The sequence below is a fragment of the Hemibagrus wyckioides genome, linkage group LG07, assembly GCF_019097595.1.
Source record: "Hemibagrus wyckioides isolate EC202008001 linkage group LG07, SWU_Hwy_1.0, whole genome shotgun sequence".
NCBI classification, from domain to species: Eukaryota; Metazoa; Chordata; class Actinopteri; order Siluriformes; family Bagridae; genus Hemibagrus; species Hemibagrus wyckioides.
The window spans coordinates 26,417,646-26,561,824 of NC_080716.1; the positions used below are offsets into that span (position 1 = coordinate 26,417,646).

The 144,179-nt window shown below is 38.6% G+C and overlaps 1 protein-coding gene and 1 long non-coding RNA gene across 2 annotated transcripts; one reads left to right on the plus strand and one right to left on the minus strand.

Moving 5' to 3' along the window:
- Positions 1-6,102: 6,102 nt before the first annotated feature.
- LOC131355945 (cadherin-2-like) lies at positions 6,103-98,814 on the minus strand. The gene is made up of 16 exons (XM_058394567.1): positions 98,574-98,814; positions 97,005-97,113; positions 44,528-44,763; positions 32,636-32,785; positions 31,938-32,093; positions 28,497-28,641; positions 26,806-26,978; positions 23,936-24,073; positions 22,104-22,289; positions 21,639-21,892; positions 20,546-20,688; positions 18,580-18,813; positions 15,980-16,213; positions 15,053-15,192; positions 13,221-13,385; positions 6,103-7,769 (listed from the first exon to the last, which is right to left on the minus strand). The coding sequence occupies exons 1-16, from the start codon at positions 98,628-98,630 to the stop codon at positions 7,563-7,565; spliced, it is 2,727 nt and encodes a 908-aa protein (XP_058250550.1). The 5' UTR covers positions 98,631-98,814; the 3' UTR covers positions 6,103-7,562.
- On the plus strand, positions 86,969-96,805 carry LOC131355946 (uncharacterized). The gene is made up of 2 exons (XR_009204962.1): positions 86,969-87,183; positions 95,473-96,805. It is a non-coding gene; the product is annotated as an uncharacterized LOC131355946 (long non-coding RNA).
- Positions 98,815-144,179: the final 45,365 nt, after the last annotated feature.

Consider the following 144,179-nt stretch of genomic DNA (forward strand, 5'->3'; position numbering starts at 1 on the left):
CAAAATCCCACTGCCCTGCTCTCAGCAGGTAGTCAAACAGCATTATGGGTAACATAGGAAAGCATTAAGCAAGGTAGAGACCAGCATGTTGATGAAAGAGGATTAATCATTATTAATTCATTCCTAATTATTTGCACCACTGGCTACAATCATACTCCCTCTTTCCTATGCTACATTTTTTTCTTCTCACATTCTGATAGATAATGTGTTTGTTTATTTGTTTATTTATTTATTTTACAATACATACACTTACAGTTTTAGGGGAATTCCACGAAACAAGATTTTTGACTTTTGACATTTGACATGTTTTTTTTACTTCCTCATTGCCTGGGGCTTTGTGCAGTTAAAGCATTTGTCTATTCTATAGTTGTCTTAATATCCATACAATGCCTGCATAGATGCTCAGATCATTCCCATTCAAGTCTTTAATGAACCCTGACCTATTAGTTCCTCAGGAGCTCTTGGTTGAACAATTACACAATGACTAGAAGAAAGGACATTATTTACTATCCAGTGTTACCTAAATGAGGATGAGTTTCCCTTCTGAGCCTGGTTCCTCTCAAGGTCTCCTTCTAATATCATCTCAGGGAGTTTTCTTGCCACCGCTGTCTCAGGCTTGCTCATTAGAGATAAATGTTAGTAACTTAATGACCGTAATTCAAAGCAGTTACTATTTTTATTCTATGTTTTCTTCTGGTTCTGTAAAACTGCTTTGAGACACTATCCATTGTTAAAAGCTCTATACAAATAAACTGAATAAAATTCACTGGAAACAAGACGCAGCGGTGCACAACAAGTACAAACCCGCTCATCATGATCCTGAAAGGTTGTAGTTAGCAACTGCAATGTAATAATAATTGGGTAAATTTTATGAGCTAAGGGTTATAAAACCACTTGACATTTATTTCCAAACATAAGTAGGAAGTAATACATACACAAAGTTCACAAGTCTGTAAGCCGGGCCTCCTGACCACCAATTAAATGCTTGAGAGGATGTAGTGCTAATAATTCACTTGTTGCACCAGAGTAAGCTGGAGAAAGAGTGGAGAGTGGCGTGTATTTACAAATGCATTGCTGTAAGTGAAAGTAATATCTCCTGTATTAAATATTATGTCTATGAAAGTCAGAACTGCGGTACAACAACATACATTTGTGCTGCCAAATCCTCCATTCTGATTGGTTAGAAGATGTTGATTAAATGTCTTAAATCCTAACCTACATTAAGACTTTATGAAAGGAGTCTCCAGTGTCAGTGCTTAGTAACAGTCAGAGGTAAAGTGAAGAGAAATGGATGAAGAATGACGCAAAATGGGTTGAGATGAAATGATCGATGTTTATTGTTAGTGCGCCTTTCTATGTTCCATAAAGAGGATTAGTGTAATTTAGGAGTAATTCAGCACCATCCAATGTTGTTTTATGTAAACAACTGCATATGGCAAATTATATAAATATTTCAATTGTAAGTTTAATTCATATTGTTTCTAACAGAGTATGTTTGATTGAGTGATAATACATTTATTAACATACCTGTAACTAACATGTACAAAGGTGGTCTTTATTCAGGCATAAATTCATAAGACTCATGTAGTAATTAGTCACAAGGATAGCTTTTCATTAGTTTGTGATTATTGCATGTTTTTACCCATTAGTTCATATTTAAGAATTAATTCAAGCTTTAATGCATGATTATTTATTAAGTGTTTCCCGAGAAATAAAGTTTTTGGGATTAATCAACATCGTAACTCTACATTACTGATTCTTCTTTCTTGCTTGTGTTTCCGTGTTGTACGCAGCCATGGACAACATTAAGTGTTGTTTTGGTTTTGTAAGACAATTTAGACCATTTTGTACCCATTGATTTGCTTCTACCAAAAAACCCACATCATAATATTGTATTCAAGTATCGTAAGTTCAGATTTGTTGACGTATGAACGTCCATGGAGGATTTGAAGGCAACATTAGTCAGACAAGTTATAAGATATTAAAGAGTTTCATATATTTACACAAACCTTAAACGTCCTTCATAACCAATTGTGCGACCAACATGATTCATCGTGGCATTACCGAAAAGATAAATATACAACTAGACCCACAGTCCACTGTTCTCAAGAGCTAAGCCAGTGTAAAGAAAATCACTTGTCCTTAATCTGACGCCTTGGAATGGATTCCAGAGTGAAATCAATAACAGAAAGCCTATTGCATATTAGCTGTCTGCTCTTTCATGAGTTATATCCATCTGGCTTGTCAGCTCGGCCTCGCAGCGATCTGTATGAATGGACTAACAGTAGAGCAGGCAGACAGGAAAGAAGTACCCGTGTCCTGCATTTCTCGACACACACACATCATAATACAGGCCTTCTTTTGTGTAATCAGCACAGGACCGATCCGTCGCTGTCTGGCTTTTAGCTAAATTATGATGTGTAGCACAGGAAGTCCGTCCCGTTGCACAGTGGCGTGGGAGAGTGAGTACTGCTGAGGGAGTCGGAAAATCATCCAGAATGGAAATTTACTTTTTAGTGCTAAAAGACCATTACATTGTGGTTAAGCCTTGTACTGCGTACTTTCATGACTAGCCGAGAAATGACATGCGGTTACTATTTAGGGATGTACGAGGTTATTTCAACATAAACATGACTGATATGTCAGATGGATGTCTCACATTACATTACATCCAAAACTTTTAGAATATTTTGGATCAGGTCAAACGGTTAGCTTCAGCTTTAGGGCATATTTATAGAGATACAGGGGTCACATCCGGTTTCCTTTAAAACACAGTTCCACTTTTCAAAAGAAAATTACACAGAGAAATCAGACGTCAAACTTTAAAGTGGACAAGTATGTAAGAATACCAAACTAAAAAGGAATGCGCTGAAGTCTATTTAAAAGACTGTAATAGTGCTATAATCTTCATCCTTCATTTCTATATCCTCTGTGTGCAACCAAACTGTCTATATGAATAGTACTTAATACTGATTGTGGCATAAAGGGTTAGAGTTGCTTCCTCAAGGCCCTCGAAATGTATAATAAACCCATGTCTATGTAGGTTTCCTTTCTCTTTAGGTTCTGTGGTTTACTGACACCTTCCCAAAACATCAGGTATTTTGGAACAGGGTTGCATTTCTGTTAAAGTGTATTAAGTCTAATGGTAGTCTCTGTGGGGTAATTAGTTCGGTTGGTGGTCAGTCCACCCAAAGACAGAGCTACATTCCAGCTGTGATGCCTCAGTAGTTAAGGCTATGGGTTACTAATCAGAAAGTCAGGATTATAAGCCCCAGATCCCCTAAGCTGCCATTATCGGGAACCTTGAGCAAGGCCATGATCCCTCTCTAGCCCCGGGGGTACCATATAATGGCTGAGACTGCACTCTGACCCCAGCTTCCTAACAAGCTGGAAGATACGAAGAAGACTTTTCTGGGACTGTAATATATCTGATAATAAAGGCTTTCTTGTTTGGACATAACTATGGTTCATGGCGTAATGTTAGCATCTGGTCAATGCTAGTCAAAAATTGTATGATATATGGATGTTATGTATCATATGGTTGTCATTTCACAACAGAAACAGCAAGCAAAACACAGAAATTACATAGTTCTTAATGGCATAAAGATTACCTAACAGCTTGACATCATTTAAAAAGCTTGAGCAGGAAGGAATAAAGCCACCGGTCCGTAAGCCGGGCATGCTGACAGCAAATTAAATGCATGAGAGAATTCAATGCTAATATTTCACTTACTGCAGTAGGTTAAGTTGGTAAATGAGTGCAGAGTAGACTTCCTTTTAACTTTAAGGTCATTCTTCTTAAAAAACAAAGGTCTTTATAATGTACATCTTTCTCCTCTAATGGAAATGAAAGAGGACCAATTAAACAGCACAGGTTATTGGAAGAACCTTTGGTGCGTACACTAAGAATCTTAGCTTATGATTGGGACTGGGATAAGATGAGTGGTCGGTGTAGATGGTAATAGTGCACAAAGCTTAGTGACAACTGGAGGTGTTGTTAAATATTTAACAATAGAGGCTGAAATCTGGAAATCTGTTCAAAGCTCAAGGCGTATGCAGATACAGTCTGGGGAGAAGTCTAGCTGTTTTGTAAAATTGTGTATTCAACCATTAATGCAAACACTTTAAGGCAAATAATCCTGTTTATCTTAGAAAGGCTTGGATAGCTTATTTCCTTCTGTTGAATGTCAATATGACTGCATATCATTGTGTGTTATTATGTGTTGTGTCATTTTATTACAACCTTAACTTTTATACAGTTTCTCTGTACAGATTTATTCCACTGATTTATGTCTTCAATGCCGGTGTTTGGTCCCAAGTGGAAGCCTAAATCTCTTCTTATATTATGTATTCTGACAAGCTCTGCCTACACAAATGACCAAAAACCTTCAAACAAAAGCCTTTAGAACTAAACAGAATATTAATAATTAATGTATAAATGTGTTTGTTGCATATTGCTAAAGATGCATAGAGCACCATGGTTAGCCCTTGACTAGTTTGGCCTTTAGAACCTGACAGCAAATAAAATCACACTGTGGTATTGTTTCTGAACTTGTATGAAGTTTTTTTTTCTACTACATTATGACTACTATTATTTGGTTCATGATTTGGATGTTGGCTTTGTAGTACAATACACCCACACTGTCAAGTCTTAATCTTGTTGGAATTTTTTTTCTCACTAAAATCTTTGCACTCTCTGTATATGAGTAGTACATTATTTATTGGCCCCTTTTTTTATTGAGTAGCCAATTGTTTTCTGTTGGAATTTGGGGTCTCCTCCAAGTGTGTTTAGTAAATCCAAAAGTCATTAGAAGAGCTAGCTAGCGGGTGGGAAAAAGGCTTTGACTAAATCAATACATCAGTGGAAAAAAACAAAATGAAGTGTGTTAATAAGTTGTGTGAGTCATGATGCACCTCCAGAACAGTTGAAATACACCTTGGCTTAGATTCTACAAGTCTTTGGAACTTGGAGAACTTGGAGCCTGGTTCCTCTTAAGGTTTCTTCCTCATATCATCTTAAGGAGTTTTTCCTTGCCATGGTCGCCCAGGCTTCTCATAGGAATAAATGTTAGGGATAAATAGTAATTTAATTATAAACTTTATAATTCTGATTCTATGTTTCTATACTTCTGTAAAGCTGCTTCGAGACAATGTGCATTGTTAAAATTGCTACACTAATAAACTGAATTGAAATTGTACTGAATTGAAAACCTGTCTTTTAAAAGATATTCCTTCATCTGGTGTTCTGCTATTTGTGGTATTGAAGAAGTTCACACCCACTGGTGTTGAATTTTAGAGATCTGGTGAATATGAACTGAAGGTCATAGTGTATGAGATTTTTTTTTTACCCTGTTTAAACCATTCAGTGAGAAATGTTGGAAATGTTTCATTTATGGACAAATGTGATATATCCAATGAGCTGAACAGAATTCCCCATTGACAAACATTCGGTTAATTCCTCTCTCTCTCTCTCTTTTCTAGAAGCACCCAGGTGCCATAGACTGTGATTTTGAAAATGTATTTGCTTTACAGAGCACAACTTGTGGCTCTCTTTTGATGACTGCTTTTGTTATTTTCAGCTCAGATCTAAGAGGAGCCCTCTAAAACCTCCCATGAGTCAGTGGCCTCGAGTGGTACACACTGTGACCAAAAGGTCCGTAAGAACAGCAGTTTCCACGACCTTCAGTTATTTGAAGGGCTGAGTCACAGAACAAAATGATAAAATGAAGATGAAGACTGAGTCCTTTGGACCAATTTAACCCTGAGAACCCCAACAAACCAAAGACCCCCACAGCTTCACCAAATGTTCGAGAAAAATGAGTCAGATTTTCCCAGAATTCCCTATAGTGACCAGCTTGATGACTGAGAATTCTCGAGTGCACGAGAAATCCTCTGGCCAAACCAAACCCTTACTTCCAGTGCTGTTGCAATGTGAATGATTCAATCTATAGCATACCACAGCGTTGTTGAATTCTCAATGCTGATTGGTTAAAAAGTTTTTCATTAGAATTTGAAGTAGTCTGGAACCAATGTCAGAGCTTGAGTATTCATGTCTGACGTTTGCTATGTGAAGCAGAAACCACGCCAACGAACAAAACAGCATTTAGCTCCAAAATTAGCCTTTTTATTCAGGTGTTTGGGGGTGAATAATTGAAATTCCAGTACATAAGATTATCCACAAAGCGTGTGTCAGAAACCTTTCCCGCTCTTAAAGCTGAGTCGATCATTAAAACCTGCAACAAACACCCCCACCTCCCTTTCCTAACTCCACCCCCCCTTTCCTCCCCTCCAACCTCACCATCACCTTCATCCCTTTTTGGTACAAATTCAACACTTGTGCTGATAATGTTACTCTTTTTGTTCTTTTTTTTATTACTTCTTTTGTGGAGTAACTTTCTTTTACCATTTTTTATTTTTTTGTCTTTTATTGTTTTTTTTTTTTCTTACAAAAAAATCGTACCTTCCACATATCTTGCATCGGCTGAAATTGTTTTTAGCACTCCGTACATAAATTTCGGATTTTTTAAATTTTTTTATTTTTTGCTTCCATTGTTGTGAAAAGATAAAAACATGCAAAAAAAATGGCGTAGCCTGATTTGCTTTTTTTTTTCTTTTTCTTTTTTTACATTTACAAGATCGAAATTGTTTTTGCACTTCTTTATCGACTACATTAAAAGTAAAAGAAGGGAAAAAAAAAGAAATATGTACACACATTTTTACAGTAGAGTAAAAACTGAGGGCATCAGATGGCGGCTAAGGCAAATGAAGTGTACATGAATGAGAGCAGAAAGGAAACCACTGCTGCCTTGGCTTTTTTTTTTTTTTTTTTTTTTGTAAAATATAATACCACTTCAGAAAGAAAAGGAAAACTTTTTCTTGAAAACTCCCTTCATCTGCAACCATCTGCATTCATGACGTTCAACTTTAACTGAAAACAAAATCTACTTTTATTTTTATCTGTACTGTACACTGATCTCGTCAATTGTTAAATAACTTCTGTGTGGATGGTAACCAGGAAAAAGAAACGTCATGAAGCAAATCAGAAATTAACACTTTTTTTTTTGTCTTGAAATCACTCCAAATGTCAGTACCATTAAAGCCTTGAACATACTACAAACTAATCTTTCAGATCCAAAAAAAAAAAAAAATGTACAAAAAGGCACGTTAAATCCCAGTGCTTCTGTACTGTAAAATTCAAGTCAGTGTAACTGAGCGCATATCGTTGCCTACATTCCAAAAACAGTGACGTCATGATCTCTTCCCAATCTCCCCTTCCGCTCATCTCCAGATCATCTTCAGTGCCAAGAGCCTTCAACAAGCATAAATCTTCCTACACTACAACACTGAGCCTAGGATTTTTTTTATTTTGTCGATTTTTTTTTTAATTAAGTCCCTTTTTTTTTTTTTCATAATACATTTTAGTTTTCTGCTTAAATCCGTCTGTTCTCAGGGGGAAAATCGGTTGACAGAAGCTGTCCTCATCCATCAGTCAGAATGGGGGTGTGGGTAGAGAAAAGCCAGGCATGTGTGTGTTTTTTCTCCCTCGTTTTTTCGTTTCCGTCTCACTCGTCCGAGCCTCCGTACATGTCGGCGAGTTTGCGGAATCGTGGTCCCCAGTCGTTGAGGTAATCGTAGTCCTGGTCTCCGCCGCTGCTGGACGAGCTGATAGAGCTGAGCGAGCCGGCCGTCGAACCGCTGCCCTCATAATCGAACACCAGCAGCGAGTCGTACGGTGGAGCTGTTGGGTCACTGTCGGCAGCTTTCAGCCCCTGCGCAGACAAAACAACAAAAAAAATAAACAACTTTGGCCCAAAACAAAAAAACTTACACCTAAATAATGCATCTGTTCATTCTGTCCTCGTGACTTTTTCACCTTAGGTCAGTTCTGAAAGTTCTCATATATGAGTGGAGCTGGTCATGGGGAATTTAATGAGCTGCACATTTAAGCAGCAACCAGAATGGAACCAAAGCTGAAAATATAGCTGAAAAAAACAGCCTTCGATACATCTTGAAGACTGAGGCAGGAAATCATCTACATATTAAAAAGGAGATTTCAGTTATTCAGCTCGTCTATGGTCAGGTAGGGTATATAAATGTAAAGGAATACTAATGTAATATTAACGCTATATATGTAATTATGACCTGTTACTGTTAACTTGTTCAACTGCTAATAAAAAACAACAACAACAACAACAACAACAACAACAAAAAAACACTTGTTAAATCATTGATATAGTTAAGTTTTCTGGTAGAAAATGATGATTTAGCATTTTTTACAGGACACTTTGGTGTCAGATTTGTAACAGGTACAGCTTTAACTTTTAAGTTATCCACCAGAGGAAAGTCCTCAGGACAGAGAACTTGAGGCGAGTTGCATTTTTCAGTCTTTTACCAACATTAATGATACAAATCTCCCCGACACTGCGAGCCGAGCCACTCAGCACACGTACTGTAGCAGTCCCCTGTGCTCTGACACACTTCTGTGTTTTTCTGTCCTGTCTCCACTCGTGTCTTGTCATTGGTTGTTTTTCTTACACACGTTTTGAGTTTGCCTTGTGATAAGTTTGCCAAAGTAAATCCTCGTGTGTCTTGTGTACATCCAGTTTCCTTTGTGCTTTGCTGCTACCAAGCCTTTGTATTACGTGTATTGACCTTGATTTTGCCTTGTTTCCTGGTTTTGCCTCAGCTTGCTCCTCAATTTCCTGTTTGTAGATCACCTGTTTATTGATTTTAAATATTTCATAGCGTTTTGCTGATCTTAATGAACTTGCGTCTTCCGATACCTTGGTACGTGACAATAACAATGTGACATTCACCAAAAAATAAAAATGTTATCAGTGACAAATTGCTGTAGTGTAAAAAAAGGAATAAAACAATTCATTAAAAATCATAAAAAAAACCCTTGCATTATATAGCATCATAATAATAAGAAGAATACTGTTGAAGAAGACCTTCAGTTAAATATCTGTTTCATTTTAAAAGAGTAAGTAACCTATAATAACATTTGATTTACTTCTTGTGTAAGAAATCGCAAACAGAAGGAAGGGAGCAGGAAGTCATCGCTTCTTATTAAATCTGAGTCATAAAAACTCGAGTCAAGACTCCAGTTCCTCCTAAACTCCCTCTCATGTCATGTTTAGTGCAAGCGTCTTTGTCTGGATCTGAGTCTGTTTACAGCTGGTATTTACTTAAGTGGACTGGATGTTAAATACGGGTTACAAATGTCCCATTTTTTTAATCGGTGGTATTAACTACAGCAAAAAAAAGGGCATGAGGTTCGAATCCTGAATTCACTTTTCTTTTATTATTCACTTGACAAATGCATGTGCAGAATTTAACCTTGCCTTTAACTAACATCACTAGACAAAAATAAAAACCTACAGAAAATGTAATACTTTGAAAGTAAAATTCGTTAAACGTCATCCTACTGCCTGGACATGTGCCGTATTAAAACATGGTGGCTAAAGCTACCAAAAAAAGAAGAAGCTCCAGTTAGCCAGGGTGTGTATTATTCAATAACATTTAAAGGGTACAGTTCTAAAAGATTTTCAATTGAATTGAAATAAGGTCTGACACTCATCTACTCATTAGTCCTAAACAAACAGCTCAATATGGAGGACAATATAGCAGATCAATCCCATGACATTACGTGATCTGACCTCCCGAGTCTTAATATTGTCTCATTAGCTTGTTGCAAACAGCCAAGTTCTGAAACTGTTTGGAAAAAGCAGAAGCAAGCATCTCGTCCGTGCTCCGGGATGCTGCTCAGCTCATTTTTAACTGACCTCCACTTTGCAGACTGAAAGGTCGAGACGCAAATCTATCTCAGCATGTGGATTAATAATGATCTGAGGTGAACTGTGACCAGTACAGGATCAGGCTAACAAAAAGAAAAGCCACCAAGATCATTGTCTGCTTTCAGAACAGAGAATAAACATCATCCTGGAGTAAGAAAGCGTACTGTTAAAGACCAAGAGCAGTGTGTTCTCCCACCACTGAGGGCTGAATTTGTACCAAACAATCTCTAATTGGTTCTTTTGTTGTTGTTGGTTTGGTGGTGAAATGCCAAGCTAGGTGCGAAAAAAAATCCACAAACGCAATAAAAAGGAGCTTCATCATTTAGTTTGCGGAAATGTAGCTATGTTTATCTTCTTCATATGTTATCTACAGTTGTACAGTTGGTGTGAGCCTGTACCCATAGATTTCCTGCATCCATAAGATTTCTTTGGCACTTGACATGATCTTCTGCTGTCGTACATCATCTGCCTCAAAATATGACGTGTTGTAACCTGTGAGATGATTTTCTGCTCACCACGGTTGGAAAGAGTGATTAGTAGCCATCTTGTTAGCTGGACCCAGTCTTGTTATTTTCATCTCTACCTCTTTCTTCACAACCTTTCCAAAATGTCCACTATCCGGATATCCCCCATTAGGGCTCTTAATTGCCCCAAACCCCACATCACCCCCCATGGTCCTATCACCAACCATTCTTAACATCCAAACTATACAGACTGTTGTGTGTAAAAATCCCAGTAGTTTCTTGGTATCTGGAGATCAGACTTATATGTAAAAAATCTTAAAATGTTAAGCAAGAAAATATTAAGCAAGTTGGGATTGTGTCACAATAATTACTGACACCCTTTGGTGTGATACCCCTAAATTAATTCTGGTCCACCCAGTCCTCATCAGAAGTCCCATAATTGTGTGCCATTAAAATGTCAAATGTGGAAAAGTTCACGGAGGATGAATACTTATGCAAGGTGGTGGATCTACTAAACCCGACCACTCTTTCTTTCATACCAGGCCTCCGGATCAGGGAGGAGCAGCGGAATTAGAAAGGAGCCACCATGCTGGGCAGGTAATGAGAAAATCGGCAGCGAGACGTAGCAACTGGCGGACATTTCTCCATTCTTCCCTGCCTCGCCACAAGAGCCAGAGAGTTAGAGTTAGAGAGAGAGATAGAGAGTGAGAGAGAGAGAGTGAGAGAGAGAGAGAGAGAGAGAGAGAAAGAGAGAGAGAGGTTCTCGAGCAAAGTGCTCTGCACTTCAAAGATGAAGGATAAGATAAATAAGCTCCCATATATCAAGCTGAGGCCGTCTCTACAAGCCCGGTGAAGAGAGGGGAGAAAATGAAACAAACTGTCCCTGTAGGGCTTTGAGAGAGAGTTTCTTTAAATAAAATAGCAAAGTGGATTTGTTCGTCCGGTTGTGAAGACTGAACAACACGGCAGAGATTGAAATGAGCACCACTGACTCAGAGACACTCTCCTTTAAAAGACGTATTGAAAGTCGCCCTCTGTGCCTTAAAATATAGTTTAAGGTAAGAAGAACACTAAAAGAAGGCTGGTTGCACTCTGCAAAATCCTTGGTTGTGTAGTAAAAATGAAAAGAGGAAGAAGCCCAGTAAAATAAGGCAAGTGTAGAAAAAGTAAATGTAAACCGTGTCTCTGAACTAGTCGTAAAAAGCAGAGAGGGGTGTATAAATACACTCCGCTCCCGTAGCGCTCGGCTTCCGTTATTCTCATAAAAGAGAATGAGCTTCAATTCTCTCAGAAAGACAAGATAGAATGTCACGCTGGCTTTATAGGGTGCACACTTTGACTTAATGTTACTGTCAGAGACAAAAGTAACATCGTAAAAGTATGCTTTAGTTGCGAGACGAGATCGTTTCTTTTACAAGGAATCTTCATGTATCATGGCTGGTCATTTGAAAAGGCCAGGTTAAATGGCCTGCTCAAGTAAATATACACAGTTCTTGACTGCTTTATCAGACCACACAGCAATAGCTAAAGGTTTGCTTTAGCTAGTCTAGTCATTTTTTTTTTTGCACCAAGACTCATGACATCTGAGTCTATTTCACCTGAACACACTCTAAGGAAAGAGCCTTCTGCCCTCTTTTACATACACAAGCTCAAGAATGATTGTCTTGTGACTTGAAGCCATCACTTCCCATAAAGACAGAACAGCCCATTTTACTCACTTGGACTCCTGCCATGGATGGCTGTGACCTCATTAAGACTCCTGTCTTATTAGCTTGAGTATATGTACTTCCTGCTTGTTTAGAAACATTATACAGTGCAGTTATGAGCAGGGGAGATGGATTCGGTCAAGTGGTCACACAGAATGTAAAATCTATTAAGTATGTATCTTTGGAAACTTACAGCTCAGCAATTTCTGATTTGTTTTTTTTTTTTTTTTTTTGAAAGATTTCATTTTCAGTTCATCCAGGATTTTGCAATCACAGAATTAACACAAAATGAAGCAAACTTTGTCCAAATGACGAATCCGTCTTAGAGTCACGTGTGTGGAACATGAGCGCAGCTATCATAGAAAGTCATTAAATGTGTTTGTTTTTTACTGGGAGAAGTTTAATAGAAGGATCATGTGTTTGGAGTTTTACCAGGTCAAGTAATGTTCCACAAAAAAAAGCAAGTTACATTTGCAAATTTTGAATACAGCAAAATGCTTTTTTTCCAATTGCTTTTGGTTTCACGAAAAGAAAAATACCCTCTGTGAAATCCTGGAGGGACAGCTTCTCATACTTTTTATGCCATAGCTCTTGAACACACCCGATTTTGACCACGGTGCCACCAACAACAGCGTGAACATACATCATACTACTTGTTTATGGTGTCATGTGGCTTTTTTGACTCAGGTCTCTGGCTCACATTATATTTCTCATTAACAAGCACCCATGCGCCGATCTGCATCCCTCAGACTTGTACTTCCTCATGGGCAGTAATGACTCTTTCTGTGGCTCTTAGCTGTGTTTTTTCTGGTTTTCAGTCCAAGTCATGTGTTTCCTGGTTCTGACCCCCGCCTTCTTGTTTTTAGAGTGCGAGTACAGACTGGCTCACACTCAGTCCCCTGCTATGAACCTCAACTCTGATTCTTGGGAAAAAAAACTAAATAAAGAGACTGCAATTATGGCTAAGTGCCTCTGGCTTCTGAGTGTTGAATGACTCGATGTGGAGGGGAAAAAAGAAACCTCAGAACGATTATGTTGTGAGAAACAGTAAGTACTCAGTGTATTGTTAAAAGAAAAAAAAAAAACATCTCTGATATGACCTGTAAATGTGTGTATGCATGTGTGTTTATATCTTGACAAGATGTCCCCAGAAGGTTGGGAATACCTGACCTTGTGTTTTGGTCTTGTGAGGACATCTTGCTGGTCCTCATTAACTGTTTTTTGTTACTGAGCAAAAGAACTGGCTGGGTTACCTCATTGATGAAGTCTCCGATATCTCCGGGGTGTGGAGCGGCCGATCTGACCGGGTACTGAGGCTCGGGGTGCAGCGGTCTCTCGTCCAGTCTGCGGATCCCAACGGGCTTCACGCACTCCGGATCCATGGTGTCCGGCTGCTGCAGCTGACTCAGATCATAATCCTAAACACACACACACACACACACATAGAGTTAGTTTCTCTTGGCTAATTGTGCTTCAGGCCCCAAGTTCCATCTCTTCATAAACTCACTGTAATCCCATTAACATCGCCATGGCGATAGGATTAATCCAGTTCTGCTGAGGACCCAAGCATCGTGGGACAGCAGAGAACTGGAGCAGCAGGCTTTTCAGTGACTCAGCATGCTTTTACAAGAGGAGCTAAATTGAAAGTCAGGAGGCTTTTATGTTGAACAAAAAAAAGGAGGTGTTGGTGCTCGAGTCCACACTCAGACACACACACACACATACACACACACACACACACATACACACACACACAGTCTGTAAAGCTTGGATCTGTACTGTATATATTAAACACTATCATTATTAGAAGCACTTTTCTACACTGTCATTTCATGTCCTCACTTGGTTCACCCCAACCTCCTGACCCCTTACTCCCCCGCCTTTGTTATTGGTTTGATTTCTCTAATCTAAGCACTAAACCCCACCCCCACGTCTGCAGTCCTGCACCAGCCAGCACCGGATTAGGAACTAAGCTGCTCTGGATGTCAGATATCTCGAGATACCGGGTGTTCATTCCACTTCACTCTCACACACAGTTCCAGTTTAGGAACTGTGCTTTGGCACAATCCAAAAGCTGTTCATCTATCCATCCCTCCATACATCCATTCATCCATCTATCCAACCAGACCTCCAAATATCCACCTATCTATCCATCCAATCTCAAATCTGGAGTTAACTCCTGCTTTTTACTAGAGATCATTCCACCATTTACAGTACCCATCCTTCCATCTGTCCATCCATCCATCTATCTATTCAACTACAAGTCTATCCATCAATCGATCGCAGCATCCATCACTCCATCCATCACAGCATCTATTTATCAATCTACTTAATCGTCCTCTATCTATTCTGACATCTATGTATCTTTCCATCCATCACAGCATCTATTAACAAATCTATTCAGCCATCCATCCATCCATCCATCCTGACAACTATGTATCTATCCATCCATATATCCATCCATCCATCCATCCATCCATCCATCCAACTAAAACCCTGAATCCCCTCATCCTTTAAACCACTGATCCATTCATTATAAAATCATTTTCAACGTGGCTTTAAAATTATTTATTAAATTATTTATAATTCTATTATCATTTTAAGTGTGCTGCATGTTCAAAATCATGCCATATTTTAAAACCTTTTATTCTTCACTCCCCCTCTCAGCAGGACAGAAAGGTGAGACAGAGAGAGAGAGAGAGAGAGAGAGAGAGAGGAGCGTAAGATGTAATGCACTGCTGTCTCTGACAGGCACTGCAAATGTTATTATTTCTTTAATTACTTCTCTGCTTTTGCTCTAGCACACACACAAACACACATAAACACCAACACACACACACAGACACACACACACACACCTGTAGTTTCTCTCTATACCTCAGAAAATATACAACCACTAAATTCATTCAAACAGTAGGAAATCTTGTAGTGTTTGCCACTGCTCTCTTTTATCTGCTTACTTTGTGTGTGTGTTTTTGTGCTTCCACTGTGAATGAAGCTCGGATGTAAGTTTGTTGTTTTAAAAAAAGAAGATTGATTGGTTGGATTGATTGAAGTGTGTGTGTGTGTGTGTGTGTGTGTGTACCTGGTCCTCCTCTCCACCTCCTTCCTCATCATACTTAAGGATGTTGTCTCGGACGTCATCCTCAGGGTCGATCAGCAACTGTTTGGCCTGACGCTCTTTATCCTTCCTCTTCATCCACATCACAAACAACAGGACCAGGACTAGTGAGAGAGAGAGAGAGAGAGAGAGAGAGACAGACAGACAGACAGAGAGATACAGACAGAGAGAGGGGGGTAAAGGGAGAGATAGAGACAGACAGAGAGAGAGAGAGAGAAAGAGAGAGAGAGAGGAAAAGAGAGAGAGATGAAAAGAGAGAGATTTGATTAAATGTTTTGTAAACATATATGAGCAGGTTTGAATAAAGGCTTAAGCAGTAATATAATATAATACTGTCAGTGTTTAGATTCGCATAAACAATGCCTTCTTGGCTTTTCGATGTTTACATTCCACTAAAGTTTCAGTGGATTAGATTTACATTAAACAGAAAGTAAACAAGTAAAATCCTCAGATAAAGAGGAAAGTGAAAGCCAGGAATTCCACATTCACTATTACGTATTGTTTTGTTTATTAACAAAAAAGTATAAATATTTTTTAACTGGGTTTGTTATAAGACTATTATTTGTCTGATTATCTATTGTAAATATTTTATGCATTTATTATATTATAATAAATGCAGAGTTTTTTTTCCAGAGGAAAAACAAGTATTTATTACAAAACTTACAAGTACTGTATTATTACATAATAAAATACCAGAGCCAATCATTTTCCAGTTTGCAAATACAGGCCTTTGTTGTTTGTTGTTGCAGTTTACAGTAAAAGCAAACAACAAAACAAACAAAAAAACTTATATTAGTAAAGCAAGATGAGGTGACGTTGGCCATAAAGCATGTAGTAACATTCAAGTCATCCACTGTATGCTAGATCTCTGTGTTGTGTCTTTCTACTCACTGAGGAGGATGATGATGCAGAGCAAGATGGCGATGATGGCTCCCGTGCCCAGTCCGGCGGCCGCTAGGTACTCCTGATCCGTGCAGTCTCCGTTCTGATCACACTTACACACCTTCACACGCAGGTAAGACGTGTTGGACATGGGTAGGTTGCCTGAGTCAGTGATGGAGATGGGGATTTCGTAGATGCCTCTCTCCAGGAAGCCGATCTTCAGGCTCAGCTGGGCGTGGTCACCTGAAACCAGGGAGAGTCATTTATCAACCAGGCAAATCATTATTCAGGACACTGGACACACAAAACAAGTGACACAAGAGACTTCAGACTGGCCAGTGTGTGAGCTGAGGACAATAATAATAATAATAAAAATAATAATAATAATAATATCTTGTCTACATCATCAACTTGTTACAACATTTTTGTTACAAAGCACTGACACTGAGACTCCTATAATGGTTAAGTAAACATATAAGCATTACATATGTATGTTTCTGACTCTTAAATAATATTTTTTTGTTATTACTATTAGATAATGTGAAGTGTCTGTGGTAGAAGTCCCTATGAAAGAAAATATAAAAAAAATAAATAAATAAATAAATATTTTTCCAAGTCTATTATGAAAACAAAGCATGATACAGAAAACTTACTAAAATAAGCTTATTATGAATACAAACAAACAAACAAACAAACAAATTATTACAAGCTTAATACGAAAACAAAACAAAACAAAAATTTTTTTATAACAAGCCTATTGTGAAAAACAAACAAAAACATATCTTGTTATGAAAACAAACAAAAACATACTTTTAATAACTTGATTAAGAAAACAAGCAAAAAGAAAAACATACTTTTAATAAGTTGATTATGAAAACAAACAAACAAAAACCAAAAAATCATCAATTTAACAATGTGATTTTGAAAACAAACAAACAAAACAAACTTTTAAAAACTTTTAACTTTTATGAAAACAAACAAACAAACAAAAAACCCAGACCTTATTACAAGCTTAATACGAAAACAAAACAAAACAAAAAAACTTTTTATAACAAGCCTATTGTGAAAAACAAACAAAAAAACATATCTTGTTATGAAAACAAAAACATACTTTTAATAACTTGATTATGAAAACAAACAAAAACAAACTTTTAATAAGTTGATTATGAAATCAAACAAACCAAAACCAAAAAAATCATCAATTTAACAATGTGATTTTGAAAACAAACAAACAAAAAAAACTTTTAAAAACTTTAAACTTTTATGAAAACAAACAAACAAGCATAAAAAAAGAAAGTATAACCTATTACAAACTTATTACAGAAACAAACTAACAACACCACCAAAAAAATCACCCCCAAAAACCCTAAAAATTACCACAACAAATGCATAGCATAGCTCTCTGTCTCTCTCTGTCTCTATCTCTCTCTCTCTCTCTCTCTCTCTCTCTCCCTGTCATTATATATACTGTATATTTACATATCTGGCTATTTTTTACTGAGTGACAGCTGCTTTATACGCAATAAAGAAATAAATGAACCAACCCATTTCCATCCATTAACTTCCTACAGGAAGTCATGGTGCTTTAATTAATCACACATCTGATAGAGTAACTGATGAGTAATTAGACAGAATCAGACTGAGGGGTTTGTGTCTATGCAGAAAGCCCTGAATGTGGAGGAATACATGTGTCGTGTAAAGGATCAGGGCAGGCGGATTAGACGCCAAGCTGTTTTATCCCTGAGCTGCATTATTGGGAGATATTCGGTGGATTAATAAGCTGCAAATCTAAATCCTTTGCCGCACTCGAGGCTGCAGAAATGTCAGCGTTTGATGGGAAATCAGTAAAATCTGTTTTTTAGACACTACACAGAGAAGTCACGGGGAAAAGGAAAGAGCTTTGTGCTCTTTGACCAGCTTCTGAATTAGTATTTGTCCAGTCTGTTCTCTTGTGTGGCAGCGAGCGTCTGTCTCTGTGTTCTGTTCTCCACTCGGGCCATCTGTCCTCGTTAGGCTGAGAGCAGCTTTCCAAAAAAAAAGAAAAAACCCCACACTGCAGCATTCACATCATATTTCATAATGAATGGAGTGCTGCTCTCGCAAACACCTCACCTTCTGATGAGACGATTGAAACTGAGAAACTAGACCATTTTAAGTGCTGAGTAAAATTTACATCCTTGAAATATTTTTATTTTCTTTCTTTCTTTCTTCTTATTATTGTTATTATTATATTCTACTCCAAGGACTTTTAAAAATATTGTTTGCTACAATTTAAAAAAAATATTTATTATTTATTTCTTAAATTCTATTATTATTCTATTATTTTCCTGTGCATTATACACACAATGTTTAAACCTACTGTATGTGTATTATGTAGAAACACTGATGCTTTTATTATTATTATTATTATTATTATTATTATTAATAATAATATTAATAAAATAGTAATAATTTCTGTTTTTAATATTAACATTATTGTTTTTTATTTCTATGTTTCTAAATATTTTTTCATATATTATTTATATTTTAAAATAAATAATTATACAATAATTTATATATCTATTTATGCTTCAAATAGTTTATGGTGTGTGTGTGTGTGTGTTTCTCACCGTTGAGGCGTGTAAGCGTCCAGTTCCTCCTGATGTCACTGGGTCGAGCAGGCAGCTCGAAGGCGAAGGGTCCGGCGTTGGGGTTCAGGTCTCCATCCAGAGCTGTGATGTTGATGCCGTTGTTTTCGGGTTTCTCGCACATCTCGACCTCGTGAGGGAACACCTGAGGAGCGTTATCGTTAATGTCGCGCAGCAGGATCTGCAGAGTGCCAGTCCCACTGGCCTGAGGAATGCCTGCACAGACACACAAATGAAAAGACAGATATATAAGTAAACAAGGCCAGACTACACGAGCTAACCGGCCTCACAACAGCTGGAAGTGTCTGGTGCTGTGCGTTCCCCGTGGTCTCGCTTTCATAACCGTATGCAATTTGCTAAACTCATTTTCTCACTGCGGTTCTCCGATCACCGCGGCGCAGCGAGGATATCTGACTGCTTCTCACATCATCCTTCTTATGTACAGTGTGTATCGTCTATAGTGCCTCTGCTGATACACACTGCATATTAAAGCAGCCTGGGAACTTTTGCTGTGAGTAAGAAGCTTTTGCTATTTAGGCCACAGAGAAAGCCACAGCGCCTGGCCAACATCGCACCATCTCTAACCACAAATCTTTTTACTGGAAGAGGCTTTGTCATTACTGGCCTCAGCTCGGCTCTGAATGCTGCCAGAGAACCAAACAGCGCCTTGTTTACAAAGTCGGCCATTCGTTTGTATTCCTGAGTGAATTTAATAAATGACTGGAGAGTTAAACTCGTTCGCCTCGTTTAACTCTGAGGTAATTCTGGATACATTAACTTAAGCACTGAAAAATCCCAGCATGCATTCAAAACGTTCATAGCTGGCACAGTGAATCCCTTCTGATCCCTAGATGACCACTGAACTGTGTTTGAAACGTGTCCATACTCCAAAATCTTGTGCGCCCAATCAGCAGTGGTGTTCTTATAACAGCCTGGAAATGAGGTCATGAGTGCAGAAATAGAGAACTTGCCCAAAGCTGTGTCTCTTCACACAGAGGTCATGCTAACTCATCAGCGGCACGCTCAAGCATTTACCCGCATCTGCGTCACTGAAAAAAAAAGTGCACAAATCCACAGGGTGCATGCTCACGCTTTCACCTTGCTTAAGGTGTCTCTGTTTCTGGCTGATGCTAAATATGGCGCTGCACTCGCACCTCCTGGGTGAGAAACCTGAGAACACCTCTGATGTGTAGAGGAGGAGAACGTGTTAGCGTGAGCAATATGTCTGGGCAGAGCTCGAGGGCTCAGCATTGCCCTTGTTTTTCACCACGGATAAACATTTCACCTGGAAAAAAAAAAGCTATGAGTCAGTGGGAGTCGTGAGAGATAAAATAATTACACCGAGTGGTTCGGATGAGCTGTGGCGAAAGTGGTCTAAGGCAAACTGACAGACCTGCTGAATCATCCATCAGTGAGGAAACGGGAGGAAGAGGAGGAGGAGGAGGAGGAGGTCTTAAAGAGTGCCTGATCAAATCATGTCATGTTTAAACCATATTTTTTGCATGATGCATGAGTTTCTATCATTTAAAAGGCGTCGATGCTATTCTGAAATCTCTAGGTTAAAAAGCATTTTTTTTCTGCATCTATATTAAACTGTATGTGTGGGTGTGGGTAAAGAAAAAACAAAAAAAAACAGGGATGCAGGAAAAATATCCTGAGATTAAAACATTTACTTTTAAATTGATCTGCATTTTTTATTTATTTCTTGCTTAATTGTTTTATCCATGAAAAACAGTATCCTTACCAATACGCATATAAAATTCTGTTAGATTTGTCATCATTATTTATTGTCACCTATTATTTTCAGAATGATGTCATATTTAATGACAGACTGTTTAATACCAGAAGTTTTTTTTCCCAAAATGATTATTATTTAGTTCGTGTCTTGTAGTTTTTCAGTTACTCAATGGTCATTTTTTCCCCAAATGCAGCAGGTGTTTAAACTCACCGTTATCGGTGGCGAGGAATGTGGCGTTGTACAGGTTATTCTGAACGTATGGAGACTCTCGGTCCAGAACAGCGATGGTGGTGATGCGTCCAGTGTTTGGGTCAATCCTCAGCCAGTCAGCTGGGTCTGAGTGTTTGGAGTATCTATCATAGAAAGAATGTTAGACTGTTTAATAGCTTGGCTAATTCCACGCAAGATCAAATTTCCATATCAACCCACGTCTAACTCCGCCCAACCAACAAATGAAGAATTTCCACCACCAATAAACAAACGAAGAACTAAAAAATTTGCAAGTTTAACCAACATATGAATAAATTTCCACCTCCAACAAACAAAATGATGAATTCCCAAAATAACAAATTGAAAATGTCCAAATCCAATCAACAAAGTAAAAAAATTAATAATTTTCAAGTACAACCAATTAAATAAAAGCTTGTATGTTTAACCAACAAATTTCCACATACAAAAAATGAAGAATTTTAACAAACAGAGAACTTTGAATGATGAATTCCAAACAAATGAATTAAAAATGTCTAGCTCCGAACAACAAATTAAAAATTTACATTTACATATTTGAAGAAGAAGGTAAGAATTTTCCTAATTTTTAAGAATTTCCCCATACACTCAAGAGATCAGTGCAAAGACAGGAGTTGCTCATGCTCTCTTAGACAAAAAAGGGTTCTCCAGGGTTCTTTGGAAAGGTAGCGTTCTGGTTTCTAAAGGGATTCTGGCTTGAAACTTTTAAGGATTATTTCAGAAAAGCAAAAGGACCTTTGGGAATGATGGAGAGAATTACATTTCTAACAGCGTGAAAATTAATGCTTTTCAATTAGACTGTAAATCTGAGTTTATTATGTTTGAGGATTATGTAGTTAACTGATTCATATCACTGGGTGTTTATTGTATATGATTTTGGCGTCTTCAGTGAAAACACTGGTGGGACATGGGTTCCCTTATCCCCTTTGAATGTTTCTACAATTTGAACCCAAATTAGTTGCTTTCTTCTTCAGGACTGGGATGAACTATAAGTAAAGCTTGATCATTCCTGTAAGTTTATTATATCAAATAATTAAATCACCAGAAGCACTTGTACCTGATGGTCTGCTGCATGAAACGGTCCGGATCCTGCGCTACGAACGTGGTGAGCGCTGACTCGGCCGGCATACCCTCGTCCAGCCTGATGAGCCTAGGATTGGGATCGAAGTTAGGGCTCTCATTGACGTCGATGACACGGACGGAGACGGTGGCGGTGGATTGGCGTGGAAGGTGGATGCCTCGCTCTAGAGGGATCTCGTTCATCACCACTACAGTGAGCAGAAACGTCCGGGTCATCTCATAGTCGATGGGCTGTTTGGGAGGATTGTGACAACAATTTTGAGCCAACAGTTTAATAAATTATCCTGAATTTTATACCGTTTTTCAAGGTAAGGAAGCAAGCAAATTTTTCAAGACAGTAAAACGTCTACAGACATCAATCCAAACAATGTCAGTTAATTCCAGCAATTTTTTAAAAGAAGTAAACATGAGTTGAAGACAGGTTCTGGATAGTTCTGCTAACCTTGACGACGGTGACCAGTCCCTCATTGCTGGTGGGGTCAGTGGGGACAGAGAAGCGGCCAGTAGGATCTCCGGCTGTGATCTTATACACCGCATTCCATGCTGGAGTGTTGGGCTGGTCTTTATCCACCACAGTCAGATTGGCCACAATCACATTCACACGATTTTCCGGCACTTCGCCATAGAACTGTGAAAACATGAAAATGTAGGAATTTTGGTTGATCTGGAGCTAATTTCAGGAACACTGATTGGGATAAACGATGATTGGGTAGAAGGCCAACACACAAATAACACAATCCCACACTCATTCACACCTAGAGGTCATTTCAGAGTCAGCACTTTGCCTCCCACCACAGTTTTAGGAGAAGAGAGGGACCTAGAGAACCTGAAGGAAGTCTTATTGCGCAGACGATTTCAGGATCAAATCGCAGACTCTGAAGCAATTTTACCCGCTGCCCTGAGATACTATTGAACGAACAATAAATTTTACCATTGCTTCCATTTTCCCACTTCATAATCACTTCCCAACATCTCATATGCGCTTTACAAACGAGAATTTAATCTACGTGATGAAACCCAATGATGTTATCGTGCTGAAATACTTCCTCTGCATGCTAGTGAATGTGAGATACTCAGCAGGTAATCGAATCAGACACGTTTGGAAAACGTGATTTGCGTTATTCTGAGTGAGTAAGTGAGGGAGAGAATAAGAGAGAGGGAGAGAGAGACAGAGAGACTGATGGAAAAGAAGTCAGCCTGACAGCTTTTTGCAGGACGAGTAGCTCCAAGGCGGCGAGACGGCCCTTAATACCTCCACTGATTAAACAAAACCCAGAGGTACTGTTTTTGAAGCCCTCATTAATATCTAAAAAACTGGCTGTCAAATACAAGCAGCTTCTTCTTCAAATATACCTGGCTGTTGCACAGCTTTAGAAAAAATATTAAGAGATGTCCTTCATCCCTTCCTTTAACAATTTTCCACTTCCAATATACACACTTTTTCCTCTCCTCTTGTTTTGTATAACAAGCAGATACTGAACAGAGCAGCTTGCTAATAATGTCCCTGTTTTACAGAGACAAGCGTGAGAGAGGGACAGAGGCTCAGAGTAGTAGGAAGGAACAAGGAACTATTGTGAAAATATATTTAGGTGCAAAAGTTTATTATTTCTGGGTAAATGGTTTAACTGTACTGATTGTTCATATTTAATCATCGTTTCTCTAAAAAGAAAAAGAAAAAAAAGGGAAAGGGATAGAAAAGGAAGTGAAAACAGAAGAGTCTTTGGTGTCCTATCCTGATTTGAAGTAGGTGATGTTTAAGGTGAGAAATTAGAATCAAAGGTTGAATATTATGTTGGAGGCACCTTCAAGTTTATCACTGAATTACATTCAGAATGGAAACCTTTCAACTGATATCAAAACATTACTAGACCTTTTATAATAATTAACGATTTCATCGTTTCTAATATTTCATTAATGGTGTTTTTTTATTTCACACTATTTTTGATGTATCGCTTTTCTCTGATCTTATTCCACTTATTTATGCTGCTGTGTCAACTTGAATTTCCTGTACAGGGGATTAATAAAGGTACATCTCACTTCTCATCTCATCTCATCTCATCTCTCAATGATTTTTAATAAATTAAATAAAACACTTCCCAAAATCAGTGTCCTAAGGGTGTAAAAAATTGTGCTCTCGAACCTTATAAGTGCAGAATGTCAGACACTTGCAACATACTAACACCGTCCTGACAATATGTACTCGCATCCTTTTGTATTCCATGAAAAACGTTTAACAAAGAATAAAATATGTTAATAGAAGTGAGTTTGACTTACAGCATCGTTGGTGAATTCAGGAGGATTGTCGTTGACATCGGTCACTGTGATGACGGCCGTGGCGGTGTTGGAAAGGCCGTACATCGGGTTCCCGTCCATATCAGTGGCCTGGACGATCAGCTTGTACTGAGGAACTTTCTGGAAGGAGAAACAAAACAATCAGGCTGGGATCCAGATTATTTCTGTGGTGGTGTGAGAAAACTTGTCAGCTGAAAAAAAAAATAGTTAAATACTAATAACAAATGTTATTTTTTGACCCCTCTGTTTTAAGAAAGTTTTAATAGAAGAGATGAAGGAAAAGAACATTAGAGCACAGTGGAATTCTTTTCTTCACATATCCTAGCTGAGGAAGTCAGGGTCAGAGCACAGGGGCAGCTATGATACAGCACCCCTGGAGCAGGGAGGGTTAAGGGCTTTGCTCAATTGCCCAGCAGTGGAGCTTGGTGGTGCTGGGGCTTGAACCCCGATCTTACAATACAAATATACAATGTATATACCATGATGCACTGTATATTTCACCAAAACCACACACTTCTTCATCCTGACGTGTAAAAAGTCAGTTTAACAAACAAGTCAGTCTACCTAAAGATGTCTAAAACCTTCCCAGCTAAGTGATATCCTCATTTCACTGCGAGTGTCATGGTTTGATTAAGTTGTTGGAAATGGATATTATCTTACTCAATTCAATTTGTAATCAGATCCCAGCTTTCAAAATGTCTGCGATGCTCCTGCACTGCGCAAAGGGATCACTTTTTCAGATTTTAAAAAGCTATTTTAAAATGTACTTGTGGTTAAAAAAAAAAACAGTTCACAAACTGTACATGTCAAATTTTTTAAAAAATCATTCCAGTAAAAAAAGATTTAAATAATTTAGACATTTCTAGGTGTTTTAGTTTGCTTGGTTCGGAAAAGCCAGCTTCCAGTATACCCCTGCTGAGAGCCATAAAATAATAATAATCACGTTTACATTATATTCAGTGCTTTCCATGACTTTTTGCTCCTTATTAAACCTTCTCCTCAATCAAAGGACAAACCTTCACAACAAACCTGCGAGTGCTGAATCTGAAACTCCGAGCCTAATTTGCACCAGGAACATCATCTATCTATCCGTCTTTAGATTTCCACACACTTTATAAAGAGTAAAAAGTCTTCCCTAAACTCTGTACTCTTTTATTTTCTGACCAGAGAGAGAGAGCAAAAGGGAGAGATCAATGGGTCCATCATGCATCCTGCACTCCCAGAGTGAAGCTGCTGTGCTAATCATTATATTTAATACCCCATTAACATCCTGCAAGGCCAGTGTCAATAACGCGTGGTGGGCGGCGGATAGCGTTACTTGCGTATCGCACTCCGGCTTCATTAATAGCCCGGCTGCATACATTACCCAGGATACGGAGCGGAATAGATTGACCAAGGGCGTCCCTTATTAGCATTTTAACATCTATTTATTTTACTTAGCTTTTATTTCTGTCTGGAAGGCAGTTTAATTAAACAGGCCTGAGATGACTGGAGGTCACACGCATGTTCTTGCACTCTGTCAGCTCACATATATATACACGCACACACACACACACACACACACAGTGTTCCCATGCAGGGTAAATATTTCGCTGTTTGCACAGCCAAGGTGTTCCCACTCTGGGATAGTGACGAGTCATCAGCAGCAGACATTTTATCCGACATTAGTCACTCCGCCATTAAAAGCCTCATTAGGTACCAGAAGGAACGAGGCTGAAACAGGAATCTGTCCAACCTGCTCTCACACGGGTTCCCCAAGTTTAGATTTCCAGACACTGCACACCTGACTCAGCTAATGAGGACTTTATAATTAGCTAATGAGCTGAATTAAATGTTCTAGAGTAGCATGAAACCCTGCTAAACTCTCTTCCTCGCTACACGTCTCCACGTGTTTAACAACCATCCGTTAAAGAGCACTCTGCTCTGAGTGCGATGATTATTTCCATATTTTCTTTTCTTTTTTTTTTTTTAAGGATTTAAATCAGAAAATCCCTCTTTGTCACGATCATCAATCATTTAAATAACGCTTTCCAGCATTATGTTGTTTACTATGGAAATTGTCATGAAGCCGCCGCATGTAATGTGATTACTGAGTGCAAAAATCGACTAATCAAAAAAAAAAAAAAAACTTTGTCACACATCTATCAGAATTTTGCACATTTACATAAATAAAGATACATCCAGTATCATCTTCACAGACAGAAGAGCAACCAGTCATTGGGAAATATCACAGTATTGCACTTGAGGACATTGTGCAAGAAACTACGGACCAATCCTGGAGCAGGAGGCGGAGTTTGGGGAATCATAACGATTCTGTATAATTATTATTATAACAAGCCAACAAGTGTTGGAAAATTTTAGGAATATTACAATCCAAGAAAAGTGTGTGCAAAACGTTTTACTGTAATTGTTACTTCATAATGTTTCTATAATGTCTTACACAAATAGCTGAACTTGGAAGTTTGTAGTACAAAATGTAGGAAAAGGAAAGAGGAAAAGAAATAGCACAACAATATTCCAGATTAAACTAAATAAGATTTTTGTCACATTTGTTATTATTTAACATTACTGTATATTCATTATACTCTCATACTGTATATTTGGTTTCAAAGGATTGTGGGTACTGTAGCCAAAATGGTTTGATAAGTAAAAAATATATTTAAATTAAATTTTCTTTTGTAATTATTTTACAGCAATTGAACCACTGGGTATTTGCTGTATAAGCGATGTGTCTTAAATTTATTTCAGGCAGCATGTCACCCTAGTTTGGTAATAAGATCGATTTTCTGACAACAAACTCGCACACTGTCATCTGAAAAGCTTCACCGTCAACAGCTACTACATGCTTTTACCTCTCGGTCCAGCCCGGCTGCCACGGTGATGATGCTGCCGGTGCTGTTGTTGATGGTGAACATGTTAGCGCTCGGGCTCTCGGGGTTCTGGGACAGGATCTTATAGCGCAGCTGGCCGTTATGTGTCCGTGGGTCATCCTTATCCTCGGATGTTACTGTCATCACGGACGTGCCTGAAAAGACAACAATCCATTACTGTCGATACTAGTCCTGTTCCTCTCTTGCTTTCTCATCAATACGCAATTAAGGTAACTCGGTTAGAATTATTAATTTAAGATTTTTCTTAATGACTGCAGCAGCACTTCAAATGAGTCCTCAGTTTATCATCCCAAAAACTTTTTAATGAGCTCTGTTACGCCGAGGCACTTACAGGCGCACCGAAGAAACATTAATAATCAATAACAACCTCTCTGGCATGCACATATATACACACACACAGACATATGCACAAGCTCATTTTACATCATTTGTGAGGACCTTACAATGGCTAATTAATTAATTAATTAATTAATTAATTAATTAAAGATATGCTCTAACTTCACATTCACTAAACTGAAATGAATATTTCAATGATGGCCTTTTTAAAATAAACAAAAACATGCTCTGTTGGTGATTGTGGAGACATCTGATACTATCCTGTCTTGTGAGGACATCTGGTCCATTTCAGTACTCAGAAAAGGTGAAATGTTTGTAAAGCTCTCACACACATTTGTTTTTCAACTTTTCTGGGGACCTTCCAGTGACATAGCAATTGCAACAGATGCTTAATGTAATCACTCTTAACACTGAAACTGAGCTATAAACTTCAGAGTTTATTATTGAGGACAATTGAAACTCTCCTATCATTGCTTTGCTCCTTTTTTGGTTCTTGCAACACACACACACAAAGTTCCATCTTTTAGCTTTGATTTTTCAAATAAAACCTTTAATAAATGCTCTATTGTTCTGAGGACCTGTGATTGTGAGGACATTTGACAATAGCCATCATTGTGAGTATATCTGTACCAACACACACACACACACACACACACTTTCCCCCATTTTTGTTAGGACTAGGTGATTATGGGGACACATGACACTTTTCACTCTTTTTGAGGACCTTTGATCATTTTTTGGACTTCACAAAAGACTAAATGCACACACACACTTTCCGTAATTTTTGTTAGGACTAGGTGATTATGGGGACATTTGACACTTTCTTATCTTCATAATGACCTTTGAACCTTTTTTGGACTTCACAAATACTAACTGCACACACAACCACACACACACACACACACACACACAGACTTTCCCCCCATTTTTGTTAGGACTATGTGATTATGGGGACATATGACACTTTCTACTCTTCTTGAGACCCTTAGAACCTTTTTTTTGGTTCACAAACACAAAGTGCACAAACAACCACACACACACACACACCTTTCCACAATTCTTGTTAGGACTAGGTGATTATGGGGACATTTGACACTTTCCTATGTTCATAGGGACCTCTGATCCTTTTTTAGACTTCACAAACACTAAATGCACACACACACACAGTTTTCCCCCAATTTTGTTAGGACTAGGTGATTATGGGGACGTTTGACACTTTCCTATATTCATGAGGACCTTTGATTCTTTTATGGACTTCACAAAAGACTAAATGCAAATGCACGCACACACACACACACACACACATACACACACACCTGGCCTGGAGCCCTCTGGTACAGTCCCATTCCAGATCTGATGAACAAACTCAGGTCGGTTGTCGTTCATGTCGATCACGTTGATCACAATGTCAATAGGGTTTTCCACTTGATTGCCGTTCAGGTCCACTGCATGCGCTCTCAGCTGCACACAACACACATTTACATTTAGTCATTTGGCAGGGTGCTTTTATCCAGAGTGACTTACAAAAAAAAATACCAAAAGTACCTGCAAAATCTCTAAGCGTTCATAATTATAGACTAATGGTGGTTTTACAAGCGCTGAAGCGCACCAGTCGTCACACACAGATGATTTAAACACACATTCCCGAAAATGGATATACATTAACAGCAACAGTAACACACACTCACAGCATGGGCTTCTGAAGATATATTAGATTTCCTGCTTTCAAACTGTACAAACTGTTGCAAATCATCCTTGAAAATCTGCCATAAATAAGCTAGTTCTAGTGTCTCTCTCTCTCTCTCTCTCTCTCTCTATATATATATATATATATCTATATATATATATACTCTTACAGAAAGCAAAAGGGGGCATGGCTAAACAGATAATCATAGTTTTGGAAGGGGTCCTACAAGTGAAGGGGTAGGACATCTAAAGATAGATAACACATTGTGTGCATTTGTGCTATCAGTTAAAGCGGCGATCTTATTTTAAAAATCGTACCACGTATGGCCGCTTCAGTGACGCAGACATTATGCAAAAAGGAAGTCAACAAGAGAATATGTTGATAAAACAGTACTGAAAGAAAGCTGTAGTGTAGACATTTTGGATCCAGTGTGACTGGTGTGACTGGCTGTACTGGTGCTCTCTATTGCCCCTATCTGCAAGGGGGCGTGTGTGCAAATGTTTACATTTCATTCATGCCCAATTTTGTAGAGTAAAGTGTATCATGTTTTTCTTTGTATCTGTGTGTGTGTGTGTGTGTGTGTGTGTGTGTGTGTGTGTGTGTGTATTTGACAGCGATATCTCAAACAACTCTAATGCAAATGAGTGTGTAAAAATGAAACTATTTTTGTGGACTCTAAACATTTAGTTCAATAAGTGTGTTAAAAAATGTGACACATTACAGCCTCATCAGTTTGTTGAAATAAATAACCAGGCATATTACAATTACAATGTGTAGCAGTAAAATCATAATGTGCTATTATGCAGCACTTATACGCCACACACACACACACACACACACACAATACATTTTAGTGAGCAGATAAGCTTCTATAGGTCATCATTTTCTCAGACTGCAAAATTATGCAAGGTCTTAAATGATATAAATGAACATTTACACACACACGTGTGTGTGTGTGTGTGTGTGTGTGTGTGTATGTGCATGTGTGTGGGGAGGGTGTTAATTGAAATGCCAGAGACTCATGAGCTCTGTGAGAACTTGCTGAGAGTAATGCTTGAAGATGCAGTTTCTAACTGTGAAATTGTGGCAGTAAATTCGCAGATACGGCCGTGTCGATGCGCGTTCCGTTTTGAGGCGGCGAGGAATATGCCTCATTTTTACTGCCTTAAGTCGCACTGAAATGTGCAGCATAAAACACATACATAACAAATGTACGTGTCAGACAGAGAGCCTGCCATCCTACCCCCAACCCCCCCGCCCTGGGAAAAAAAATTATCTTTCACTATATATGGTATAAACAGAGCAAGTGCTTCGTTCCGACATCTCCATGTAGGCAATCAGGCCGTGTTAGATAAAAAGCAGGAAATGAGTAAAATGTCTCTTATGTATCCTGGATCTCATTTGCTACATGGTGTGTGAGGGACATCATTACAGATTATGCATAATATAATACATTTTCACTGTGTCCATGCTAGATTAATAAACTACCCTTTACATACTGCATACAGCTGGGGGATATGGTGTCGGGGTGGGGGATGGGGTCAGTTTACTGAGACAACTGCAAACAATGAAAAAGAGCGGGGCTACATGGACATTTGTAGAAAGATAAGAGTGAGGGGCTAAATGGACCGATTTGAAAAGCGAAAGGGGTGTGGCTAAATAGAGGGGTTTCGGGAAGCTAAGAGGATTTTAGAGGGGCTAAGTGGATGACTGCGAAGAACTAAATGAGAGTATGGCTAAATTTTCTGGAAACCAAGTGGTGAAGCTAAGTGAATGAGAGTTGCTGGACATGGGTAACTGTATGACTGTGAAGAACTGAAGGGAGGGGTCTCAAGAAAAATAAGGTGAGTCTGCAGAGAGATGAGGGGCCATGGTTAAGTGGTGGGTTTGGCTAAGTGGAGAGAGCTTGTTGGTTTGCCTAAGTGGATCGCTACAGAGAACTCTTTGGCATGGCTAACTGTATTGGTGCAGAGACCTGATAGGTGTGGCTAACTGGATTGGTGAAAAGAGATGATGGGTGTGTCTAACTGGATTGGTGGAGAGACCTGATGGGTGTTGCTAACTGGATTGGTGCAAAGACCTGATGGGTGTGTCTAATTGGATTGGTGCAGAGATGATGAGTGTGGCTAATTGGATTGGTGTAGAGACCTGATAGGTGTTGCTAACTGGATTGGTGCAAAGAGATGTTGGGTGTGTTTAACTGGACACTGCAGAGATGTGAGGAGCTTAGTGGGCATGACTAAGTGGACTGCTGCAGAAATCCAGTGGGTGTGGCCAAGCAGGTGGCTCCAGACAACAAACTTTTTTTGTTCTAAAAGTTTACATATGAGACATTTAAGACTACAAACACTACACTCTTCTTTTTCCTATAAATAAGCCATAAAGTACAAAATAAGCTTAAACCCAGGGCCGCCTCTCCATCTAACCATGACTAAGAAAACCAAACCAACATGGCTGCTTCAGTCATTCCATTTAAATGAATTATATACAAGTAATCATTTCTTAAATCTATAACAGACTGCACAGCTCACTGTTGAGGAGAAAAATATACACCAGTCCTCCATAACATTAAACCCACTGACAGGTGAAGTGAATAACAGTGATTATCCAGTTACAGAGGCATCTGTCAAGGAGGGGGATAAATTACACAGCAAGTGAACAGTCAGTGCTTGAAGTTGACGTGCTGGAAGCAGGAGAAATGGGCAAGTGGAATGAATCTGAGTGACTTTGACAAGGATAAATTGTGATGGCTAGACGACTGGTGTCTCTGGGATGCAGTGTTTAGGTACCTAAAGCGAGCGCCAACTGATTATTGAGTTTTAATGTAAAGACCGATTGGTGTTCAGGTTAAATGTTCTCATCTCCGTCTTAATTTTGAACTCAGGCTTCGTCACCAATTCAAGAATAGTTTACTGTATCTGAAGTTCAAAAAAAATTGACGATGCAGCACTTTCAGCATCATTTCATTTCTCTCCCCAGGGAATGAACACTACACACAGCGAGTCAATTAAGTAAAAGCTATTTTACTGAAACGTGTGTCGTTTAGTTATTTGAATAAAGCTGTACTCACGTGGAAGCTGGGGATGTGCTCGCGGTCGAGCGGTTTGAGCACGCTCAGTTCTCCTGAGATGGGATCGATGGAGAAGATGCCGGTGGGCGGCTGGTCAGCTCCAGGGCCGGTCACGCTGTAGCGCAGGTTCACCTTGTTATCATGGTCCGAACGGATCTACACACACACACACAGAAACAGGAGTGAAGCACAAACCATTAAAGTCCTGAAGGAGCGACCTCTCAGACCTCGAGCTTTCCAGACCGCTCACACTCTTTTTTTTTAAACTCTAGTGTGTGTTCGTCTGGTGCTTCAAGGCAGATTAAGTTCTCTGGTGTCATGCTGAAATTAATTACAACTTTGCCAATATTCATTTCTGGAGTCACGGCTACACTCTGGCGCTGGCGTTCGAGAAGGCTTCTTTGACTAGCAGATGGTGTGTGTGGGTGTGTGAACTGTGTGGGTGCTCTGGAGTGCGCTGGGATTATATGCTGTCTGTGGGGCAAGCTATGCATGAGGGCGTAGGACGATTGCAGCGAAGACGGTTCAAGCGTGCTGTATAGTGCTGATAGAACACGTATATGAGGCTTTATGGTGAAGCGATGTAGCCGCAGGCGATGTAAGCCTCTGACTTACACACACATGCCTGGATGATAGAAGTGTGTAAGAGTTTCTAAGCGAGAGAGAGAAAGAGAGAGAGAGAGAGAGAGAGACCTTACCCTGACCAGCTCCTGTGGAAAAGGTCCTCTGGAGTTCTCCGGTACGTTAATGGGAGGAATAACCCAGTCTCTCTTCATGCGTTTGATCTGGCTGTTCACCTGCCGTGAGGGGATTATAATCTCCGGCAATCTTCTGGACTCGATCGTCTCCTGCACATCACACAACAGTCAGAGGAGGGCCGTGAGGTTCAGACTGAAGATGACTAAGAGCTAGCACATTACACATGTAAATAAGAACTCGGTCAATACTGTATTTTCTTTTCTTTTTTGTTTAAAATGGTTGCCTATTATCCAGTGCAGAAAACAAGCAAGTTTTCTGAACCACTAATGTATGCATACATTACCAAAATGTTTATAAAATGTAATCACACTTTTGATCTGAGATACGACTAAAAATACTAAAATACAATCAGGAATTAACTCGCAATTTCTCTGAGATTTCAAGTGAATCACGAGAATATTTAATCAGACAAAAGCGACATGAACTAAAAATGAGATGGAAAAAAAAAAAAAACGAAAAGCTTCACAAAACTGAGATTGACGAGGCAATTTAAATAAATAATTAAATAAATAAATACCAACATCAACAATTTGATTGTATCCAATGTGCAGAAACAAACAAACAAACAAACAAACAATAAATAAATAAAAAACTAAAAAGAAATAAATAAATAAAGATAAATAAAGTAAACATGTAAGTAAACAAACAAACATACAAATAAATAAATTGAGTATCCATTTTCATCCCTCCATATAGGAAGCATGTATGTAAGCAGGTAAGCAAATAAACAAAACCAAGAAATACATAAACAAATAAATAACATCATATTGTTTATCATATAATTAAGTAGATAAGGAATTAAGAATGCAAGTAGGCAGATAAATAAATAAATAAATAAATAAATAATAAACTCTCCCTTTCTTCACCTGCTATGAAAGCATCTGAGTCGAGAATAAACAGAAACGCTGACTGTTCTCGCTTCAAAACAAACAGAGGCGTAAACAACTTTGCTCGTCCCTCTGGAAGAAACCCTAAAGATTCTGCGAGGAAACTTCTATAAAGTCGGCTGCTCTTTAAGAGAACGTTTCAAGCAGAACCCATTCGAAAACTTGGAAGCATCGATGATTATCCAAAAAACCCTCGCAAAGCCATCGCAAGTACGTCAGAGCTTTATTTAGAGAAGCGCAGTCTGATTACTCTGAGATTATTATTATTACCGGTCTCATCAGAAGGCGTTGCAGATTTGTCTGAGTGACTAATACAGGATTATTTTCATTAGATTACAAGATTCTTCCCTCGGATTCATTGCACGTGTCTCCATGCTTCAGCTAAGAGTCTTGATAAATCTGCATACATTAGTAGCATACATTAGTATTAAAAGAAAACTGGATTTATACGACGCTGTTTGTTTTCGGTTGGAATTTCTCACCGAGAGCGGAGTTCAAAAGAAATTCATTAAGGTGAGGCAAACAGGCTGAACGTCTGAAAGACCAGCTGAGAGGGATTAAAATGCCTGCACTGGAAAAAAAGCTCACATGCTTCACTTTGAACTTTTCAAACACACACACACACACACACACACATCTTCCATCCATCTAACCGTTCAGCTAGAAAAAAAAGGAAAAAGCTTTGACAGCACCTGTGTGCCAAACACTCCAAATACTCAGAATGCTTCAAAATGCTTCGTTCTTCAAATATAAATAAGTAAATAAATAAATAAACAAACAAATTTTGGCGCAGATAAAAACAATTCTTAACCCACAGATGACAATATTAGCTAAAAAACCTCGCTGTAAAACAGGGGAAATATGAACTGATATGTTTCTTTATTCTATAAATAACTTTATTTATTAATCGTCCTAACCTTGACTCAGCGTTTTCTGATGAGTTTCCTCATGCAAAAATAAAATAAAACAAATCCATATCTTGTGTTTTAATAACATTAAGAAAAACTTCTATTTAAAACGGTCATTTCTTTGAGCTCATGGTGAAATCAACAGATGCAATGTCTAAAGTTCACTGTAAGTTTGTTGAAATCGTTTCAGAAGCTGATTTCAGTTATTTTTGGTTATTATGTGTTTGTTTTATGAGGCATGTTACTGAGACACAAGCAAACCTTAAGCACTATTAGCAGTTAGCAAGCTAGTTTAGCGACTCTAACAAAAACCAAGCTAAATTCATTGCTATTAGCATGCTAGATTATTTACTCAAGGGATTACCTCACCTATGACCTTATTCTGGCAAACGTTTAACATGCTAGTTTAGCCTCTTAAATGATAACCCATCTATATTCATTACCTTACTGGCAAAGAAGTTTAACTACTACAAAGACAAAAATACTTAGATTTAACTTAGAACTACTAGCCAGCTAGCTGAGCTACTCAAATAACAACCAATGTACATTCTTTACCACAGTTTAGCAAACCATTAGCAAACTTGTGGATAGCTTAGTTGAATGTAGTGTGTGTGTGTGTGTGAGAGAGAGATACACATCTTTTTTTTCTCTCAGTACTGAAGTCTGCTATCGTACCTGTTCCAGGTGTGAAAGCAGTGTGTGAGGAAGGCTAAGGAGAAAATGTGCTTTAACATGTCTCTCACACACAAAGCGACACCTGGCTGAAGAGACAAAAGGACACCTGTAAGTGCAGGTAGGATGTTGAGCAGCGTCAGCATCAGCATCAGCATCAGCGTCAGCTCAGTGCTCCTCTGCTGCTAGTTTTGACACAGTCAGGTGTTTCCTGACACTGACAGATCACTTGCACTATACACAAACTCCATAAATGTTCTTTCTTGCAATTTAAGATGCGATAGTCAAGATTTGTCATTTCTTGCTAGTGCAAATAATGTGGACATTTATGCATATAAAGAAAACTTCCTTTAGGTTTTGGAAGGTTCCATTGGATTTGGCTTGGCCTCTTGTCAATCATTTCATAGCCACACCTCCAACAACCCCTTATATATTCTTCGATAATTATGACAGGGATTAAAGCAGCTGATTATCCAACTGCGCCTTAAAGACGATTATTAATAATCCCAACTCTAGTTGAACTATCATTTATGGGGGATGTGTCAGCTTAGTGGTTAAGGTGTTCGGAAGGTGGTGAGTTCAAATCCACAAAGCTGCCATTACTGGGCCCCCGAGCAACGCCGTTAACCCTCAGTTGTATTAAAAATAAGAGAGACAAAAATGTAAGTCACTCTGGATAAGGGTGTCTACCAAATGGCAGAAATGTAATATATGCAAAATATATTTAAATTATAGGGGCAGGGCTATGTGTAAGTGGGCGGGAATAAGTGGTGGGCTCAGTGAATTTACTCAATTCATTTAACCATTACCAGACCCTTTTTTTGCAAACAAATCTTACCTAACACACCTTTAAAGGTGCAGTCTGTGATATTTCAGAAGTGTTTCTAAACCTGTATCAATCATATCAAAAAATCAAAAAATAATAAAAATGACAGAAACGTTTTCTCACTATCTTGGGGAAAGTCTGGCTAGTTTCTGTGTTTCAGGCATTTGTTAACATGTCTTTTTCTGGCCCTGAAATTAGGTGTAGCCCAGAACATAATTTAACATCACACTCATCAATATAAAGCTGTAATGAGACAGAGTGATGTGCTGTGTTTAAATAAAGACTAAATCCTTACATTTATAAAGTTTTATCAATGAGTTATAACTGCCAGTATTTCTGGCTGCAGGTTTACTTTAATGCTCTCGTTTTAATATCTTACTGAAACAGGAACTTGTTTTGAACATGTTTCATTAGATTTTTTTCATTATATATATATATATCCCACTTAAAGGTGCGGTATGTAACATTTCACAGTGTCTCTAAGCAGGTAACACTCACACCATTAGTTTGAAGATGTCATAGGGAAGAAAATTCAATTCAGGTGAGTTTATGTTTCGAGGAATTTGTTAATTTTCTGGCCCAGAAATGATCTTCACTCAAAAATAAATCTGTTAAGTTTTGTTGTGTTTCTTTAATTGGTTGTTTTTTTTTTTCTTAAAATGAAACGATTACATTGTTTTACCAGCTAAGAAGAAATCTCATCAATGTTTTCCATGAATTCAAAAAGTACACACTGCACCTTTAATATTTGGCATATAGTAATCCTATTTTGTTTCAGGGCCCTCTGGTGGCTTGGAGGCTCTAAGCAACTGTTTATACCTTTGAAAGATAAAAAAAAAACCCCTCTAAACAAGATCTCACCCTCTTGAACGCGACTTGCTCGTAATTCCACTACAACAAAACGGCTCCTGATCGCTCATTTATTCTCCACCTGCGGGTGAAATGACGTGTTGTTGCGCCTTGTGCAGACATAAGAGGTCATGAAGATGTTAATGAAGAAATCTTTACCGGTCATTGATTTAAGCACTCCTGTGGGCCTGTGCTGGTCTCTGCGCTGATAACAAAGCTAATTGCCGATGCGATAACTGAACGTGCTGATTTATGACAAACAGCGCAGAGATCGCTTATTAATGATGACCTTAGAGAAGCGGCGAGCGAAAGGGCTGTCGCTGGAAATGTCATTCGTTGCATATGAACTTTGAGCTGATAGAGTAGTCATGATGTTGCCATCGCCGTCACGGTTCGCACGTATCCCGAAACAATGACCAGGTATAAATATATCATCATAAATAATCTGCTTTCCTTTTTCAGTTTATGAATCTGTTCATTCAAAGATGAAGAAGATCTAAAGAGGCACATGGCAAAGAAAAAGTCAACAAGCCAGAATCCTTGTCTCATCAGCAAGCGCTTGTGTTTACACTTAATATTCATATGCGTGTTTACAAGGAGTCGGCATATCAGTCTTACTTGGTGGCACATCCTTATAAATACAATGAGCTCGGAGATTAACGACATCATTAAAAGCCCAAACCTGCAGGAGACGCAGTGCTTAATGAGGAGGAGCTGCCACGTCGTGCGGCTTGTATTCATTACGCTGACTAGTTTTAGGCTACGAAAAAGCCCTGATACATCCTCCCACTGACATAGCACAGGGGAATTATGGGATAGGACTGGGTGGATTGGAAAGGGAGGGGGGTAGTAAAGATAAAAGTAGTAGAGATGTTACTATAAATACATGCACGAGTCTTAGCTTGGAGTTCGTATATCTTTAGCGCATTTTAAACTAATTTCTTGCTCTAAATTTGTTACTACAGTGAAACATATTTTTAATCCATTTTTTTTTTTGCACTTAAAGGTAGTATGTTAAACTGTAAAGTGTTTCTAAGCATGTGTAACAACCACGTTGTTAAATAAAAATCAATCAATCAATGAAAAAAATAAAAATAAAAAATCTGTCTGGTTTCTGTTTGCAAAGACAATTTCTGGCCCTGAAATCATTTTTGCACAGGAATATACCTGCTAAGGTTTTTTTAAACAGGCAATATGGAGAATATTGTTTTAGCAGATATGGGGGATATCAGTTAAGACAAGAACTCTAAATTCTTGTCAATATTTTAATGCAAAGATTTCTTTAAGATTTAACAATTGCATAGTTTCTTTGAAAAAAAAGGCAACAAAAATCTGGATGGTTTTTATTTGCAAAAAATTTTTATATTTATTTGCAAATATATATATATATATATTTTCCCCTTAAGAGGCTATATGATGAACATATCAGAGGTGTTGATCACTAAAGACAAAGAGAATTGCTTCAAACGTATAATTCAAAAATTACACACTGCACCTTTAATTTTTTTTTACATCCATTTTAGCATTTGAAGATGTGGTAGGGTAAATTTCAACTGCACTGTTTATTTGAATTGAAGAAAATATCAACACAACAAAAATCTGGCTGGTTTCTGGCCCTGAAATGACCTTTGCACCAGAATACACCTGAATACATCACCTAAATATTTCTTGAGCCATTAGAAATCTTAAGTAAGGTATAAAAACACATTCATTTGTGTTGCTTCTGATTTTTTGCTAGGAAAGTCACTCATTTAAAAAAGCCACATGCTGCACAGGGAGGTGCGGAAAGCAGCGAGGTGCTGAGAAAAGACAGACAGGGTTAGGAAATGAAAAAAGACCACAAGGAAAAGGGGAATGAAGAAAGCGGGGACCGAATCCAATCAAGAGAAGGGAAAAAAAAAAAATAGACAGCGAGAGAGAAAGATCCCACTAGGGATGTTACAGTGGACTCTTCATAACCCAGACAATTTACACCATTTAAAGCTGTGGGGGGAAAAAAAAGAAAGAGAGAGAGAGAAAAGGAAGAAAAAGAATCTCGTTTCCCCGGCGTGTTGCGTCTCAGACACAGACACAGACACCATCTCACCATCTTCTGAATCCTGAACACGTGCAAATGAGTTCATCACCTCATGATGTTAAAGAACATGTGCCAGGTTATATATAACCCAACAACGTGCTCTGACGATGACACACACACACACACACAAGCTCTTATAGATTTAACCACATGCATATGGCCTGGATAAAACCACAAAGACTCCCTGTGGATGATGCAGAGCCTGAATCAAGGCAAAAGTATTTGTGTGTGTGTGTGTATATGTGTGTGTGTGTGTTTGTAATTCCACTCACAGAAAACAGGAACAGGAAGAGTTTCTCTAAAGCTTGTGCGATGAGTAGCGATCAAACGTGACGGCCGGCATCCTAAACAAAGCCAGTACTGGAGTGACAATACTTTTCATCTCACTTAAAATGCAGGAAAGTTGAAGTGGAAAAGAATGCCAAAGAAAAACATACTTTTTTTTTTTTTGAAGCGGCAAAAAAAGACTCCCTGCGGATGATGCAGAGTCTGAATCGAAGTAAAAGTGTGTATTTATAACAAAGTAACATCATTGACAAAGCTGGTCCAGTTACTAGGTGTGTGTGTTTGTTTGTTCTTCCTGTCACATAAAAAAGGAAGCTTCTTGTGATGTTACAAGATGCCCAGCATCCTAAACAAAGGCAATACTGGGGTGCCAATACTTTTAATCTTACTGAAAATTAAGTAATATTTAACAAATATTAATTCTAAGCAAAGAAAAACATACAAAGTGTTCCTTTTGCATCGTGAACACACTGGAATTGTGGGGACTTTTCTGTACCTTGGCCTATGTAGTGTACAAGCGCGGTGAATGTAGATTTATTTTGGAATGGAATTCCTTTGGGAAGATGAACATGATGGATTAAAAGATTCAGAAACCACATAATGTTAGATGCGGGTTTTAGATGTTCCTGAGCTGTTCCACAGTGTCGGGAGCGGAAAAAATCTGACAGCTCTGCATAACCTGCGTCCTGAATGCGCCGTATTCACTACTCCCTATGCTGGAAAACTGTGAACGCTCCACAGAATGTTACAACAGAGAAAAAAAATCAGTGACGTAAACGATTTCTTCCAATAAAGTAACCGAGTCGAACCTACAAACGTACCTAGGCTAGATAAATGACTTCATACTCCATAAATTACTAAAAAAAAAAGGCTATACTCTGAAGCCGTGGTTACCGTGGTAACCGGCTGCATTCCTCAGAGAGAGAAGAGCGTATTTGGTGTCTCTACGTGACATACTAGATCACAGTGCATTATGGGAGTCAAATCGTGCCCTCGGATTCTCAGGGAGGTTTTCAGACAGTGCTGCAGAAGGTCATGAAAATAGTGCACTCTGTAGTGGACAAGGCTTTTCTTCAACTGTTTTGCTCGGGTCACCACTAGGGGAGCTGTGGAGCATTGGAAAAAAAAGAAACGGTTAACAAGCTAACGATTAATGCCGACTTTCTAAACCTGAGTAAATAGCAATGCTAACCCCGCCTTTAAATTACACATGTGAAACGTTCCTCTAAACCTTGGGATTGTTGTTATACTACGTTTCACCACTAGAGGAGCTGTACAGCATAACAAGCCATGTCAATCTCCAGCTAAACATGCTGAAACCTGTGTTTTCTTTTCTTTCCTTGTCTTTCCTCTTTTTTTTTAATTAGCGGCTGATTTGTGCTTGTTCTCTTCCATCACTCTGCGAAGTTGCTGGGAATAAGTTTGTGTTCATCCATGAATTGACATGTTGAGATTTTAATCACAGTGCATCCAGTCACTCAGAACACCTCTTTTCTCTGAGCCATTAAATCTCCGGGTTTAAAAGGCGTGAAGAATTTCAAGCGCAATAATGTGGAAAAGCAAACAGATGGAAGGCGTTTTTTTTTTTAAAAGGTTATATCAACAATCAACATCACTCCGACATCTTTGTACGGAGCCGTCATGGTGACAGAGCTGCCGAAAACATCGGTAAAAGCGTAAGCAGCTGCCACGTCTCACTCTATACTGTTATTAGGCTTGTTAAAGTTTAGAGTCCGACACGTGCAGTCATTTAGAAATGTTCGTTTCATTTCTTTTCTGTATCTGTAATTAGCCACTGTGGTGATTGTAAACGTGATGGCGAATGGGACGAGAGGAAATGGAATTAATTGCTCAGGCACAATAAAGCATATGGTGCAGCAATGCACAGACAGGACCTGCGGGTTTGATTCAGCTTCATTAAACACTGAAATACACACTCACACACACACACACACACACACACACACACACACTAGTCAACAGGTTTTATATATTTAAATAAAGACGGGGCCTAAATTCATATGCAGGTGGATTCATTGGTCCTTCAGGTTGATTACTTTCTCACGCCAAGTGAACCGCTCCAGAGTTCCAGCTGTTCTTGACCCGATTGTTCTGGTGCAGATGTGTTTATACCGAACACCGAACAGAAAACTCTAAAACAAATGCTCCAAGCGAGCCAGGTGTGAAAATCCTATCTTGTATAGAAACTATAAGAATCAAAGAACTGTTTGAGGTTACTGGCTTGTTTAAAGGGGAAAAGAAAAAACACACCAAAATACAGCATGTGATAAAAGATTAAAAGAAAACACAAGCGATCAGACTAACTCTTAAGACAAAAGGAGATCCAAGGGTTTCTTTATGGCTGCTTTCTGAAGGAATTTTACTTCTTTTTTCTTTTACTTCTATTAAACTGAAACCTTAGATTTCCTCAAAAAGAGAAACCAAAGATCTTTGTAGAGGAAGCGATGAATTTATCATCATCATCATCACCATTATTATTATTATCATTACAGTGTAGACAAAGAATTATCTGTGATTTGCTTTGTGTCTTATAGCTTTTTCGGCTCCCTGCTGAAAAATTCAGCTTGTCCTGACCCGTTTATGTTGAAACATTGATAAGGTGTGAATGTGAGTGGTTTCTTGACGCATCACCGAGCCCGGAAACTATAAATGACAGGTTACGGGTCAAGGAGAAACACGGATATAGGACACCATGAAAAAAAAATTTAAAAGGTATCTATTTTTTATGTAAATTGACCCTTTTTATTTAAAGTTGACAGTTATTTATTTATTTAAACCAACTCTTTTCATTTACATTTGACTCTTTTTATTTAAAGTTGATTCATTTTATTTGAATTGATTCTTTTTATTCAAAGTTGACTCTTTTCATTTACATTTGACTCTTTTTATTTAAAGTTGATTCATTTTATTTGAATTGATTCTTTTTATTCAATGTTGACTCTTTTTATTTGAATTGATTCTTTTTTTTATTCAAAGTTGACTCTTTTTATTTGAATTGATTCTTTTTTATTCAGTGTTGACTCTTTTTATTTGAATTGATTATTTTTTTATTCAAAGTTGACTCTTTTTATTTGAATTGATTCTTTTTTTATTCAAAGTTAACTCTTTTTATTTGAATTGATTCTTTTTTTATTCAAAGTTGACTCTTTTTATTTGAATTGATTCTTTTTTATTCAAAGTTGACTCTTTTTATTTGAATTGATTCTTTTTTATTCAGTGTTGACTCTTTTTATTTGAATTGATTCTTTTTTTATTCAAAGTTGACTCTTTTTATTTGAATTGATTATTTTTTATTCAAAGTTAACTCTTTTTATTTGAATTGATTCTTTTTTTATTCAAAGTTGACTCTTTTTATTTTAATTGATTCTTTTTTATTCAAAGTTGACTCTTTTTATTTGAATTGATTCTTTTTTTATTCAAAGTTAACTCTTTTTATTTGAATTGATTCTTTTTTTATTCAAAGTTGACTCTTTTTATTTGAATTGATTCTTTTTTATTCAAAGTTGACTCTTTTTATTTGAATTGATTCTTTTTTATTCAGTGTTGACTCTTTTTATTTGAATTGATTCTTTTTTTATTCAAAGTTGACTCTTTTTATTTGAATTGATTCTTTTTTTTATTCAAAGTTGACTCTTTTTATTTGAATTGATTCTTTTTTATTCAAAGTTGACTCTTTTTATTTGAATTGATTCTTTTTTATTCAAAGTTGACTCTTTTTATTTGAATTGATTCTTTTTTATTCAGTGTTGACTCTTTTTATTTGAATTGATTCTTTTTTTATTCAAAGTTGACTCTTTTTATTTGAATTGATTCTTTTTTTATTCAAAGTTAACTCTTTTTATTTGAATTGATTCTTTTTTTATTCAAAGTTGACTCTTTTTATTTGAATTGATTCTTTTTTATTCAAAGTTGACTCTTTTTATTTGAATTGATTCTTTTTTATTCAAAGTTGACTCTTTTTATTTGAATTGATTCTTTTTTATTCAAAGTTGACTCTTTTTATTTGAATTGATTCTTTTTTATTCAAAGTTGACTCTTTTTATTTGAATTGATTATTTTTTTATTCAAAGTTGACTCTTTTTATTTGAATTGATTCTTTTTTTATTCAAAGTTAACTCTTTTTATTTGAATTGATTCTTTTTTTATTCAAAGTTGACTCTTTTTATTTGAATTGATTCTTTTTTATTCAAAGTTGACTCTTTTTATTTGAATTGATTCTTTTTTATTCAGTGTTGACTCTTTTTATTTGAATTGATTCTTTTTTTATTCAAAGTTGACTCTTTTTATTTGAATTGATTCTTTTTTTATTCAAAGTTAACTCTTTTTATTTGAATTGATTCTTTTTTTATTCAAAGTTGACTCTTTTTATTTGAATTGATTCTTTTTTATTCAAAGTTGACTCTTTTTATTTGAATTGATTCTTTTTTATTCAAAGTTGACTCTTTTTATTTGAATTGATTCTTTTTTATTCAAAGTTGACTCTTTTTATTTGAATTGATTCTTTTTTATTCAGTGTTGACTCTTTTTATTTGAATTGATTATTTTTTTATTCAAAGTTGACTCTTTTTATTTGAATTGATTCTTTTTTTATTCAAAGTTAACTCTTTTTATTTGAATTGATTCTTTTTTTATTCAAAGTTGACTCTTTTTATTTGAATTGATTCTTTTTTATTCAAAGTTGACTCTTTTTATTTGAATTGATTCTTTTTTATTCAGTGTTGACTCTTTTTATTTGAATTGATTCTTTTTTTATTCAAAGTTGACTCTTTTTATTTGAATTGATTCTTTTTTATTCAAAGTTAACTCTTTTTATTTGAATTGATTCTTTTTTTATTCAAAGTTGACTCTTTTTATTTGAATTGATTCTTTTTTATTCAAAGTTGACTCTTTTTATTTGAATTGATTCTTTTTTATTCAAAGTTGACTCTTTTTATTTGAATTGATTCTTTTTTATTCAGTGTTGACTCTTTTTATTTGAATTGATTCTTTTTGTATTCAAAGTTGACTCTTTTTATTTGAATTGATTCTTTTTTATTCAAAGTTGACTCTTTTTATTTGAGTTGATTCTTTTTTTATTCAAAGTTAACTCTTTTTATTTGAATTGATTCTTTTTATTCAAAGTTGACTCTTTTTATTTGAATTGATTCTTTTTTTTTATTCAAAGTTGACTCTTTTTATTTGAATTGATTCTTTTTTATTCAAAGTTGACTCTTTTTATTTGAATTGATTCTTTTTTTATTCAAAGTTAACTCTTTTTATTTGAATTGATTCTTTTTATTCAAAGTTGACTCTTTTTATTTTCGTACCTGTATCTCGTGGCCTCCTGAAGGCTGGAGCCGGATCTCGGTTTGCCACTGCTCCTGTGTGGAGACGTCTCGTGCTATAACGAGTAGTGGAGTTGAAGAGAAAGAGGATGGAGAGGATAAAGACGGCTGGAGTGTCCGGAGAGACAACACGTCCCCGGTGATCTCGATCCGGAAATCCGTTGGCCTGCTGCACTCAAAGTGCACTCGCCCTCCTCGTCCGCAGTCATGGAACCTCACTGCAGAAAAAAAAAACAAGAAAGAAACACAAAGAGAAAGAGACTTAGTGGGTGAATGTGAGAGAAATTCCCTACAGAACACTGTCTCTGTGTGTGTGTGTGTGTGTGTGGTTGTGTGTGTGTGTGCTTCTGCCTGTCTATCTTTTGAGAACATAAATGCATGTTTGGGACAAGATTAGTTGAAAAAAAAGAAGCTAAAAGTGTGACACTCATACATTATGGATGGTGTTGAGCAGCCCCACCGGCTTCTCTGCGAAAAGGTATGGCATGAAAACATGGGGGGGTTTAGAAGGCGGTGGGAAAAGCTCAGCCCTAAAGGACGCAGACGGAATCACAACGACAAGCACATGAGAGTCAGCGCTCTCTCCGGCAGATTAACACTCCATCATGACAATTACGCTCCACTCTGAACTCCTCTGAACCGCCGCTCTGGGTCGTGCCGGTGCTGTGTTCACACCTGCTGAAGGACGAGGAGGAGGAAAGTGCATCCTGGGTAAATAGATGCTTCTGAGGTGCGAGTGGCACCATGAGTGGTTGTTATCATCTGTGACGCCACAGAAGAGCGCTGCTGAAGTCTCGGATCTGATTGGCCAGGCGTTGTTGATTCATTTGCAGCTCTGATTTATCTTTACCATCTGAACACAGTATTGTTTTTTTACCGTAGCAGGACTTTGTACACCGGACATTCCACATCATCTAGGATTAGTTATAAAGCTAATTAAAAAAATCATTCAAAATGATTATTGTCCTTGTTTTTGTTTTTTTTTTGAAAATAAAATAACTTTCTGTCTTTAATGTATTTGGACACATTCAGGAGTCAACAGCATCTGTGCTTTGTGAATAAAAAAAGCCAAATTATTTTAATTAATTTTTTTTTATTTAATATTTTTAATAATAGGAGGTTAGGGGAAATTTTCTGATGTCTCAAGCGTCTGAAGCCATAACCACATTTCAGCTAAATGCTTATGGAAGGAGTCTCCAGTGTACCCATTTCTGGTTGCCATGGCGATAACGTTTATCAGTGGGTGGAGCAACTAGCATTCGACTTCACCGTAATTCAGTTTTGCTGTTAAACTGAAAGTTTCAGGAAGGAGATTTGATGTTTCTCTGCATCATATCATACGAGATGACGGAGACGCAGTGTGTGCTCTCTACCGCGGCGCTCCACTGTCTTCGCTCACACTGGAGTCGCTGCGCATTTGCATAAAGTTCAAACTTTCAGTTCAACCTTGACAGTTACGTGGCTGGACACGCCCACATTTAGTCATCAACGGTTACTGTCACTCATGTCATTGAAAATGAATGATCTCTGGTTGGTGTAGTTGTGAATGTTGTATAAGAGGAATTTAAAAAAAACAAACATATTTTTGGATATTGGAATAGAATCCATTTGGGAATGAAAATTTGTGATTTTCTGTATTGCATGCCGGCATTGTGTTATTACTAACGGGTTCATTTTCTGCATCTCTCATTTCATCTCTCTCTCTCTCTCACACACATATATATATACACACACACTTGCTGAAGCAGAACGATGACATGGTGCCCTGACAGAGCCTCTCTTCCTGGGCATGAAACTAGGCCCCTTGGGCAAACACTTACTTTCTAAACCAACTAGCCACATGGCATACACAATATATCAGGCTAATCTGGTCCAGCCCTCCTCCTGCGCTCAGCGATGCTAATGATCTCTGCCGCATAATTAGAGCGGGGAGTTATTAATAAAAGCAGTCATTTACACACGAAAGGCACTTTCTGAACTGCAAATTGGCTGAAAAAAAAAAAAGTCGCAAAAAAGATTGCTGTCCTGGTTCGGGCTTAAATACCTGAGCTTAGGATTCAAATCAGTGGTTTAAAAAAAGTGTGTTTAATAAAAGGTGACTTGTGAAAAGTCTTGAGGGAAAAAAAAATGAGTAAACAACAGAATGTAGACAAGGTGGAAAAGAAGAGGGACTAATGTCATGTGTTTAATTTTATGGACAGACTGACAGCACTTAAGCCAAAGGAAGGCACGAGGCAGTCAAGCGTTTCAACTAGAAGCTCTCCCTGTCTCCCTCTCTCTCTCTCTCTCTCTCTGACTGTGCCTTTCTCTATGTTCATTGCTCTATCTCTCTCTCACACACTCTCCCCCTCTACCTCTCTCTCTGTCTGCCTGTGTACTTCTTTATGTTCATTGTTCTCTCTCTCTCTCTCTCTCTCAATCTCTCTCGCTCTCTCTATCTCTTTCTCATTCTCACCGTCCCTGTCTCTTTTCATTCCGTTTGTAACACTTCTACAGAGAAAGAGAGCAGGAAGGAGGGGATGGGAGAAAAAGGAGGAAAAAAAGAAGCCACAATCGGTGTAAACAAATGCATTGGACACCAGCGCTGGCTCTGTTTCCACCTTCGGAAAGGACACTGAAATGGGAAGGCCTTCGAGAACTATGAGATGAGAGCAAATGTAATTTCAGACGCGATTATCACCCTGACACACACACGAGAGAGGGAGAGAGAGAGAGAGAGAGAGAAAGAGAGAGAGAGAGAGAGAGGTGTGAAACAAACCAAAAAGACACAACACTCATTATATCCACAACACAAAGGTACAGCGCTGTCTGTGCCACTGACTTCACCTGAAAAATTGCTGTTTTTCTCTCTCCACACACACACACACACACACACGCCACTTTCTCTCTCAGAGCCATTCACAATCAACAACAAAAACAGCCTCAGACACTATTTACTGCGTCTCCTTCAGCAATTTTAGACTTCAATCTGTCAGAAAGGAGCTGACGTTTCCCATTTCCCGGCTTACCTATCAGTCAGAAACTAAATCTAGACCTCGCGGCGAGGAAAACTCGACAACGTACCGTTTTTAAGGTAAATTTAAAGGTTTTAAGAAAACCGCATTAGATTAGCTACTAAAAAAGGGGTTTCCTCATTGAACTGATGCTCATTTGACTGCATTCACACTGGATTCCGTATCTGTGGGTGTTTATTTCCAGTCCGAATCTGTTGACGTCGGTAAATAAATAGACGAATCATACAAACATAAATGTGTAAAGCTTTAGCATTTAGAATACGCCGAATTTTTAAAATGCTGACAAATACATTGCACAATGTGTGTAGGGATAATTTAAGTTGATTTGTCTATAGGAGTGTCATCTTGAAAATTTTCCTCATCCAACATCGGTGTCTTGTAGCTCCGCCCCTTTTCTGCTATGTAAACAAAGCTATGTGAAGTGTCCAACATTCCACATTTTCAGCTAATAAATAAATGCATTTTCCAGGTAGTTGAAGTGCACTTCTTCTTCTTGAGATTTCAGTGTGAAGACACGACTATTTATACTACACAATAGTAGAACAGTGCATAAGTATGCGATCTGGGTCACACCTGCTTGAATTAAAATGGACATAACCCCATATCCTGCACCTTCATCCAAGGAAGGAAAAGAAACAGCTGTTTAATCGAACATCATTTAATCGAGAGCTTAATGACACTTGAAAGCTCTGTAGTGCCACAGCAGTTTATCAGACCAGGACACGTCCTCCGTCAGGGTCCGACTCATGTTCCTGGACGGCTGACTGGCTTTAGGAGCGCTGTTTATTATTCCTGTCTGTAATTGCTACAAAAATCTCGTCTCGTCTCTTTTTTTTTTTTTTTTTTTTTTTTTTTTAACTCCTCGTTTAATTTAATGCTTATTAGCTTCTGCGTAGTTTCTGAACCTCGCCTGCGGTGCTATGCAATTACAACACAAGCTTTCAGGTCCTTATACTGGCTGTAAATCTGAACACTGTATATGTGTGCAAGCCAGACATGTTGAAAAAAATTGAAATCAGTGAGTGATAAAAAAAAAATAAAATCCAGGAGTGGCTTTGTAGGAGATGTTTCAGAGCATCGTTCTCTAAATGCTGAACATAAAAAAACAATACGTCGAGCGCACTAATTAATTTTATCACCAGCCCTGTCTGATTCTCCTCGCACCCACTGAGCTCGCACTAACTCCTCCACTCCTCTGTGTTCGGTTGCCTTGACAGTAGACAAGCACAGACGCTACAGCTTTACTGTCAACAGAACCGCCAGCTGAAGGGAATTTGTCCGTCTGTGTGTTTGACAAGATTAGCCAAAGCCCTATATTTTGGAGAAGATTCAATACTTTTTTTGGACTTTAATATTAGTGGGGTTTTTTAGCTTAAAGTGTCTATGATGCTCATATATGAGTAGATATATAATGAACGGATTTTATTTCTTTTTGTGTAAATCTTACATGTGTGTGTGTGTGTGTGCTATAAAAAAAGAAATAGTCCTGTAAGACAGTATGGCAGAATCTTGCTTATACAGTAGAGTACTGTAAAGTGTGTGTCTGTGTGTGTGTGTGTGTGTGTATATGCACTCAGACTCTTGGCCTGGCTGAGTTTTGGCACATACATGGCATCCCTCTTCCTCTGGGAGGCCTCAGCTTGAAGGCGCCACAGCAGAAATCCCCCACCGACAGCGCAAATTCCAACAGTAATGAAACTGTGTGTGTGTGTGCTTGTGTGTGTGTGCTTGTGTGTGTGTCTGTGTGTGTGTGGTCGTAGCATGGGGCTCCTCCTTTCCGCACACACCTTAACCTGTTGGCTAACGCAATTCTGCTTGTCCCACACCTGCACTGTGTGCTTATTCCAGATACGTCACATGGTACAGCATTATGAAGTCATGTGATGAACACAATGATAACAACGCTGATTCGGGTTTAATCCAGGTTTGACATGAGTTAAAATAAATGGTGTCTCCTCCTGTTTCACAAACACAGGCTACAAACTCTGCTTTAAAGCACAAACACACACACATATATACACACTCAAAACCAATACCTCGTCATGGCTGATGGAGATAAAGTCCTCTATAGAGTTACGGGCAGAGGCGACAATGCAGGCAGAAAAGGGCCAAGTCAGCAGAGGTGTGGGCCAGCCTAATGCCCTGCACTCTGGCCCACATTAGCTTTAGCTGAAAGGATCTTTTCAGAACACATACGCATGCATGAGCACACACACAGGCCCTCCGTGAACAAACAACAGTTCCTGTACAATAGCCCGGGACCTCACATTGTCTGGTTCATGTCACGTGACATCCCAAATAAACCCCTGACAGGAAAGAAGGATAAAGAGAGAAAGAAAGAGAAAGAAAAGAAGAGTGATGAAGCACCAATGAGTGAGGAAGAGTAAAGAATAAATCACTTGGGGGTGTGTCATTAGAGGAAAATATTCAGTGACCATCCACAGTTACAGGAATTACAGGAAGTGTTTTATTTCTGTTAAACTAGATGAATTTGTCACTTTGAATACATTAATAAATGATAAATCTTTCTTTTTATTTAGTCATTAAAGAAATATATATAAACTTTTCATGTTACTGAAATACTGTAAAGTGTACTCTCTTTTATCATGACAACTTTCCCATGGCGCAAAAGTGACTGACACCGGAGAATCCTTCCATATATGCTGAATAAACAGAATGCGGAGGTCCTGCGAATTAGCTGTTAATCCAGAAATGACAATGTAGCCGATCAAGTGTATTAATATTAACCTGTGATTTGAACCATAGACAGAACGGAGAATTCAGCAGCAGTGTGGGAGAAATTGAATTAAAAATTGAATTAAACAGTTCTGTCTCTCGAACAAATACAGCTCTGAACACCTGACGAGCTGAAATCTGCTCTGATTGGCATGTTGTAACGGCCGAGGTTTAAATCATCACCATTATACCGACTCTGCATGCTGTTCTACACAAACGCCTGTCATCCAGCAGAGGAAAGGCAAAACGACAGGCGTGTAACGCCCTGGATAGGAGGCTCATCAGGAGGCCGAGTGAAGGAGGGGGCAGGGATAAAGAGGACATGCCCAGGATGCACTGCTGCCTGGGTGATGCATTATTCAACAGCGCAGATAACCAAATCCAGCTTGTGCAGCGATTTGGCGTGGAAGTCGCCCTTTCTGCCCTAGAGAGGAGCTGGTGGGTGTCTCAGAACACATGCTACAGTGTCGAGAGACATCTCTGATTGGGCCACATACACTGCTGAGCTTCAGGATTCAGAAAGAAAAAAAAAGCTGATAAGGTGGATATTCACCATCTAATCCTCTGTGACTTTGAGGACATTTACATTGCTCGCGAGGGAAATAAATGAATAGAGGCCACCATAGCTACAGTAATGTGCTTATATCTATAACAGGAGTAGTGCCTGGAAATATTGCAGCACTAACACCAAGTGATTTCATTCTGATCTCATTTTTCCTACCTCTTTTAACACCCAAATTTGTTCAGTCGTCTGCTCTCACACATTCTCTGCTGCTAACAACATTACAGGCTTCTACTTGGGGTTTCGTAATGGTTTGTAAAGGTATTTAGCACATTCCATTCGGGTTCCAAACAGTTTCACAGCTGAACTGTACAGTAACTGGTTCTAAATGGCTGAATAATAGAATGTCCAACAGGAATCTGTTGTTCTCTGATAATGTCCTTCTGTTAAAAGGTAAAGGTTCCACAGCAAGAACTGTGACATCTACTATACTATCAGTCTTTCATTTTAGTATTTGAATTTATACTTAAGCTTTATCCTGATCAGGGACTCGGTGGATCTGGAAGCTATTCCTGAAACTCTGGGGGCAAGGTGGGAATACACACCTGATGGTTGCCAGTCCATCGTGGGGCATCTTGCACATAAACACATACAGCTGGGGAACAATTAGCATCCCCAGTTCACTGGCATGTATTTTGGAGGTGGGAGGTAAACTGGATGAATTTGGATGAAACCCATATGGTACAGGGAAAACGTAAAAAAAAAACTGTCTGCACAAACAGTGTCCCAAAATCAGGATTGAAACGAGTATCCTGGAGTTGTAACAGTTACCCACAACACCACCAGTTATTCTAATATTTATAATACTAAGTATTTTGGTTTTGTCTATAGTACTTGCAAATATGTAACCACAACTTAAATATGCATTTAATTCCAAATTAAATATATCCTGTAACTGTAACTCTGTAAAACTGTAAAATTGTGGCCCCTTGGAAACCATTAAAACCATTCACTCCTTATAGGAAAATATTCCATGTAAACCAGATCCTCCTTTCTTCCTGATCAATAGCAGCATCACTTAGACACGCATCCTTACTAAAACTTTCTATTTCTTCCCAACTGCACAGTTCAAACAGGTTTGTTTATGTGCCAGTCTCTGACATCCATAAATCCCATCAAAATGCATAGCCGCACTGGCAGGTCTGTCCATCAATTGCTGACAGCCTCTGAAATTTAAACGACTCCCAGTTACCAGCAGTTTCTGATTTGTCTTTAGACCATTTGATTCACAGCCTCCTGTGCCGCACTGCAGGTTCCACTCCAAAAACCGACAGAATGGCTACAGATCTGTTTCTGCAATCAAAACCTTACCTCTGTGTGGCCATGATGACCCACAGGCCCTTAGATACAACAATACTGAAAATGTGAAATTGACTCCAGCACTCGGTACGCTCACGCTCTGCCCATGCCCCCATTTGCTTTCTCCAAAAGGGTTCCTGCTCTCAAAACCTAAATCCCATTGTGACGACAATAACATGGCAAGCAGACAGATAGCTCGAGTGTCTGCTAGAACTACAATCACCCTTGTTCCCATTTGAGAGATCTCCTCGCTGCATTAAAGTAGACATGTAGTATCAGATTCTGCACCAGTGAGCTTTAAGAGTCAGATAATGCTGAGTATTAACTGTCTGTTCTCTGGATAAGGATGGATCTCGGGCACCAATGACACACTATCTGATGGTCTGGTTGAAACAATTACCTGGAATTGTCGATTATAAAAGCTGTCACCAAATAATTATAGCTATTTAACTTGACATTTTTTTCAAGGATGTACAGTTGGCCTTAGATTTAAAAATTAATGTGTAGAACCATCAAATCTACAACATTTTAAGTTTACATAAGGGTACTTAAGATGTCCCACTTGAAGAACTATGTAGTATTTCCTTAATATAAAGGGGCCCAAATAGATCCCTTTATGAAACTAAGAAACCATAACTATAAAAAAAAAAAAAAAAACTTAATTTTAGACTAGAGGAACTGCATCAAAGAAAAACAACAGCTGAATTAGCATTTGTGCAAATATGTTCCTCAGGGGTTATTCTGTTTCCCACATAAGGAAATATCCAGGTTCTGTGCAGTATATCCAATATATCCAAATTCATATTGGGTTATATAAAGGTTTCCAAATATATGATAGTTAGGAAACTGACCATGCTTAACTATCTAAAGAAACTTTTGATGGTTCTTGTGTCTACTGTAGAGAAAAACAATAGCCAAGTTGACAATTAGCATGTTTCCAAGTGTGTTAAGCATGGGTTCTTCTTGGTTGTCCAACATGGGGAAAATATCCTGATTCTGTGTAATATGTCCCTAACTGAAAGGGTCCTATCAAAAAGTAGATCTTTTTTAGAAAGTTAGAGAACTAGCAAACCATAACTTTTTTAAGGTTAGAAGGCTGTAATTAGTCTTAGACCTGGAGTAACTCCAGAGTTAGCAGATAGATAGATAGATAGATAGATAGATAGATAGATAGATAGAAGGAAGTAGCATGTTAATTATTTCCTTTCATATGCTTTTCATTATGAAGCAGTAAGAGAAACTTTTCAGGGCTGTGCTTGGCTTAGCAGATTAATATTAAAAGAAATATTGAATTTTTGTGTGAGTGTGTTCACACTAGCTGTAGGCCAACAGAATAACAACTAACCATCCCTGCAATTACTGCTGACACAACATATGAACAGTAATTGCACAGTAAAACATTTCAGGCTAAACAATATTGACCTCTTTCTGCACTCTGGCACAGAAATAAATAAAATCTCTGCTATTAAAGAGCAACAGTTCGTTGTCCTGGATAAATTCTCAGCCCCCAGACAGCTTGAAGTTGAGTTGTCTGGATTAGCCAGTGGTTGAATCACAGACTACAGCTTTCGAGGCCTGACAAACTTAAGCCACGTCCTCGTGTGCTTATCAGCTGGGAGCTGCCGGGATTTGCTTCTCGCCACGCTGATGAAGGCTGTTCGATAGAGAGTCTTTACCAGGGGATTAAAAAAGGGTTGAAATCGCAAGATGTCAAAGGCTGCTTTCCTTACAATCTGGCCCTTGTTGTGGCTCTTTTGGACAAGATGTGAACAGCGCATTGACCTCTAGTTCAGCTTGGGTGCCAGTCTGTAGGTTAGTGGTGACAGAAGTATTAACACCTGCCTAACACTACATCTAAAGTCACTCTGAAGGGCTGAGCGGTAAGCTAGAGAGTCAGATTAGCCATTAGCCGCTTTATAAGTGATAATATCATCTGGACCTGCTGCCTCTGGGCATAAGAAGTAGTGTGGGTTTAACACCATTCAATCCCACTACACGAGCCAGAAGTTCCTCCATTCTTTTTCACTTTGAAGATGTATTTGATAATGTGATCCTTTTCACTTACATTACCTGTCCACCTGTTACCTTTCCGACTTTCGCACAGAACAGGGGCACACATTAGGATAACCAGAGACAAAACAGAGGCAGAGTCAGGATTTGAACCAAAACAAATGCTGTCACATAGCAAAACATAAAAAAAAGCTTGTTTACCGTGTATGCTGTCATTCGGAAACTCCATTCAAGTAAATCTATCAAACTCAAGCAAGTTGGCTGATACCCACATGTCCCATTACACACTTATCACTCAGACGTCATCTTTTAACCCCCATCGTTTTGAATACAATAAAATGCAGCATTACACCAGAAATCAAAGGCAAACATAGGATCCACTTCACACTGTTTGCCTCTTAAGGTTCTTGCCAAATGAATAATCTATATGTTCTCCTCTGAGCAGCTCTTTAGACAGAGGCCAAAACAGGACAACTGCGGTAAGAAGAAAACCAAACACTCTGTCTGCTCTATCATCCCTCAGCAATCTAAACCAAGAAAAAAATATATAACGATGCTGGGATATGCAAGTCCCAATCTACACACTTAAATAAAGGTCATGATTTTAATTGTACTTTCTGGTGTACGGCATTTGGAAGGAGCACACGGTTCAATCCACTCAACGGCAAAAGGGGAAAGAACAAAGAAAGGGCACGGACTAGCATTTATCGAATGTACGTGTTGCTGCTCAGCATAATTAACAAGACAAGAAACAGTTGCCACTCTGATTGTAAGCAGAGAATCCAAAGATCCGAGGAATGACATTTTGCCGCTCGTTGGCTCAACACAGAGGGTTTGATGCAGGAGTACTCCACTTAATGCTGGGCTATTATTAGGCTTATAACAATCGATATCTTAAGTATATCACTGTACCATTTAGCAGAGTATACTGGCATGTTTCCAGCACATGAGGCTTCAGCAATTGAGGAACTATAGCTACATTTCCAACAGAAGTCAATTTTCATTAGGAACCTTAACCAGAATCTTGATTCAGACACTGCAGAGGAGGAAGTACTGGATCTAAAATGACTGACTGATTAAAATGCAGTACCCTGTTTATATGTAAAAGCAGCTCAAAACACCTAGGTAAGTAAAATACACGTGGGTTGTTTAGCTTAGTCCCATATAGTGCTAGCTAACATAATGCAAATCCAGCTACATAACTGCTTACTTACCAAAGGTCAGGATTAGCAAGTAGCTGAACTAAATGACCATTAACCCACTTTACCAGTACACTGGCTTTCCATTCCGCCAGCACACATTTTAAATCAGTATAAACATATGAAGGATATTTATGGCCTTGAGTCTGATATAAAATGAGTCTGTTGGCTTTCAGTGGGTTTTAGACGTGTGTTTTCCCCTCTGTTGGATAACCTTACACAGAATTTTAGTGGCTGAAGATAACAGCTTCAAATTGTAGACAATTATGAACAAGTACTTGGGACATCTCAGAGAACAGAAATGGATTTGAAATCACCATTTGCTTTGAAGACAGAAACATTTGTGTGCCAAAATATTTTATTTTAGAAATATATCAACCCTAGTAGGCTAGATAAAAACAACAATACTAGTGGACAGATGAGACAGCTGGTTCTGCCCTGGGATAAATAATTGACATAAATGTGTGATTGTCCAGAGAAAAAACAATCACACACATTTAAAAAATAAATAAAAATGTAAAAAATTAATGTCACTTTTCTTCATAGGTTGATCAGTTCTCCTGCAGTACTCAGTTCTACCCTCTGAAATACTTTGCTAGGTGTGTCGATGGATGACCCCTGCTGTGTATCATACAGTATCTATTAGTTCTCCAAACTCATCAGCCAGCATCAATACAGAAGCATTAATACAGCTTCTTTCCTTATACCTACAGTACACTTTCCACCATTTCAAAATCCTAGTCTAACAAAAAAATGATTCACAATCAAGAGTCACAGAACCACATTAACCTGAATCCAACACTGGATTGTAGTTGTTTGTGTTTCTTATAGTTATGCTATCAATAAGCTCTGACGGTGCTGCTGATCTCCACAAACTGACCTCATCCGTTCCTTAGTTCTCTCCATGCAGCCTGCCCCGGGAATCAAAAGTAGCCTAGCATGACAGAAGATCCATCACGCTAATGTAGGTATGAAGCAGGTCATAACTTACACCAAGCAAAGGACTGAACGTGACTCTGCAAATGAAATACATGCATTGGTGCACTGCAGGTTCTTGCTAGATGTCCTCAGGCTTGGAAATGCTGAAGTGTTTATATATATGAAATTTATATATGCAAAAATGAAGCGGTTGCTATTCTACATCCGCTGTATCTCTTATGTGAGGCATCATGTGAACATTGCAACCTTCATTAGAGATTAACGAATCCGATAAAAAGCGAATCGCTGTCAAGGCCCGTTGTCTTATGCAATCTAATCAGACAGAACTAAATTCCAATAAATGTCCAATTAAATAAGTTTAGATTAACTATTGACAGTGTGTAGCTCGTGTGGCTAACGATCAATACACGTGCAGGTCCTGAGCCCTGAGAGCTCGATCTGAGCGCTTGCATTATCATAAATTAGGTGCCAGGCCACAAATGAAAAGCCAATAAGCGCCTCCTCTTGTGAGGTGATGACAACGTCGCCGGCCTCAAGAGGGCGAGAGAGAGAGGGAGATGGGAACATCTGGGGTTGGCTCTGGGTTGGGCGCAACTCCATTTGCATTCACAGCTTTTCAAAGAAGGGACAAGGAGCTGGAGTGAGAGCTGGTGCATCTCATCTCTCTCTGCCTGTGTGTGTGTGTTTATGTACGTTCCAATGCTGCTGATTTGACAGGAACACATAGAGTTTCGAAACAGCGACGTGTCCGATGCACACTTTCTAGACAAAAGGTTCAAAAAGAGGCCGGGTTTAGAGCTCTCTCTTTCTCTTCCCGTCTTTTTCCTCAAACGCCTTTTCATCGAAGCTCAGCACTTGACAGGCTGATCTGTGGGGATTCCAGCAAAGCTAGTGGTCCAACCCCCCCACACTCACACACACACACACGCATACACTTACACTGATTCACCCCACACACCCCCACCCCTTTCAATTCATTTCCATTTGAATGCATCACTCCGGTCCTCCCTGACATTTCCTGCAGTGTGCAGGAGTGAGAGAGAGAGAAAGAGAGAGAGAGAGAGAGAGATGGTTCACGCTAAATATTTGGGAGGATGCTAACACCCAACACCCAGCAAGCAACCTCTCTACGAGAAGAAAAGAAAGAAAGTAAGAAAGAAAACACTACCACCCACAGTTTGAGTCACATGATGGGAAAAGGACCAGGGTGGTTAGAGAAAGGAATTTCCATATTGGTTAAATCCATTTTAATGAGTTCTTGAAGTAAGACTAGCGTTTGGAGTCGGGGCAGGAAGTGCGACTGTGAGTCTGTCATCGTTTACTATAAATATTTAATCTATTCTGTCTAATCTGTCATTACAATCTGTTTAAAAAAAAAGAAAAAAACAGCTTTTTCTGGACATCCAAAACGCATGTAGAAATGAAGTGGGGAAAGTCAGCGCAAGACAAAGAAGCTTTACATGAAGACAAAAGCCATTTCCCCTCCCCCGAGTCCTCCTCTATAATTCAGATAATTTGATCTCTGATTGAATGAACATGCTTGTAGATTGGGACGTGATTAAATTGCTGACAAATTGCTCGATCCCCGGGCCCGTTCGCTTCATTAGCCAGCTCGCTCTCTCTCTCTCTCTTTCTGTCTCGCACTTGTCCCTCGTTTGGTCTGCATCCGGCAACAACAACAACAGCACCCGCTGACCTGTAAGGATCCACACACACTTGTGTGCACATACACACACATTCGACATGTGCTAAGCATGTTTACGCTTGAGGGACATGTGCGCTCGAACCTTTTCTCTCTGACCCGCTGCTCTGACCTGCAGGAGCTGGAAAAACACTGAATTATGCATGGTGTCGTCCTCCAACTCTCATAATGAAGATACTCCGATACTCCAGGAGAGATTTTCATGCAGCGTGGGACTTGTTTACAGGAACTGGCCTCCTGTTCACGGCAAGCCAGCGAACCCGAGAAGCCTGTTCATCATCCGGAGTTCAGGCCCTAGTGGCTGGATATACTGAATATTTCCAATTACACGCACTACTTCCTCTCAATCTGTACAACTACTATTCTTATGAATAACAGGCCAAGTGGGCATTCAGTAAAGAGCTGGAGTTAGAGAGGAGAAAGGAGCAGGGCCGGAGATAGTTCTCTTTTTTTACAAGCACATCATCAGAGTCATTATTGAAATCATTACAGTACAGTTTAGCGTAATAGACACGCTGATATTCTACTAACCACGCTATGAAAACATCTTTATAAATGACAACACATTTTTTCGGAGATCTCATGAATATCGTTCTATCGCATTTTCTTATCCATTGTGTGCCGTTCTCGTCAAAATGACCAGTTCCATATTTTTACTAAAAGGTTTTTTTTTTTTTTTTTTTTTGCATTTGCATTTGCAGATGAATTTTTGAGAGCTGTGTTTCAGAGGCAGTGACTGCAATAATCTTTTGTTTCTTGTGCTTTTTATTGTTGTTCATATTCTTTTTGAACTGATAAATCAAAATAATAAACTGTTAATTAAAACACTGTCCCATTTCAATTTTCTTCTAGGGTTTAATGCACCAAGGTCTTCATTATATTTATAATTATTAGTTTTTGTTACACAAAAGTAATTGCAAACTCACAACTTTTTAATCATAGTCTGTTTTTTATTTATTTACTTACTTACTTTTCATTTATTTCTGTAGTGATTTTACTTAAAACCCCAGTAAGGTCAATTTGGTCCAAAGAGTACAACAAGGTTCAGGACAACAATTACAGACTCTGAAGCAGCTCTTTTTATCAAATTTATTATATCTAAAATTGAAACTGTACCTTCTATTATTTTATTCGGTATTATTTCACTGCACGTTTTAATTTTTGTAATGTAGAAAGGAAATAAAACTAGCACAAAACTCAGCTATTCTAGCCACCTTGCTAACTTAGTTAACACAAACAAACATGGTTTTATAGTAACTTACATGCTAAGCTGGCTAAAATCACGGTTGTTATAGTAACGGCTAGCTAATGTTAATGATAAACTTGACTGAAATGAGCATGAGGTTTTTTTTTGTAATTGTTTGTAAAAAAAAACAAAAAAAAAAACACATCTATGGCAAAGATGCTAGCTTAAGAGCATTTAACAGTAGGCTAACTCTAGATGGCTAGTTAACTTAAGCCAATGCTGGTGAACAAACTGTAGGGTTAGTATACATTTTAAGTTATTTTAAGATATATATTTTTTATTTTGCTAGTAATAGCTAAAATTTTAAAAGCTTCTTAATGTCTAGCTGTGACAAATGCTACTTTAGTAGTGGTTAGCTAATCAGATAGCGATAGAATTGGCATGGAGTGCATTTTCAAGCATATTCCTATGTTAAGTAGAAATTTCTAGTTGTTTAAAATGAAATAATGTATTATTCTGTACAGATGAATGACATAGCCAATGGAGCTTTCAGTAACGTGTTCTTGAATAACAAGCACTGAGTAAACGGAGTGTTCCTGCTCAGTTCGGTGTATGTGCATGCTCCAAGCAGTACCCATGTCCCCCATGCCCTCTTTACACAGAACAAATGATCAGCAGCGTCTGCAGATATACGGCTCGACCCGCGCAGCAGAGCCGCAGCTCGGCTTTATGGAGCCGTGTGGAGCCGTTAGACGAGGCCAGGAGAGGTGAGACAGCACTGAGAGGCCTTCAGCGAGGAAACAAAGTGCTGGACAAACAGGCAGTGCAGCACGACGGCTCAGGAAGCACGGTTAATGGAAGAGGAGGTCGGTCCCTTCGTGGAGTAGGGTGATGACTCGCAAAATCTAATAGCACACCCGCACAAATGGTCAAGGAGTTTGCAAATGGCAGCTTTTAGAAGAGAGAAATAGTGAAAAACAGGAAATCGAGAAAATAAAACATGACATACCGAGCATTAACATTAAAACCACTGACTCTTATCTTGTTACAGTGCCATGTGTACAGGGGTGGGATACATTAGGTTTCTATGATTAGTGATTAGTTCTCAAAGTTGATGTGCAGGAAGCAGAAGTGTAAGAATCTGAGAGACTTTGATAACAGATAATGAATCATCTCCAAAACTGCAGGTCTTGTGGTACGCAGTGGTTAAAACCTAGCAAAAGTGGCCTAAGGAAGGAAAACCAGTGAACTGGTGCCAGGGTTATGGGCAATCACTGGTGCTCACTGGGTATGGCGGGAGGGTGAATATTATGATTATTAACATTACTGGTGAATAATATTTTGCTGAGTGTTTTGGTACACTGTTACAGCTTTGTATATTATGTTTAAGTACATTTCTGAAGACGTAGGGAAGAAAATTAGATTTTGGGAGAACTATATTATAATTATCAACAGCATGTACAGTGTTCACTCTAAAAGCTCTAAAACATTTGGAAAGTATATTTTAATTGTTTAAATGTGATGTAAATTGGTCAAATTGACCTTGATCCTTGTCAAGTTGTCAGATCTGATCAACTTATTAAAGCCGGGCTTGCAGTACAGAGATGTCTTGCTTGTTCATCAAGTCCTTGAGGATTTACAGCTATAATATCACATTCAGGACACAGTTTTTCTTAGAGCCTCAGGGAAACGTTATCTATCTGTGTAACTTGGAAAATGACCAAAAGCATATACTTGTTTCAGGACAAATGTTATGTAAAGCTCAGACAAAACCCCAAGCCTTTAGTCACGACCTCGCTGTCTCTCATATTCCCTGTTGTTCTACACTTCACCTCATGTGTTTTCTTTTTTTTTTGTCTGTCCCACTTACAACACATGACAGGTTTTTAACAAACCTCTTAATGAAGTGAGAGAGGGGAGAGGAAAAAAAAAACAAAAGAAAAGAAAAAATGTTTCCAGATTTTTTGAGGAACTGACAAATCCTATGTGAAGGAAGAACAGAAGAGGGAGGGAAGAGGGTCCGGGACAGAGGAGGGGTGGTGTGAGGGTATTTGGAGGGTTTTAGGGGGAGGAGGAAGGATTAGAACAGATGCCAATGCATACAGCACGCGCTGGCCAACTCCTCTCAATCGTCTCGGCTCCAATTCGGCTCGGAAACACAAAGAACAACAGAGAAAGCAGCACAAAGGAGATGGGAAGAGACTGAAAACAAGCAGCATTCTTCTTCTAATTATTATTACTTTTTTTATAAACTCAAGATAAGGCTGACATGACGAGGACCTGCTATCCTGGCGTAGAGTTTTCCGAATGTTCCAGTTCTAGGAACATACATTAGAATCCTGAGTGTTCACACCGGGCTGCTTTGAGAAACATTCTTACAAAGTAACTGACATTTTTACTTGTAGGAGTGTTTTTGAGAATTTTTCCAAATCTTTGACCCTAAGCACTTACTTAGTTACTGGAAAATAGTCAACAACAGTCAGCATGTTTACATGCAGCCATTTCTGTCAATCCGAATGAATTCACTCCCGATTCCAGATTTTGAAAGTGCTGTTTGTACGCCACCTAAACACTCCAATCTGACTCAGATATTTATTCCAAACAAAACTTCTGCTTGTTGTTGTGTTCACACCACTGTACTGCACAAGATGTTTTCAAATCGGATTGAGAAATTAGTCGGATTCAAGCGTTTACACGTCCGTCTGATCTATCCCACCCTTTTTTCAGTCCGATCCAAGGTTCGATCGTATCATTCGGGGTGTTCACATGCAGGCTTTTCAATCCGATTTTACTTTTGATCTGATTACCAACTAAAACAGATTATTTGGTTGCATGTAAACGTAGCAAATGTGGTGTGATGTAACCCAATATGAAGCAAAGTTGATTATTTTCCGGTAACAGCCTGTTGCCAAGTAATTAAGTAACATAAGTAATCACTTATGTTACAGCAGCTTTTTATTCCCTGTCTAAGCTGTTACTATAGAAACCATAATGTGTTAGAACGAGGACGTTAACCGAAATAACCATCTGACCAATGTTGTGACCAACGTGTTGTGATGTCACTCCATGCCCTAGACTACTACACATAACAAAACAAATGCAAAAACTTTTCATCTGAACATCTAAACATCATTTTGAAATAGCGATGTTTTTCATCGTCATGGTGATACTTTAGAATGTTCTCGGGTCTCATCTTCGCAAAAAAAAAAAATGAAAGAAACGTAGTGTTTAGAAGCAGCATGCCTGCTTTTATTTCCTTCAGCAGTCGCAGCCTAGGCTACTGCATTATAGTCAGCTCTTTTCTCTCTCTCTCTCTCTCTCTCTCTCGCCTCTCCTTCTCCCTCCTGCAAAGTGGCTGCAGTGAAAAAGAGCACGAGCCAGAGCAAGAGAGAGAGAGAGAGAGAGGGAGGACGGAGGAAGGACAGGATGAATAGAGGGGAGGAGGGGAGATCGTTCAGTGTGCACCCGCAATTATGTGTGTATCTGCGGCCAGGCTGAATCAAGACTGGAGGGCCATTGATGGTGAAGTTGGCGGTAAATTGTGCTAATAGCCGTAACACCGAATATCCAAGAAATATAAATATGTATATATGAGAGAAAGAGAGGGAGAAAGAACAAGAGAACGGCAGCCAGAGAGAGTGCGAATGGCAAGAACTTGCGGTTGTCTAACGACCGCGTCTCCACCGAGAAAACTCTGCGTGCGCAGAAACACGCAGGAACATTCCGGTCATTTCTAAGAAGAGGAACTGTCATCATCACCATCACTTCGACAATGACACACTCTGCGTGGTGAGACACAGAGTTCACTCGTTCCAGAAAGCAGCTTGCTTTCTTATGCATGACTGATTGCTCAGGCAGGAGGCGAGCTCATACTTACCAAGAGCCTTTTTCCAGCAAAGACGTTTTAAAAAATTCGACAGTCTTCGTACTGTTCCAGTCGCTACACACTGCTACAATCTGCTCCGTTTCCTTTGGTGAACTCCACAATTAGTGATGCCATTTTTTTTTTTATTACTAAAAATATCAGATTGGTGACTCATTGTGATTCCTCTCTTTTTTCTTTCTGTTCTTCTGCATCACACTGGCATCTGCCCAGTTTGTACACAAGCACTCATTTTGTTTCAAACCTAACAAACATCCAGGTGTTTTTTTTTTTGTTGTTTTTTTTTGCATAGATGTGTTCATGCTCTACATCTTGTCAAGTTGTGATACTTAAACCGAAACTTGGACTACACGCTGACGGCTAATTAAAGCCCATATGAGGAAGTGCACAGTCACAGTCCTCAGTTCCAGCAAGCCTTTTTTCTTTTTTTAAAAGGATTGTTATAAAGGCATGAAGGAATGCACCACGTGGAGGGGAGCTGTTACAGGAAAATAATCAGAGGTGGATTTGGAAGCCAATTGACTCCCTGAAATGGAGAACTTTCCCTGTTACAGAACATCCTGAAGTATTTTGTTTTTCTTGCACCACAGCAGTTTCCCCAACACAAACTGTTTTTATTAATTTGACCTTCACACATCCTGCTTTATATCTGTTTATTAATGCCACTTGATGCTGAAGAAACCAGTTCATTTCTGTTCACTTCATTATAGCATCTTTAAATAGTTGTTCAATCACCAGTCTCTCTCTCTCTCTCTCTCTCTCTCTTTGTTTCTCACTTTCTCTCTTTCCTTTCTCCCTCTACCTCTCTCTTTCCTTCCACCATCTCTCTGTCCCTTTCTCTCTCCTTCATCCATATCTCCTTGTCCTTCCTTCCTTCCTTCCTGCCTCTCTCTCTCTCTCTCGCCTTCTCACTGTCTTCCCTTCCACCATCTCTCTGTCCCTCTCTCTCCTTCATCCTTGTCTTCTTCCTTCCTTCCTTCCTCCCTCCCTCTCTCTCTCTTTCCTTCCTCCCTCTCTCTGTCCCCCTCTCCCCTCTCTCTTTCATCTTTCTCACTCTCTTTCCTTCCTTCCTTCCTCTCTCCCTCTCTTTCTTCAACAGTTTCTCCCACCACATCACCCTTTAAATGTAGACATTAAAAATAAGATTTTTTTGCAGAATATAGAATTGTGAGGTTTGCCCTTTAGTAACAAGACCATACTATTAAAATCAAATATTTATATATACTGTCATACTTTTATAAATTTCTAGTTGCATTTTTAATGCTGTGGGACGTCTAGTTACTTCCTGCTATTGCTAACATTCACAGTTACACATTATAGACACTTGTTTTCTCGCCATCAGCTCTTTTTATTTTTTCTTGATATTACCGATAAGCCACAATTTGACCTCAAAAAGTCCTGAGGTCTTTCCTGTAGTGGAAGACACAAGCACTGACACTGGAGACTCATTTAAAAAAAAAAAAAATGGAAAAACAACATCCATTTAATGGAAACCTCATAGACGATAGCATCAATTAAACAATAAACAAACAAAACAATAGTTTGTGTGGTTTACAAATTCATGTATAAGTTGTTACTATAGAAACAATATAAAGAGTTCCCTTTTAGTACGCTATTGTTTCTAGAGCAACAACTCATCAGTAGAAACTTTGTTGTATCTTCTGACCAATCGGATTTGAGTTTTCGACATGTCTCTGGTATAAATATTAAAGAACCGGATAAACTGGTGATCCTTTCTAGACAAACCGGTATTATTGTGAACAAAACGATCTCCGTGCTGCATCGTGTCAGTGCTGTGATTAAGAAACACTCGTGCCACGACGGCTGAAATTGGCCACGGTACTCAAGCACGCAATAAAAAACATTTAGCGGTCGGTTCCGAGAGCTCATTTGCATGACGCAGCCGCTATATGAGAGAGCCGTGTTCCAAAGGCCAATATTGCTGTAACGATTAAGAAATGATAGATTATTCATTACGCGGTGCTAATAAAACTGCATGTTGTTCTGTTGTTATTTGAGTCTCTGCTGGTCCTCCAGTTCCAACCATTCTCGATTATAAACAGCAGATGGGAAACGTTTCTGCTGTGTATGAGAGAGAGAGAGAGAGAGAGAGAGAGAGAGAGAGGTTTTGTCTTCTACAGAGCTGCCGCACTATTCTGTGTACTCTCAGTGTAAACTGTGGCCTTGATTTCACAACATGAAAGAGCTGTTGCGCCTGTTGTTATAGAAATATAATAGCTAGGAAGTTCTGCTTCGGGTATTTGTTCGTGGCCAGAGAGCGTGTACACAAACGCCATTCATCATGGATCCAGTTTCATATTCATCTCACTAGTGATACGCATTAATATGGAAACCATAATATAGAAACAGCACTGTCATCCATATCAGACACATCCGGATGTTTTACAGGAAGCTTCTGAGACACTGACTTAATCCTGAGTGCTAATTAAAGGTCATATGAGGAACTAGACTATGAACTTAGGGTCAGTAATCTTAGGTATAAAGCAAAGTTATCTTTCCACTGAAGCTTTTTAAGGAACTGAAACAAAAAGTAGGAAATGAATCAACAGTCTGTCTGACTGTAAGTTTATTATAACAAAACAATTCACCAACTGTCACTTTTTTTATTTAATCATCATATTTTTTTATTTTTATTAATTTCCAGTTCCATTTAATGTTGTGAAGCATCTGCGAGACAAGCTCCTGCTTTCACTTATGTCACCATAGCTATAAAAAGCTGTTCCCTCATTAGCTTCTGTTTTTCTTTTACTGAAATGTTTTAAGTCTTCATATCAATCTGTGATTACAAACTACTGCAGATTTTGTTCATTAAAAGAACGGCATGTCATCAACGTTTTATAGTTACATATCATATCGTGGAACATCTGTAAAACTAGCTAGTTCGAGTTTTCCTGTATATTAAAACAGCTACCAAGTTTCTAATCAGCCTGAAGTTTCAGTGAATCACGTCTTTCTTTAATCTCAGACATGAAATATTACTGTTGTCATTGAACACTACCTGGATTTTCTTTTTTTGCGCCTAAATGAAGTCAAGTTTCTTCTAGGAAATGAAAAAGGTTTGAGTTTTGAATGAAATTGGGAAGTATACAAAATAAATATGTGAGACTGAATCACTGAATCAAACTGCCAGCTGGAACTGAATCAAATAACTCCAAATGTACATAAATCACTTCTGAATCAAAATGAACATGACATAAACACATCATTCAATTTCATAAACAATACCTCGACATTATAGAAACAGGCATAAACATTTCAGAAGACGTTCACTCATAAAATGAATCGCTGAATCAATCTGCTAGTATTTGAATCGAATCGAATGATTTGAAATGATCATAAACCGCTTCTGAATTGAATCAACACGAATCAGCATCGAGTCAGTTTTGATTTCAGGTTGTTTGTTGTTAGTTCATTCATAGCCATTAATCTATATATATATATATGTATAGATATTTGTGTCTCTGTTTACTAATGCTAACGAGCTCAGTCACTCAAAATAAAATAGATTACGTGTTTTTTATTCTCCTTAAAGAGAAAAAATCTGCTTGATTGAAATCATAATATAAGTAAGTTACATTCTTCTTTTTGCGTGTGTGTTTCCAAAGAAAGTCAATTCTCAATGAGAAAATGAAATATGGAACAAACACAACAAATTGCCATCAAAATAAAACACTTCAATAGGACATAGATGGAAATACTTCAAAAATGTTTCTGAGACTAATTTATCAGGCTATTTATCACTTGTGTGGCTAAGTCAATAGTTTGTTGCTTATATAAACTCCTGAGTGATTGAGATTAAACTGCAGCGTCACTCCGTCATGAGAAGGTCCAGATCTCTACATCTGTGATTTATAACAGCAAATGGAAGCCAAACTCACCAGGAACCAGGAAGTGTGTGTGTGTGTAGGTGTGTAGGTGTATGTGTGTATGTGAGATGCTCAAGCCCATCTGTCCCTTGTTTCATTCTCCAAGCAGGGTGTAAAAACCACAAAGCCCTAAAATGTGTCTGGACACATAAAAGCATTCGCCGGCCCTGGCCTTCGCTCTGTGCTTTAAGCAGGATAAGCTGTGATAACTCACATGAATGTCAGGTTAATAGTTTAGAAGGCTTTATTAATGCCTCGAAATGTCACGTGAATGCATTACGGAGTCGTTCTGACCTCAAGAGACGCGCGAGAGAGACGGACAGAAAGAAAGAGGGAGCGCGAGCATGTCTGCAGAGCATCCGACTCTGCGCCTGGTAATCTTCAAACGATGCTGTGAGGTGAACAACCAGGAAGCGTATTCAGGAAAGCTTCAAACGGATTAGCTTCCCTTGCTGAGATTAAAGCTACGCCGTGCCATCGAGATACTCGAGGTATCTCGATGGTACGTCTTATCGGCTGAACAGCAAATAGGCTACAAGCGACCACCTGAGTGGTTAAGAAAAGGAGGGAATTTGAGAGAATGAATACGAACAAAACCACAAAAATCACTTCTCCCACTCAATTCAATTCAATCCAATTTGAAGCACATTCAATTCAATAGTGCTCCACTGGCATCTAAGACGAGTAACGTTGCCAAAACGCTGCCAAAGCAAGGCGCATTAACATCAATAAAAAAAAAAAAAAAAAAAGAAGTATGAAACGAAACGCAGCGCGCGCAGCAAAATCCCGAGCGCTGGATTCGCTCCGTGTCCAGCAGGAAGAATGGATACTGTAGGTGTTAAATCAACGTGCTGTAGTGCTGTACAATTGTGCAAAGTAAGACTATTAAAAGTGATTAAAATCCCTCGCATTCTCAAAGCGCTTCTTTCATGCCTCTCTGTGTTTATGCCTATGCGTGTGTTTATTTCTTCCATGCCACCTTCAAACAAAGGCAGTAGTTATAGTATGGCACCACACACACACAAACACACACACACACACACACATCTGATGAGTGATTAAACATGAGACAGGATGGAAAGAGACAAATCCACCACCCCAAAGCTCTTTCATCTCCTCCTCCTGCACCCTAAACTCCCTAACACTCATCATCTGCCATCCTTAATTCCACTTCCTGCCGCTTCCTCTGACCTTAAAGACAACACAATGCATTTGTTTTTATCCAATTATACGATAACTCAATAATTCTATGTTTATTTCTGTATGAGTCATTCCTTCCCGCTGAATGAATCACGATTTATTAAAAAAATAAAATAAACCTGTTTAAAGTAAAACCCAGTTTAAGTGATATAGGAATATTCTTGAGAAGTCTTTTTTTAAATGCTTTTCCATATAAGACTGGATCACTGAATCAAAATGCTTGCTAGAATTGAATCAAATGAATCTAAATGTACGTCTGAATCAAACTCAAGACCAATGAATCGATTCAATCCCGTAAACGATACTTCGGTATTAGAGGAATAAGTATAAACATTTTAGATTTTCACTCAGAAACACTTTTAAAACAGTTTTCCAAATTAAGACCGAATCACTGAATCAATCTGCTTGCTGGAATTAAATCAAAAGAATCTAAATGCACACGAATGGCTTCTGAATCAAATTGAACCCCGATCGATTCAATTCCGTAAATGATACTTCGACATTGTAGGAATAAGTATTCAGATTTCAGATGATGTTCACTCAAAAATAAGAAATATCAGGCTAGTCTTTTAGAAATACTCCTCCAACATATGACTGAATGAGCTAGAAATTGAATCAAAAACTGAACTGAATTGTATCAACATGAATCAGCATCAAGTCAGGTTTAATTTCAGGTTACTTTTAGCTCATTCACAGCGATTTACCTGTAGTCTCCATGAATAAAAAGTATATTTATAAGCCTCTGGCTCAACAATGCTTGAAACAATGCTATTTGACACCTAAAACTGACTGCATTCCAACATGTTTCCTCATTTAAACCTGGATTTTGTTGTTCGTATTTTTATGAAGTAGTCATGAATACATACATTGCTTTTCTCTCAGAAACTTTCAGTGCAGTATTTGGCCTTGTTTTAGAATTGACAATGCTAGGATGAAAACTAAGAGAAGCAGTTGTGCTAGCATGATGAGAATCTGAACCAATGCTTATATCTGCATAGTATGACCAAGGACATGAAAAAGAACAAAATACAGTTTTGATTTTAAGGTTGTCTTTAAAAGCCATAGCATACACATATGTCTCTATAACTATTTCTGTCAAATAACTCAATGTGTTAGCATTGCATTGCTAGGTCGATACTATTTGACCTGGTTACTGAGATTAAAACAAAAAAACAAAAAAACGATGATGTGGTCAAACGTCTTTGCTCCTTTAAGCCTGGATTTCTTTTTTAAAACATGTTCATATTTTTAAATGCGTGACTTATCACCTGCCGTGAAGTACTCTGTGAAATCGAGCTCTGCTGATACAGCTAGTGATTTCTCACTGCGTCCCATGCGCCTGCTAAAACTGTAGCTATGACTTAGAGCTCCACTGAACCTCCCAACACTTGACAGTCGATTCAAAAAAAAAAAAAATAAATGAAGGTTTGATTAAAGAGCAGTGCTCAACTCGACATCAATCACTTGATTCGCTCATTTTTAAACCGAAGCTAAAAGCACTTCTACCCAGTTACCTAGGACCTCGATTGCCTCCGCATGTTCAGCATCATACTGTAACAGCCTGCTCCAGGCTACGGAGAAACCTCCAGAAAAAGCGGGTGGAGGGGTAGCAGGAGGATTAAACTGTGCCAGGTGGTGTCCCATTTTCTTCCCAGTGTCCCCTGCTACGCCTCCAGATATAAGAATAGCAATTTGGAGCCTTCAGATTGAGTCTGTACTGAAGAGCTGGCTGAACTGCGCACTAGGATATGCATTAGCTTTTTAATCGCTCAGTCTGTGATAAAGATACGGCACTCCCATTGTCTCTCGCTTTTATTTCAGAATCGTGGATGAAGAAATTCTGCTGGAGTGAAAGAGATTTATTAAAAAAGATTTGTATGTCTACAAAAGCACATATAAAAGAGTTAAAAGTGTGTTATGTTACATAATGTTGCATAAAATACTTTTGAATTTGACTTATTAATGAGTTTATTTATGAAAAAAACATCAAAATAGATACTCTAAATGAATTCATTCGAACTGATTCCGAATTCGTAATCAAGCAAATGTCATTAAAACATTAAACAATTGTTAACATTAAAAAAAATGTGTAAAATCTAGAATAAAATGGGAGTGTATTTATGGACAAAAAAAAAATGTTGATTAAATATACAAAGAATTAAACTGACTCTAAGCGAATAAAGTTGATTATGTTCACAAGTAGAAATAATAATCTGGAAGTTTTATTTATGAAAAAAAAAAGGATAATAATTAAAATTGATTAATATGAGTCAATCAACCAAATCATTAAATCATTAATGTTCTAGAAAGATTCATAAAGAATTCAAGGAAAATCTAAAATATTAAAAAAAAAACATTAATAAAAAATTCTTAAATATACTAAATCTCTAAAAGGATGCTGCCTGTAAATTTTACATTTTAGATACACAATTTAAAAAACGAATATTTTTGCTCATTCTCAAAAAATACATATTATGTCGACTTTAAAGCAGTAAATAAAAGAAGCCTGCTATTAAATTGTAATTTCATAAAATAACACAAAACAGGAATAAAAATTAAAAAAAAAAAAACTACTTCTCAGCATCTATTGCACTAAAATTGCACACAACTGCACTTTATTCCAAAAAGTCATACTGCTCTACCATCGATCTGTGTTCATATATTATTTTTTTTTATATTTTCTATATATTTTTTTTCTGTTTCCTACCTGTATAGTTTTAGTTTACACTTTACTTCACTTTTTAATTTTATTTTTATTCTTTTCATTTTTATTATGCATATACTCTGAAGTATTCCATTTTCCACACTCTTTTTTTCCCTTTTTAACCCATTTGGCTACAGTTGTTTTTTTTTCCTGAATGTTTATACAGCAGTCGATGTTTATTGAGTGTGAAATGAAGCAACTCTGCTGTCTTTCTCCGTTCCAGATGGCTGAAATACTATTTCTGAGACTCACACTGACATCTTTCCAAAAAGGAAGAAAACAAAGAGAGAAGGGGGAAAAAAACGGCACTCGAGATGTGCAAAACCCCGCTAACTGAATCCCGTCCCCCTAACCCAATCAGCAGTCACATCAGTCGAAGGGAAAATGCTGAAATATTGACCCGCTTATTGACTAATGCAGTGACTATATTTCAAAACAGATGGTGCTCTGAAAAAAATATATATATGAAAATGGAAAAGGCATCACAGCGAGCCATCAATCAGCTGTTTGATTTGATTTGATTATTTTATTATTTCATTTTCCCAAGCAGTTGCCTTGTGGCAGATGTAAGAAGTGACATTTAATGCCAGCACAAGTGTAATCTCTCACTCCATATGGCACTAATGTACTTTGTGGGTTGCAGAAAAGAAAAAAAAAGATAAATGCGTCCACTGAGCATGTGTGAATACCTACATACACTTTTTATCCTACCTCTGCTGCTGTTTTAGAGAAGCTATATCCAGACACACCCACATAGAAAGCTATCTCTTGTACACACACACACACACACACACTCTATTGTGCTTGAATCTGGAATCGTTTTACGACTATTGCATATAAATGTTCCCCTATCCATCTCTTTCTTTGTGCTGTTTTTTTTCCCCAACAAACAATGCCTACATTTGGCAAGTAAGCACAACACAGAGAAAGGAAAGGAGATATAGAAAAGAGTGGGGAAGAAAAAAAGAGAGATAGAGCAAGCATATAACAAAGAAAGGAGCAGAAACGGTTATTTCCTCCAGCTGTGCTGGTGCTGTGGCCACAGATTTCCGTTCGACCAAGAGGAACACTCATATACACTGTATTCATCCATCCAGTCATCATGCACATCAATGAAATGAAAATCAATGAAAGCGTTCCTAGATTTGAACCCTGGGGTACTCCTGTTCCTTTTTCCAAAAGAATGCCGCTCAGAGATGAATATAACCCTCCCAACAAATCCGGGTTTAAACTGGCTTATGTGTAATGAAGTGAAAAGAAGGAGATCTTAATAGCGCTTTCACTCCTATGTGTCTGTTTAGCGAGACTGAATCAGAGCAAAAATGATTAAAGTCCTTATTCACTGGTGTCCTCATTTATTGCTATTGAGCTAACTCATTTAAAACATCCCGTGTGTCACATCCTGCTTTGATTTTCTCTTCTTGTTTGTTGAACCAAATATCCAGAACATGTGGCATTTCTACAGTGCTACAGCTCTGTCCTTTTGGTTCACTTGGTACCCCGTGGTTCGGTTTCCCTGTGTAGCTTAAATCTGTAAAAAACAAAATAATAAAAACTTGGTTCAGCACAAAACACACTCTGTGTTTTTGGTTCACATCTTGCAATTCTATCGATTCATTCATTCGACTCAAGTCTATTCATTTTGACTCAGATTCGACTCACTTTAGAGTCAGAGTCGACTCACTTTGACTCAGAGTCGACTCACTTTCTCACAAATGAACGCATTCTCTTGGAAGCAGATGGAGACTTCCTTGTTTTGGGTCATACCTGAGTGTGATTTCTGCCTGACATCTGGCTCAACAAAATGCACCAGAGTTCTATTACAATGGCTGTATACGTGACAGCACCCGAAGACAGAGGTGGACCAGATGCCAGATGCAACCAGCAGTAGTATGTCAAAAGGACCCGACTGAGTCCTTGGGAAACATACTGCAGAAGAAGAAAATTTTGCTTAGTATCTCTGCTCTAAGGTCACAGAAACCATAGAAACCTCAGAAACCACAGAGAATGATGTCATACTAATAACCATGTTCTAAGCTCATGCTGTCCTCTAGGTCATCATGAACGAACCCATCGTTCATCGGCTCACAATGACAGTGTTCAGTAGGAGAGCACAAGGGCTTCTCCGGTTACTCCAATGACCAGCAACAAACACGCTGGCTTATTCAATTATACACCAAGTCTATTGACTGAGTCACAGTACCTGGCATTTTTAACTCAACATAATGGAAGGGTTTAAAGGCTGCTGTGAAACTAAGTATGACATCCTCCCTAATAATACCAGAATTATGATATGCATTGCAAATAAAAGCTTATAAAATAAATATTTACTTGTAAGGACATGATAGTTAATGGAGACACTCAGGCTGGGGGTTTAATGTGATCTTTTGTAAGACTTGTGTTAATACAGAAGTATGAAAGAACTGTTTGCATGGGTGTAAAGAAAATAAATTTTTACCAGAAATCCCTTTTCCAGCTTCGGTCTTCGAGAAGCACTAAAGAGGGAATAAAAACCCGTTTGATGTCATGCATATGCAAATGATGTAAAATTTCCACCACCGTATATATATATAGGCTCTACACCCTGAGGGAGAAAAACATACTGAACTGTACTGTTGCTTGACATGGAGTGATATCTTCAATAGGTACATCTGGAAGAGTGAAGAAATATAGATCATGTATTTATGAAGTTATGGTGCATAATTGGGCTGTAAGAACTATGGTTGGACTTTAAGATCTGTACATGTAAACTACACCCACTATCCTGGGTCAGATAGTATGCTTTTTTTCATATTCTTAGTATATCTTCAATTTCTAATTGGATGACAATTGGTTAATTCCAGTTTCACACCTCACTGCCGTTCCTCATTTGCCCCATTTTAGCTGTTGCAGTCAGAACTCACTCATTAGCATTCAACATCTAATACACACACATGTTCAAAAACATGAGATTTCCATAATATTCACAAGAGCAGAAGCAAATCACAAACCCACAGAGATCCTCTCTTTATAAGAAGGTGAGAAGGTGCTAGTTGCCTTTAATAACTCTGATGCTAGCATCGTGCCTTTCGGTACCCGCCCACCGGCACCACAAACACGTATCGGTATCATTATTATCCTGGCTACTTTTGAAAATGATCTGCCCCGTAATGTGATCCAGAGGTCCCTGTGCTGCGGGGATCAGTTAGCGAGCAAGAACAAAGCCAAGTAAAGAAGAGTGAATGCAAGAAATAATAAGAGCAGGTTTGACAGGGTGAGAACAAGGCAACAAAATAATGGAATAACAAATACACTGAATATCATCTAATCTGAGAATCATGGGAGAAGAGCTGGAAATACACAAGCCGGTAATTCTATGGAGTCATGGGACTAAACAGCTGTGTTTGAAACAGCACCTGTTTGGGGCTCATTTCCAAGTGCCGCTCATTGGAATAAATGCTTCCTGATTCAGGAAATGGGGCAGCCTGTTCCCTCTCGGACTCATTGGTGAATATTACATCTGTTCCCTTTCTCAACAATGAACTTCCTGACCTGAACATCTTAACTGGTAATTTACTTCCCCTTCCAAAAAAAGTTCAGAATACCTCAATTTACCCCAATGAGGCATAATAATCACACTGGGGAACCCAATATTGGCTCTAAAAGGATTTGCAATTGTTATCCTAGCACTAAAGCCCCAAGCCTAATCGCTGAAAGCCGATCTTTGTTTCTGGCCACGCTGCAAATGCCTGGCCTTGTGTCTAGCACATATCACAGCTTCCCTCTCTAGCACCAGTTGGTACTTTGAGTAGTGAGCTGGACGTGTGGGAGAAGTGTGGGTGACAGCTGTGGCGACCCCAGGATATCAGGAGGACCCTCAACCACAAACATTTGTGTTTTTGATCGCCCACGTGTTACCCTACGGCCTTCATGATGAGAAGCCGCTGCCATTCCAGCTAACAGCTGCGTCTAGCCTGAGTTTGAAAAAAAAAGAGCTGGGTAAACAAATTAGGGTGGAGGAGTGGAATAGATAGCCGCTTCTGTATATTTAAAACCTTGCTGAATGTTATTAATCGGACTGAAGCCTCATCATTTGACAGACTAAACCAAATAAATGTGCAGAAGATCCAGCCTTCTTTCATTTCCCAGCATACTGTGACCAACATGTGTGATCAAATGAATACTTCCCCCTTTGATGGGTAACATGATAAACCTTAGGGGCATGTTAAACCCGTTGCAAAGACCTTGTCTGGATGGGATTACAATCCAAACTCAGGAGCCATGTCATGACATATGCTACACTCAATCAGGAATTCAGGATGGATGTTCATTAGATAAAGACAGGTTTCTTTTGATTGGACCAAAAGGAGCTATTCATGTCATATCAATACAAGGACATGCAGCAGAGCAGCTAAAGAAGAGGCAAAGGGAACAGGGACTCTGAGGTACTTTCATATACTCAAGGACAGGTGTGTCCTAGCTGTGAGCAACAGTTTGGGATCTTAGGGGAATTTATTTTTTTCCAACCCCCTCTCCTGCTCGTTGATTCCTTTTAGTGCTCAGCTCAAAGTGTGGGGCAAACTGAGCAGCTCCTCTGCTAAGATCATTACACTGCTTTTTATGGTCCCCACCAGCCCAAGCACCATCGCGTTTAATGAGGGACACTGTCCAGCCCCCGATATTCTCTCTTTTTACAACCTCCATTCCCCCTCCCCAACTTAACAACCCACCGTGGAGTCCCGGCCACTACCCAGACATCTGGCTCCTCCATCTTGCATGCCGGCCTAATGGCCAATTACCGGCTGCGCAAAGGGCCGTGGGAGCAAAGGCGGATTTATCGTTCAATGCATTCCAAGCCGAGATCTTCAGTCCATCACTAGCACATTAAGGCCTGCCGTACGAGACAGGAGGCCCATCAGGTTTAATTTGCTTTAGCTCTACTTGAAAATGGCTATTAAAGACTCCCCGCACACCATGATAGCGTTCATATTAACTGAAAGCAGAAACGAGCCTCTGCCTCCTCGTTTAGCGTCTGCAATTACCACTGTCTTCAGAGGACGGCCTTTAAAAAAAACAGCTCAAGTGCTCAGAGAGCAAGGGTCAATACTTAAGTTATTTCCAAGTCATGCATTTTTTATAAACTAATTAACGTGTCTTTTAACGTTGCTTTAATTGTACTTCACTCTTTGAAGGAAAGATAATACTTCAGACGAATTACCTCGCATCCGAAGTATAGACTTGAATGATGGACCTCGACAGTGACGAGCTGGTGTGTCGAAGGAAGTTGAAATGTTTATTCACTTTAATGTAATACGGAGAAGGATCGGTGATCAGTAACACAAGTCTTGTTCGGCTGCCTGCTCCCTCGGTGTTATCAATGGGTTGTGTTCGATCTCGTCATGAATTATCTAAGACATCTATGTGTTTAAGTTGTTATTACTACAAATGGTCGGCGGCCTGACATGGATTACAAGCCCGGCTAATTGGACTGATTTATGAGAAAATCTAAACTCAATGTAGAGCCTTAATTAACTGAATCCTGGAGCACTTAAGAAGCCCACATGACATAATATGAGTACTCATAGACACTAGTGTTCATTTGGTTTCCTGCTTCGTAATTAGCTCGAGTCCCACTGCCAAGAGAGCTGGAGGGAAATTCAAGACGAGAGCACTCTGTTGCCCGGGACAACCCGCTGCTTTTTCCATATTTCCAGCGACCTGTGTGTTGCCTCGCGGCGCGCTCATCAAGCAGAAGGCTGGATGTACGAGCAGCCCAGTGCTCCTACACTACAAACACAACAGTGTTATCCATGTCAAATCCATTGCACAAAGCCTGGGGGAAGTCCATATGGGGCCAATAGATGCTCACTCTCTCTTTCTCTCTCTCTCTCTCTCTCTCTCTCTATCCCACTCTCCTCTCTTTTTGCTGAGCAACTTCTCCTGGGAGGCCAGTAAAAAAAGAGCAAAGCTACAAGCTCATCACTGACACACACAACTTGTGTTATGTTTCTAATTTCAGTCTCACCTGGTAGCTTTACTGTGCTAGCTTTCATGCAGAGCTTAAAAAGACATGAAGCAGCCTTTTGTTTTTACTCACCGGAGATCTGGAACACATCAACAATAAACATTCAACAGGCTGCTGCTACTGATTTAACTAAATTATTTACAAAATGTTTATTATTATCAACCCCCCCCCTTAATTTTACACTATTTTTAGACTATAATTTGATGTTGAATTTATTAAATTAAAGGGAATGTTTAATTTCAAATTTAAATATTGTATATTCTAATTTAAATATGTGAAATGTGCTAAATGGATAATGAAATAACAATAACAATAAATAAAAAATATACATACATTTCCAAAAATGGGTGATTAATCTGTAACAAGATTAAGCTTATGTGAGATGAAATGTGATGATTATAATAATAATAATAATTATTATTATTATTACAAATAATTATTAAAACTACTAATACCTATTATTTATTTATTTATTTATTTATTTATTTATTTATTTATTTGGTTTTGTTTTCTTGTTGTGGTTGTTGTTTGTTTCAGATTTGAGCTTAGATTTTTCCCCCATCAAGTTAAATGCCCATTTAAGGGCAATCAGCTACGATTCATAGCAACTCACTTTCTTGTTGAAAAAGCAAGCACACAGCTTCCATCTCCCCCACATTTTCTCATCTCTGGGTTAAAGGGTCTATACATTTCATGTCTGCCAAGCAAAGAGGAAATCTTTTCCTTTAAAAAAAGGAACTCACTTCCAGTTTCATGTTCACTTCTGTTCAGTGCTCCTTACAGCACGGTGTTTTATAGTGATGATTTCATCTGCCTGCTAAAGTGTGTGGAACACAGCAGAAATGCCATCTCGACTGAGCTGTCGGCCGATAAAACGACGACGCCTCGCTACGTCTTCCACCCCCGTCATACCGACACCGCATAATTAATGTTTTTAGAGCCTGAGAAAGGTCTCGTAGTCAGCGAGCCATTTGCTGTCAACAGAGAAAAGAGTGCGATGAGATTTGCATTGACACCTTAGAGCTTTTTAAGCGCTTCCCTGCAACAGGTGACTTTTGGACAATTAACACCTGCGCTCCTGTCGGCCCCTCCGCTGCGAGAGGATGAAAACGAGCGTGCCGAGGTGTTAGAAGCTTGCTTCCACCCCATTTATAGGGTGGCTATTATCCACCCAGGCATGGGGAGCCAAAGAATAACGATCAGCGAAGACAGCTGAAAATAAACCCCTTCACATTTCAGCACAGATAACCTGCCGAGAGATCGGCTCACGCTCCCATACACATCCAGGTGTTAGTCGTGACTGCTAACACACTCTACCTGTGCTGATTAGAAAAAAAATGCAGAACAACCAGAACATAAGCAGTGTGATTTCATTTTGTTTTAATGCCACGGCTATGCAAACAGGCCACCAGTCAGTAGTGAGAAAAGGTGGAAGGACGTCCCACTGGGAAAGCAATACGTCTGAAGGTCAGATCGGCGATACGGCCAAGACGCTTATTCGTCCTCGAGCGACAACGAGCCTTTTCATATGGGCTGCTCCGAATCCTCACAGAGACCCATTAATCTGACGGGGATTGCTGCATACATCACAAGCTTTCCCACAAGCTTATCCTTTGATTACTCAGAAAACAAAGCCCCAACAATGTGACAGGAAAAAAAAACAGTTTATATATATATATATATATATATATATATATATATATATATATATATATATACACTTACCCAATAACTGCCTACTCTCACCTGAGACACGATCTTTATTTCTCTCCATCAGTCTTCACTCCTTGTTCCACTCCCTGCTCTATCTCTCCAGTGACAATGTCTAGTCCAGTTGTCACTTTTTTTTGAGAACAGATAAAACTGGAAGTGACAAGCCTGGCTTCTTCTTCACTCTCTCCATTTTAAGAGTCACGTAGGACTTGTTAGCAAAAGGCTGGCTAAGGAGTCTTCATTCATTCATCTGCCTGCCACTGAATGACTCCCTTAATCCATGCAGTTTTTCCAAAAGTTCAGGATGAAAAATGTATTTAGCCCCAAAATGAAAAAAAAAACTTCCTTGGCTTGTGACAGATGATGTCTAAAAAATGTCAAAAATAAGAGATGTGAGCAAAGCAAACATTATGCTTTGTAATATTTGATTATTATTATTATTATTATTATTATTATTATTATTATTATTATTATTATTATTGCCCTTTGGCGATGTGATATGGAGGATGTTGGGTTAGGTTTAGATTTAAGGATAAGCTGTTAACTGTAACTGCTCTTATACCAGCTGTTCAGACACTACTTACAGCTGCAAGGCAAATCAATATCATATCGTTTCTATGGTAACGGCTGTCTTACAGTGGCTCAGTTTGGTGGAAGTGGAAGTTTTCAGTGAGGAGACGCTTATTTATCACTTTATGGAAGGAGTCTCCAGGGTCAGTGCTTTGGAAAGGTCTGTAAGTTTTCCATTACTGGAACGTCTACCCATCCCTCCATCCTGCCATCCATCACTTTCTACATCCATCCATCCTTCCATCTTGTCATTTATCCAGCCATCCATCCATCCATCTATATATCCCTCCATCCACCCTGCCATCCATCCTGCCATCCATCCATCCATCCATCCGTCCATTTATCCATCCATCCATCCATTTCTTGTCCCACTTATTCTACACAGGGTCCCAGGGGATTTGGGGCTGAATTTCTCAGGGGACACCCAGGACCCATCACACACACACACACACACACACACTATAGACAATTCAGCGAAGGCAATCAGCCTAAAAACCTTTCCTACAGTCTACAAAATTAAGTGCAACACCGTGCCTCAAGCCCACACAGGAAAGTCTTCAGAAATAAAAACGTCAATGTGTTTTTTCTGTAACTTGACAACATAGTTGCTTTTTTTCTTTACAAAAGATGAAAAGAAAACCAGGTTTGTGAGGGAATTTTTTTATAACCGCCACAAACACAAATATGTCATAATATGAACATTTTTCATGGCCGATCCAGAGCGTTAAACAATCATAAACAGATTAGAACAAGTTAGAAACTGTGGTGATATTATAGGAATACATGGCTTCAGGATGTGCTATTATTGGAAAATAATCAACTTCAGGGCTGTAACAGTGACACAGTTTCACATCTTGACACAACATACCATTTCTATGATTTCATTCCTCATATAAAACAGCAGTCTGTAGAAAAGTTTTTTAAATTAAATTCACATGAGGTCAGCACTTGATATTTCAGAAGCTTGCACTTAGCAAATGAATATTCTGTCAGCGTTTTTGCTCCATTTTATTGTAATAAATCATAACGCAAACAGGAAAAGTAGAAATATGATTGCATGAAACTATTTTGGTCTCAGGTAACTCCCCCCCCCGTGTACAACTCAGCAATTAAAAGAAAAGAAAAGTAGAAGTTGTGTATCCTAAATCCTGCCATTTAAGACAGATTTGGCTCAAAAGCCTACTGCTGATGTTCACCTCCTGCTACGATACGGATCCATTCACAGAGCCGTGATGAAGCCAACATGTGAGAAAACACGAGCATGATGCTGTGCCTGTAACGAGTGATTCAAGAAACAAGAAAATGGCTGAACTTTACTTCATATTCTACACATTATGTATTCCTCTGTGTTTGTGTGTGAAGATCAGAGGGTTTCTCATGGAAGAAAATGCCTCAAGACTATAGCAACAACAAAATCTTTCTTTGTTTTTATTCACGATGAAAGGAAAAAAGAAAGGAAAAACGAAATGCAGAATAAGAATTATTTTAACTTTTTTAAATCTGTGATGAGGAAAAAAAAAAAAGTCCTTTATGTTCTGTCCAAAATCTGCTGAAATTAAGGGCTCACTCAAAAACATAAATAAATAAATAAATAAATAAATAAATAAATAAATATCAGGGGGAAAAATACAAAAAAAATTGATCTAATTACAAGAGTAAATAATGATAATAATAATAATAATAATAACAATAATAATAACAATAATAATAATAATAATAATAATAATAATAATAATAATAATAATAATAATAAAAACAAAAAATAAGTAAGTAAAGTTTAGTGGATGCTGGGTCTAAAAAAGTATGGAATTAGAAAATAATCAATGACAGTGTAGTGTTATGTTTGATGTGATCACATTGAGTTCCAACCCTGCAGTTGATTAGGATCAAAATGAACACAGACACACATACACCCACACACACAAACACACACACACATACACACACACACCTTCACACATTACACCTAGTCTGCATTTCACTCCAGCATCCCAGTCAAGGCCAGATCAAGGTAAACAACTTTGCTTGAGACTTCAATTTCCACATGGATTCTAACTGAACTGATCAAATCGCATGGAAAATGATGAAATGCTTCATAAATTCAGGGAAACAGCTGTCTCTGATGCACCTGTCAGTGCTCTCCGAGTCAAGATGGGCGGAGTAACAAAGTGTAGAAATCCACCGGTGGCTGCACTGCCTTTCCGCAGCACAATGCCTTGTTATTGTGCGACTGACCCGAGGCCTGAGAGACAACGAGCTGACTGTTGAACACCCGGAGAAAAACAAGGCTTTCACGTCGGAACGGCGGCCCACCAGCAGCTGTCATTTCCCTCCACTTATTCAATTTGCCAGCGGAAATTTAATAGGCCGCACAAGGAAAACCGCTCATTTACAAAAGCTACAAAGCCTCATAGGCTGTAATTATGAGTGCGGCAGAATTTACGAGGGCTCCGATGCTCTGTGAACTACATGCGCCGACTCGGCACTCGGGATCTAGCCGACTTTCCGGCGCGACTTTGCTTGCTTATGCTGGCGTTCCTTTCACACACACACACACACACACACAGAGAACGATATTAGCACACAGGTTGAAAAAGCTCATGAGAAAAGCTGAAATAATCAGCTATAAAATCTGTCCCTCTCTATATTAAATCCCCAATACCCACACGGCAAATCTCCTCTATCCGCTCGCCGAGCTGTGCACTTCAACCAGCAAAAAAAAAAAAAAAAAAAAACGGCTGGGGAAATCAATTCAACCGAGCCGACATGTAAGCACTGGTTTTCCGAGATCAGAAAGCACCCTTTTCAAACGTTCAAGTGGAAACAACACCCGATGCACAGTATCTCTGAAAAAAAATAAATAAATAAAAAAAATAAAATAAATAAAACCATCGTCAGGGGTTTTGATGGGTTTTCACACTCACGCTCTGTGTAAACAACATGAGATCCAAGTCTGAAAAGTATGCGTGGCCTGTGAGTGGGAAGGAGGGTGGGGTCATGTTCCTTTGTGGCCTCCCACGAAGATGAGACAGAAAACACACACACACACACACACACACACACAGAGAGCTGAATTCTTTCCACAACTGACCCACAGCAAGACTGTTTTTTTGTAGCCTCATAAACTATGAATTGCTCATTGTTATGACTGCACTTCAGCAGAAGATATAAGCAATAAAACACTTGAGGTCATGCTGTCGTAGGAAAATAATCAGTGAGATGGTGTGATGCAGCTACTTTTCTTATTTTCTTATGACATCATCAGATCACGTAGTTCTTAGAATTATCTTACAAATATTTTAAACGAATATCACATCAAATTTTTTTTTATCCATTTATAGCTACATACAATCGTGTAGATCAGGTAATGATGCAGGGTTGCCAGGTCAGCAGTTTTCACATGTAACTGAGCTACTTTTAAACTATGGGGCAGTAAAGAGTAATGAGGTTTCTGTAATAATGGAGGGGATACTGGTATGGAGACTGGGTTTCCATGGTAACAGATTAGCAGGTCACTCCAGGATTGTTGCTAGTTTCAAGTGAAAGATCATATGGTATATTCGAAAGCATTTTCCAGCTATTAAAACATAATAATAGTTTACTCATAAATAATTTAGAAATAAAGAATTTCCACTTTACTGAATGATTGTGTTCAGCTGGTATTTTATTTATAAAAGCAGATTATGTTTAGAATTTCTTCTATATAGTGAGTTAACTTAAAATGCATAACAGTGACAGGAAAACATGTGTTTTAGACACAGGACTGGAATATAGTTAGAGTTTTTGGCTAGTTTTTAGCTAGTGTAATTAGTCATTGGGCTAGATCCATGCACGATTTTTAGCTAGTGTTTGGGCTAGTGTAAATGCTAATTTGGCTAGTGTTTTGCTAGTTTTTGAGTTAATGTTTGGGATAAACTTTGGGCTTGTTTTTTGCTAGTTTAATTGGTCAGTGGACTAGATTTGTGCTACGTTTTTAGCTAGTATTTGGGATAATTTTATGACTAGTTCAGTTGATCACTGCACTAGCTTTTGGGGTTGTTCTTGATTCAAATGGTTTTGCACAGATCTGGCAACCCTGGTCCATGAGACACATTGCTGTTCTCACTTATGTTACAGCAACACCAAGCACCCAGTCCTCTGACTACGGAGTTCCTAACACTTCCAGAAACATTAAATAAACGCCTCCTTAATGAATATTTCATACTTTAACGATCCTGTTAAATAACAACACTTTTTAAAATCATTCAAATGCAAGTTGTTACTATAGAAACAGTAGTGAGAGCTTAAAATGCTAAGCTATAATAAAACGTATCAACCCTTTCCAGTAATTCATCTACACTTTCTACACTTTTACCAGCGTAGTGACTCGGCTGCTATTCACTTCTGTTTGTTCAGCCGTAGGGAAAAAAAAACGTGTTCGTAAATTCTGTGAGCGAGTCTCAAAGAAAAGAAACTATGCTGTCACCTAGGTGAGCTTTAGAGCTGCTCAAACAGTCAGTCACCGAGTCCAGACGGCTGCTCTCCATGTCAGCAGAGCTACTGCCTGAAACAGAGACCAGGCCATGAAGTAAGAGAAGACAACTGCTACTGAAGTTTTCCAGCCTCACCTGCAGCCTCACCTGCCAAAGGTTACCATGTGTGTACTTACTTACAGAGAGAGAGAGACAGAGAGAGAGAGAGAGAGAGAGAGAGACAGAGAGAGCGAGGGAGACAAAGAGAGAGAGAATAAGAGAGAGAGAATAAGAAAAAGAGGGCGGGGATGGAGGCAGGTTGTGGCGATGACGACAATGGTAAGATTAAGAGAATAAAACAGATCATCTGCTGTACAAATCCATCTTTCCACATTTTGTCCGTGTTCATTCCCATTGCCAATTGATCCATGTCTAATCTAAGCAGCTTCACTAAACTCATTTGATGGCAGGATCTCTAAAGAACCAAACATGGACATATGAGTGGAGCCAAAAGCACTGGACAAATCATGTGATCATCACTGCATCATGATTTCACAGTAAATAAATAAACACTGTAAGGCTGTACTACTTTAAAAAATAATGTGCAAAAATAGAATTTCTTGGTTCAAATTTTGGCCTTTTTCAATAAAAAGATTTTCCAAATGACTACTCAAAAAATGTAGTTCTTCAAATTTCATTCACATGGAGAAAAATAAATAAACAACATGAAATTAGACTAGCTGAATAATGATGGTCAGTTAGTTAGTTATTGTTTTAAGCAACAGCTAACTCGTATAGTGGATACTCCACGTAGACCAAATAAAACAAATTAAGGTGGAGTTTTCTGTAGTGATATTTATTTGATTGTTTGTTTGCTTGCTTGCTTATTTATCTGTCTATCTTGTTTTGTTTTTGTTTTTTTGTTAGTTTGTTTTTTTGATAAGGAGTTTTTTTTTGATAACAGCTGCCTGTAAGGTAACGCTTTCAAAAACTGCAAAGTCAAGAAACAAGGAAAGAAAGACAAAAAAGACAGAGAAAGATCTGCACTATCCAGAAGATGAGTGTGTGCGTTGGAGGAGTGGGAGTGGAGTAGGAGATGAACAGAGAGAAGGCTTTGCATCCTTAATGAGCTGGATGTTTCCATGTCTACCATCGCCAGGTCGATCAAATTACCTCCTGGCGCTTTGCTGTGCTCACAACCCAATGTGTGTATTACGTTCCATAAACAAGGACAATTACGCCGTTTCCTCGCTCCGTGCAGGAAATTCGACTGCGAACACGCAGGGGTTAGGACAGTACAAAAATCAACAACCATCAACAAGCGATCGTGAAGGAGTTTGTGTGTCGTCTTGAACTGCTTATTGCACTGTTAAACCTGCCTCGCCTCAAAGTGGCCCGAGCCGGAGCAGTTAGCGTGGGCCAAGAGCCGGGCTTTAATTCAGGCCGTGTCATGTTTAGTGGAGGAGGAGAGGAACGACGAGGCGACCCGTTTTAGATTTATGTTGTCATTTGGGTCGGTAAAGGATGTTAAGCAGAAGCAGTGCCCCTTCTGGCTAGATGCCTCCTCCTGCACTCCAGACCGTAATTGGACCGTACACATACCAGACCATGCAGATGTGGTCTATCACGGTATCCTGAGCTAGTGTATATTTGAAGCAGCTCTCCAAACACACACACACACACACATGCACACACACACACACACAAGCTTGTACTGTAATGTTTCCTGCTCATGGCTTCTGGTTTGTGTCACAGTAAACACTGATGCCAGCAGAGCTGATAGGAGGCCCAGTGACATCAGTGTGTAAGATGGAGGAGTTTTTCTTCACTTGGCGCTCTGGAAACAGCAGCTGGTCAATCAATAGAGCTAAAAAGAGAACCTGGAGATGACCCTGTATTCTAAATACGGGGAATATCCAATTCTCGATTCTGATTGGTTTGAAAGGTTTCTATAGCAATCCAATAAAATTGTTTATTACTTAAAAAAAAACGAAACAAAAAGGTGTATTGTGATGTCATATTACCATAAAATCGATATTATATTATATCGTCATTACAGCGTTACTTTTCATTACAGTTGCTCATGCTTTCCTTCCCATCTTCTGTGCAACTCAGCACTGCTGTAAATTAAAGCTTGCCCTTGATGTGTTCTCTCCAGATTTAAATAAATTAAATGAAATGAAAGATCACAGAGAGGGAGGCACTGACAAGTGAGGTCTTCAGAGCTGGGGATGAAGCTCCTGGAAACTTTCCAGCACACACACACACACACACACAAACACACACACTCTCACAAGATCTTCTATTACATAAATCAACGTGATGTTCTCTGTGTCTGGTGGAGGTCTCCGACTCGATAGCCTCTCTCGGAGGAATTAATGGAGGAGCAACAGAGTAACTCGTCCACCTCTAACTCGTCGGAGCGCTAGACATTGCTAGACGACTCGAGGGAAAGAGAAACGACTCGGCCCAGAGCGACGTTATCTTCAGGTATCGCTCTAAATCCTGAATCTGGAGCCCCATCAATTATTCTCCATCAGTCATTTATCTGGACTCAGAGTGACAGAGGAGGTCAGAGCTGAAGGTCGGAAGGCCAGCATGAACCATCCATCATGGAAGAGGTAGGAGGAGGGAAAAAAACAGAGATGGGCAGACTAGAAAAAGGCTGGAGACAAAAGAAAAGAGAGGAGGAAGAAGTATGTGTCCGTTTGGAAATGCAGCTGTGAAACCCAAGCCCCGGGTGGGAAGTGTTTGATCGCTGTTTCTCTGCCTCCCAGGGAGGAAGCAGACCTTTGTTCGTGTGGTTACAAGATCAGGGTCAATTACTATCATCTACCACTTTCACCGTCACCTCCATACCACAGCTAAATCCATCAGGGCTTGAAAATGGAAGGGGGCTTTTTTTATTTATATATATCTAATTATTTCACTAGCACTGTGTGTGTATTATAATGTACATGATCTCACTCATTGCATGATTTTATCTTCTACTGTCATCCTGCATTCCTTGAGATTCGCTACTTCAGTGGATCATTGTGTTTTCTTCCCGTTTCCCTGCACCTGGCTTGCCTCAAACAGAAAGCAATTACCTGATGAGCTGAATCAGATGAGTGGGAGAAAGACAAAAAAAAAAGTGCAGGGATTGAGAAATCACAGCACAGACCATTATTTCTGACCTCCTCCTCCTCCTTCTCCTTCTCCTTCTTCTCCTTCTTGTTCTTTTCCAGGTGATGAGCTCATTGTTGATTTATTATGGCAGCCTGTGTCCTGCAAGTGTCATGCATGGAGCTCCAAACGCTCCAGGAGACAGGCGGTGCCAGCGTGGAAACCTGATGCCCTGATTCAAAGAACAAACAGTCGTGCCAAAGAGAGCCACACCCTGCTCCGTACACGTCAAAGAAACCACAACTAAAAGAGAGGAAAAGAATAAGAGAGAAGGATTTGCTGGTTGAATTGTTTCCTGGTTATGTGTTTGACGAAGGCTTCGGGTGGGGAAGAAGAGCTGATCAACAGCCTACACGATGAGCAACTGAGACGTGGGGGGTGGAAAGGAGAGAGCAACAGAGCAAGACACAAGAGGTATGGAAATAATCATAAAAGTGATATATTTTTATACACCAAAGCACTCAGCTGCTAGATCAATCGAAGCAGAAGGGTTAAGACGAAAGAACAAGAAGCCCCCAAGACAATCAGCCGGGTGCAAGATACAGAAACATCACACAGCACAGGGTTAAAGATCATACATGAACATCTGCGAGGAGAAGAAGCTGGACGTTCTGTATACGCCAAATATGAGGAACCTAACTCAGAGTAGTAGAAAAATAACAAAGCTCTAACAGATCCTGTGGGACTTCCATATCTGGACAGACAAACAAGTAATAGAGGAGAAAGCAGGCACAGTGATAATAGACAGAAGAGGCAATCCCAAGACAGAACGAAGCTGGAGAATTACCAGGAAGTGGACCTCACGAACGCTGAAGGTTAAATGCAAGGTTATCCCGTTAATGACATCAACATTCAGAGCCGTGAGCTTGGCCGCTGGAGATAATCCAAGATATTTACATTCGCGTTTACATTTTCAGCATTTTGGCAGACGGCCTCGCTCAGACTGACTTCCTGAAGTCTCCATTAAAAACACAACAGAAACTTCATTCAACGTGTTGCAGGAACCAGTGACCCTGAGATTAAGGTCTCGTCTATACAATTCCATTATTATTTCCATCAGCATTTTCAAAAATATCCCTGTCCACGAGAAAAAGACGACTCGATTGAGCATGCCATAATAGTGCTAGCATGACGTAAACAGCCATTTATTTCTTTGTCATGTCACACTCCACAGCGGTGGTTAATGGTTCATATGAAAGTAGACACTCAGGGCTTTAAGAATTTTGTAGTTTTTGTACATCCGTGTACTGAGCTATCATACACACACCCACACAAATACATTTGCCTACAACTTCTGAAGCTATAAGCATTAAGACCATCTTGAGCAGCACTTTGTTTGCCCAGCTAATGAAGGGCATCCCTGGACATTATGCACTACACATCAATTCCACTACCTTTCCCTTTATTATTGAAGTGTCCTCCTTTCTAAATTGTCCTTCATGTGATTACATAGAAAGGAAGGTAGAAATCTTGCGGTGTAAAGCGTAACGAGAAGCACAGAGATGGACCGAGCAAAAAAAGGACAGAGAATGAAAGAGCGTGCACAGGAGAAAGAGAAATAGAAGAAGAAGGAGCTAGAGGGGTCCAAATAAAAGGGACATTGAGTTGCTCGGTGGACTGGCAGCTCAACAACGGCAGAGCAGTGCATACTGGGCCTCTTTGTAGAGGAGGAGACACAAGATCAAGCCAAACAGCCTTCACCCCTCACAGAAAGAAAAAAAATAAGAAGAAGAAGAAGAAGGAGCGAGGAGGGGAAAAACCACCAGAAAAAGAATGAGGAGGAGAGAAAACACACAAGGAAGCTTTTTACTAGAATAAACATTTCTCTGCAAAGTGTTGATCTGCTGTCTGCCAAGTGCCAGGCTGCTCTCGCTTTCTTTTGTCTGCCGCTTCCCTCCCCCATCTACATTGACTGGAGCAGAAAGCCAGGTCAGCACTGCTATTTCTACTCCCTCTCATTAGACGTGCAGGTCGTAGAACTCTCTCTGCGCAGCAACATGAAGGTAAATCAAATTCAGCCCGCAAAAATGTGGACTAGGTTAGCACAGACCCTCGGTGTGCCTCTGTGTGAGAAGGAGGCAGGTCTGTACAAGAAAAAGCAAGCGAGGCACAAATGTGGCATATCAAATGTTCGTCCCATGATGCCGTCCCCTCCTGCGGTGACACAGGTGCATTTCACAATCATATACCCGACAAAGAGGCTTCATTTTCATGAGCAGACACTACAGCTGGAAAATGACTGTCATCTCTGGGTGTACAAAATTATGGCTTGTGGTGAGAGCAGCAGAGATTGAGTGAGAGTGAGAGAGTGAGAGAGAGAGAGAGAGAGAGAGAGAGACAGAGAGAGAGAAAGGGAGCAAGAGAGAGACAGGAACTACAATAGAGTGGAGTTCAGATGTTGCCTCTTTTTTCGATTTTGATGCGGAGATGGCTAAAACATGTGATGGATCATGTGAAATTTGACCAAGTGGCAAATGGAGAGGAAGTGAGTGAGCAGAGGATGGTTGAGGGGGTTGGGGAGGGGGGGGGTCACTTGATAGAACTCTCAGCGGACACAAACCTGCCAGCCTTGTGGGCCGAGAGAGCCGAGGCGGGCTAATTATATGCCAAGGGCAAACAGGCTCGCACCCAACAACAAAAAAAGAAGGTGAAGTAGATAAAAAAACTGTAAGGTAGAATCTCATTCGACTGCCTAATGTCAGTGTCACTCACATTCTCTGCTTCCGATAACGAGCTGAGAGCCAAGAGAGAAAGAGATAGAGAGGGAGAGAGAGAGAGAGGGAGAGCGAGAGAACACATGGGGGGAAGAGGCAGGCTAACATTCATGCTAACAGCTTTATCAGTAGCGGGACATTCCAAACGTCCTGTGCTGCCTCAACCCAGGCAAGACACTGTCCAGACTGCCTGCTGTGATAAGAATGCAAAAGCCAAGGTGGTCAAACATGAATAAAATAATAGCTCTCACAGCTCGGTAAAGGTCACTGACCTTAAAAGGAGCTCACCAATTAGCCGCACTGGCTATGCCACTCTCAAAGCGTTAAGGTCTGGCCGTGTCATGAATACGTGGTGCTGAAACACAAGGGGCACCCAAGCTGCCAAAAGGTGATACACTCAACTCTAACTGTTAAAGGTGTACTGAAATAACTGGGTGAGAGGACAACTGAGGGACCATTTCTTTTCTGTTGCAATTATGAAAATTAAAAGTAAACACAGGCAAAGTGACCGACATTGTCTGAATTTGTGAATTTCTTCCATCCAGCTATGAATTTTCTGTATCCTACACATCCTATCCTGGATTCTCTCCTGGGGAACTCAGGGCACAAGGAATGGGACATGCTGGATGGTGTACCAACCATCGTAGGGCACAATCACACACATACTCACTCACTTCAGACAATTTATGGAGATGCCAATCTACCTAAAATGCATGTTTGTGGACTGAAGGAAGAAAACAAGAGTACCCAGAAGAAACCCTAACCTGCAGGTATGAGGCAAACCCGAAGCCACAGGGTCATGCAGGACCTGGAGTCTAACCAGTGGACTCAGAGCACAAGGTCGGGGACACTCTGGGCAGGGTACCAACCAATCACCGGACACAACTGCACACACACTCACACACTACGGACAATCTAGAGATGCTAGAGTACCCAGAGGAAACCACAACCCCAGTTATGATGCAAACCATGCAGTTTATCCAAAATTTGCTAATTCTATGCTGAAAAAAGCCTCAATCTTGTTACTCAAGTGCAAAATGCTCTTTGTTTGTCAGCAAAGAAACCACTTAGTACATTTTATGAAGGTAAATTCATACCTGCATGGTACATTTTTAAGACTAAGGCTAAAAGACACCCCAATCCTCAAGACACCCATTTTGTATTTATTATATACAATAAACAATCTCACAATAAGCTCATCTTTTGTTTAATAGATGCTTCAACAAAAAATTATACGGCTGTCGTTGCAGACCGGAGTGACTCGATACATGTCCGATGACCATGAGTTCAATACCCTCAATAAACTACAGCCTATAAAAAGCACGTCTCAAAGGGCCGATGTTTCCGTGCTGTCTTTACAAAATATCTGGAATAATATAATTATGTGAGACATAACTTGTTTGAAAAGACATTTCAAGATCCACCATAAATCAGCGGCTGTACTTTATCCCGTCAAAACGCAACATCTGTCTTTTTAAGGGGGACGAAATAAAAGACGAGTACATAAAGCCATATGGTCTATTGCTGTAACTTGTTCCAAATGTTCTCTTCTTTCTTTTTGGGGAAAAAATACAGTGAAGATTTAGACTTAAACTGTCAGGAATCAGTGTCATGATCTCCCCATCGGTCTATAAACAAGAGAGTGGCAATAGACTACAAACAGATGAAAAATATCGTCTGAATATTCATGCTACTTCATGAGTTTCTGATGAAAATCACAATACATGAATAATGCATTCAGTACAATGATCATCGTGCAATGCAGACGTGTTAACATAGTGAGAGACAAAGCAGTGACACATTTAACAGGCACAATTAAGCTCTGCTAAGAAAGACAAATGGTTAAAGTCATTAGTTGTTAGGTTTTTTTCTAAAATAAACCTGACAAAAATAGAGCACGTTTAAACCTTCAGGAGACATGCAAAACACAACGTAATGGACGTCAAACATGGTACAGGATGGTAGAAGCAACAGAGCGTCATAAATGTAGCCACAGGAATGTGACGAGGATTCGTCACGACACTGTCCAATGAAGACACAGAGCCCTGATTCTACACATCCATCAGCGGGATCTTTTACCGACATGCAACCTTCATTACAATGTATTGATCCTCCTGTAGACCATGAACTCATCAATTTGTTCCCTTCTTTTCCCTCAAGAAGTGAAAATCACACCTTGCAAAAAAACAAGTGCAGTTAGCATTTCTGGCCCAGAAACCCTAGACATTGTGGCCTGGATCAAAAAAGAAACATTTCCGCAGTCAGGTCATTCTTCATGTGTGGATGTAAAGACAGAAGAGAATGAAGATTTAACCAAAAGGTGGAGTGAACACAATAAGAAGGAGGGAGCAACTGAGATCAGCTACTGAGTCAGTGGCTTTATTGGGAGCTGTGTGAGCTGAAGTCATGGATCTTGTTTCTCCCTGATGTCTTACAGCGTGTCACATTTGGAATCAAAATCGAATCCATCTCCCGCCGATACTGCAGTTGTTTTTAAGCGGCAGGATGTGCAAGGCCACATGTGCGCCATCCGTCTTCTGACAACCGAAAGCCTGACAATGCTACACTGCAGATCCCAGGCCCGATTTGATCAGGCCCTGAAGTTACCATTTTTCCCTCTGTAGTCAAAGCATAGTCATGTCATTAGACAAGGTCTCGGCGTTATATGATTTAAGGTTGCTCGCTCATCTGTAAAACCAAACACATGCTCTGTAGGATGAAAAACATGCCTCGAGGGCATGAACCTAGAGCCAGATTTACAGGGACTAGGTCATAAGGGTCATGCTTGGCCAAACACTATTCTCTAAATAGTCTAAAGTGGTTCAAGGTGTTGCAGGAGCTGCTGTAATGGTGCATGCAGACATCCCAGAGATCCTTAACTACCCTTCATTGAGCCAGAGATGGAAAAAATTCAGTGGATGGTGATGCCACTGAGGCTGAGACTCTCCGCTAAATCAGGTCCACGGACTGGCTTAATCTGGAATATGTGTGGAAATGCAGTTCCTTTTTAATCCATTCACATTTAATGCAGTGGGATTAAGGGAACAATTGGTGTTTCTGGCCATTTGCATTAGTAGGACTCATTTGGGTTGGAGCAGAATGCCAGTGTCTGTAATACCATATTAATTAGGAATTATTCTGGAAGTTGTTTTTTTTTTCTGCTTCTTTCCCACATAATACATTGACTTAAAAAATTGGTATTTCAAACTTTTTTACATCTGTCTCTTAGTGTTATAGACACTAAAATGATATCAAGACCAACTTTTGACGGAAAGCCTAAGACTCGAAGGAACTGTTTCTAGACAACATTTGGAATACTGACATTAAATATATGCACTAAAGTCAAAACAAAACATTTTGCTATCTGTTAGCTATATTGGTAAATGTATTGGTATATAAAACAATTATCATATTGTAGGCCACAAGTCAGAGCTAAACTAATAAACAAATAAGATAAAATAACATATAGAGTCCAGCTGCGAGTGAGTGCCTCTTGCATGAGACACTATTTACTTCGGTTGTTTCGACAAGATTGTGAAGTCAGTCAGCTGTGGCTTCCCACTTACAAATTTGACCCCAGTTGCGAAGGTCTCATGCTCACCAAGACCACTCTCTCTCTCTCTCTCTCTCTCTATATATATATATATATATATATATATATATATATATATATATATATTTCTCTTTTGTCTTTTCCCTCTCTCTCTTCGTCTAAAAACACTGGAAATCCAGTGAGCAGGTTAGACTCCGCATTCTGGCCTTTTCGTCATGCCAAGAAACGCTTCATTAGCAATAAAAATGCAAGCAGTGGAGAAGAGCAGTGGAGGGCGAGGAGAAATGAAAGCAGGATGGATGGGCTTTGAAGGGAATGGGGTGGGGGAGGTGGTGAAGGATGCTGGGTGGCGCCTTGAAAGCGTACGACGTTCAATTAGGCTTTGGGGAATATTCATTAACCCAGTTTTAAGGAACGGATAGTCATAATGGCCGGGCTGAATCACGACGCCATGGGTAAAAATGAGAAAAGGCTTTAAAAGGTAGGCCATTACAAAGCATCAGCCCTGCATCAGGATCTATTAAAAATAGCCACGAGGAAACCTGCTGCAAAGAGCTGTAATGGAGTACATTTAAAGAAGTAATGGCTCCCTCAGCTTATCAACTATATAAAGAATGAGATAAGCTTATCTGGAGCTTTTGATGGTGCCTTAAAGCTTCTAGTAATGGTGGTTATCTGTCTGAACAGACGTAACTCATACAGAAAGATCTCCCTTCTTTACTAAGATATATCACCCTCTCTACGGTTTGTAATCGTTTCCTAAAATTTGTAGCCTCTGTGACGTTATTCACATCAGACTATTCAGAGTCTACATTAGCCACGATGAGGCCATGAATATTCTTCTGCAACCAAAAACAGCACCTCGCCTCTAAAATCCAGGATGTCAAGAGATATGAGCAACATGCATCAACGTACACGTGTTACATATTTCCAGACTTGCTCAGCCATGAGTGCTGAGGCCCACGTTACAAAGCAACAAGCGGTTGCAGCACGAGTCAGTCCAGAGTTATTTCAATCATTATTTACAGCCTCGAGGCTGCAATTAAGCAAAGTAATGAATGTGGCTGCCCCCCCTCCACATACCCTCCCTCCCCTGACCACACCATTACCACCACCACCACCCTCCTCGCACTAGCCTGGCATGCTATTAATCCTGCCTCACCCAGCCATGAGTGCCTTGCAAGAAAATGAAAAAACAAAAAAAACTGCAGACATAGTTAGAAAACACATGCAAAGCAATTGATACGTCCATAATAAATTTTATCGAGTGGAGTTTTATGAACAAACTCACACAGTAACATGTGACCACTCTGATCAAATGCCATGTTTTTTGCAGAAATTGCCAAGTAGAGAGAGAGGCCTCTCGCCGGGAGCCGTGTCTCATGAAAATCGGCACCCTACAGGGGGCTGCCATTAGCGGACGGTGTTTCATTAGCACGGTCTCTGGCCATTAGCTTCCCCGTTGGGCTGTGCAACATGCAGAAAGGTAGGGCAGAGGAGACCTGGTGCTGAATTATCAAGGGATTTTCAATGGGATAATAGGTTGGGAGGATGCTGAGCCTTGCCCAGGAACGAGGACATTGAGCACTAGTGGCTTTGAGCCTTGCTTATTGGCTGATCTTCCAAACCTTGTAGAATGCAAAGTGCCCCCATTGGAGGAGACTCAATGGTGGGGGGTGGAGTGGGTTGAAAGGGTAAAGAAAGCAAATGGTGACCTCTAACCCATGACATTATCCTTCCCCTCACTCTGTCCTTCTTTCATTTTCCATGGCTCATTCGAGCACCCCTCCCCCTCTCCCCTTGCATCTCTTCGTCTCTCTGAGAGACTACCTCACGCTCTCCGTTAGCATGTGATATCTGTAGCCAATGTGTGAAATCCAGCAGCAGCTCCCAGAGCCACTCTGTTCTCTCAGACGGGGGCTCTAATCGAATGCAAGCCCACAGAAGGAGCTAACACCATGGTGAGGGTTCTCTGAGGCAATAATTACTGGCTTTGCTTCATTTGGTCGCAGCACATCAAAACACCATCAAGCCATTTACGGAGCAGCTGGATATGGGCTTCATTCACACGTTCATTTAGAACTGTCAAGAAATCATTGAGAGAGCATTGTTCCAAGATGGTGTAGCTTCTAAAACGAGGAGCGTTTGAGCCCTGAGGGCAGAATTCTTGTTTCTAATTAAAAAGCCACTGGTTGTATGCATATAAAATTTAATTCTCTTTCCCGGTGCACACCACAAAAAAAATCACTAAGGATCTGAATCATTTAACATGGTCTCACTCTTGCACCAATTGGTGTGAAAGCTTACACAAGTTCAGATTTAGTGATCCTATCTCTTCATTTTTTCGAATTCTTTCCATTTCTTCATGAGCCTAGGTTGGAAATGTCTCCGTGACCAAACAGGAAGTCATTTTAACGTGAAATTCTTTTCTTCTAGAGCCTTATAAGACCAAACAGGCTGCAGTTACCCAGGAATGGGACACTGGCTTCATTTCCCAAATGGCCATTGAATGTCTCTCAAACAGTAGACGCATTGGACACGCTCAGCGATCATAAAAGCTCCAGAAGTCATTCGGAGATGTTTTGCGAGCTTGGGGTTTTTAACGACTCAAGGATGCTCCTCAAGAGAATAAAAGAAAGGAAAGCTTTTTTCTCCCCCAGACTGATTTGACAGGTACTTGTGAGTTGGATACATGTCCTTGTTTTGCTTTGATGTCTGGAAATGTAAAGGTGCATCAGTGAAAACTGTTACGATTGTTATGTTATGAGACATGTGGTTGGATTATGTTTCATTTTCCATTAAATTATAAGAAATTGTATAAAAGCTAAGTTGCAAATTTGTTTTTAACAATACACAAAACTAAATACTTTTCCCTGGAAGTGTACCATAGCTTGTATTAAACAAGAATGAATAAAAACCCTAGCTAACAACATGTTGCTAGCTAACAACAACTAAGCTGATATACTAGCTAGTTAATGTGCAAGCTAGCTAACATACTAGCTTCATGGCTGCTACTCAAACCAGGGAATTATACTTGATTAACTCATCACTTGATTTACGTATTTCATCATCGTTAACGATCTTGACGAATAAAAAACCACATACTTGAGAGCTATATCGCTGCATCTCAAGTTTAAACCAAGATCTAAAGGAAAGAAACGTGACTCTTCCTCCAACTGCTGACAATTACAAAGTTCAATTTTACAAGCAAACCTGAATTTGTTTAAGCTGCTTTCCCCCCATTTTTTCCCCATTGTTTTTCTCCTTGGCAGGGAAGCAAACAAAATTTGTTTAGTGGAAAAAAGTGGAAACTCTGCAGGCTTTTCAGAGAAACTGGATTTCTTTTTTTGTGCAAGTCGGTGATTAGAAGCAGAGCTTGAACTTTTATTGGTGTACAAACCAAACAACATGGCTTTTAAGCCCACATAACAGTGTGCCTAATTGGTTAAACATGTCTGAAGCTTGTTTTCACCCACCATAGATCAGAACCACACGTGGAGCTGATGTGATACACACACACACACATACACAGAACACCTATCAAAATTCATTGACATACATTTTCACAGCCACATAAAAAGGTATTTGATAACTTTTTCTCTGAGTAGCATGCAAACACACACAATTCTTATAAAAGCTCCAGTTTTGACTGAAATAAAAAAGAGTGTCATTGTGGGGATCAGCCAGATGTCCCCACAAAGACAATTTATCCTTGTGGGGACATTAAATCAGGTGGACACACACACACACACACACACACACACATATACATACATACCAACACAGCACCATACAAACAACCAACACATGTTCAAATACCAGAAAGCATATCTGAAACACTGAGGGGTTTTTTTCTGTTCTGAACACATGCACTTGAAAAAACACACACACACATACACACACAAGCAGGGCCTTGATCCCACAATAAGCTTTTGTGTGCTTTGTTATTTGTTTTTGATTTCTTTTACCGGTTAGAAGTGGCTGCCCCTCCTGTAGGGTTTCAGGCATCGGTGCATCATAGACATCTTCAGAAAAACCAGGCCTGCATGGTACGGAGCTTCTGCCTTCCGTGCCAGTCTGCAAAAAATTACAGAGTGACTCATCAGTGCACAATTAACATTCCCTAACCCGTGGCCCTTAACCTTTCAACACACATGCATACACACACACACAAACACAAAGGCAGCACCTGTTTTATAGCGGGACAGTGAATGCAATTAGTCTAATGAGGCCGGCGAGGTTAAGTGTTCTACTGCGGAGCGTGGCAGGAAACGAGAACAGCGGCCGTTTTGTTTTCCACCGAGCTTGTGCGAGGGCCAGTGATCGATCTGCAGCATTAGATCTGCCCACGGCTGTTTGAGACGGAACGGCTCCAGTCTGAATAGTGGCCTCAGTTCAAAAAGATACAGGACTTGTGAAGTGTTTTCTTTCAAAGACACCCACAAAAAACTGCAGGATTTGAGAGTCTGTGCATGCAAACTCCTCGCAAACTTCTCAGTGCCTTCGCTGACCCTTAAATCAAATTTACCCCCCCCCTCCCCACCAACCCAGCACCCCCCCCAATCCCTTACAACCAGCACCAGTCCATAGTCTTAATACAATTGCTGTTGTGAGGGGCCCTAAAAGAATGCGAGCTCCTGAGCAAAGACAGCATCACAGCTATTCATGCCACTTGCGCTCTTTCAATGCGTGGAATCTCACCGAAAACAAGGCGAGTGAGAACAATAGCTGGTAATCACTGAGTTACCAAGACACCTTACACACTGAGAAACTCCCTCAAGATGTGCTTTCATTATTAGCAATCAGACAGAATGTAAACAGGAAAAAAAAGTGGATCAGGGAAAAGAAAGATCTGAAGACTGGAGGACAAGTCGTAACCATTTAACCTGCATGGGTTTAGTGTTCTTCTTTTTTTTTTTTTTCCACAAGACTTTTCTTGTTATTGTTGTTTTGTGTTTGGTGTTACTTTGCTGTGAACGTGTAATAGAAATCCATATATACTCACGTATGCACTAATGTTTTATTAAAAGCTGTATTATTAACCCTGACAACATTGAAAATGTATTATTATTATTATGATTATGATTATTATTATTCCCCACTGTGTCAACATAAACACATCATTTCCATTCAACTGCCCATGCCTGTTAAGTTAAAGCTCGTCAACCTGACGCAGCTCTCTCAACATCATAACTTCATTCATTAAGATGCATATAGTGCTCATTGTGCTGCTCTGAACAACTTTATAATAGTTCAGAACACACATATACACATACTATACACATAATAAACACACATATATAACATGACGCGTTAGGAAAAACAGAAAAGTGCGCGCAAAAAAAAAAGGAAAGAGAACGCGCTCGCGCTAAATGCAAATAAAAGTTACGCACTCGAAAACGGATAAAAAATAAAAAAAAAACACGGCACGCGAGAGGTGGCGCGTGATTTCTTTGCGTATTTTGTATTTAGTGCTCGAAAGTACGCGCGTGCTCTTTAACACGGGCAGCATAAAGGAGCGGTTACATTCACGTTACCTGGAGTGCTGTCAGGAGGAAGAGCAGAAGCGAGCCCCGGCCTAAGCTTAGCTCCATTGAGACACTTTTTTTTCTCGTCCTTTATTTGTTTCTATGTCCGCTTGAATTCCGTGGTTAATATCCTGCTCGGTTTTTAGAGGAGAAAAACGTTCCCGGTTAATGCGCAAGCGGCAGCGGCATGAAGCTCTCCTTCCGCCCGTGTATCCGCTCTGAGCGCCTCGCTGGTACTGAGGCTGCGACTCCGTTAGAGAGGGGAGAGAGAGAAAGGGAGCACACACACACACACACACACACACACACACACACATCCCTCATACGCCCCCTACCGGCTGCTCCGCTTTTTTTTCAATGCGCAACTTCTGAACACTTCTTTCTTTCTTTCTTTCTTTCTTTCTTTCTTTCTTTCTTCTTATGGTAATGTTCTCCGAATAATTAAAAAGTACCCATCCTTCTCTTCTCATTCCTCTCTTCTTCTCACTTCAGTCACTTCATCGTATTATTCATCTCTTCTCATTTTGCATTCCTTATTTCTTATACTTCAAATCCAACATTTCTAAATTCCCAGCCTTCTCTTCCTCTTTAGTGCATCGTTTCTCATTCCTCATTCCTTTATTTCTTTAAGTCTTCAGAAGCCGCATATTTGAGTGCATGGATGCTAAAGATCATTAAAAAAAAAATTGATGAAATTCTTACAAATGAGCGACTAACACGACTTTTTACGCTTTTTTTTTTTTTTATCCTAAAGCATAATAAGACCATTTTAAAAAGTCGTGTTATTGCTTTTAACTATAAATATGGATTTGATTTTAGTGAGTATTTCAGAAACTGGGATTTCAGTTTACACTGAAAAATAAATACACACCACACACACACTTTGCATCATTTCTGCTGACTCAAATATGCACTCTTTACAAATGTCTTGAGCAGAAAAGCTTCTCAGATCGCAAAAGGTATCTCTTCCTTTTCTTCTTCTCCAACGAGTCTGACTCAGAATAAAGTAACTCATCCTTCTCTTACAAATGAGTCAGAGTCATCTAGCATGACTGGATGGTGACTGAATCATTTAATGCATCATTTCTGTATTTTATTTAACTCAAAATATGTAAGCGCATTTAAACAGGGACGGGATTCACGTTACTGCTTTTGTCTACAGATACAGATTCTGAACAGATGAGACCTCAGTTTGGAATTTGACATTTAGAGAATAAATGCACACACACACACACTTCTCTGCACGATCCTTCATCTACTTTAATCAAGATGAAAATTTGATCTGAAATCTCGGTTTAATCTGATCTACAATCTCTAGCCATGTTTCTAGGCTCTGGTTTGAGGAGCTGCCTTCAGCTAAAATGTTTCTATAAATGCATGTGACTTGATGAATGACTGGTGAGAGGCTCTGATATACACACCATGTCGGTTTTTGTTCAGAAAACTAACGCAGGGCATTTTCTTCACACGCTTATCTGCTGTGATAGACTCCTTTCTGACTGAGAATCTACTTTTATATATTATTTATATGTTTCTTCTTTTAAGTGCTCCTTAAAAGAACTAAATATCAACTAAAGATCCATTTGGACGTAGGTGAATTATTTTAAACACACACACTTACTAAATGTGAATGCTAAGTGAGAATACTATCATGGATCAGTTTATAAAGTTTACATCTTATACATCATTCATGCACTACTTGTAATTTATGTTATTTGTGTCTTCTGTATTTCCTGGTTAAATTTCGCCCGAGGTTGCTGGAGCCACAGAGTAATAATTTCATGTTATTGTGTAACTGACAGTTTCCTCTACATATGAATCCTGAATCTAAATTTGACCTCTCAAGCATATTTCTTAAAGAAGATATTTCTTTTTCCCCCAAAGGCCATAAAAATGGAGTTTGCTCCTGTTTTGTTGTGTTCATGCTCAGCATCAAGTGTCTTTGTTATGTCAGACTCCAACTGTGGTCCTTAATATGAAGCTCACATGAAAGTAGACACTCAGGACTTCAAGAATTTGTAGTTTTTCATAAGTTTCTCTATTTGTTGTAACTAGCCTAGGGGCAAAGAAGATCCAAAAAAACCAAAAACAAGTCGTCGTCGTCGTCCCCCCCCACACACACACAAATGTCTGCTCATAATCATAAGCATCTGAAATTTGCAGGTGTTTATCTTCAACCACTAAAATTCTGTATAAGGTTATTAATTACAATGAAAGCTAACAGAGTCATGACTCATTTTATATCAGACATGCGGTGATAAATCATTTGTTTATACTGTTTGAAAATGTCACATAAGTCAGCAGTGTAATGGTGATCTTGCTAGGCTGCTCAGCACAACTCTACTCAGGCTCCATGACTCCTCCATTCAGTCTGCATCTGCATCGTTCTCTCATCAGGTCTCGATACTTTATCAGTCTGTATGTCTCCAAGACAGTTATCATGTGTCATGAGGAAAGGTGTCATTGGATATAACTGATGAAACATGAATCAGTACTCAAAAGTGCCATAATAAGAGCCGATGCTCATACTTATAAGTCTCTGAAAAGCTCCTGGTTACATAATTCCACTTGACTATATGCAGTTATAGAAACTAAATTATTTATAATCATGCTCTCTGGTGTCACCCAGATGAGGAAAGCTTCCCTTTTGAGTCTGGTTCCTCAGATCGTCTAAGGAAGATTTTTTCACCACCGTCGGCTCTGGCTTACTTATTAGGGATAAATATAATTTTTATGTTAAACATTATAATTTTTCTGAATTTTTATGTTTCCGTAAAACTGTTTTGTGACAATGTTACAATCAACATACAAATAAAATTTAATTGAATTAAACTGATGATTGATATTTGAAAAATAATGGAGGAAACACAGTGGCCTTTATTTTCCAAAGTTTGGTCAAATCTGATCTGCACATGGTGTTGGGTTCAAGACCACCTTAACCCAAGACAAAGTCAAGACCAAGTCTATTGGTGATGGAATCTCAGTCAAGACCAAGGCTATTGGCAATGGAATTTGAGTCAAGATCAAGACCATCTCAAATGGAATCTGAGTCAAGACCAAGTCCATTTCAAATGGAATCTGAGTCAAGACCAAGTCCATTTCAAATAGAATCTATGTCAAGACCAAGTCCATTTCAAATGGAATCTGAGTCAAGACCAAGTCCATTTCAAATGGAATCTGAGTCAAGACCAAGTCCATTTCAAATGGAATCTGAGTCAAGACCAAGTCCATCTCAAATAGAATCTGTGTCAAGACCAAGTCCATCTCAAATAGAATCTGTGTCAAGACAAAGTCCGTTTCAAATAGAATCTGTATCAAGACCAAGTCCATCTCAAATAGAATCTGTGTCAAGACAAAGTCTGTTTCAAATAGAATCTGTATCAAAACCAAGTCCATCTCAAATGGAATCTGAGTCAAGATCAAGTCCATCTCAAATGGAATCTGAGTCAAGATCAAGTCCATCTCAAATGGAATCTGAGTCAAGACCAAGTCCATCTCAAATGGAATCAGAATCAAGACCAAGATCAATCCCAATAGAATCCGAGTCAAACAAAGATGAGACCAAAACCGCTTATGACCGATATTCTAATTTCCTGCTTTTAGTATCTTCCTAACTTCATATGACATATTTCCTGAATAAAATTCAACTAAAATAAGCTGTCTACTTTGGTATTATCATTTTTTACATTAAGTATGCAGGACACACATTGGACCTCTTAAGAAAGCCTCTTCGAGCCAGCGCTGCAGTGCTGCAATCCTAATTTATATCACTGAATTAGGCTTTAGGGAGCATGTGAGTCATTTCTAGGTGATATAGGTGATCTCCACATGCAGAGATGTAAATCTACAATTTGTGCTGTAATGAGAACATTACAACACGCTTAGCTCATGGAAATTAAGTGAGGCTTTGGATAGTGTCAGAAAAAAATATTTCGAGTCTGAGATAAGACTGTGTAAAAGTCTCACTCAGGTGTATGACAAAAGGAAGAAAATGATCTGTGGTGTCAAGACTGGACTCAATGATGGATGTTATCTCATGTATGCTTGTAGTGTGTGTGTGTGTGTGTAGGTGGATCATTTAAATGTAGTAAGTAGAGTTGCATGCAGTAAGACATAAAATATGCAAATAAATTCTGCAGTTATTCCTCACGTGTAGAAGTAATAGGATTCAATGTCAACATGTAATTTGTGAAGATCTGAGATTTTAGCGCTGAGTAAAAGGTGCGTCTATTTACTAGAAGCATCACAATGCCCTGACTTCACAAATCATTGTCAGAAGAAACCACACGCCTGGGCTATTGAAAGATATCTGCTCATCATATCATATTTGTCATTACATAATTTCACATCATTATTAAAACACGTCAGATGTGACTTCATTCATTTTGGCTTGTATTCTGCTTTTCAGCATTTTTTCTTTGTTAATGTAAAGTACAGAGCTGTCTTTTTTTTCAGGATGGAAATTTGGCCCACATTTATGTATTTTAAAAAAGCATTATTTAACTAACTTGATTTCAGTTTGATTTTATTTCTATAGCACTTTTAACAGTGGACATAGTCACAATAGATTTTTATAAATATCTAAACTCCCTGAGGAAGTTTTGAGGAAGGAACCTCAAGAGGAACCAGACTGGTGGCACCGTCACCATAAATCATCTCCTTTGCATGACTGTGTACTATATGGTCAAATAGTGAATCTGTACAACATGGCAATTCGAGAAAAATGATTACATGAAGTCTGTCTTGTTGATGTTGAAAACTTGAGCACATCTTCATGGTTTTTAAGTGATACTACCACAGCAATTCTGTGTATCTCCAAGGCATTCATGTGGGAACATCCTGGGCAGCAGTGAACAGTCTCACAGTGATGAGAACTCCAACCAAAAAGGACATCAACATGATCAGGCAGGTTCTTTTAAAATTTTCTGTCATTCTGCAGGATAGATTAGAAAAACCTAGACACCTTTTTTTGTTTCTTTATGGAAATTTTTCATTTTAAGACTATAAGCTTGTCTCACAGTTGAGAGTCTGTTACATCAATCAGATCTTTCCATAAAAGATTCAAAACAAACCTTTCACAGATTCCCACTGAAAATGTTCCACTTTCTGTTACTGTAGTTTAATACACCGTGTTCAAAAACATAAAATATACGAATGCATTATGATGGAGCTGATTCATCCATTGCGTTCAAACAGAAGTTGATGCCGGTTTCATGAACCAGACCCAGATTTGTTCACACATCATGCCGGACACTCAAATCTGCCCTTTTTTACCCGTACAACTTTGATGAATAAGATCCTTTAATACTGAGGACTGAGGAGGATTAACGCCTGAGTAATTATGGCTTTATTCGTTTCGGAGGCGATCCTTTAGAATTTACACTGTACTTTAAAACGTTTCATTAAGCAGACGAGAGAAAAAGGAGACGCGTTTTGCTTATTCATAAAGCTCCTCGTTCTAATCAATGCGGCTTTATTGGTGAAGGATTCTCTGAATAAAAAAGAAAAGTGCATAATGCCTCCTTGAATATGAGTGTGCGTTATTAAAAGAGCAGTCAGAGTAATTAAAGATGTTCCATGAAGACTTTAGGAGTCAAACATTATTCTTACATAATCCTTTGACTGTGTACCGCTTAGGCAAGAGACATCTTCTTGTTCGTGACGTTGTGTGTGATTAATGGAAGTTAAACATTTGCTTGGAGATGAGTTGATTTAAAGGAAATTGAATTAAATGGAATTGAATTAAAAATGGCTCGGCAGTAATCGCTTGGCTTGTCCTGACAGGGACGGTATGATGTAATCGTGCTGGATAGATAGATAGATAGATAGATAGATAGATAGATAGATAGATAGATAGATAGATAGATAGATAGATAGATAGATAGATGTGTTATTTATTTATTATTAGGCTTTATTTATTTATATAAGAAAGGTCAAAGGCAACACCCACCCTGATTAACCTCAGCTCTGTTTCTGATTTCTTTTTTCCTGACGTAAAACACTACATGAAGTTCATACATGAGCGCAGGTGTTCAAATAAATACATAAATATATCAAATATATGCCCATTTCACACAAGTAATTAAGTTCACAATTATATCATGAAGCCTGCTTTATCAAGCATCAATGCTGTCGGTTTTTCCTACTTTTCCCTATTTCGCTTTCTTTTTTAAATTAATAAGGCGAAAAAGCACAGCTTGTCTCGCTCACGATAAAATCACACACTCCTCATTTATTTATTAATTTATTTATTAATTACTGACCTTCACAAAGCGCTGACGCTGGACCTGACACTCTGAGCCTCACGCTATCAATATCAATGATGATGTGTTTTTTCTTTTCTGTTTTGTTTTTACACCACAGGGCATTTATATCAATCAGTTCATTATAATTGCTGTTTTTATTTTGCGATATAACAATTTCTTTCTTTCTTTTTTTTTTTTACAAGCTCCTGTGCTGCCATGAAGGACAGTGATGTTTACTTCAGTAATGTTACATCAAAAAAGCGCTGCCAAGACTGACATCGATGTCTGCTAGTAAGATTCAAAAACAGAGCAAAAAATAGAACAGTTTGAATTTTCTCAACAACAAAACAGAAGATGAGCCAAATCCACATGTCCATCAGGAATGATTTGAACTGTTCAATCTTGCTATTAATAATATTCCTAGAAGCCACGCCCTCTCTGACATGCTCTTATCAGGAGTTTATTTGTGTCAAGGTAGAAAAATAATCCATCCATCCATTTATTATACAGAGGATCATGGAGAACCAGAAGATTATCCCAGGGGCCCAATTTCTCAGGCGAAACCCTGGACTGGGGCCACTCACATACTTATTCACAAACTGGGGATATTTTAGAGATGCCAATCAGACTACAACATGTCTTTGGACTGAGGGAGGAATCCGGAGTACCCAGAAGAAACCACTGAAGCACAGGGAGAACATGGAAACTCCATAAAGGACAGAGACGGGAATCGAACCCCAACATTGAATTTGTGAGGAAAACATCTGATCTGATCTCAAGAGGCGAACTAGCGACTGAAAGACTGCGCTAGAGGCTGCAGTCTTTAACCTCCTTGTTAGAGTGCCCATCTCCCTTTGAAACCCGCTTGGAGCGGTGGCGAGTAGGACCTTCGGAGTTACACTGGTGCCGTGACCCGGATGGGAGTGAGGTTTAGGGGGGTGAGTGTAACGGAGGCCAGTGGTAGGTGCTCTGCAGGTAAACCTCACTCCCCTAATCTCAAGAGGCGAACTAGCGTCTGATGCTAGAGGCTGCAGTCTTTAGCCTTCTTGTTAGAGTGCGGTCTCCCATGCTGAAGACCCGGTCTCAAGACCCGCTTGGAGCAGTGACGAGTAGGAGCCGGGGAGTTACACATGCTCATATTAGCCAAGTTAACATCAGGCAGAACTGGATCTACAGCAAAGTGTCATATCTAACACTTGCTAAATGATTAAACACGGTAATTTGTCATACAGTTCTAGATAATTAAATCTTTCATTTCTTGCAATTTTTAAAAAAAAATGTGAGCCAGCTGTTGCTATAGAAACAGTAATGTATTTGTATGAAGCATGTTTGATTCTGCAGGATGATAACAGAGTCAACTCGCAATCATTTTAAACTTGACTACAAGAGAATCACCAAAATTGTTGTTTTTGTCCAATCCTTGTTTCATCTGTTAAAGAATAGATATGTTAGGAATTTAAATCGAAGTAGTTTATGTTAAAACGTCCCCAAACTCTTTTTATACAGTTATAGATCATTCTGTTCAGTTTTTAGGAATCTTGAGGCAGGTGTTACACTACAGAAGGAATAACTAATAATATTGGTGTGAGGCAGGATTGATTCACATTCTGCAGGATGATACAGAGTCGACTCACATCAGAGTCGAATCAGTTCATTTTGAATCTGACCAGAAGACACACCACGTCGCTGAGATGCATTTGTTTTGGTCTGAATCTTGTCTGATCGCTGTGTTCTCACCCGACTAAAGAGGAAAACACACCAGAGTCTCATTCACACAGATTAATCTCTACACATGCACCGCAAGACCAGTGACTCCCAACCCAGAAATTCTTTCAGAACGATGTAGGGTTTTATCTGACAGCATCATCATGAAGAAAATTGTACCATGTCAAGCAACGTCAATTGTTTTAGCAAGACTCGAACAGTCGATCTTGTTAATAATTCCCCGAGCCATACTGTGAGCACTCGGCTGTGCATTTGCAATGATTTCCAACGATCTCTGTCTAGATGTTTTGGCTCGGTACCTGAGCATAGAGCTAGTCCAAAATAAATAAACCTCCTACTCACTTTCCATCACTCTAGCAGTTCCCAAGCCTGACTACACTCCTGACTGCAGTGATGCTCTTTTCTAATCCAACACACCTGCTTTCATTTATTTATCATCATAAAACCCTTCATCGTGATCGTTAGGTATGTTAGCACTGGGAAAAGAAAAATTATCCAGTGTGTGAGATTTACAGGATTTTGGTTCCACTTTCCAGAGATAAATACACGTCTGTTTTTGCTTGATTATTCTTCCATTATTCCTTTCAGAGTGCTGCACTGGAAAAAAAAAAAACCCCACAAGGCTAAATATATCCTGTAACTGCTGCATAATCTAACAGGAATAAAAATAAGCTGCAACATGCGAAGTGAAGGCTAAGATTCATTTTGTAATCAGGCTCTGGAGATCATACATGCCTTTTTTTCCCCCTCATGCTGTCTTAGTGCAAGTGCATTTTTCTTCCCCAAGATATAATCAATGTAAATTTACCTTTAAAGGCACAGCTGAGGTCCTTAAGGTCCAATTATGTACATTAACTATGTCCCTTAAAGAAGGTAAGCTATTGGTAAGCCTTTTTAGTGCTTTTTTATCTTAACATTTCAATTGAGTATCCTTTTTTCTGAAAAAAAAACTGTGTGGCAAATCGTTAAATAAGCACATAACCCCAGCAGAGGAAGTAGAAATGGGGAAATTTTTCACGCAAGTAAAAGTGCAATCTAAACAAATTCTTGGCAAAAAGCAAACTAGCTTGATAAAAAAAAAAAGTTGACATAGTAGCAGATACAGTACAGTGCTGAGGCTAATTAACAACAGCTTTAAATGTTAGCTAGAATAAGAAGAAGAAAAAGAAGGACAAAACAAACTAGCTAAATGCTAAATAGTTAGCTGACACAACGCAAACTAGCTTGATAAAAACAAATAACATCTTGCAGTAGATACAGTACAGTGCTAAGGCTAACTAACAACAGCTTTAAATGTTAGCTAGCATGATAATAATAACTATGGCAATACAAACTATCTATCCCTCCATTGTCTATATCCCCTTTATTCCTAATTAGGGTAACAGGGATCTGCTGGAGCCTACCCCAGCACACATTGGGCGAAAGGCAGGGGTACACCTTGGACGAGTCGCCAGTTCATCACAGGCAATACAAACTAGCTGAATGCTAATAACTAGATGACACAAAGCAAACTAGCTTGATAAAAAACAAAGCACATCTAGCAGCAGATACAGTAAGTAAAAGGTGGTAAAATGATTCAAAGAATGTAGTAAAACATATCACTAAGGCTACACTATTAGCACTCTACTCTCTAGCTAGATGTTAAGGATATCATAGACAAATTAGCACCTTCTTACTGCAACATTTTCTCAGGTTTGGAGTGTTTTTAAAAGCATTCACATTTTTTTAGAGAGAAAACTGCATAGTCTATTAGATAGCCATGAAAATAGCTTCACTGAACTTTTAATAGGTATTTAGAGATTTCATTCTAGGGGTTGGTGGGGAGTTGATTTTGGGGTTTTTTGGAGTTGATTCTAGGGGTTTGGGGAGTTGGGTTGTTGAATCTGGTGTGTTGGAGTTGATTCTGGGGGTTTGAGTAGTTGATTCTAGGGGTTATGGAGTTGATTCTGGGGGTTTGTGGAGTTGATTCAGGTGGATAGGGGAGTTGATTCTGGGGGGTTGAGGAGTTGATTCTGGGGTTTGAAGAGTTGATTCTTGTGGATTGGGGAGCTGAATCGGGGGGGCTGGGGAGATCATTGGGGGGGGGGTTGATTCTGTTGGGTTGGGGAGTTGATTCTCTTGGGTTGAGGAGTTGATACTGGGGGTTTGTGGAGATGATTCTGGGGGTTTGGGGAGTTGATTCTAGTGGTTTGGAGAGTTGATTCTTTTGGGTTGGGGAGTTGATTCTGGGGGGTGGGGGGGAGTTGTTCTGTGATTCAGGGTTTCCTCTGGGTTCTCCAGTTTCCTCCCCCAGACCAAACACATGCACTGTAGGTTGATTAGCATCTCCACATTAACTGCGGTGTGTGAGTGTGTGTGATTGTGCCCTGTGATGGATTGTTCCCCCATCCAGGCTGTCTCCTGCTTCCTGCCCCCAAGTTCCCTGGGATAGACTTCAGCTTCCCTCTGACCCTGTGTAGGATAAGTGGTCCTGTAAATGGATGCATGGATGGATCTAATTCAAAATGCAGCATGTTAGCATCGTAGATTAAATTTATTTTGTTTAAATGTCCATACTGCATTAAAACATAGCTTAACAGATGACTATTTAGGATAAGGAAATTGCATTTAGTTAGCAAAGATTTAGACTTTGTTAAATAGGCTCTTTACCTAACAGAATAACAGAAAAAACTAGATACAGTTGAAAAGTAAATGCAAAAATGTCTTTTTGGTGAATGTCTTTATGGTTCCTTGGTTATGGGGTTAAAGTATGTCATTGGAACAAAACCCTTATTCTTGATGTTTTTTGTTGTTGTTTGTTTTTCCAGACATACACACAGATAGATATTATTTTGGTTATTTTGGAAGGAAAGTACATCATTAGTATGTAGCCAGTGACATCTAGCCTTTGCTGAATCACTGGTTTACTCTATAAATGTCAACCTCAGTGTGACAGGAAACAATTGGTTGAATTGGTGAAACAATGGAGTCGTGTAAGTCATGACCTCGCTGCGACCTCACAGAGACGTGAGTGTAACAGACATCAGAAAACCAAACACACAAACACACAACCGAACTGAGCAGAACAGAACGTCCAGCGAATTCAAATGAGGCCTAATGGTACAGGGGGGAAAAAAGGATGAAGGAGGAAAAGCGAAAGTCCTTTTGAGTCTTTATAAATTTACCCCAAAATTGACTCTTGTGTAGAAAAAAAACTCCCCAATTAGTGAAGAGTAGTTCTTAACCTCACTCTAAACGATGGCGGAGCTCCAAGACTTTCATTAGGAAGGTTGATCTCACAGAGAAGGCTAATAAACAAAAGCAATTTGTTACTCGTCTGATATTAAAGAACAATATCCGCAACATATCCTTAAATTAAGACAAATAAAACTAAACCAGCTATTGTATAAGGACAAAAGTATTGGCACTCGATAATTGGAGTTCATGCATGTCTGTGGTAGCTGCAGTGGCTGAGCTGCAATACAGGAAGATTTAGTTTTGTGTGAGCTTGAAGTTTTGGGAGCATCAATAAATAAATAAATTAAATAATAAATTAATTAATATACATCTATGCAGTCAATGTGCTTGGTAATTTAACAGGTGACTAATTTGAATTATTAACATATGCACATACTGACAATGTAAATACTGACGAGAGAAGAGAAACGGTATGTCCTCTGTATGTCTGCACATATGGTGGTATTGACAATGAAGAACCTTGAACCTTGAACAAGTACGAAAAAGTACAAAGTCTCAGAAAGAAGAAAATTAAAGAAAATTATACCATAATGAATCATATGCAATACTAATCAATTCAGTTTGTAACACAAACAAAAAATGTCAGAAACTACAGTTAAACAGGGTTATTTAAAAAAAAAAGTCTTTGATACACTTTCAATTATTTTTTATTTATTAAAAAATGTAAATGAACTTTGTATTTTACAAAGATTTGTCAGACAAACATTTATTTATTTATTTATTTATTTATTTATTTATTTATTTATTTATTTATTTATTTATTTATTTCTGCAAATCTAGTTAAATATGCATGCATCTGCATACAACACATGCTCTTAAAAACTGCTCAGAAAAGTCCAAACACATTTTCTAAACATTTCAGGCATGCTTTTAATTACGTATCATAGTTTTTTTCGGGGAAAAAACACACTGGTTGCAAAATTATTGGCACCCCCATCTATCCATACTTGGTGAAGCCTCAGGACTATGCTGATTTTAAAGTTTGCTTATACAAGAAAATATATTTTTTGCTTCCTCAAATTCATGCACATTATAACAAATTTTTGCTTTCATGCTAGTTTCAGAAAGGAAGCCCACTGCCACCTATTCACTCATGTAAATAACCTCCATTTTGCATTTCCAGATCTTTTTTCTGCCTCTTCAAGCACAACAGAATTTACATTTCCATGGAAAAGTTTTGCATCGAAACCCTCCTCGAGCCTGGAGCCACAATCCACATAACTTTGTGTTTTCCAGTCTCTAACACTCCTGATTCAGCTCATTATTATCAAAGCCTTCATGGTTTGAACCAGATGTAGAGTCTAAATGACACATGCTAATTACAGATGTCCAAAAACCACACACTGTAAAGCCAGAATCATCCACCTGCATCAGAGAGCTTTAAAAAATAAAAAAACAATCATGGCATTACCAGAAAGATACCTTACTAATCCACCTCTGGACACAGCTGGGGTATACCACCCTATATGTTTTGCATAAATGAAACCCGTGCCCTTTCCTACACAAAGATGGTGAGCTTTAAAATGTCAATTATTAAGCATTACGCAGAAGCCTGACATAATCAGATAAGCACTGATAAAAAAACCCGAGGAGGCTGGATACAGTGACTCAGCACCCGCCTAAAAGGAGCCATAGATTGGCTGACACATCACAGCAGGAAGCGAGAGAGAGAGAGAGAGAGAGAGAGAGACAAAAATGCACAGACAGAAAAACAAGTGGAGACAGAGAGACACACAGACACAGATGGACAGATAGAGCAAGAGAGAAAGAGAGAAAAAGAAATAGACAGACACAGAGGGACAGACAGAGCAAGAGCAAAAGAGAGACAGACAGACACACACACACACACACACAGAGATAGACAGTAAGACAGGTGGAAAGAGAGACACAGAGGGACAGACGGAAAAAGAGACAGACAGATAGAGTGAGATAGATAGACAAAGACAGAGCAAGAGAGAGAGGGAGAGAGGGACAGACATATAAACAGACAGATCCAGAGAGAGAGATAGACAGAAAGACAGGTGGAAGGAGAGACAGTCAGACACAGAGGGACAGACAAAGAAAGAGCCAGACAGACACAGGGAGAGATAGACAGACAGAGACAGAGCAAGAGTGAAAGAGAGAGACTTAGACAAACAGAGAGAAAGACAGGTGGAAAAAGCCAGAGAAACAGACAGACAGACAGACACAGAGATACAGACAGATAGACAGAGACAGAGCAAGAGAGAAAGAGAGACAGAGGCGGAGGGCAGGTTGCAGATGTTGCCATGCCTTTTGTTTTCAGTTCTCTTCACATTCATTCAGTACATGTGATGTTAATTTGCTTCACCTCTGCCTATTCTCTCTGTGAACTTGTACTTTCTCCAAAGCAGAGGTTCCTAAACCTGGCAGCTTCTCCTCATCCAGCTAATGAAGGGCTAATGAATAGAAACAGGTGTGTTAGAGAAACTGAAAAGCTAAACCATGTTGCAACCTGGGAAATGCCTTCACATTTTGAAAGGTTTCTACAGCATACACGTTTGGCAGCTTGTAAAAATAATGCTGTCAGTTAAATTCTGGCTAACAGCCAAAAAAAAGAACAAAAAAATTGGGCTTTGACCAAATTTTGCGCTTCCTCTTGGCATTTCACACTTGGCACTACATTTAACAAAATGACATCATGTTTTTTAGGCATAAAAAGACCAGTTTAATGAACATGTCGCTGAAAACATGTCTGCCTGCATAAAATCTCAGCAGCTTTTATTGTCTTTTCAACCACATATAGCTGACGCAGTACATAGTGAAATGAGACAACGTTTCTCCTGGACCCTGGTGCTACATAAACAACATACAACATATAATTACAAACAGAACAACAACCCAGAGCTAGGACAGAAGTTTGCCCTAGCTACATAAAATGCAACGTGTGCAACCAGTGCAAAAAACAGGAAGTACAAAAAACAACATAAGGCAGGACATGTGCAACGAAACAAAATGCAACTTGAGAAACTGTAAAAACCAGGTATCTAATAACATATATGTTTGTAAACATATAAGCTCAGTGTGAAAAGATTGATCTCATATATATCACATCATATAGCCAAATTTAGTTATAATTGCAGGGCAGCACAGTGGCTTAGTGGTTAGCACACGCTATCTCGGGTTCGAACAGGCAGGGGCCTTTCTGTTTGGAGTTTGCATGTTCTCCCTGTGCCTGTGTGTGTTTCCTCCCACAGTCCAAAAACATGTACATTAGGCTGATTGGTAATTCTAAATTGCTCATAGGAGTGTGAGTATGTGTGGTTGTCTGTCTATATGTGATGGACTGGTGACCTGTCCAGGGTGCACCCCTGCCTTTCACCCAATGTATGTTGGGATAGGCTCCAGCATCCCTGTGACCCTAATTAGGAATAAAGCGGGTATAGTTGGATGGATAGTTATAATTGTGTCTTGTGGACTATATATTAGGTGAAATAGTTTAATTAGGGCATTACTAAATAAAAACAACATGCTATTTTCCTTATGATCCTGTGATTTAAAACGATGGGAAAAAAGCTTGGAGATATAGTCATTGTGTTAAAGGTGCTACAAGTTGTTTATTTCAACATAATGCAGGTTTCTATTGTGTTTTTATTTGGATTACTACAGTTTAAGAGAACGCTACGGATGCAATTTATCCAAATGTTTCATTGACCAGCCTTACTAATGTTCTAGCTTTCAAATTTTATTCCCAGAATTCACTTGTCGCAGCATTCTGACAGGTTTTCCCAGACCACCACAGCATGATGAAGCACACAAATCCCCAGTGACTACCAGAGCACTGCCATGCTCCCTGAAGCTAAAGGTCAGTCTCTGACGGGATCTCGTTTAATCTCATTGTTTCACGTCTCTTTGGATCTTTTCCTGGAAAGCGATGCCACCTGAAAAGACTTTCTCTCTCAAAAGGTCGAAAGGAGCACGAATGAAATTGCGGTCTTTAAATACGGCTAAAGGCTGACTAATACAGCCTCTAGCTCCTGCTTTGTTCCTGTTAAATGGGTATTAGTTAGCATTAGACAGTCAGTACAAATGTAAATTTGCTAGCCATTAGCATAGCAGTGGTGTGCTTTGAATGTGTGTGTGTGTGTGTGTGTGTGTGGCAGCTTCATATTCACAGTCTGACTTTACTCCCCGAGGACTCATTAATCACAATGGAGACGCCTTGCTGTTGTGCATCTGTCGTGCAACTGATCTCCAACAAGCTGTTGGCAGAGTTAACATCCCTCCCACTAAGGTCAATCTTTCTCCATATCCTCTCTGAGACTATCATTTGGATTCGTTCCTATGTTCAGGGCCACCGCTTGAGCACTCGAGGCATGACTATAGTTGTTTTTGCCCTTGACCTGGAAATACACAGCTTTCACACCAAAAATAAATGACATCCATTCACGAGTTATTACTCGTCTCACTGGACAAGATGATCGGGTGAATTCTATAACTTCTTCCCTTGATGTCTGATTATATGATGGATATCCTCTATTCATAAACCTGCGATAAAAAGAAAATGGCCACTTTTACGATGCTTACGTCATGAAGCCAGACTGGGGCTCGAACAAGCCCTCTGTATAATAGTTTTATATAGGAAATGTTTTAAAACTTGAAGGACTTTGGAAGCATTTGTCACTACACAAAGGATATTTCTTTCAATTTAATTGCTTTTTCAAATTCAAATTTTATTTGTCACATACACTATAAAACATGCAGTGAAATGCTACAAAAATATAATAATAATAATAATAATAATAATAATAATAATAATAATAATAATAATAATAATAATAGAAACAGAATTATCTGTATAGTAATGAATGAATAATGATTTTTTTTTATTATTATTTATAGATGGACATTTTCACAAAGTAGCTGTATAGAAATATATAAATTAGGATGTTAATTAAAATTTGTTTTTTATTTTATTCATAATGACAAGCCGGAGGTGATGGTGGTGAGGAAAAACTCCCTGAGACGATATGAGGAAGAAATCTTGAGACTCAAAGGCGAACTCATCCTCATCTGACAGAAGATAGTGTGATTATTAATCATTTCACTTCAATAGCTGTGTACTATATGGTCAGAATGTGCAGTTTTGTAACCAGGAAATTGATGCTATTAATAACATGAAGTTTGTTGAAGTGATCAATGATTGGTGTAAATTACTATCATTTTGTCTGCTAGAAAAAGTGTAAGTATCTTACGTAGCTTCTGATGGGCATGACTACAGGAAAAAAATTTACCCAATTTTACCAATTTACCCCATCATCCTGTTCAAAAACAGTTCATGTCAATCACAGTCCAAAAACATCTACATGGTTGCTTCATCTTATTATGTTCTGTTCATAGAGGTAAGTAACAGTAGGAGGGGCCAGGCATCTAGAACAGTACCATTACCACTACTGTATTTGTCCATCCTACTAATGGTTCCTGGGGGAATTACACTTTTTCCCAAGCTGTGAATTATGTTTAATATTATTATAATTGTTGAAATAATGAGATAGATAGATCTATAGAGGATGGAAGAGATAGATAGATAGATAGATAGATAGATAGATAGATAGATAGATAGATAGATAGATAGATAGATAGATAGATAGATAGATAGATAGATAGATAGATAGATAGGTTATAATTCTTAAGTCTTCACATCTTTAGGGATTAATGTTTAACTTTAATTTTCAACTCACAAATAGTAACATCAGGGTTGCTGATATAAATGTGCTCATGAGGCTGAGCTCTGTGTCTTTCAAAGATAAAAATACATCAGTATCAGACTTTTCTGGCATCCACATAATGCTTCCTTAAACAAATATTTCCGGCGTATTTTAAATAAAAGATTTTAGATATTTGTGGAATCAAGAGCAACGGCACCACCAATGGCTGCAAGAAAAACAGGCAAAATTCTGTAAAGAAGTGTGGCCTGAATTCTTTCTAGCCCAGACTATAAATTTGTGTGGTCTATTATTTTCTTTAGGGATCTATTATTTTCTTTCTTTTCTTTTCTTTTTTTTCATTTAGTACTGCCGTTCAGATGCTACATAAGATTGGATGGTGTTGCCTTTTTAAGTGTTCATCAGTGAGCATTTGCACCTTTTATAATAGTTTAAGGGTTTATGAGTCCCCCAGTTCCTCAGCGTGAAAAGATGAATCTCAGCATCATATAGCTGTCGTTACGAAGGGGTGAAAAATGCAGAAGATGCTGGAAAAATAACAAATGTGGAGGAGCTGGAGGATTTTTCTGAATATCTGTGGGGAGTTTAACTTCACAGGACAAACAAGGAGTTTGTTCAGAACAGTAACTGATCATACAGGTAACAAGTTAGGATTCGAACATGTGTAAACATTTGAACTGGTTCATTTGTGTAAATTCAGTTGTTATTGTGTCTTGTGGACTAGATGGAAACATCTGTTAGGTGAAATAATTTATTCAGGGCAGAACTAAATAAAAAAACACATGCTGCATGATCTGGCTTAATAATAATAATAATAATAATAATAATAATAATATTATTATTATTATTAGAATTCTGCAAGGTATATAAATAAACCTATGACTCCAGCTGCACTGTAATATATTGACCTGGTTAATAATAAGACCTGGTTTTCTAAGGATGACTTCATTTTTCAAAATCCCATATATTTTTAGAATCCCAGGATTATGTCCACGCTGCAAATCATGGTGCCCCAAAGATCACATACCTTTCGGTGAAATCATTACATTATGTTACATAATATCTACTTATGCAAAGAAATCACTTGAAGGACAGGAGTTTAATGCTACAAAATGACTCCCGTGCCCTTATTGATGTCCTCACAGCTCTGCTGATGTATGTGTCAGTGTTGAGAAGCAGCCTAGCCAAAACATCCAAAACATCACCGAGATCAAACGACCGGAGGAAAAGGTAGTGTCCATGCACTGGTCCAGCAGCGATTTAAAGTGTGACGTTTCAAAATAAAACCTCTTTATCAGACATGAACACTGTTTCTGTGATATTTGCAAGGTGTTGCCTCATCATGTAGTCATTTCACAGCATCCTAGAAAAAGAAAGATGCAACAGAAACGTTTTTACTTTCACACCCATTTCAGGTTTAACCTTTTTTATCAACATGTTCAATCAGTATAAACAAATGAAATATTTTCTGGCCGTAAGTCTGATATAAAATGAGTCAGGACGCTGTTAGCTTTCGGAGCAGCCTTTATTTTGTCACATATACATTACAGCACAGTGAAATTCTCTCTTCGCATATCCTAGCTGAGGAAGTTTGGGGTCAGAGCGCAGGGTCAGCCATGATGCAGCACCCTGGAGCAGCTTGGTGGTGCTGGGGCTTAAACCCCAATCTTCCGATCAACAGCCCTAACCACTTGAGCTACCACTGCCTTTCAGTTTGGTACAGTGGGACTGTGTTGGGATAATCTGGGACTATAGGATGTGGTAGCTTCGTGGTTAGGCTGTTGGACTGATTGGAAGATTGTGAGTTTGAATCCCAGGTCAACCAAGGTGCCACTGCTTGGCCCTTGATCACAGCCCTTAAACTTCAATTGCTTAGTTGTATAAAATGAGTTAAAAATGTATGCCGCTCTGGATATGGGCATCTGACAAGTGCCAGAAATGTAAATCTTTCACAGAATTTTAGTTGTTTAAAAATGGCTTGAAATTTTAGATAAGCAATATGAGAGCAGAAATGGGTTTAGTATTTCTACTATACTATTTCACAGTTTAAGTTAAGTAACCTTTAGTTGCCACATATACATTACTGCACAGTGAAATTCTTTCCTTGCATATCCCTTCCATGGAGGGTTGCGGTCAGAGCGCAGGGTCAGCCATGATGCAGTGCAACAGGAGGAGAAGGGTTGGGGACCTTGCTCAAGGGCCCAACAGTGGCAGCTTAGCGGTGTTGTACATTGAACCTTGATCTTCGAATCAGCAACCCAGAGCCTTAACCACTTGAACTACCATAGGTTTTTTAGAAACATTTGTGTGAAAAATGACCATTTAGATGATATATTGCCTCTAGTATGCTTGGTTAAAAACAGTATACTTATCAAAAACTACAAATTCCCCGAGTGTCCACTTTCACACGAGCCATTAACCACCACTGTGGAGTGTGACATGACAAAGAAATTCAACACTGAACACTGTTATGGTGGAGCAATGGAGCAGAGAAGTGTCTATAGTATCTTCAGTCTCGAGGTCCTCTCTGCTGTACCCTGTTGAGGATCTTTACTTCTTCAGGACAGAACTGCTCGTTCCTAGACTCGGGGTGTACATGGGAGACACGTGCCTGCTTTTGCCTCTGGCAGTCATGGACTCGGCTCACGAGAGACGCTTGAGTGTGAGTGCAAGCGAAGTGTGAGACGTCTGTGTGCATTTCAGAAGTGCACAGCGAGAGACTTCAATGGCTCAACTCCAGTGTCAGGTTTCATCTCCACTACTGATTCATCAGGATTCAGAAGCAGACATTACAGTGACATCTTTAAAGACATTTTTTACTATTCACTTATTATTTTTGACCTTGGCTGGACAAGTAAGATTTGTGATTGCTAAGAAGGATATTTTATTTATAAAAGTCTGCACTTTTAATGTTTTCTAGGAAATAAATCACAACATGGTGCGCTGTGTGTGTGTATATATATATATATATATATACAGTATATTCAACATAACATATAGCAGCACATTTTTTTTCTCTCATAATAAAAAAAATGGCAATAATTAAAAAAATATTAGCAAGCAAAATACTTTTAATCCATTTATAGTTATGTTTAATGTTATCACTTATGCTAGAGTGCTAGAGCAGCTATAAAGAGTCATGTCATCACTATTCTTTTCCTGAAACTGGAGACTCCTTCCATAATTGCTAAATATGTCTCCTCACAGAAAACATCACCATATCAATGATTAGATTTTTCTTTGTTAGGTAAGAATATATATAAAGTATTCAAGTCCTTGTGTATAAGTTGGTACTTATGAAATGATAAAGTGTGAGAACAAGAACAGTAATCAGTTCTTCTAGGATTTTGGGATCACAGAAATTAGGACCGAGATGCCTTGTGTGACATCATCACAACACAGATTCATTCAACGCTGTTTTTAGATCACCTGCACTGAAAATGAGTACAGTTATCATATAAAGTTAGTACATATGTGTCTTCACTGGTAGCAGTTTAACAGAAGAATCATGTAATTGCAATTTTGCAAAAAAAACCAGGAAGTTTTACACAAAAAAACAGGAAGTTGCTCACAAAAAAAACTCCTGGATAGACTCATTAACATAAATGTAGAAGTTTGAGTATGTGATAGATAGAGCTAGCTGCAGTTATAGAAAATTAATTACAAAAAAACACTCTGGCATAAACCCCATAATGATGGTGGTTGTAGCTGATTAAGCATATGAAAGAAAAAATAAAAAATAAAACGAAACACTAATGCCTGTTTACAGAGTTAACATGGCGCTTTATATTGTAAAGGAATTTGCCGTTTCATCCATCCGTTTCCACGATAAAACGACGTGACGGCCGTGTCGTGCACACGTTCACAGAAAATCAAGCGGCGTCTCGTAAGAATACTTTCTTCTCCTTGAGTTATTACCTCAGAAACCACCGACTAATTGACTACTAGGCGGCGTGAAATCTTGTTACTAACTCCCTCCTCAACAGCCAAATCAACCCGAATAATGCCGATCGTTCAAAGCGGCTCTCACGTCTCGTGCGGATTGATATAAATCATATTGAGTCAGAGAGATACCGTAGCAGCGTGTCCTTAATTCACACGGTTGTAATGGTATTATTTGCGTAATGTTGTTAGATCGAGAGTGAGAAAACACCCTCTTTCGACTTTGATTAATGCAGTCCCACTGCGCAGAACCAGATACTGGATTATTCAGCTCCCGAGCCTCTCGCTGCCCCTCGTGCCATTTTATTCTTCATTAAACCGGAAGGTCTAATGAGGAGAAGAACTCGTGATGGGTTACAATGTATCGCATGACCCTTTTTCATTTGCTTTGCTGTGTTTTAATGACGATAATCACCGCAATGAGCCGCGCTTTATCCTACCTGCTATTTATGGTGCACATATGAAATCACTAGCTCTTAGTGAGGAGTTGAAGGAGCGCTGATATTCCAAGCGACTGATGTTGATAAATGATAAATGATAAATGAAAAGCTACTGGAGGCCAATTAGTATTATGGAAATGAGATCATGACCCAGTTAGCAGTTATTCACATTGAGTCACATTAGCATTAGTGCAGAAAGTATTTCTTCTGGAAAGATAGTAGGTATCGAGTTGGATTATTGGTTTTGGATGTTTTGGAGGTTTCGCCAACTCTTAGCTATTAATAAATGAAGCAATGACAAAAACATTTAATATGGGCTGCTATAGAAAATGAGTCAACATCTTTTGAGGAGTCAGAACAGAAAATATATAATAATGCGTTTATTAATTGTGTTAGCATGTTTGGCTCACACCTCCTGGGGTTCAATTACTGCCTCCAGCCTGTGTGTGTGTCTGTGCATCTCTGTGTGTGTATGAGCATCTGTGTGTGTGTATGTGTGTGTTTGGAGTTTGCATTTTCTCCCCGTGCTTTGGGAGGTTTCCTCAAAGTTCTCTGGTTTCCTCCCCAGTCCAAAGACATGCTATGAAGGCTAATTGGCATTTCTAAATTATTAGTGTGTGCGTGTGTGATTGTGCCCTGCAAAAGAACTGGCACACTGTCCAGGGTGCCTCCAACCTCATTCTCCGAGTCCACTGGAAAAGACTCCAGTTTCCCCCTGACCCTGTGTAGGATAAGTGGTACAGAAAATAAATGGATGGACTGATGTATAAATAATGTTATAAAGCATATCAAACAAATGTGAAACAATGCCAGTTGCTCCAAATGTTCCTACACTGCCACTGGCTCAGACTTAACTTGTTAATTTGTGCTCTTAGCACTGGAAGAAAAATAACTAAAAGTAACGATTTGGACAGAAAAAAAAATATTGAGTTATATTGTCTGAATAATACCACACTGACTGCATAATGACAAAAAGAAAAAAATGATTGATATGGGGAAGAACATATTATGTAAATGAATATACAAAGGTGTGGAGAAAGACAATGGTGGCTCAAGGTTAACCCTTTTTACCAATGTAGAATGGAAACTGGTCATTTTCAATCTGTATAAATGACTTATCATATATGGCTGCAAGTCTGATATAATATGAGTCAAGACATTTGGCTTTTCCATTTCAGTTTGAGATTCTGTTTTCCCTTTGTTGGATAACAGACTTTTTGTGGTTGAAGATAAACACCTTCATATTTGAGCTGCTTATGAACAAGCACCTGGGTCATCTCAGAGAGCAGAATAGGGTTTGAAATCAACATTTACTTCGAAGATAACATTTGTGTGGAAAAAAAACAAACCGGTTAAACATGGACATAACAAAACAGGTGCACATTTCATTTTTGCCCTCTGATAAAAAGAATTAAGAAAACAAACCTTTTTGATCAGTAATAGGACTGCATTAAGATGCCTTTGAGATGTTTAGTAGATTTTGTGCAGTTTAGAAATGCCTTAACATTTGTAGCTTTTCTCACAGATTTTGGCAAGTTGTATAGTTGAGAAATAAACCAGCTCCCTTAAAAGGGTCTTTCTTTACAGTAGTGTATCTATTTTGTAGCTGTAGCTCATGACTGTTTATTTTTGTGGGGATAAGAGGCATTAATAATGACAATAGCGTCAACCAAAAACCATCTCTAGAGGACATAACAATTTACTTCTGTTGTTTAGAGTTACAGATAGTCATTATAAAGTTACTCCTACTGTCTTGCATTTTAAATAGTTTGCTCAGCTATGTTGGATAGAGTAGGTGTGTTCAACTCTCATCACCTCTGGGATAGGCAAAGACAAGATAATATCATTAAGCAGGGTTACAAAGTTTTAGCAAAATTTTTAATTGCATTTCAAAAGCATTACATGTTTTTTTCCAACCCTTTCTCTGTGAGGGAAACAAGGACATCATGATGCACACATATTACTGAAGTACAGACACAATCAATTTCATAATCCCCATTTCCCTCATTTCCCTTCTCCCAATCATTTCAGCAAAACTTTTTAATGAAAAAATCGTAATATTTTGTGGCTGATTTTCAGTTACAGATTTTTTTTCCCAGATTGTTGCATGACAGTTTATCTTTTGCACAAGGTCTAGCATTTATTTCCAGCAATTATTAACACAGGCTTTTGGTTCATATTAAGGTAAGCACTTGTTTGAAAAGGTATTTAAATAACATGATGATTAATGTAAAAGTAAATCAAGACTAAATCATTCTGCTTTTGACACTATTTAAAATGTTAGATGGCAAGTGATGTAAATGTTGCTGCATATTATGTCAACATAAGGTCACTATCGTTATCGTTATCAAAAAATTGTAATAAGTCATCATAAACATTAACATATATGAGGTCTACTTCCTAACTCCTCGTCTTGTCATTACCACATCCGCTTCCGCTGACCGAATATGCAAAATGGTGCTTCCTCTGACCTCACCACCTCCTGTACACCAGATGAGATGGCTCTTAATCTGCTAGCATTATCTTTCATGTCAAAGGACATTTTATAAAACAATATCCAGTAGAGAAGAGAGCATCTGGGCCTTGAAAAGAGCTATCACTTCCAATCAAGCTTTATTGTGATGTGTTGAATGGAGCTCTGCGAGGGTCAGTGTAATTCTCTGATTATCCGCTTCTTATGCCAAATTGCCGCTCTCGGCTCTTGTACTACGCGAACAATGCGAGTCCGTCGAGCCACTGCTACCTCCCTCTCCGAGTGACAAGAAAAATTTCTTGGATTTATCCTAGGATTTGGCAAAATGCCGAAAAACCCAAATGCCACGCTAATTTTCAAACATAAGTTTTTTATTATCTGAAGTGAATATCCATTATTTCAGCTAAGTAAGCATATCTCCAGTATCCCAGTTCTCTCATTAAACCATGACGAGAATTAATCAGTAGAGAATCATAGCATTACTTGTAATAAATATGTGCATGGAAATGAACACGTATATCCAGAATGACATTTTTTACACCAATCTGTCTGAGACCTTATTGCTGTCAAATTGGCTGATATCAGCACGTTCCACATGGTTGGGGTATCTTATTTCATGCAAATATATATTTTTTCATTATATTCATCAAATGATCCATCATCTTTTGCACAGCTCTTTTGATTAGATTATATTGCTACATTTCAAGCCGTATTTCATTTTATTTATTTATTTATTTTTTTTTTTGAGTTTTCCTAACTAAGTAGTGCAAGCATGTAACAAAGAATGATAAACATGTTCATAATGCTACACGACCCCTTCATAAAACGTTATAACAGCTTCAAGTTCAAGTTGGTGTCACATGTCATAAAGGTTGCCATGTTGATCATTCACCATTCCATCAGTGAACATTCCCCGGAGCTTTTTTATTCCAAGTCGGTCAGTTGGAGCCACTTTTGCATGTGCAAACGTTTCCTTCAGAATCAGTGTTTACAAGGACAAGTTAAATTGTAATCTAAGCGATAATTACATTTAATCAAAGTCTGACTAAATTCCAAGTTTCGAATCATGCTCTCACTGAAATAACCCAAGTTTTCCATTAAATGATGCAATTCTGGAAAAACGTCCTCAACAACATCTTTTTGATCTTTTTCATCAACCTTTTTGAAGTGAAATAACATTCAATACATAAGCTTTCACATATCGTTCCTTGCTGTTTACTACTTGCTCCCTTTAGTCTGTTTGGATTTTTCTTCTGTTCTGAAAGACGATGGATAACGCTCACACTAGCAAGTGAGTCAGGAACTGCTCGCTGGCAGTGGCGACCAGCAAAACTTCTCAGGATGATGGATTTTTAATTGATTTTCAAGCTTTATGATAACTTGTATGTTACAAAATTTACATGATAAACAGCTATGAGTAGGGAATCAGTCAGGAACTGCTTGCTGGCAGTGCCATGGAGCAAAATTTCACATGGATGCTAGATTCGTAGTTGATTCAAAGTGTAAACATCTCTTGAGGCTCATTGTCCGTTTCATATTTTTGCCAGATTGGACCATGACTGTTTACCTTTTTCACAAGGACATAAAAGTATTTTCTTCCTGCAATTATCATCACAAGCTTTGAGTTCATATTAAGGTCATATCGCTTGTTTAAAAAGATATTTTGCATTTCATACCGTTTAAGTTCATTTAATAGTTATTTTGACTGCAACAATCACGAGAAATAATTCTATGAAATCTAGTGGAAATTATTTATTTAAAAAAAACAATATATTTATGACACCTGATGACAATGTCACGACAAATGAAATATAAGCTATAAATATTTGATATATATTTGTTATATATGAGCTATAAATATTTCTTTCTGACCATCATAATCTGAGTCATTCCAGACATGCACTAAGCTACAGCGACATTTGTTACTGCATGTCAGTCTAATGTCAGAACAGTAACAAAACCTTGTAAAGAAATTCTATATGACTTCACTAACATGTTGTGGCAACTTGACTTCAGATGTGAATAAAGCCGTCATTAGGACAGCTGGCACCTTTTGACATAAGCCTTCATAAAAAGCTATGTAGGTTTATGAAATGTTTGCATTTATATTTAGCAGACACGTTTATCCAAAGCGCCTTAAATGAGGAAACACCAGCAAAGTGATATATCAAGTAGAGAACAATATAAGTAGTGCTACAATACAAGATTTTTAATTGAGTGCTAGAGGAGCAAAGTGCACAGAATAGAGGTGTAAGAGCTAGTGCAAGTGCTGATTTTTTTTGGACTGGGGACACGTTAGGGGTTAATTAAGTGTTCGCTGAAAAAAATACGTGGATCTTTAGTCGTTTTTTAAAGCTAGTGATGGATTCTGCTGTCCAGATTGAGGTTGGAAGTTCACTCCACCACTAAGGGACAGTCAGATGGAAGGTTCTGGAAAAGGAACCTGTGCCTCATTGAGTAGGCAGTTGCAGGTAATGAAAGGCTTATGTCGAAGTCATGTAGCATTATAAGTACCCTAAATCAACTTTTACAGATTGGATTAAAAGTTTGAACTGGGTGCAAATATATTATATAATTATACCATGAGCTAATATCGTAGTAAAATTCCTCAAACTAAATAGAATGTTCCCCAAACCATTATTCAACCCCGACTTAATGAAATCACTTCTGGACAGAAAAAGGGCCATCTGCTTAGTTTTTGAAAATTGGTCCCTCATTTCCCAACTGTCCACTTTTTATTCGTGGTAATTCTATGGACTAAAAAAAATGGATAAAACTGGTCTGAGGTGAAGTCAGTAGATCAGGAATGTTAAACACTGTCTGGTTTTCCACCTTCTATAAAATTGGTAAAGTCTTCAGTTCAGAATAACAACACGACAAATAATAATTCCGAAATGGAAAATAAATAAAACACTGTCAAAGAGTTAATTAATGTATACATAATTCTTTCTTTTTTCACATATGCATTATTGAAAATTAATTGCTGCAATTACTGCAGGACATGAACTCATCACTTCAGTAAGTATCAATCTTATGCCGGCTCGGTTTATTTCATCCGCGCGGGAAAATGAAGCAATTACAGCGCTAGCAAGTCAGCAAGGCCCAAATGAGTTGCTGTTTTAACAGAATTGAAAATTTGACCTTAAGATTTGCACAAAGCTCTCGGTTCCTCTGCCGTTTTCTGCAATGCTAATCACTTCCTTATCGTCTACTCATTACCTCCGCATAGAAACACATCTTTTTAAACAGGCCCCCAAATGAAGCACTTAGAATGTTTAAGTAGTGTGCTCATTATCCTGTTTTTTTTTTTTTACATCGCAGAAAACTTTGTTCTTGCTTTTCATTTATCCTCCCTGATAACTATTTGATTCCAGTGTTAGATGATAAAGTCTAGGAAAAGCAAAAAGGACGAAGTGAAAGTCTCTCACTGCTCAGTTTCTTAACGCATTTCCTGTTTTTCAATCCTGTTTGTCAAGAATTTATGACCAGAATGTAATCCATCCATCTAATTTCTGTACCACTTATCCTATATAGTCAAAGTCAAAGTCAAAGAAGCTTTATTGTCACTTCACCCATATATAGCAGATGCAGTACACAGTGAAGTGAAACAACGTTCCTCCTAGACCAGAGGTGCTACACAGAACACAGACAAAGTACAGTGACGCAGACAAACATAGAACTAAACATAGAGATAAAAAAATTAAACTATAATTTAAAAATTAAAATTAAACTAAAAAAAAAAAATTAAACTATACTTAAGGTGCAGACTTTAAGACATACAACAGAAGTGCACAGGAAGACAAGACAAGACAAACAGCATATAGGCCGACTTTGTGCAAAGACCAAGACAATGTTAGACAATGAAAGAACAGTGTATACAGTGATTGCAGTTATTGCAATTATTAAAGTGACACATGTAACAAGACTAATATAAATATAAATGTAAAGTGAAATGTAAAGTGGCATGTGCATGCAAAGAGGACATTTAGTGTGTGTGTGTGTGTGTGTCTGACTATGTCCAGCACAGTTCAGTTCTCCTTTGAGATCAGATCTTGGTTGCATGTGTGTGTGTGTGTGTGTGTGCGTGTGTGTGTGTGTGCGTGTGTCCAGCTCAGCTTAGTTCTCTGTTGAGATGCCTGATTGCCTGAGGGAAGAAACTGTTTAACAGTCTGGTTGTGCAGGTCCGAATGCTTCGGTATCTCTTTCTGGATGGCAGAAGGGTGAAGAGTGTGTGTGAGGGGTGTGTGGGATCATCCACAATGCTGTTAGCTTTGCGGATGCAGCGTATGGAGTAAATGTCTGTGATAGAGGGAAGAGAGACTCCGATGATCTTCTCAGCTGTCCTCACTATACGTTGAAGGGTCTTGCGGTCTGAGATGGTGCAATTCCCAAACCAGGCAGTGATGCAGCTGCTCAGGATGCTCTCGATGGTCCCTCTGTAGAAGGTGGTCAGGAGGGGAGGTGGAAGATGAGCCTTCCTCAGCCTTCGCAAGAAGTAGAGACGCTGCTGGGCTTTCCTGGTGATGGAGCTGGTGTTGAGTGACCAGGTGAGGTCCTCCGCCAGGTGATCTCCACGATGGACCCATTGATGTTCAGTGGACAATGGTCACTCTTTGTTCTCCTGAAGTTAACAACCATCTCTTTAGTCTTGTCGACGTTCAGAGACAGGTTATTGACTTTACACCAGGCTGCTAGTTGTTGCACCTCCTCTCTATACGCTCATCGTTCTTGCTGATGAGACCCACCACGGTCGTGTCATCGGCAAACTTGATGATATGATTAGAGCTGTGCATTGCTGCACAGTCATGAGTCAGCAGAGTGAACAGCAGTGGACTGAGCACACAGCCCTGAGGAGCTCCAGTGTTCAGTGTGGTGGTGCTGGAGATGCTGTTCCCGATCCGGACTGACTGAGGTCTCCCAGTCAGGAAATCCAGGATCCAGTTGCGTAAGGAGATGCCTAGCAGACTCAGCTTATATATACAGTATATAGGGTCACACAGAACCTGGGACCTATCCAAGTAGACCCTGGATGCCTATAAAGCATGTTTTTAGACTTGGTGAGGAAACCCCTGAAGCCCAGGGAGAACATGCAGATGAACGCCACACACACCGGGCAGAGAGAGGATTTGAACCCCCAACTCTGGATGTGTGAGGCTAAACACTAAGCCACTGTACGCTCACTAGAGTGTAATTTCCAATACTAAGGTATATACTGTACATTCTTGACAAGTTGTTTAGGTTATATATATGTATGGATTTAAAAACTTGATTACTAATGCAGGAAAATTCTCTTCCACACCCTACATTGGCCCTGGCAAGCTATATACAAAATACAACGATAACAATAAAAAAATAACAATAATTCCTAATCAAATCTTAAAAGAATAAAAAGTGAAATTCACAAAGACTGGGTTCAGATGAGAATGGTTTATTAGCAGGCAAGCAAGATAGCAAACAAACCAACTGGTACCAGGGGTTCAAGTGGCATGATCCCCCAACTTGCACCAAAGTCCCATCAGACCTCAGTGTCCTTATATACATTTCATGCATGTTCCTCTTTTCAACCTTTTGTCAGTTCAATTTTTCAGCCTGTCCCTTCATCTAGCATTTGTCCAATCGCATTTCAGGGCACGTAGCACTCATTGCTCACATATTCTTCACCTTGCAAGTTTTCTATTCTTGCCTTTGCAAGCTTCTGGTTATCTCCAAAAGGGGAATGTTTCCTCTCCTCGCTTTTGGCTCAGATCATAGAGTTTCTCAACTTTCCAAAGCCCAAAGCTTGTCTATACCTTTATATTCATTTCACCCTGAAACTTTATTTCACTCTCAAGCTTATGAAGCTTCATGAGTAAGTCTGCTAAAGGTTTCAGGTTTAAAATCTATTTTCTGGTCCTCTTCATAAATATTTTCTAGTGATAATGGTGTTGGAAAGTTTAATCTATATCTGGTGCTTATCATACTATATCCTACTCTACTCTACTGAGACCTTTACTTATAAAGGAGATATGGTTTCTTACATTTATCATCTAACCATGATAAATGTTTATTCTGATGTCTATGTTTGTCCTCTCAATTCTTTTTAGCCAAAAAGATTACCCTAATTGTTTTCTTACTGGTTTTAGGCTTTTTTAGACTTCGCTAACTCAGAAATCATAAATTAACTTCGTTTTTTCAATCCACCTGGCGTAGCTGCCTGAACTTCTTCAAAATCACTCACTTTTTGCAGTCAGTCTGAGAGGCTCATAGCTTTTGTTGTTCATTGTTTCTACTTCTTTCATTTGCTGTTCGTAGGATGAAGGAAAATTTGAATTATTGTGTAGAATATTCATCAGCCTGTTGAAGGGTGCCAATACTTCTGAAATCAACTATAAGTGGAAGGCCGACCTGTTCAGATTAGCCACATGAAATTGCAAAGGATGCAATAAAAAAGACATTACATTTTCATGCACACTTTGTATGTATTATAAATAATGCAGCAGGTTTCTAGTGATTTATTTTAGTCATGGCTTTAGGAGAGAAATCATATATAGGCAGATTATTATAGCGTGATTAAAATAGTGGTCAGAGATCATTTACAATCTAATATAGTGGTTCAGGAAACAAATTTCTGTATTCAGCTGACATCTACAATATGTAATCCAGTTTTTCCAATTCTCATACATCCCATCCTATTCTGCATCTCAATTTGTTTTATAACATATTTACATAAGTCAAATTATTGAAATTTTATTTGTGTGAATCTTGTGGGTGTTGAGAGCAGTGAAGGATGGGGAGACACTCAAGTAAAATTTGAATAAAATAAAATAGTATAAAATTGTGGAAATGTGCAAATGCAGTTACTTTGCCCAGGGTTTATTCCTTTTGTCACTTTGCCGTTACAGGTGTCACATTGTCATGAATGGCTTTTTTTTGTTTGTTTTCAATTGGCAAAAGCATAAACTAAACCTCAAGTCATTTTTTTTACTTCAGTCCAGCTCCATTTTGCCTTTCACCTTCTCTTTTCTCCTCCGTCTAATTGGGTTTCATTGATTTATCCGGCTTGGCACAGCACTGGATGTTGCAGTTGCTGACCCTGCAAAAAAAAAAAAAGTGCTCAGCTGCCTAGAGGCCTGGCTAAAACACAACTCCCTCGCTCATTCTCTTTACCCTGCAGCTAGACCTGAACAATGGAGTCAGAGGGCTGGAATCAGGTCAACCTTCAAATCGAGAGGTGCAAAGAAAAAAATCCATAAGCCTGAAAGATTTAAGATGCCGTTAGAAAGCACTTAACCTTGTTCTGTTGTTCATTTATGTCCATACCTAGGCTTCTTTTGGGACCATCAAGGAATAATTTTGCTGATACAACTTGCTTCTGGTTGTAAACTAAATAGAATTTTCAATGACCAGATCCATATTAATGCCTAGTCTGTGTTTGTGACTCACCTGACCCAAGAAATCTGATGTTCTCGAAAGACTACCATCTAAAACATTATCCAGACGGTTATGAAGCAGGTCTTCCTTGTACCTTGAGGGATGATGAGTCAAGCTGTGCTAGATATTTGAATGGAAAATGGTGCAGAGTGGGTTTTGACTTTCTACCAGAACACCAGCGAGGGAACACACCAGGGGGGTGAAATACAAGAACTTGGAAACAACTTCCCAGAGAACAACGTGTACTACTGAACCTCTTTCACATAAGTGTGATTGGGGTGCACATCAAGGACTAGGCTCTAACAAGACCTGAAGAAGTCTCTCAATGTGGTCTATTTAAAGATTTGAACATGGCTTCAAAGCATTCCAATAATATATATATATATATATATATATATATATATATATATATATATATATATATATATATATATATATATATATATATATATATATATATATATATATATATATATTGAGTCCAATGAATTCAAGAAAACAACTGTCCATCAAATATCTGCCCCTTCCATCTCCCCTTATCTCCACCCTTTACCTAACTGGAAATGAGCCCACAACATGAAATCCTGTCACCATTTTGGATTGAACCATCCACATAACTCAATTCCAGCTGGGTGGTTTTAAAGGTATCCATTTTGGCCCAATGGTCAAAATGACATTAGCAGCCAACTTTTGGCAATTGGACAAAAGGACATTGGCACCCAGTTTAGTCCCAGTGGACAAAAGGGCATGACATTAGCACCCAATACTGGCCCAATTGACAAAATGACACTGGCACCAACTATTTGCCAAGTGGACAACAGGCCATTGACACCCAATTTAGTCTCAATGGACAAAATTAAATTGGCACCCAGTCTTGGCACAATGGACAAAATGCCATTTGTAGCTGACATTGGCCTAAAAGAATGGCTAACACTGGCCCAGTGTGACCCAACATCACTTTCTTCATAGATCAACTTTCAATAATATAGTCCTGAGGTTCACCCAGGCACACAAGCCTTTTCACCCCAAAAAGATTTCAGTCTTAGAAGAGACTGTTGTAGATTGAAGGATATCTAGCATTAGCATTAGCATTAGCAATTATCCACTGGTATATTAACATTATCCTTATTAACCTTAGTGTCACTGCAATTCTAAGACTCATCTTACAATACTGCGAAAGCTTGGTACCTTATAATACAAAGTATATCACACAACTATGTATGTACAGTATGTTGTATATTTAATTTTACCCATCTGTTTAAAAAAAGAATAAGCATAAGCAACCTGCTATCAGTATGAATTAGCTAATTAAATAAGAAGAAAATTCATTCTGAATGGAGCCGTGTGTGATTTTTGGTACCAGAGCAAGAAGTAGGTTTGCTAGCAGGGTGCCTTTAGCCCTTCAGGCTCCATCATCTGGCTTCAACCAGTACCTCTTTTTCTAGTAAACCCCCGGCATTGCCACACAAACTCTCCCTACGCAAAAATACCGCAGCATTACCACCATCTACCATACAAGAGAAAGAACATTCAGTTTCACCGAAAGGTGCCATGATAAATTTTTCGTTAGCCAGGAGGTTTCAAAAGGTTTCAAAAGGCTAGAATCATGAAGTAAGATCAAGATATTTCATCATGTTTCTTTTTTTCCATCATTGCATTAATATATACGCTTGTGTTCAGCCTTCAGTCTTAGAGGCTTGCATGTTGCTGGCGTGTGAAGGTGGAGAAATGTAGAAACCGCCCCAGTTTAAATCCACCAGGTGAAAGGTTCACATGTAACAATGGGGATTATTGACTGCAGATCCCTGACAGTGAGACCAAACAAAATGCAAAAAAAAAAGCATGATGTATTTGGGACACGGCATCAAACTAGTTGACACACTGACACATTTTATTCTTTTTTTTTGTTTGTTTGTTTTTTTTTTCCATTTATTCAATGTGCATTTTTTTGTACTCGAAGGCATTCTGTAGCTCTCACACCGGTATCTCTTTTCGCACTCGTCTCTACCTTCAAATGTTCGTTTAAACACAAGCTCGTACACATATGGATGTTCACTCGCACATGAATTATAGATCAGTGTTTGCAGCAATGCCTCAGGTGAGGAGTGTTAGTCTGAGAATGTGCGAAAGTAAGTATTTCAGAAGGCAACTTTGGACCACCCATTTGCCTGACTGTACACACACACAAACACACACACACACCGTTTTTTAACTGCTCAGTGTATTCAATGCTACAAATAAAACATTAAAAGAATTCCTACACACACACACACACACACACATACACACATCAGTTTGACAAGCATCTGCTTCAACACGATCCAGCCTACTCAAACTTACCTGCTGCCCAGTCCAAATCTCTGTGTTATTAACTGTATATTAATGCTGGTTTGGGGTATACTCATCTGGGGTATACTCATCTGGTTTGGGGTGAAACAGATTTATTTTTCAGCTGCCGCTGGATTACTATAGAGCTAAAACATAATGGTTTCTGTTCATCCTGCAGTCATAGAGTATTCATCAGCACTCACAGAGCACAACTCAGATTAAAAAGTGCTTTATTTGCATTCAATTTCAGATCTTTATATGTTTAAGAGTACACATTAGCATTTTAGATCATTTTCTAACCTTTCGAGTTGGGAAAGTTTTTAAGAATTTATTTGGGTCATATTTGAATACTAAACTGACATCACAGCTTATACCGTGAATTTCTACACACAAAAATCAATACTTTACCCACACAATAGTGTTTAGTCATGTAGTAAGGAATACAGCGATCAGTGGGGCATGCTGTTATGGGAAAATAATCAATAATGGGCTGTGGTGCTGTGATGTGGCCTAGTGCTACTTGAAAGTTATCACATCTCGAGTTCTTTTATCCTTTTAATAACTCTGGAATTCTCCAGAAAATTAGTTAGCTATTGCTTGCTAGAATTATACATTCAGCCATACTTTTCATCAGCTTATTATAATAGTTTATTCTATTGAATGTCGTTAGTTCCTGTCTTCACTAATGTTTATAGTGTATATCAAAAATATTAAGAGCAAAACCACTTTCCCAAAGGATATAAACAACATCAACTCTGACAGGAAGTCTATAACTTGCAGTGAGTTCTTTTATAGTCGGTGAATGACTTTACAGATTTGGATGAAACTAAAATTCTAAATGGAGCAAACAGCAAAATAATGTAAAGTGTGTTAAGATTTTAAGCCACCAGAACAGCTTCAGTGCACCAACTGAACAATCCAATGGAACCATAATCAAGCGACGAACACCATTCTTTCAAAATATTTTCCCTCACTTGGTGTTTTGATGATGATGATGATGATGATGATGAAAACACTAATGGTCTCCAAAATAGTTCAAATTGAGTTGCAATCTGGTGACTGTGAAGATATGATTCACATCATTTTCATCCTCATCATACTCTTTATTGATCTCTTGTGGCCTGTGGATGTGGGCGGAGTCACGCTGAAAGAGGCCACACCCATCACAATAGAGATAGTTCATCATCGGTGGACATAACAGCTGATGATCAGTCAGAAGAACGTCGTATTGACTGGCAGTGACACTTCACTCTAAGAGGAGTGGTGTTTGTGTTATCAGAAATAAACACCCCCCTTTAACAGTATGTTTCTACCCTCGTTATTCATTTTTTATTCATCTTTTTCCTAATTTGTCTCAGTGAGTCTGTCACATTGGACATGTGGCAAGTCAGCATATATCAGGAGGGCTGCCTCGATTAACATAGTAATTATCACGGCATGGATTTATAAGGATTTATGTCACAGCTAGTCTTGGCTTTTAAGTATCATTAATAATGCTTTAATAACATGATGTTCACTTTATGACACATTACGGAGCATCAGATAACATTCAGCGTTACACAGTTCCCTGTTCAAACTCTATCACGATCATTAAACATCACGGATTATCTGTTCATACTCTTGTGAGTTACTATCCAACTAAACAAACTTTCTTTCTTTAAGCAGAGCGTACGTGAACAGCATGCACACGCTAACGGATGAACCTTAGCATGTTTCACAAAACTGGCTTCTTTACTATGGAAACACCGTCCTGGTGCAAAGCAAGTATTTTCCTTGGCTGTGTAAAAGTCGTTGAACTAAAACAAGGCTGTAAAGAGGTGCATAAATTAACAATGTCGACAGAAACACTAGTGAAATAAAAGCTAGTCTGGCCTTTCAGCACCGTTGTTATTTCTTTTTCAAATTAATTACACCCTAGGTTTTTTTTTTTGTGTGACTTTTTGCTCTTCGGGGAATATCCAAAGAGGCAATCCAACCTGAGTAGGTTAATTTAGCTATAGCTAGAATAATTCCCATCTTGCAACACAGTCAACCCTGGCTAATCTATCTTCACTCGACCCTTTCATTAGAGCTCATGCAGCCTCCGCTTCTTACACAGTAAGAAGCAGCGCCGAGGTCGTAACAGTCCTGAATTAGAGGGTTCACGGAACAATGCCCTCTGTACATTAAGACAGATTACTCAGCGCCCTACAGCGAGAGCTTTTCCCTTTCAATTATGCCGTGTTTCAAAGACGGTACTTTCGCTGCTTCTGTTATTTCTGCACCTTTCGCTTTCTCTCTTAGGGTGAACTCAGGAACATGATGACAGCCCCGAAGACCTCGGAGTTAATGGCGTCTAATTCAGTCTTTGAAATTCAGCAATGACCTACACATGAACGCACCATTAAGTCCTCTTTCAGCGCTTTGCCCACAGGCATAAAATTAGGCCGAATTACGGAGGAGAAACTCAAAACAACGACGAGGGTCATTACAGCTGAGCGAAAAAGCACCAGCATTCACACAGGCAATCTCTGTTTTATGAGAAAAGCATCGTGACCTATAAATGGAAAGAGTAGCATGAACAAAACAAAGGAGTGAAGTAAGTAAGGAATAACTAAGTAACACCGCGCCCTTAAGTGCTTTATTCCTCTTACAATTCAATTCAGTTTGATCTGTATAGCGCTTTTAACAATTTCGCAAAGCAGCTTTACAGGAATAGAAAAAAAAAATCAGAATAAAAATGACAGTTTCATATTTAAACGTATATTTATCTGTAATAAGGCAACAGTGGCAAGAAAAAACTTCTCCCTGAGAACTTACACCATAAATATGTGCCAATGATTACAGTTATTTTTTCATTAAAGAATGAACTGTGATATACTTTTAAAGTAAGAGGTTCCTCAGGGTTCTATATTAAACCTTAGGGTTCTGTCGTCAACCAATAGAACCTTTTCTCAAAAAAAAAAAACCCTTGAAGAGCAATGAACTTTTTTTTATTAAAATACAAAAGAGGAAATCAGTGCCATTACTATCTTTGTTTTGTTTTTTTAAAAGCCATAAACACAGATGTAAAAACCAGACAGAAGTCCTTCTCTATCACTCTTTAAAGGTACGGTCACTCAAAAATCTTTTATATCAAAATCTATTACCTTGAGTAAGAGAACGCTTTCTAAAAATACTCCAGCTGTTTGCGTTGTTTAGCTCCTCAGAACGGCGTCCGCAATAAACATCTCGGCTATAATTAAACTCTCACATCTGGATGCATATAAATTAACACCGCACCAGTGAGCTTCTGGCAGGTTTCCTTTCTTTTGAACCCAGATGTTTGCATCACACATGAACGTATTTATAGGAAACTATGTTTGGGATATGGTGGTGTGATAGTGAGAATTTAAAACGAGGCTGTAGCCGTCATTAAAGCGGGCGATTTAATCAGCCTGCACTATCGCACGCTCTTTACTTCCTTTTTTCTTCTAATGGGCTCAGTGAAGTCAGTATGGAGCTGATGTAAACCACAGCAACTCAATTTTAAAACATCTCCCGAAACATCCATCATTCTGTGATTACTAGGAGAGTGAAAAAAAAAAAATACAAAATCTGGTTGTGTTTTTGTTAAACGTTAAAAAGCCTTACAGAGAAGTCAGAATTTTTTTTTCTATTGACACGATTCACTTATTTTTACATTAGCTGACTCAAAAGTCTGTCTCTTTACTGAAACCTCTTAGAGAATATACAGTAATGGATTTTTTACCAACATGTCAACTTGGACAGTTGTTGTTGTATTACTTGTTGTGATTTACTGGTCTTTTTATAGTAGGTCAAACAGGATGTCTGTTTTTTTGGGGTTTTGTCTGTGTGTGTGTGTGTGTGTGTGTGTGTGTGTGTGTTTTTCAGACAATGCTCACTCTGAAAAATAATCCTGACACCTGACATGGTGGATGGAGAAAAGAATTCAAGAGATTCACTATTAATAATACAGCATGTTCTGATACCAGAGTTTTTAAAATTATTTTTGATTGATTGATTGATTGATTGATTGATTGATTGATTGATTTATTTATTTATTTATTTATTTATTTATTTATTTATTTATTTATTTATTTATTTAAAATAAATAAATAAATAACTAATCAATCAACCAAAAAAAAAACCCCTTTGGTGTCAGAGCATGTTGTATTATTAATTACTTTTACTTTTGTTTTGAAATATTTATTTATATTTTTTTATATTTATTTATTATGTTTTATTAATTACTTTTACTTCTGTTTTGTATGATTTATTTATTTATTTATTTATTTCAAATAAATAAATAACTAATCAATCAACCAAAAAAAAAACCCTTTGGTGTCAGAGCATGTTGTATTATTAATTACTTTTACTTTTGTTTTGAAATATTTATTTATATTTTTTTATATTTATTTATTATGTTTTATTAATTACTTTTACTTCTGTTTTTTATTTATTTATTTATTTATTTATTTATTTATTTATTTATTTATTTATTTATTTATTTATTTATTATTTTTGTTGATCCAATACTGATACTAAATTACTATTCAACACTGTTTATGTTTCCCAGGTTTAAATAGTCAGCATAAAAATGCAGTTTATGCAAATTCACACAATTAGACTGCCAGGCTTGAGCTTTATAACGCTTGCGAGGTGATTTTAAATGAAGTGCATCAGCTAGTGATGCTAGTTACCTTGAACCGAGTTCTACTTTTGTACAGCGGGTGAATATTCATAGCATCAGAATTCCTCGTTCCTCAGTCAATATCCGATTGTAGCTGATTGTCAAGAACACGTTACAGGCTACGCTCACCTAGTATTCGCTTTAGACTTTTTTTTTTCTCACCTCGCTAGCGTTTGAACTCTTTGTACTGAGCTTTATGTAGATGTTAAAATATTTGGATCACATTGAATTCTTTCTCACACATTTTGCTCTGCTTTGCTTTGATCGTCATTGTTAATCGTGAAATATGTCCACACTGCTGTCAGTTCAGGTTGTTGTTTTTGTTTTCAGTAGTGTGACTATGTGTCAGGTGTTGGTATTTTCAGTGACTACGAGTAAACAAACACAGTGTCGTTTTTTAAAACTAAAAAAATATTCTACAGGAATGTCAGTAGATTTTTAGAATCTTACTGAGATTCAACTTTTCACACTGTGCTTAACCCTGCACTAACTAATCCTGGGTCTAAAACCTTGCTTTTAAGCCCGGGTAGAGGAAGGTTTCACACTTGCATTTTCTAAGCAGTGTTCTAAGAAACCCTGCTCTGAATCAGGATCAGCACTGCTTTTACGATTCTGTAAGATTCTTGTAAGATTCCTATAGGAATTATTTTATAGGACATAAGATATGAATATCCTGCTGTTGCCCTGCTTGTGCTTCTTTGCTTTGTGTTTTCAGTCACAGTGCACTTTCTCTGTACAATTTTCCCTTCCTCTACTATCCATGAAATGTTTATGCGTTCTAAGCATAAGTTTTTTGGCTAATAATGCCATGTTTCTGTAAAGCTTAATAAAAATTTCATTCGTATTTTTCACATTCTAACTCAAGCTCGGAAAGAACACTCCCAACGCTGTTACAAAAGCTGGCTTTTATTTCCAAGGCTCTCATCTATCCCATCTGACTGTCCATCACCTAATGAATGAAAATAATGTTTCATTTGTTTGTTTTCGCATGATTTTGCTGTGTGATGTCATGGTTTTCCAGCTCATTTCTGTTGTTGAAATGCACCTACAAACGTTTCTCACGTGTGATCACATGAGAGATGTTTTCCAAAAGGAAAATTATTCCATTACATGATTAAAAGCAAAGGTTAATGCAGTGTTTCAGGCTCTTGAATATTTTTCCCCCCACCGTTTGTTTGTGTTTTAAATTTCTCCGTATGCTCTAAAAGCATTCTGCGTGTTTGATTCACGTTGCATATAAATTCATCAGCCGCCTTATCGTGGTTTCATTCCTCCGCCCCGTTTCTCCGTTGAACAATGAGGATGAAGTTGCACAAAGCGGTCTGTTATCAATTACAGCACGCCGGATGGCGAGAGAACAAAGGAGACAAAAGGGTGCTGCTTGGATGTGGGTCAAGTCAGAAGAAGGATGGTTACAGAAAAAGAAAGATGGTCAAAGAACAAAAGAAAAGAGAACGATGGGTAGAGAAAGACAGCGAGAGAGTGGGAAAGGGGGATCTGAGAATGTATATTATTTACTATTGCTTATTTATTTATGTATTCATTCTGACTTTTAGCTGTATTTTTATTTATTTATTTTTTGAAAAGACCCATTGACAGAAAGTGTCTTGCTCGTGTCACGATACTAAGATCCGAGGCGACGATATGTCAACTTCCATTATGACAGAGGAAGATGAGCAGAGGGATGAAGGCGAGGAGACAGCACGTCTCCATTTCTGAAGAAGCAGAACTCATCTGAGACACTTCCAGTCTTGAAAGCGGGAGAAAAAACAGCAATCTAATCACAAATCTCAAACGTGTCTTGCTCTCGTCTGTGTCAGTGTCCGTTAGCGGAGCAGGATCTAATAAAGTCCAAGTTGCACCTGTCCATATTTCATGCACATGAAAAGGATGTCAAGAGGCATCGGGCAGCACGAGAGCCTCTCCGTCAGCACTATTGATTTTACACCCACGTCTGCGATGCTTGGCTCAGACACACAGTGCAAAACGCGGCCATCTCACCACTCCGAAACCACAATTAATCTTATTTTATCATCTATACCAGGTATTGCTGTGAAGGTCTGCCAAAAGTCTGACCATCATTTTTTTTTAGTGCTTTTTATACGGAATGGCCGCACTGGGATTTGTCTGTGATCTGATCAGAAATCAAATATGCTTTTATATATGTTTTCTTCTCTTTTTTTTTTCATTTTATATATAACACAGTCTGTGTAATTTCCATCATTATAAAATGATTCGATGACCTGATACATCCCCCAGTGTCAATGTTAGTCATTCATTTTTAATTTATTTCTTTCAAGCGAGTTCAAACGCACCTAAAAATCCTTTCCTGACCGAATTTCCCATTTTTATTCATCCATGACTTGGAGAAAGCATAAAGCCTATTAAAAAAAAGCTTTGAAGTAGCAGATAAGTATTTTTAGCCAGCATGAGTTGCTTTTTTGCTTCATAATAACTTCTTATAAATCATTAATCGATTCAAAATGAATGAACGAGGTTCTTTGAAGTCTGGTCTGTTGTTATGACTATTACTGTCTTCCTTTTCTTGTATCAGTTATTGTTGCTGATGTCTGGGATTTCGACTGTTATTTCAGACTAAAGAATTGCTGATTTCTGCTGATTTTCTAAAATACTGATCAGAATTTTCTTAATAAACTTAGGTGTAAAACACTATTTTCCTCATTTTTCTTTCTTTTTTGTGTAGTTGCTTTGAGAGTTACACACACATGGGAGTACAATTTTAAACTTGATCCTGACCTTCACCTTAACCAGGAGCAGTATTAAGTAAAGTCTAATGGTCTGATGCTTCAGAATATCATGACACCTTTTAATAATTGATATTTTCATCTCTTTCTAAACGAAAAGGTTTTTCGGGTGACACTGTCGGCATCTAAAATGGAGAGGCTTATGTCAAGGATCAAACTTGTATTTGTTTTTTCATGGATAAAGTTATGAATTAACGTTTCACATTTGACTTTCCTCTTTAGTCTGCATTTTCTATCCCCTTTTTTCAGGCATAAATGCAAGTTCTTGTGTTTAAAGGCAGTAGTCTGGATGCTTTGGGGGGAAAAAAACAGTCCTGGGAGATGTGATCTACAAGCAGGTTGTTGTTGTCCTTCAGCTGATCCCTGTTTGGGGTCGCCATGGCAGATCATCCAATCCGCATATTTGATTTGGCACAGGTTTTACGACGGATACCCTTTCCTGACACAACCCTCCTATTTTTTTTAGCCAGGCTTGGGACCAAGACTGAGAGTTAACCCATCAGTGGCTGGTTGGTTCCTTGTCCCGGGAATTGAACCTGGGCCACGGCAGTGAGAGCAGGAGGTCATTTGCATAATCTAAATGGCGCATCTGGAAAATTAACTTGGATCAAATCTGGGAATTTGTCTAAATACCTGCACATTTTCTTTAATGATTACACACTTGTTCATAACTACAGACCACTGTATATAAATACTCTCAGTAAAGGCTCCCATGCCTAACATTACCGAGCCGTTGAGTATTGTTCTGGCGTCTGGTTTATTGCCTGTTTCTTGATTCTGCTCTGTTTGTGTTTCTTTGCCCTTCCTTATTAAAAGTGCTGAGCTGCATTTGTGTCCGTCCTCACTCACTGTTTGTGACAGTATAGCTTGTTGTGAGTAAGAGTCCCGGGATGAGTGCAGACGTTCTTGGGTACAAATCTTCAGTATCCAGGAAACAAAGGTGGGAAACACACACACACACACACACACAAACACACACACACACACACACACACACATATATATATATATATATATATATATATATATATATATATATATATATATAATATACAGTATGTCTATGTGTGTGTGTGCGTGTGTGTGTGTGTGTGTAAGAGCCACTCATCCAACTAATCTTCCATTTTCTTATATAGCAAGTCATTTTTAAAACTGATGGACTGGCCGCATGAAATCAATGATTTTCTTTCATTCTTTCTTTTTGAAAAATAGAGGTTGATTGGCAATTCCCCTCATCACTTTTTTTAAAGGCTGCATCTGTTAGCATACAGTGAGAGATTGTGTCTGTTAGTATACTCCCAACTTTAACTTCAAAGCATTCTCTCTCTCTCTCTCTCTGTCTTTCTTTTCTGTGTGTCTATCTCTCTCAGTATCTCTCTCATGTCTGTCGGTACTCTGTGCCGTAGTGTGGTGAAGTGAGACAGACCTCGGTCCACTCCAGACACACCGACTCCACACTGATCTAATGGGATTATTCCAGAGCTCTGAGCCATGACCGGATGGTGACACCAAATTCAGTCCACCACCAAGTTTTACTTTAACTTTTTCACCAGTATAGGGATGTAACTGAATACGAATATATTACTCTGAGAAAATGAATGAGTAAAATGTTCTAAACAGATACAAATAGAAGGCACACTATAGTTTTTTTTTCCTGGAAAGGTTCATAGTATCAGGGATTTGTAGAGCCAGCGGATGCAAGCGCAAAATTTAACTGCAGGATGTAAAGAGAACAACAGGGCAATGAATTCAAACCAGAAGAGCAGATCTTACAGACTTTGAGCAAGGATATGAAAGACAAAGACAAACATACAACAGCGAAAGAACCATGACAAAAAAGTACACACACACAGAGAAATGTAGGGGAAATGATGGGTAATGTAGGCAAGCACTGACTCGGCATTACTCCAACAAACAGGGTGTCTAGATGTGGATGTAATTTAAAAAAAAAAATACAAATAAAAAATCACAGAAGACAGAGGTTAGGATGATTTAAATTAAAGGCTACTTTGATTTAAAATGTGGGAATTTGAACCAAATTTGTTAAAACAGGCAGGTAATTAATAAATAAATAAATAAATAAATAAATAAATAAATAAATAGAAAATACGATAAATAAATAGCTGCAGAAATACGCCCACTCCAGGTTTAAACCCAGATACATATCCAGATACTTGTATCACTAAACCACACTAGACACAGATAGAGATAGTGTTGTTCCGTTATTCCCAGGAGAATCCTCAGACAATTGATTCATCTTTTTATCTTCCTGGACTTTAGACTCCAACATGTTTTTAAAGATGTTATAACATGAGAGTTCAAGCCAGAAGTAAATCTGGGTTTGAGTGTATTTTTTAAAAATATAATCTAGTTTAAGATGTGTATCTAATATTTAAAACCCTGGCTCACCCTTTATTGCAGGTTGTTATGGATGGTAATGAGTATCTAAACTGTTACATGAGCATTATGAAGGTATGTAGCCCTTAATCACACACACACACACACACACACACACACACACACACATGCACACAGACAATTTTCGCAGATTGCACTTTAAGTACACAAGAAGGAATGGAGAAAAACAGAGAGCATTGCGTCACTTGGTAGCCGTGGGGACTGAAATACGATGGTTAGGGTTTCATGTGGAAAACTTTTTTGGCTGCTTTACTCACACCACACCCATTTATTTCTGCCTCACACAGTGTCGGTCATGTGATCACACAAATTCTCCAGCTTTTAGTTTGGATATCTGCGCCATGACTCCTTAGTGCAGACCTTCTGCTAAAGCTATAATCCAGCACACTCTGGTCATTTGCTGCAGTTCGGTGCTTTCCATCACCAAATTACCAGTTACAGGTTCTGGGCTCTGTCCTGAAGTGGTTGCTGTTCTGTCATCTGATTAGTCCAAGGGTCAGATTACATTCCCGCAGGACCACAACACTGCACAACGTGATGTTTTCCCAGCACTCGACCCATTTGGCTTAGATTTGTGGAAACAAATGATTGGTCTTAGGCGAAATGACATGATTAGTAATTATCTGTTTTCTAGACAGCCTTGTTAATTAGCTGTCTTATCTTATATTTTAACTTCCTGGGCTGTCTTTAAGTTTGTTAGCATTTTAGAACATATGATTTATTATAATCAGAAAAGGTAATGATTATGCCATTTAATAGAGTAGATCTTGGTTACTTAACTAAAACGTTTTTATGTATTATATAAGAATGTCATACTTTTATCTTGATTAAAGTTTAGCATTGTGAACCATTACAATAAACAGACATACTTTATTGATCCCATGAGGGAAATTCTTGTGTTATACCAGCTATATTTATATGTGCCTAATTTCATATGTGAAATATTAAATAAATTCAACATATTAACAACACTTTTTTTTGGAGTGTTTTGTAAATAGAAAGCTTGATCAGGAATATACTTTTAGCCTTGATATAATTTCACAGTGTGCTGGAAAGTACATACTGACGCATACCCACAATCACACATCTGTTAAGACTGTAAGAAGTAGATTACAGGATTAATGTAGTAAGCCTCACACACTTTAGTGGTATCATAACACTCTAAGAATTTCAATAGTGTGACAGAAGAAGAAGAAGAAGGTGAAAATTAAGACAAATGCGCTAATTAAAAGAGAATGTTGTGTTTGTTGTCAATCTGTCCGTCTTAAATACTGATAAAGGAACTGGCAGTAATATATTTAAAGTCCATGCTGTTGTATATCATGCTGATAGCTCTTCTCTTTCAGACATATATTTCACAGACACACTGACAGGAATAGGGTGGGTGACTTTCGTTCTCGTGGAATTGGTATAATAGTGACACGGTGGATCTCTGCAGCTGTAATGAATGTCATTACAGCAAGATAAGGCACTTCTCTGATTGCCGTGGGGAAATTAAATTAGACTCGCCGAGTTGTTAGATGGCACAATACTGCTCTTTTCACCAGCCTATCATTTTCCTTGAGAGAACTTGAAAGCTCCTTTTTTCATCTGTCTAACAAGCAGACACTCAGTTACAATTAATTAAACAATGTTTTAGAGCGCACAGCCAAAAAGGTATCTCGCTGCCGAAGACGACTACTCCCACGATACAGTACGAGAACAAACTACAAGCTCTAGGAGGGCAAGGATATACTCTCTATAATCCCAATCTCAAATAGCAGCTATAAAAGACAACATATGATATCTATTAAACATCAGGTCCTTGGTATTTCTATTAAAATAAAAAGTTATAAGAGGCCCGGTATCAATATAGATACCAATAAGGATTAAAGGAAGCCTTGTTATATTGATTGTAACTTTAAAGCCATTCTACAGTGTGCCATGTCTTTCTTCAGTACAATATGTCTCTGATGAATTTGTTATGGCTTTACTGCTATACATTGAACGGTGAGTAGTTTATTAAGCTGCTTGTGAAACTGTATTACGATACAGTCGTTATTCTATAGAAAATTGCTTTCTCTACTCATGAATATACCTAATAAGAATGATAATGTGTTTCATTTATACGGGACACTCAGGGTCACTTTACAGCTGCATAAAGAGAGACAGAAAAAAAAAAAAAAACTAGCGTGGTAAGTAGAGACAGGATGCAGTGCATAAAGCTGGTGTTGCTTCATTGGGGTAAATCTATGAATCATATTGCAAGTCAATAGATGGGGGTTAAAACACATGCA

Bases quoted from the DNA above. Each gene is read 5' to 3' on its own strand.
- LOC131355945 (XM_058394567.1), bottom strand. From the start codon at position 98,630: ATGGAGCTAAGCTTAGGCCGGGGCTCGCTTCTGCTCTTCCTCCTGACA. The intron at 28,642-31,937 runs GTGAGTACAGCT...TGTTGTGTGCAG, and splicing joins AGCACATCCCCAGCTTCCAC to CTGAGAGCGCATGCAGTGGA. The intron at 21,893-22,103 runs GTTAGCAGAACT...CCTCCCAAACAG, and splicing joins GACTGGTCACCGTCGTCAAG to CCCATCGACTATGAGATGAC.